The 140217-nt window shown below is 42.4% G+C and overlaps 27 non-coding genes and 11 pseudogenes across 27 annotated transcripts; all 38 read left to right on the top strand.

The window, feature by feature from the left end:
• The first annotated feature begins 35233 nt into the window (after window positions 1-35233).
• Window positions 35234-35325, top strand: LOC141198822 (U2 spliceosomal RNA; annotated as a pseudogene).
• Window positions 35326-36124: 799 nt separating this feature from the next.
• Window positions 36125-36307, top strand: LOC141198791 (U2 spliceosomal RNA). Its single transcript, XR_012270576.1, has one exon. It is a non-coding gene; the product is annotated as a U2 spliceosomal RNA (small nuclear RNA).
• Window positions 36308-37422: 1115 nt separating this feature from the next.
• On the top strand, window positions 37423-37613 carry LOC141198773 (U2 spliceosomal RNA). The gene has a single exon (XR_012270563.1). It is a non-coding gene; the product is annotated as a U2 spliceosomal RNA (small nuclear RNA).
• A 1109-nt stretch (window positions 37614-38722) lies between these two features.
• Window positions 38723-38871, top strand: LOC141198814 (U2 spliceosomal RNA; annotated as a pseudogene).
• A 741-nt stretch (window positions 38872-39612) lies between these two features.
• LOC141198792 (U2 spliceosomal RNA) lies at window positions 39613-39795 on the top strand. The gene has a single exon (XR_012270577.1). It is a non-coding gene; the product is annotated as a U2 spliceosomal RNA (small nuclear RNA).
• A 1115-nt stretch (window positions 39796-40910) lies between these two features.
• On the top strand, window positions 40911-41002 carry LOC141198815 (U2 spliceosomal RNA; annotated as a pseudogene).
• Window positions 41003-41796: 794 nt separating this feature from the next.
• On the top strand, window positions 41797-41983 carry LOC141198801 (U2 spliceosomal RNA). The gene has a single exon (XR_012270584.1). It is a non-coding gene; the product is annotated as a U2 spliceosomal RNA (small nuclear RNA).
• Window positions 41984-43098: 1115 nt separating this feature from the next.
• LOC141198828 (U2 spliceosomal RNA) lies at window positions 43099-43289 on the top strand. Its single transcript, XR_012270598.1, has one exon. It is a non-coding gene; the product is annotated as a U2 spliceosomal RNA (small nuclear RNA).
• A 1115-nt stretch (window positions 43290-44404) lies between these two features.
• On the top strand, window positions 44405-44595 carry LOC141198839 (U2 spliceosomal RNA). The gene has a single exon (XR_012270609.1). It is a non-coding gene; the product is annotated as a U2 spliceosomal RNA (small nuclear RNA).
• A 3456-nt stretch (window positions 44596-48051) lies between these two features.
• Window positions 48052-48235, top strand: LOC141198797 (U2 spliceosomal RNA). The gene has a single exon (XR_012270580.1). It is a non-coding gene; the product is annotated as a U2 spliceosomal RNA (small nuclear RNA).
• A 1115-nt stretch (window positions 48236-49350) lies between these two features.
• LOC141198816 (U2 spliceosomal RNA) lies at window positions 49351-49442 on the top strand (annotated as a pseudogene).
• Window positions 49443-50235: 793 nt separating this feature from the next.
• LOC141198784 (U2 spliceosomal RNA) lies at window positions 50236-50415 on the top strand (annotated as a pseudogene).
• A 6070-nt stretch (window positions 50416-56485) lies between these two features.
• Window positions 56486-56685, top strand: LOC141198798 (U2 spliceosomal RNA). The gene has a single exon (XR_012270581.1). It is a non-coding gene; the product is annotated as a U2 spliceosomal RNA (small nuclear RNA).
• Window positions 56686-62791: 6106 nt separating this feature from the next.
• Window positions 62792-62996, top strand: LOC141198796 (U2 spliceosomal RNA; annotated as a pseudogene).
• A 6106-nt stretch (window positions 62997-69102) lies between these two features.
• LOC141198795 (U2 spliceosomal RNA) lies at window positions 69103-69317 on the top strand (annotated as a pseudogene).
• A 6390-nt stretch (window positions 69318-75707) lies between these two features.
• LOC141198779 (U2 spliceosomal RNA) lies at window positions 75708-75896 on the top strand. Its single transcript, XR_012270568.1, has one exon. It is a non-coding gene; the product is annotated as a U2 spliceosomal RNA (small nuclear RNA).
• A 1115-nt stretch (window positions 75897-77011) lies between these two features.
• On the top strand, window positions 77012-77103 carry LOC141198818 (U2 spliceosomal RNA; annotated as a pseudogene).
• A 794-nt stretch (window positions 77104-77897) lies between these two features.
• Window positions 77898-78082, top strand: LOC141198799 (U2 spliceosomal RNA). The gene has a single exon (XR_012270582.1). It is a non-coding gene; the product is annotated as a U2 spliceosomal RNA (small nuclear RNA).
• Window positions 78083-79197: 1115 nt separating this feature from the next.
• Window positions 79198-79388, top strand: LOC141198864 (U2 spliceosomal RNA). The gene has a single exon (XR_012270634.1). It is a non-coding gene; the product is annotated as a U2 spliceosomal RNA (small nuclear RNA).
• Window positions 79389-80503: 1115 nt separating this feature from the next.
• LOC141198850 (U2 spliceosomal RNA) lies at window positions 80504-80694 on the top strand. Its single transcript, XR_012270620.1, has one exon. It is a non-coding gene; the product is annotated as a U2 spliceosomal RNA (small nuclear RNA).
• A 2599-nt stretch (window positions 80695-83293) lies between these two features.
• LOC141198803 (U2 spliceosomal RNA) lies at window positions 83294-83478 on the top strand. The gene has a single exon (XR_012270586.1). It is a non-coding gene; the product is annotated as a U2 spliceosomal RNA (small nuclear RNA).
• A 2599-nt stretch (window positions 83479-86077) lies between these two features.
• Window positions 86078-86262, top strand: LOC141198804 (U2 spliceosomal RNA). The gene has a single exon (XR_012270587.1). It is a non-coding gene; the product is annotated as a U2 spliceosomal RNA (small nuclear RNA).
• A 2599-nt stretch (window positions 86263-88861) lies between these two features.
• LOC141198800 (U2 spliceosomal RNA) lies at window positions 88862-89043 on the top strand. Its single transcript, XR_012270583.1, has one exon. It is a non-coding gene; the product is annotated as a U2 spliceosomal RNA (small nuclear RNA).
• Window positions 89044-90158: 1115 nt separating this feature from the next.
• Window positions 90159-90349, top strand: LOC141198861 (U2 spliceosomal RNA). The gene has a single exon (XR_012270631.1). It is a non-coding gene; the product is annotated as a U2 spliceosomal RNA (small nuclear RNA).
• Window positions 90350-96738: 6389 nt separating this feature from the next.
• LOC141198787 (U2 spliceosomal RNA) lies at window positions 96739-96932 on the top strand. The gene has a single exon (XR_012270574.1). It is a non-coding gene; the product is annotated as a U2 spliceosomal RNA (small nuclear RNA).
• Window positions 96933-98044: 1112 nt separating this feature from the next.
• Window positions 98045-98235, top strand: LOC141198865 (U2 spliceosomal RNA). The gene has a single exon (XR_012270635.1). It is a non-coding gene; the product is annotated as a U2 spliceosomal RNA (small nuclear RNA).
• Window positions 98236-99344: 1109 nt separating this feature from the next.
• On the top strand, window positions 99345-99424 carry LOC141198812 (U2 spliceosomal RNA; annotated as a pseudogene).
• Window positions 99425-104985: 5561 nt separating this feature from the next.
• On the top strand, window positions 104986-105178 carry LOC141198775 (U2 spliceosomal RNA). Its single transcript, XR_012270565.1, has one exon. It is a non-coding gene; the product is annotated as a U2 spliceosomal RNA (small nuclear RNA).
• Window positions 105179-106293: 1115 nt separating this feature from the next.
• LOC141198771 (U2 spliceosomal RNA) lies at window positions 106294-106484 on the top strand. The gene has a single exon (XR_012270561.1). It is a non-coding gene; the product is annotated as a U2 spliceosomal RNA (small nuclear RNA).
• A 1115-nt stretch (window positions 106485-107599) lies between these two features.
• LOC141198782 (U2 spliceosomal RNA) lies at window positions 107600-107790 on the top strand. Its single transcript, XR_012270571.1, has one exon. It is a non-coding gene; the product is annotated as a U2 spliceosomal RNA (small nuclear RNA).
• A 6106-nt stretch (window positions 107791-113896) lies between these two features.
• Window positions 113897-114115, top strand: LOC141198810 (U2 spliceosomal RNA; annotated as a pseudogene).
• An 11820-nt stretch (window positions 114116-125935) lies between these two features.
• On the top strand, window positions 125936-126126 carry LOC141198783 (U2 spliceosomal RNA). Its single transcript, XR_012270572.1, has one exon. It is a non-coding gene; the product is annotated as a U2 spliceosomal RNA (small nuclear RNA).
• Window positions 126127-127240: 1114 nt separating this feature from the next.
• On the top strand, window positions 127241-127431 carry LOC141198794 (U2 spliceosomal RNA). The gene has a single exon (XR_012270579.1). It is a non-coding gene; the product is annotated as a U2 spliceosomal RNA (small nuclear RNA).
• A 1115-nt stretch (window positions 127432-128546) lies between these two features.
• LOC141198806 (U2 spliceosomal RNA) lies at window positions 128547-128737 on the top strand. Its single transcript, XR_012270588.1, has one exon. It is a non-coding gene; the product is annotated as a U2 spliceosomal RNA (small nuclear RNA).
• A 1115-nt stretch (window positions 128738-129852) lies between these two features.
• Window positions 129853-129944, top strand: LOC141198819 (U2 spliceosomal RNA; annotated as a pseudogene).
• A 789-nt stretch (window positions 129945-130733) lies between these two features.
• On the top strand, window positions 130734-130915 carry LOC141198808 (U2 spliceosomal RNA). Its single transcript, XR_012270590.1, has one exon. It is a non-coding gene; the product is annotated as a U2 spliceosomal RNA (small nuclear RNA).
• Window positions 130916-132030: 1115 nt separating this feature from the next.
• On the top strand, window positions 132031-132221 carry LOC141198817 (U2 spliceosomal RNA). Its single transcript, XR_012270592.1, has one exon. It is a non-coding gene; the product is annotated as a U2 spliceosomal RNA (small nuclear RNA).
• A 6388-nt stretch (window positions 132222-138609) lies between these two features.
• LOC141198780 (U2 spliceosomal RNA) lies at window positions 138610-138800 on the top strand. Its single transcript, XR_012270569.1, has one exon. It is a non-coding gene; the product is annotated as a U2 spliceosomal RNA (small nuclear RNA).
• The last annotated feature ends 1417 nt before the right edge of the window (window positions 138801-140217 follow it).

Below are 140217 nucleotides of genomic sequence, written 5' to 3' on the forward strand. Positions count from 1 at the left end.
TGGACTGTCATTTTTCTGGCGTTTATCAGACTTTCAGATAGGGGAAATGTCAGTGAGCGTTTCGATTTCAGTTCCAGAGCGATTCGCCCAATGAGTCCTTAATATTTAGTCGTTTTCAGCCAATATTTTGGATTTTTGAAAATTTCACATATTTGTGAAAATATCCACTAAATGAGGGAATAATATGTGTGAGGGTACCCCAGGAGAGTTCCAAATGTGTGTGGGTAGAATATATATCCCACGGGGGTAAAATTGAAAAAAGCTGAACAAATTTTTTTTTTGGACGTAGTCATTTTTCCGACGTTTATCAGACTTTCAGATAGGGGAAATGTCAGTGAGCGTTCCGATTTCAGTTCCAGAGCCATTCGCCCAATGAGTCCTTAATATTTAGTCGTTTTCAGCCAATATTTTGGATTTTTGAAAATTTCACTTTTTTGTGAAAATATCCACTAAATGAGGGAATAATATGTGTGAGGGTACCCCAGGAGAGTTCCAAATGTGTGTGGGTAGAATATATATCCCACGGGGGTAAAATTGAAAAAAGTTGAAACATTTTTTTTTATGGACTTTGTCCTTTTTCCGGCGTTTATCAGACTTTCAGATAGGGCAAATGTCAGTGAGCGTTCCGATTTCAGTTCCAGAGCGATTTCCCCAATGATTCCTGGATATTTAGTCGTTTTCAGCCAATTTTATGGATTTTTGAAAATTTTACTTTTTTGTGAAAATATCCACTAAATGAGGGAATAATATGTGTGAGGGTACCCCAGGAGAGTTCCAAATGTGTGTGGGTAGAATATATATCCCACGGGGGTAAAATTGAAAAAAAGTTGAAAAAATTTTTTTTTTGGACTGTCATTTTTCTGGCGTTTATCAGACTTTCAGATAGGGGAAATGTCAGTGAGCGTTTCGATTTCAGTTCCAGAGCGATTCGCCCATTGAGTCCTTAATATTTAGTCGTTTTCAGCCAATATTTTGGATTTTTGAAAATTTCACTTTTTTGTGAAAATATCCACTAAATGAGGGAATAATATGTGTGAGGGTACCCCAGGAGAGTTCCAAATGTGTGTGGGTAGAATATATATCCCACGGGGGTAAAATTGAAAAAAGCTGAACAAATTTTTTTTTTGGACGTAGTCATTTTTCCGACGTTTATCAGACTTTCAGATAGGGGAAATGTCAGTGAGCGTTCCGATTTCAGTTCCAGAGCCATTCGCCCAATGAGTCCTTAATATTTAGTCGTTTTCAGCCAATATTTTGGATTTTTGAAAATTTCACTTTTTTGTGAAAATATCCACTAAATGAGGGAATAATATGTGTGAGGGTACCCCAGGAGAGTTCCAAATGTGTGTGGGTAGAATATATATCCCACGGGGGTAAAATTGAAAAAAGTTGAAACATTTTTTTTTATGGACTTTGTCCTTTTTCCGGCGTTTATCAGACTTTCAGATAGGGCAAATGTCAGTGAGCGTTCCGATTTCAGTTCCAGAGCGATTTCCCCAATGATTCCTGGATATTTAGTCGTTTTCAGCCAATTTTATGGATTTTTGAAAATTTTACTTTTTTGTGAAAATATCCACTAAATGAGGGAATAATATGTGTGAGGGTACCCCAGGAGAGTTCCAAATGTGTGTGGGTAGAATATATATCCCACGGGGGTAAAATTGAAAAAAGTTGAAAAAATTTTTTTTATGGACTTTGTCATTTTTCCGGCGTTTATCAGACTTTCAGATAGGGCAAATGTCAGTGAGCGTTCCGATTTCAGTTCCAGAGCGATTCGCCCAATGAGTCCTTAATATTTAGTCGTTTTCAGCCAATATTTTGGATTTTTGAAAATTTCACTTTTTTGTGAAAATATCCACTAAATGAGGGAATAATATGTGTGAGGGTACCCCAGGAGAGTTCCAAATGTGTGTGGGTAGAATATATATCCCACGGGGGTAAAATTGAAAAAAGCTGAACAAATTTTTTTTTTGGGCGTAGTCATTTTTCCGACGTTTATCAGACTTTCAGATAGGGGAAATGTCAGTGAGCGTTCCGATTTCAGTTCCAGAGCCATTCGCCCAATGAGTCCTTAATATTTAGTCGTTTTCAGCCAATATTTTGGATTTTTGAAAATTTCACTTTTTTGTGAAAATATCCACTAAATGAGGGAATAATATGTGTGAGGGTACCCCAGGAGAGTTCCAAATGTGTGTGGGTAGAATATATATCCCACGGGGGTAAAATTGAAAAAAGTTGAAACATTTTTTTTTATGGACTTTGTCATTTTTCCGGCGTTTATCAGACTTTCAGATAGGCAAATGTCAGTGAGCGTTCCGATTTCAGTTCCAGAGCGATTTCCCCAATGATTCCTGGATATTTAGTCGTTTTCAGCCAATTTTATGGATTTTTGAAAATTTTACTTTTTTGTGAAAATATCCACTAAATGAGGGAATAATATGTGTGAGGGTACCCCAGGAGAGTTCCAAATGTGTGTGGGTAGAATATATATCCCACGAGGGTCAAATTGAAAAAAGTTGAAACATTTTTTTTTGGACTTAGTCATTTTTCCGGCGTTTATCAGACTTTCAGATAGGGGAAATGTCAGTGAGCGTTCCCATTTCAGTTCCAGAGCGATTTCCCCAATGAGTCCTGGATATTTAGTCGTTTTCAGCCAATATTTTGGATTTTTGAAAATTTCACTTTTTTGTGAAAATATCCACTAAATGAGGGAATAATATGTGTGAGGGTACCCCAGGAGAGTTCCAAATGTGTGTGGGTAGAATATATATCCCACGTGGGTAAAATTGAAAAAAGCTGAACAAATTTTTTTTTTGGACGTAGTCATTTTTCCGACGTTTATCAGACTTTCAGATAGGGGAAATGTCAGTGAGTGTTCCGATTTCAGTTCCAGAGCGATTCGCCCAATGAGTCCTGGATATTTAGTCGTTTTCAGCCAATATTTTGGATTTTTGAAAATTTCACTTTTTTGTGAAAATATCCACTAAATGAGGGAATAATATGTGTGAGGGTACCCCAGGAGAGTTCCAAATGTGTGTGGGTAGAATATATATCCCACGGGGGTAAAATTGAAAAAAGTTGAAACATTTTTTTTTGGACTTAGTCATTTTTCCGGCGTTTATCAGACTTTCAGATAGGGGAAATGTCAGTGAGCGTTCCGACTTCAGTTCCAGAGCGATTTCCCCAATGAGTCCTTAATATTTAGTCGTTTTCAGCCAATATTTTGGATTTTTGAAAATTTCACTTTTTTGTGAAAATATCCACTAAATGAGGGAATAATATGTGTGAGGGTACCCCAGGAGAGTTCCAAATGTGTGTGGGTAGATAATATATATCCCACGGGGGTAAAATTGAAAAAAGTTGAAACATTTTTTTTTGGACTTAGTCATTTTTCCGGCGTTTATCAGACTTTCAGATAGGGGAAATGTCATTGAGCGTTCCCATTTTAGTTCCAGAGTGATTCGCCCAATGAGTCCTTGATACTTAGTCGTTTTCAGCAAATTTTTTGGATTTTTGAAAATGTCACTTTTTTGTGAAAATATCCACTGATTGAGGGAATAATATGTGTGAGCGTACCACAGGAGAGTTCCAAATGTGTGTGGGTAGAATATATATCCCACGTGGGTAAAATTGAAAAAAGCTGAACAAATTTTTTTTTTGGACGTAGTCATTTTTCCGACGTTTATCAGACTTTCAGATAGGGGAAATGTCAGTGAGTGTTCCGATTTCAGTTCCAGAGCGATTCGCCCAATGAGTCCTGGATATTTAGTCGTTTTCAGCCAATATTTTGGATTTTTGAAAATTTCACTTTTTTGTGAAAATATCCACTAAATGAGGGAATAATATGTGTGAGGGTACCCCAGGAGAGTTCCAAATGTGTGTGGGTAGAATATATATCCCACGGGGGTAAAATTGAAAAAAGTTGAAACATTTTTTTTTATGGACTTTGTCATTTTTCCGGCGTTTATCAGACTTTCAGATAGGGCAAATGTCAGTGAGCGTTCCGATTTCAGTTCCAGAGCGATTTCCCCAATGATTCCTGGATATTTAGTCGTTTTCAGCCAATTTTATGGATTTTTGAAAATTTTACTTTTTTGTGAAAATATCCACTAAATGAGGGAATAATATGTGTGAGGGTACCCCAGGAGAGTTCCAAATGTGTGTGGGTAGAATATATATCCCACGGGGGTAAAATTGAAAAAAGTTGAAAAAATTTTTTTTATGGACTTTGTCATTTTTCCGGCGTTTATCAGACTTTCAGATAGGGCAAATGTCAGTGAGCGTTCCGATTTCAGTTCCAGAGCGATTCGCCCAATGAGTCCTTAATATTTAGTCGTTTTCAGCCAATATTTTGGATTTTTGAAAATTTCACTTTTTTGTGAAAATATCCACTAAATGAGGGAATAATATGTGTGAGGGTACCCCAGGAGAGTTCCAAATGTGTGTGGGTAGAATATATATCCCACGTGGGTAAAATTGAAAAAAGCTGAATAAATTTTTTTTTTGGACGTAGTCATTTTTCCGACGTTTATCAGACTTTCAGATAGGGGAAATGTCAGTGAGCGTTCCCATTTCAGTTCCAGAGTGATTCGCCCAATGAGTCCTTGATACTTAGTCGTTTTCAGCAAATTTTTTGGATTTTTGAAAATGTCACTTTTTTGTGAAAATATCCACTAATTGAGGGAATAATATGTGTGAGCGTACCACAGGAGAGTTCCAAATGTGTGTGGGTAGAATATATATCCCACGGGGGTAAAATTGAAAAAAAGTTGAAAAAATTTTTTTTATGGACTTTGTCATTTTTCCGGCGTTTATCAGACTTTCAGATAGAGCAAATGTCAGTGAGCGTTCCGATTTCAGTTCCAGAGCGATTTCCCCAATGAGTCCTGGATATTTAGTCGTTTTCAGCCAATATTTTGGATTTTTGAAAATTTCACTTTTTTGTGAAAATATCCACTAAATGAGGGAATAATATGTGTGAGTACCCCAGGAGAGTTCCAAATGTGTGTGGGTAGAATATATATACCACGGGGGTAAAATTGAAAAAAGCTGAACAAATTTTTTTATTGGACGTAGTCATTTTTCCGACGTTTATCAGACTTTCAGATAGGGGAAATGTCAGTGAGCGTTTCGTTTTCAGTTCCAGAGCGATTCGCCCAATGAGTCCTTAATATTTAGTCGTTTTCAGCCAATATTTAGGATTTTTGAAAATTTCACTTTTTTGTGAAAATATCCACTAAATGAGGGAATAATATGTGTGAGGGTACCCCAGGAGAGTTCCAAATGTGTGTGGGTAGAATATATATCCCACGGGGGTAAAATTGAAAAAAAGTTGAAAAAATTTTTTTTTTGGACTGTCATTTTTCTGGCGTTTATCAGACTTTCAGATAGGGGAAATGTCAGTGAGCGTTTCGATTTCAGTTCCAGAGCGATTCGCCCAATGAGTCCTTAATATTTAGTCGTTTTCAGCCAATATTTTGGATTTTTGAAAATTTCACTTTTTTGTGAAAATATCCACTAAATGAGGGAATAATATGTGTGAGGGTACCCCAGGAGAGTTCCAAATGTGTGTGGGTAGAATATATATCCCACGGGGGTAAAATTGAAAAAAGTTGAAACATTTTTTTTTGGACTTAGTCATTTTTCCGGCGTTTATCAGACTTTCAGATAGGGGAAATGTCAGTGAGCGTTCCGACTTCAGTTCCAGAGCGATTTCCCCAATGAGTCCTTAATATTTAGTCGTTTTCAGCCAATATTTTGGATTTTTGAAAATTTCACTTTTTTGTGAAAATATCCACTAAATGAGGGAATAATATGTGTGAGGGTACCCCAGGAGAGTTCCAAATGTGTGTCGGTAGAATATATATCCCACGGGGGTAAAATTGAAAAAAGTTGAAACATTTTTTTTTGGACTTAGTCATTTTTCCGGCGTTTATCAGACTTTCAGATAGGGGAAATGTCAGTGAGCGTTCCCATTTCAGTTCCAGAGTGATTCGCCCAATGAGTCCTTGATACTTAGTCGTTTTCAGCAAATTTTTTGGATTTTTGAAAATGTCACTTTTTTGTGAAAATATCCACTAATTGAGGGAATAATATGTGTGAGCGTACCACAGGAGAGTTCCAAATGTGTGTCGGTAGAATATATATCCCACGGGGGTAAAATTGAAAAAAGTTGAAAAAATTTTTTTTATGGACTTTGTCATTATTCCAGCGTTTATCAGACTTTCAGATAGGGCAAATGTCAGTGAGCGTTCCGATTTCAGTTCCAGAGCGATTTCCCCAATGAGTCCTGGATATTTAGTCGTTTTCAGCCAATTTTATGGATTTTTGAAAATTTTACTTTTTTGTGAAAATATCCACTAAATGAGGGAATAATATGTGTGAGGGTACCCCAGGAGAGGTCCAAATGTGTGTGGGTAGAATATATATCCCACGGGGGTAAAATTGAAAAAAGTTGAAAAAAATTTTTTTATGGACTTTGTCATTTTTCCGGCGTTTATCAGACTTTCAGATAGGGCAAATGTCAGTGAGCGTTCCGATTTCAGTTCCAGAGCGATTCGCCCAATGAGTCCTTGATATTTAGACGTTTTCAGCCAATATTTTGGATTTTTGAAAATTTCACTTATTTTGGGAAAATATCCACTAAATGAGGGAATAATATGTGGGAGGGTACCCCAGGAGAGTTCCAAATGTGTGTGGGTAGAATATATATCCCACGGGGGTAAAATTGAAAAAAGTTGAAACATTTTTTTTTGGACTTAGCCATTTTTCCGGCGTTTATCAGACTTTCAGATAGGGGAAATGTCAGTGAGCGTTCCCATTTCAGTTCCAGAGTAAATCGCCCAATGAGTCCTTGATACTTAGTCGTTTTCAGCAAATTTTTGGATTTTTGAAAATGTCACTTTTTTGTGAAAATATCCCCTAATTGAGGGAATAATATGTGTGAGCGTACCACAGGAGAGTTCCAAATGTGTGTGGGTAGAATATATATCCCACGGGGGTAAAATTGAAAAAAGTTGAAAAATTTTTTTTTTTGGACTTGGTCATTTTTCCGACGTTTATCAGACTTTCAGATAGGGGAAATGTCAGTGAGCGTTCCGATTTCAGTTCCAGAGCGATTCGCCCAATGAGTCCTTGATACTTAGTCGTTTTCAGCAAATTTTTTTGATTTTTGAAAATGTCACTTTTTTGTGAAAATATCCACTAAATGAGGGAATAATATGTGTGAGCGTACCACAGGAGAGTTCCAAATGTGTGTGGGTAGAATATATATCCCATGGGGTTAAAATTGAAAAAAGTTGAAAAATTTTTTTTTTTGGACTTGGTCATTTTTCCGGCGTTTATCAGACTTTCAGAAAGGGGAAATGTCAGTGAGCGTTCCGATTTCAGTTCCATAGCGATTCGCCCAATGAGTCCTGGATATTTAGTCGTTTTCAGCCAATATTTTGGATTTTTGAAAATTTCATTTTTTTGTGAAAATAACCACTAAATGAGGGAATAATATGTGTGAGGGTACCCCAGGAGAGTTCCAAATGTGTGTGGGTAGAATATATATCCCACGGGGGTAAAATTGAAAAAAGTTGAAACATTTTTTTTTGGACTTAGCCATTTTTCCGGCGTTTATCAGACTTTCAGATAGGGGAAATGTCAGTGAGCGTTCCCATTTCAGTTCCAGAGTGATTCGCCCAATGAGTCCTTGATACTTAGTCGTTTTCAGCAAATTTTTTGGATATTTGAAAATGTCACTTTTTTGTGAAAATAACCACTAATTGAGGGAATAATATGTGTGAGGGTACCCCAGGAGAGTTCCAAATGTGTGTGGGTAGAATATATATCCCACGTGGGTAAAATTGAAAAAAGTTGAAAAAAATTTTTTTATGGACTTTGTAATTTTTCCGGCGGTTATCAGACTTTCAGATAGGGCAAATGTCAGTGAGCGTTCCGATTTCAGTTCCAGAGCGATTTCCCCAATGAGTCCTAGATATTTAGTCGTTTTCAGCCAATATTTTGGATTTTTGAAAATTTCACTTTTTTGTGAAAATATCCACTAAATGTGGGAATAATATGTGTGAGGGTACCCCAGGAGAGTTCCAAATGTGTGTGGGTAGAATATATATCCCACGGGGGTAAAATTGAAAAAAGCTGAACAAATTTTTTTTTTGGACGTAGTCATTTTTCCGACGTTTATCAGACTTTCAGATAGGGGAAATGTCAGTGAGCGTTCCGAATTCAGTTCCATAGCGATTCGCCCAATGAGTCCTGGATATTTAGTCAATTCCAACCAATATTTTGAATTTTTGAAAATTTCACTTTTTTGTGAAAATATCCACTAAATGAGGGAATAATATGTGTGAGGGTACCCCAGGAGAGTTCCAAATGTGTGTGGGTAGATTATATATCCCACGGGGGTAAAATTGAAAAAAGCTGAACAAATTTTTTTTTTGGACGTAGTCATTTTTCCGACGTTTATCAGACTTTCAGATAGGGGAAATGTCAGTGAGCGTTCCGATTTCAGTTCCAGAGTGATTCGCCCAATGAGTCCTTGATATTTAGACGTTTTCAGCCAATATTTTGGATTTTTGAAAATTTCACTTTTTTTGTGAAAATATCCACTAAATGAGGAAATAATATGTGTTAGGGTACCCCAGGAGAGTTCCAAATGTGTGTGGGTAGAATATATATCCCACGGGGGTAAAATTGAAAAAAGTTGAAACATTTTTTTTTGGACTTAGTCATTTTTCAGGCGTTTATCAGACTTTCAGATAGGGGAAATGTCAGTGAGCGTTCCCATTTCAGTTCCAGAGCGATTCGCCCAATGAGTCCTTGATACTTAGTCGTTTTCAGCAAATTTTTTGGATTTTTGAAAATGTCACTTTTTTGTGAAAATATCCACTAAATGAGGGAATAATATGTGTGAGCGTACCACAGGAGAGTTCCAAATGTGTGTGGGTAGAATATATATCCCACGGGGGTAAAATTGAAAAAAGCTGAACAAATTTTTTTTTTGGACCTAGTCATTTTTCCGGCGTTTATCAGACTTTCAGATAGGGGAAATGTCAGTGAGCGTTCCGATTTCAGTTCCAGAGCGATTCACTGGATGAGTCCTTGATATATCGTCGCTTTCAGGCAATTTTCTGAATTTTTGAAAATTTCACTTTTTTGTGAAAATATCCACTAAATGAGGGAATAATATGTGTGAGGGTACCCCAGGAGAGTTCCAAATGTGTGTGGGTAGAATATATATCCCACGGTGGTAAAATTGAAAAAAGCTGAACAAATATTTTTTTTGGACGTAGTCATTTTTACGGCGTTTATCAGATTTTCAGATAGGGGAAATGTCAGTGAGCGTTCCGATTTCAGTTCCAGAGCGATTCGTCCAATGAGTCCTTGATATTTAGTAGTTTTCAGCCAATTTTCTGGATTTTTGAAAATGTCACTTTTTTGTGAAAATATCCACTAAATGAGGGAATAATACGTGTGAGGGTACCCCAGGAGAGTTCCAAATGTGTGTGGGTAGAATATATATCCCACGTGGGTAAAATTGAAAGAGGTTGAAAACATTTTTTTTTTGGACTTAGTCATTTTTCCGACGTTTATCAGACTTTCAGATAGGGGAAATGTCAGTGAGCGTTCCGATTTCAGTTCCAGAACGATTCGATGGATGAGTCCTTGATATATCGTTGTTTTTAGTAAATTTTCCGAATTTTTGAAAATTTCACTTTTTCGTGAAAATATCCACTAAATGAGGGAATAATATGTGTGAGGGTACCCCAGGAGAGTTCCAAATGTGTGTGGGTAGAATATATATCCCACGGGGGTAAAATTGAAAAAAGTTGAAAAAAATTGTTTTTTGGACTTAGTCATTTTTCCGGCGTTTATCAGACTTTCAGATAGGGCAAATGTCATTGAGCGTTCCGATTTCAGTTCCAGAGCGATTCGCCCAATGAGTCCTTGATATTTAGTCGTTTTCAGCCAATTTTCTGGATTTTTGAAAATTTCACTTTTTTTGTGAAAATATCCACTAAATGAGGGAATAATATGTGTGAGGGTACCCCAGGAGAGTTCCAAATGTGTGTGGGTAGAATATATATCCCACGGTGTTAAAATTGAAAAAAGTTGAAAAAATTTGTTTTTTGGACGTAGTCATTTTTCCGACGTTTATCAGACTTTCAGATAGGGGAAATGTCAGTGAGCGTTCCGATTTCAGTTCCAGAGTGATTCGCCCAATGAGTCCTTAATATTTAGTCGTTTTCAGCCAATATTTTGGATTTTTGAAAATTTCACTTTTTTGTGAAAATATCCACTAAATGAGGGAACAATATGTGTGAGGGTACCCCAGGAGAGTTCCAAATGTGTGTGGGTAGAATATATATCCCACGTGGGTAAAATTGAAAAAAGCTGAACAAATTTTTTTTTTGGACGTAGTCATTTTTCCGACGTTTATCAGACTTTCAGATAGGGGAAATGTCAGTGAGCGTTCCGATTTCAGTTCCAGAGCGATTCGCCCAATGAGTCCTTGATATTTAGACGTTTTCAGCCAATATTTTGGATTTTTGAAAATTTCACTTTTTTTGTGAAAATATCCACTAAATGAGGGAATAATATGTGTTAGGGTACCCCAGGAGAGTTCCAAATGTGTGTGGGTAGAATATATATACCACGGGGGTAAAATTGAAAAAAGTTGAAACATTTTTTTTTGGACTTAGTGATTTTTCCGGCGTTTATCAGACTTTCAGATAGGGGAAATGTCAGTGAGCGTTCCCATTTCAGTTCCAGAGCGATTCGCCTAATGAGTCCTTGATACTTAGTCGTTTTCAGCAAATTTTTTGGATTTTTGAAAATGTCACTTTTTTGTGAAAATATCCACTAAATGAGGGAATAATATGTGTGAGCGTACCACAGGAGAGTTCCAAATGTGTGTGGGTAGAATATATATCCCACGGGGGTAAAATTGAAAAAAGTTGAAAAATTTTTTTTTTGGACTTGGTCATTTTTCCGACCTTTAACAGACTTTCAGATAGGGGAAATGTCAGTGAGCGTTCCGATTTCAGTTCCATAGCGATTCGCTGGATGAGTCCTTGATATATTGTCGTTTTCAGGCAATTTTCTGAATTTTTGAAAATTTTACTTTTTTGTTAAAATATCCACTAAATGAGGAAATAATATGTGTGAGGGTACCCCAGGAGAGTTCCAAATGTGTGTGGGTAGAATATATATCCCACGGGGGTAAAATTGAAAAAAGCTGAACAAATTTTTTTTTTGGACGTAGTCATTTTTCCGCCGTTTATCAGACTTTCAGATAGGGGAAATGTCAGTGAGCGTTCCGATTTCAGTTCCAGAGCGATTCGCTGGATGAGGCCTTGATATATCGTCTCTTTCAGGCAATTTTCTGAATTTTTGAAAATTTCACTTTTTTGTGAAAATGTCCACTAAATGAGGGAATAATATGTGTGAGGGTACCCCAGGAGAGTTCCAAATGTGTGTGGGTAGAATATATATCCCACGTGGGTAAAATTGAAAGAGGTTGAAAACATTTTTTTTTTGGACTTAGTCATTTTTCCGACGTTTATCAGACTTTCAGATAGGGGAAATGTCAGTGAGCATTCCGATTTCAGTTCCAGAGCGATTCGATGGATGAGTCCTTGATATATCGTCGTTTTCAGTAAATTTTCCGAATTTTTGAAAATTTCACTTTTTCGTGAAAATATCCACTAAAAGAGGGAATAATATGTGTGAGGGTACCCCAGGAGAGTTCCAAATGTGTGTGGGTAGAATATATATCCCACGGGGGTAAAATTGAAAAAAGTTGAAAAAAATTGTTTTTTGGACTTAGTCATTTTTCCGGCGTTTATCAGACTTTCAGATAGGGCAAATGTCATTGAGCATTCCGATTTCAGTTCCAGAGCGATTCGCCCAATGAGTCTTTGATATTTAGTCGTTTTCAGCCAATTTTCTGGATTTTTGAAAATTTCACTTTTTTTGTGAAAATATCCACTAAATGAGGGAATAATATGTGTGAGGGTACCCCAGGAGAGTTCCAAATGTGTGTGGGTAGAATATATATCCCACGGTGTTAAAATTGAAAAAAGTTGAAAAAATTTTTTTTTGGACGTAGTCATTTTTCCGGCGTTTATCAGACTTTCAGATAGGGGAAATGTCAGTGAGCGTTCCGATTTCAGTTCCAGAGCGATTCGCCCAATGAGTCCTTAATATTTAGTCGTTTTCATCCAATTTTCTGGATTTTTGAAAATTTCACTTTTTTTGTGAAAATATCTACTAAATGAGGGAATAATATGTGTGAGGGTACCCCAGGAGAGTTCCAAGTGTGTGGGTAGAATATATATCCCACGGGGGTAAAATTGAAAAAAGGTGAAAATTTTTTTTTTTTGGACTTAGTCATTTTTCCGGCGTTTATCAGACTTTCAGATAGGGGAAATGTCAGTGAGCGTTCCGATTTCAGTTCCATAGCGATTCGCCCAATGAGTCCTTGATATTTAGTCGTTTTCAGCCAATTTTCTGGATTTTTGAAAATTTCACTTTTTTGTGAAAATATCCACTAAATGAGGGAATAATATGTGTGAGGTACCCCAGGAGAGTTCCAAATGTATGTGGGTAGAATATATATCCCATGGGGGTAAAATTGAAAAAAGTTGAAAAAAATTCTTTTTTGTACTTAGTCATTTTTCCGGCGTTTATCAGACTTTCAGACAGGGGAAATGTCAGTGAGCATTCCGATTTCAGTTCCAGAGCGATACGCCCAATGAGTCCTTGATATTTAGTCGTTTTCAGCCAATTTTCTGGATTTTTGAAAATTTCACTTTTTTTGTGAAATTATCCACTAAATGAGGGAATAATATGTGTGAAGCTTCCCCAGGAGAGTTCCAAGTGTGTGTGGGTAGAATATATATCCCACGGGGGTAAAATTGAAAAAAGTTGAAATTTTTTTATTTTTGGACTTAGTCATTTTTCCGGCGTTTATCAGACTTTCAGATAGGGGAAATGTCAGTGAGCGTTCCGATTTTAGTTCCAGAGCGATTCGCTTGATGAGCCCTTGATATATCGTCGCTTTCAGGCAATTTTCGAAAATTTCACTTTTTTGTGAAAATATCCACTAAATGAGGGAATAATATGTGTGAGGGTACCCCAGGAGAGTTCCAAATGTGTGTGGGTAGAATATATATCCCACGGGGGTAAAATTGAAAAAAGTTGAAAAAAAATTTTTTTTGGACTTAGTCATTTTTCCGACGTTTATCAGACTTTCAGATAGGGGAAATGTCAGTGAGCATTCCGATTTCAGTTCCAGAGCGATTCGCTGAATGAGTCCTTGATATATCGTCGTTTTCAGGCAATTTTCTGAATTTTTGAAATTTTCACTTTTTTGTGAAATTATCCACTAAATGAGTGAATAATATGTGTGAGGCTACCCCAGGAGAGTTCCAAATGTGTGTGGGTAGAATATATATCAAACAGGGGTAAAATTGAAAAAAGTTGAAATTTTTTTATTTTTGGACTTAGTTATTTTTCCGTCGTTTATCAGACTTTCAGATAGGGGAAATGTCAGTGAGTGTTCCGATTTCAGTTCCAGAGCGATTCGCTGGATGAGTCCTTGATATATCGCCGTTTTCAGTCAATTTTCTGAATTTTTGAAAATTTCACTTTTTTGTGAAAATATCCACTAAATGAGGGAATAATATGTGTGAGGGTATCCCAGGAGAGTACCAACTGTGTGTGGGTAGAATATATATCCCACGGGGGTAAAATTGAAAAAAGCTGAACAAATTTTTTTTTGGACGTAGTCATTTTTCCGGCGTTTATCAGACTTTCAGATAGGGGAAATGTCAGTGAGCATTCCGATTTCAGTTACAGAGCGATTCGCCCAATGAGTCCTTGATATTTAGTCGTTTTCAGCCAATTTTCTGGATTTTTGAAAATTTCACTTTTTTGTGAAATTATTCACTAAATGAGGGAATAATATGTGTGAGGCTACCCCAGGAGAGTTCCAAATGTGTGTGGGTAGAATATATATCCCACGGGGGTAAAATTGAAAAAAGTTGAAATTTTTTTATTTTTGGACTTAGTCATTTTTCCGGCGTTTATCAGACTTTCAGATAGGGGAAATGTCAGTGAGCGTTCCGATTTCAGTTCCATAGCGATTCGCCCAATGAGTCCTTGATATTTAGTCGTTTTCAGCCAATTTTCTGGATTTTTGAAAATTTCACTTCTTTGTGAAAATATCCACTAAATGAGGGAATGATATGTGTGAGGTACCCCAGGAGAGTTCCAAATGTATGTGGGTAGAATATATATCCCATGGGGGTAAAATTGAAAAAAGTTGAAAAAAATTCTTTTTTGTACTTAGTCATTTTTCCGGCGTTTATCAGACTTTCAGACAGGGGAAATGTCAGTGAGGATTCCGATTTCAGTTCCAGAGCGATACGCCCAATGAGTCCTTGATATTTAGTCGTTTTCAGCCAATTTTCTGGATTTTTGAAAATTTCACTTTTTTGTGAAATTATCCACTAAATGAGGGAATAATATGTGTGAAGCTTCCCCAGGAGAGTTCCAAATGTGTGTGGGTAGAATATATATCCCACGGGGGTAAAATTGAAAAAAGTTGAAATTTTTTTATTTTTGGACTTAGTCATTTTTCCGGCGTTTATCAGACTTTCAGATAGGGGAAATGTCAGTGAGCGTTCCGATTTCAGTTCCAGAGCGATTCGCTTGATGAGCCCTTGATATATCGTCGCTTTCAGGCAATTTTCGAAAATTTCACTTTTTTGTGAAAATATCCACTAAATGAGGGAATAATATGTGTGAGGGTACCCCAGGAGAGTTCCAAATGTGTGTGGGTAGAATATATATCCCACGGGGGTAAAATTGAAAAAAGTTGAAAAAAAATTTTTTTTGGACTTAGTCATTTTTCCGACGTTTATCAGACTTTCAGATAGGGGAAATGTCAGTGAGCATTCCGATTTCAGTTCCAGAGCGATTCGCTGAATGAGTCCTTGATATATCGTCGTTTTCAGGCAATTTTCTGAATTTTTGAAAATTTCACTTTTTTGTGAAAATGTCCACTAAATGAGGGAATAATATGTGTGAGGGTACCCCAGGAGAGTTCCAAATGTGTGTGGGTAGAATATATATCCCACGTGGGTAAAATTGAAAGAGGTTGAAAACATTTTTTTTTTGGACTTAGTCATTTTTCCGACGTTTATCAGACTTTCAGATAGGGGAAATGTCAGTGAGCGTTCCGATTTCAGTTCCAGAGCGATTCGATGGATGAGTCCTTGATATATCGTCGTTTTCAGTAAATTTTCCGAATTTTTGAAAATTTCACTTTTTCGGGAAAATATCCACTAAAAGAGGGAATAATATGTGTGAGGGTACCCCAGGAGAGTTCCAAATGTGTGTGGGTAGAATATATATCCCACGGGGGTAAAATTGAAAAAAGTTGAAAAAAATTGTTTTTTGGACTTAGTCATTTTTCCGGCGTTTATCAGACTTTCAGATAGGGCAAATGTCATTGAGCATTCCGATTTCAGTTCCAGAGCGATTCGCCCAATGAGTCTTTGATATTTAGTCGTTTTCAGCCAATTTTCTGGATTTTTGAAAATTTCACTTTTTTTGTGAAAATATCCACTAAATGAGGGAATAATATGTGTGAGGGTACCCCAGGAGAGTTCCAAATGTGTGTGGGTAGAATATATATCCCACGGTGTTAAAATTGAAAAAAGTTGAAAAAATTTTTTTTTGGACGTAGTCATTTTTCCGGCGTTTATCAGATTTTCAGATAGGGGAATAGTCAGTGAGCGTTCCGATTTCAGTTCCAGAGCGTTTCGCCCAATGAGTCCTTAATATTTAGTCGTTTTCATCCAATTTTCTGGATTTTTGAAAATTTCACTTTTTTTCTGAAAATATCTACTAAATGAGGGAATAATATGTGTGAGGGTACCCCAGGAGAGTTCCAAGTGTGTGTGGGTAGAATATATATCCCATGGGGGTAAAATTGAAAAAAGTTGAAAAAAATTCTTTTTTGTACTTAGTCATTTTTCCGGCGTTTATCAGACTTTCAGACAGGGGAAATGTCAGTGAGCATTCCGATTTCAGTTCCAGAGCGATACGCCCAATGAGTCCTTGATATTTAGTCGTTTTCAGCCAATTTTCTGGATTTTTGAAAATTTCACTTTTTTGTGAAATTATCCACTAAATGAGGGAATAATATGTGTGAAGCTTCCCCAGGAGAGTTCCAAATGTGTGTGGGTAGAATATATATAGCACGGGGGTAAAATTGAAAAAAGTTGAAATTTTTTTATTTTTGGACTTAGTCATTTTTCCGGCGTTTATCAGACTTTCAGATAGGGGAAATGTCAGTGAGCGTTCCGATTTTAGTTCCAGAGCGATTCGCTTGATGAGCCCTTGATATATCGTCGCTTTCAGGCAATTTTCGAAAATTTCACTTTTTTGTGAAAATATCCACTAAATGAGGGAATAATATGTGTGAGGGTACCCCAGGAAAGTTCCAAATGTGTGTGGGTAGAATATATATCCCACGGGGGTAAAATTGAAAAAAGTTGAAAAAAAATTTTTTTTGGACTTAGTCATTTTTCCGACGTTTATCAGACTTTCAGATAGGGGAAATGTCAGTGAGCATTCCAATTTCAGTTCCAGAGCGATTCGCTGAATGAGTCCTTGATATATCGTCGTTTTCAGGCAATTTTCTGAATTTTTGAAATTTTCACTTTTTTGTGAAATTATCCACTAAATGAGTGAATAATATGTGTGAGGCTACCCCAGGAGAGTTCCAAATGTGTGTGGGTAGAATATATATCAAACAGGGGTAAAATTGAAAAAAGTTGAAATTTTTTTATTTTTGGACTTAGTTATTTTTCCGGCGTTTATCAGACTTTCAGATAGGGGAAATGTCAGTGAGTGTTCCGATTTCAGTTCCAGAGCGATTCGCTGGATGAGTCCTTGATATATCGCCGTTTTCAGTCAATTTTCTTTATTTTTGAAAATTTCACTTTTTTGTGAAAATATCCACTAAATGAGGGAATAATATGTGTGAGGGTATCCCAGGAGAGTTCCAACTGTGTGTGGGTAGAATATATATCCCACGGGGGTAAAATTGAAAAAAGCTGAACAAATTTTTTTTTGGACGTAGTCATTTTTCCGGCGTTTATCAGACTTTCAGATAGGGGAAATGTCAGTGAGCATTCCGATTTCAGTTACAGAGCGATTCGCCCAATGAGTCCTTGATATTTAGTCGTTTTCAGCCAATTTTCTGGATTTTTGAAAATTTCACTTTTTTGTGAAATTATTCACTAAATGAGGGAATAATATGTGTGAGGCTACCCCAGGAGAGTTCCAAATGTGTGTGGGTAGAATATATATCCCACGGGGGTAAAATTGAAAAAAGTTGAAATTTTTTTATTTTTGGACTTAGTCATTTTTCCGGCGTTTATCAGACTTTCAGATAGGGCAAATGTCATTGAGCGTTCCGATTTCAGTTCCAGAGCGATTCGCCCAATGAGTCCTTGATATTTAGTCGTTTTCAGCCAATTTTCTGGATTTTTGAAAATTTCACTTTTTTTGTGAAAATATCCACTAAATGAGGGAATAATATGTGTGAGGGTACCCCAGGAGAGTTCCAAATGTGTGTGGGTAGAATATATATCCCACGGTGTTAAAATTGAAAAAAGTTGAAAAAATTTGTTTTTTGGACGTAGTCATTTTTCCGACGTTTATCAGACTTTCAGATAGGGGAAATGTCAGTGAGCGTTCCGATTTCAGTTCCAGAGTGATTCGCCCAATGAGTCCTTAATATTTAGTCGTTTTCAGCCAATATTTTGGATTTTTGAAAATTTCACTTTTTTGTGAAAATATCCACTAAATGAGGGAACAATATGTGTGAGGGTACCCCAGGAGAGTTCCAAATGTGTGTGGGTAGAATATATATCCCACGTGGGTAAAATTGAAAAAAGCTGAACAAATTTTTTTTTTGGACGTAGTCATTTTTCCGACGTTTATCAGACTTTCAGATAGGGGAAATGTCAGTGAGCGTTCCGATTTCAGTTCCAGAGCGATTCGCCCAATGAGTCCTTGATATTTAGACGTTTTCAGCCAATATTTTGGATTTTTGAAAATTTCACTTTTTTTGTGAAAATATCCACTAAATGAGGGAATAATATGTGTTAGGGTACCCCAGGAGAGTTCCAAATGTGTGTGGGTAGAATATATATACCACGGGGGTAAAATTGAAAAAAGTTGAAACATTTTTTTTTGGACTTAGTGATTTTTCCGGCGTTTATCAGACTTTCAGATAGGGGAAATGTCAGTGAGCGTTCCCATTTCAGTTCCAGAGCGATTCGCCTAATGAGTCCTTGATACTTAGTCGTTTTCAGCAAATTTTTTGGATTTTTGAAAATGTCACTTTTTTGTGAAAATATCCACTAAATGAGGGAATAATATGTGTGAGCGTACCACAGGAGAGTTCCAAATGTGTGTGGGTAGAATATATATCCCACGGGGGTAAAATTGAAAAAAGTTGAAAAATTTTTTTTTTGGACTTGGTCATTTTTCCGACCTTTAACAGACTTTCAGATAGGGGAAATGTCAGTGAGCGTTCCGATTTCAGTTCCATAGCGATTCGCTGGATGAGTCCTTGATATATTGTCGTTTTCAGGCAATTTTCTGAATTTTTGAAAATTTTACTTTTTTGTTAAAATATCCACTAAATGAGGAAATAATATGTGTGAGGGTACCCCAGGAGAGTTCCAAATGTGTGTGGGTAGAATATATATCCCACGGGGGTAAAATTGAAAAAAGCTGAACAAATTTTTTTTTTGGACGTAGTCATTTTTCCGCCGTTTATCAGACTTTCAGATAGGGGAAATGTCAGTGAGCGTTCCGATTTCAGTTCCAGAGCGATTCGCTGGATGAGGCCTTGATATATCGTCTCTTTCAGGCAATTTTCTGAATTTTTGAAAATTTCACTTTTTTGTGAAAATGTCCACTAAATGAGGGAATAATATGTGTGAGGGTACCCCAGGAGAGTTCCAAATGTGTGTGGGTAGAATATATATCCCACGTGGGTAAAATTGAAAGAGGTTGAAAACATTTTTTTTTTGGACTTAGTCATTTTTCCGACGTTTATCAGACTTTCAGATAGGGGAAATGTCAGTGAGCATTCCGATTTCAGTTCCAGAGCGATTCGATGGATGAGTCCTTGATATATCGTCGTTTTCAGTAAATTTTCCGAATTTTTGAAAATTTCACTTTTTCGTGAAAATATCCACTAAAAGAGGGAATAATATGTGTGAGGGTACCCCAGGAGAGTTCCAAATGTGTGTGGGTAGAATATATATCCCACGGGGGTAAAATTGAAAAAAGTTGAAAAAAATTGTTTTTTGGACTTAGTCATTTTTCCGGCGTTTATCAGACTTTCAGATAGGGCAAATGTCATTGAGCATTCCGATTTCAGTTCCAGAGCGATTCGCCCAATGAGTCTTTGATATTTAGTCGTTTTCAGCCAATTTTCTGGATTTTTGAAAATTTCACTTTTTTTGTGAAAATATCCACTAAATGAGGGAATAATATGTGTGAGGGTACCCCAGGAGAGTTCCAAATGTGTGTGGGTAGAATATATATCCCACGGTGTTAAAATTGAAAAAAGTTGAAAAAATTTTTTTTTGGACGTAGTCATTTTTCCGGCGTTTATCAGACTTTCAGATAGGGGAAATGTCAGTGAGCGTTCCGATTTCAGTTCCAGAGCGATTCGCCCAATGAGTCCTTAATATTTAGTCGTTTTCATCCAATTTTCTGGATTTTTGAAAATTTCACTTTTTTTGTGAAAATATCTACTAAATGAGGGAATAATATGTGTGAGGGTACCCCAGGAGAGTTCCAAGTGTGTGGGTAGAATATATATCCCACGGGGGTAAAATTGAAAAAAGGTGAAAATTTTTTTTTTTTGGACTTAGTCATTTTTCCGGCGTTTATCAGACTTTCAGATAGGGGAAATGTCAGTGAGCGTTCCGATTTCAGTTCCATAGCGATTCGCCCAATGAGTCCTTGATATTTAGTCGTTTTCAGCCAATTTTCTGGATTTTTGAAAATTTCACTTTTTTGTGAAAATATCCACTAAATGAGGGAATAATATGTGTGAGGTACCCCAGGAGAGTTCCAAATGTATGTGGGTAGAATATATATCCCATGGGGGTAAAATTGAAAAAAGTTGAAAAAAATTCTTTTTTGTACTTAGTCATTTTTCCGGCGTTTATCAGACTTTCAGACAGGGGAAATGTCAGTGAGCATTCCGATTTCAGTTCCAGAGCGATACGCCCAATGAGTCCTTGATATTTAGTCGTTTTCAGCCAATTTTCTGGATTTTTGAAAATTTCACTTTTTTTGTGAAATTATCCACTAAATGAGGGAATAATATGTGTGAAGCTTCCCCAGGAGAGTTCCAAGTGTGTGTGGGTAGAATATATATCCCACGGGGGTAAAATTGAAAAAAGTTGAAATTTTTTTATTTTTGGACTTAGTCATTTTTCCGGCGTTTATCAGACTTTCAGATAGGGGAAATGTCAGTGAGCGTTCCGATTTTAGTTCCAGAGCGATTCGCTTGATGAGCCCTTGATATATCGTCGCTTTCAGGCAATTTTCGAAAATTTCACTTTTTTGTGAAAATATCCACTAAATGAGGGAATAATATGTGTGAGGGTACCCCAGGAGAGTTCCAAATGTGTGTGGGTAGAATATATATCCCACGGGGGTAAAATTGAAAAAAGTTGAAAAAAAATTTTTTTTGGACTTAGTCATTTTTCCGACGTTTATCAGACTTTCAGATAGGGGAAATGTCAGTGAGCATTCCGATTTCAGTTCCAGAGCGATTCGCTGAATGAGTCCTTGATATATCGTCGTTTTCAGGCAATTTTCTGAATTTTTGAAATTTTCACTTTTTTGTGAAATTATCCACTAAATGAGTGAATAATATGTGTGAGGCTACCCCAGGAGAGTTCCAAATGTGTGTGGGTAGAATATATATCAAACAGGGGTAAAATTGAAAAAAGTTGAAATTTTTTTATTTTTGGACTTAGTTATTTTTCCGTCGTTTATCAGACTTTCAGATAGGGGAAATGTCAGTGAGTGTTCCGATTTCAGTTCCAGAGCGATTCGCTGGATGAGTCCTTGATATATCGCCGTTTTCAGTCAATTTTCTGAATTTTTGAAAATTTCACTTTTTTGTGAAAATATCCACTAAATGAGGGAATAATATGTGTGAGGGTATCCCAGGAGAGTACCAACTGTGTGTGGGTAGAATATATATCCCACGGGGGTAAAATTGAAAAAAGCTGAACAAATTTTTTTTTGGACGTAGTCATTTTTCCGGCGTTTATCAGACTTTCAGATAGGGGAAATGTCAGTGAGCATTCCGATTTCAGTTACAGAGCGATTCGCCCAATGAGTCCTTGATATTTAGTCGTTTTCAGCCAATTTTCTGGATTTTTGAAAATTTCACTTTTTTGTGAAATTATTCACTAAATGAGGGAATAATATGTGTGAGGCTACCCCAGGAGAGTTCCAAATGTGTGTGGGTAGAATATATATCCCACGGGGGTAAAATTGAAAAAAGTTGAAATTTTTTTATTTTTGGACTTAGTCATTTTTCCGGCGTTTATCAGACTTTCAGATAGGGGAAATGTCAGTGAGCGTTCCGATTTCAGTTCCATAGCGATTCGCCCAATGAGTCCTTGATATTTAGTCGTTTTCAGCCAATTTTCTGGATTTTTGAAAATTTCACTTCTTTGTGAAAATATCCACTAAATGAGGGAATAATATGTGTGAGGTACCCCAGGAGAGTTCCAAATGTATGTGGGTAGAATATATATCCCATGGGGGTAAAATTGAAAAAAGTTGAAAAAAATTCTTTTTTGTACTTAGTCATTTTTCCGGCGTTTATCAGACTTTCAGACAGGGGAAATGTCAGTGAGGATTCCGATTTCAGTTCCAGAGCGATACGCCCAATGAGTCCTTGATATTTAGTCGTTTTCAGCCAATTTTCTGGATTTTTGAAAATTTCACTTTTTTGTGAAATTATCCACTAAATGAGGGAATAATATGTGTGAAGCTTCCCCAGGAGAGTTCCAAATGTGTGTGGGTAGAATATATATCCCACGGGGGTAAAATTGAAAAAAGTTGAAATTTTTTTATTTTTGGACTTAGTCATTTTTCCGGCGTTTATCAGACTTTCAGATAGGGGAAATGTCAGTGAGCGTTCCGATTTCAGTTCCAGAGCGATTCGCTTGATGAGCCCTTGATATATCGTCGCTTTCAGGCAATTTTCGAAAATTTCACTTTTTTGTGAAAATATCCACTAAATGAGGGAATAATATGTGTGAGGGTACCCCAGGAGAGTTCCAAATGTGTGTGGGTAGAATATATATCCCACGGGGGTAAAATTGAAAAAAGTTGAAAAAAAATTTTTTTTGGACTTAGTCATTTTTCCGACGTTTATCAGACTTTCAGATAGGGGAAATGTCAGTGAGCATTCCGATTTCAGTTCCAGAGCGATTCGCTGAATGAGTCCTTGATATATCGTCGTTTTCAGGCAATTTTCTGAATTTTTGAAAATTTCACTTTTTTGTGAAAATGTCCACTAAATGAGGGAATAATATGTGTGAGGGTACCCCAGGAGAGTTCCAAATGTGTGTGGGTAGAATATATATCCCACGTGGGTAAAATTGAAAGAGGTTGAAAACATTTTTTTTTTGGACTTAGTCATTTTTCCGACGTTTATCAGACTTTCAGATAGGGGAAATGTCAGTGAGCGTTCCGATTTCAGTTCCAGAGCGATTCGATGGATGAGTCCTTGATATATCGTCGTTTTCAGTAAATTTTCCGAATTTTTGAAAATTTCACTTTTTCGGGAAAATATCCACTAAAAGAGGGAATAATATGTGTGAGGGTACCCCAGGAGAGTTCCAAATGTGTGTGGGTAGAATATATATCCCACGGGGGTAAAATTGAAAAAAGTTGAAAAAAATTGTTTTTTGGACTTAGTCATTTTTCCGGCGTTTATCAGACTTTCAGATAGGGCAAATGTCATTGAGCATTCCGATTTCAGTTCCAGAGCGATTCGCCCAATGAGTCTTTGATATTTAGTCGTTTTCAGCCAATTTTCTGGATTTTTGAAAATTTCACTTTTTTTGTGAAAATATCCACTAAATGAGGGAATAATATGTGTGAGGGTACCCCAGGAGAGTTCCAAATGTGTGTGGGTAGAATATATATCCCACGGTGTTAAAATTGAAAAAAGTTGAAAAAATTTTTTTTTGGACGTAGTCATTTTTCCGGCGTTTATCAGATTTTCAGATAGGGGAATAGTCAGTGAGCGTTCCGATTTCAGTTCCAGAGCGTTTCGCCCAATGAGTCCTTAATATTTAGTCGTTTTCATCCAATTTTCTGGATTTTTGAAAATTTCACTTTTTTTCTGAAAATATCTACTAAATGAGGGAATAATATGTGTGAGGGTACCCCAGGAGAGTTCCAAGTGTGTGTGGGTAGAATATATATCCCATGGGGGTAAAATTGAAAAAAGTTGAAAAAAATTCTTTTTTGTACTTAGTCATTTTTCCGGCGTTTATCAGACTTTCAGACAGGGGAAATGTCAGTGAGCATTCCGATTTCAGTTCCAGAGCGATACGCCCAATGAGTCCTTGATATTTAGTCGTTTTCAGCCAATTTTCTGGATTTTTGAAAATTTCACTTTTTTGTGAAATTATCCACTAAATGAGGGAATAATATGTGTGAAGCTTCCCCAGGAGAGTTCCAAATGTGTGTGGGTAGAATATATATAGCACGGGGGTAAAATTGAAAAAAGTTGAAATTTTTTTATTTTTGGACTTAGTCATTTTTCCGGCGTTTATCAGACTTTCAGATAGGGGAAATGTCAGTGAGCGTTCCGATTTTAGTTCCAGAGCGATTCGCTTGATGAGCCCTTGATATATCGTCGCTTTCAGGCAATTTTCGAAAATTTCACTTTTTTGTGAAAATATCCACTAAATGAGGGAATAATATGTGTGAGGGTACCCCAGGAAAGTTCCAAATGTGTGTGGGTAGAATATATATCCCACGGGGGTAAAATTGAAAAAAGTTGAAAAAAAATTTTTTTTGGACTTAGTCATTTTTCCGACGTTTATCAGACTTTCAGATAGGGGAAATGTCAGTGAGCATTCCAATTTCAGTTCCAGAGCGATTCGCTGAATGAGTCCTTGATATATCGTCGTTTTCAGGCAATTTTCTGAATTTTTGAAATTTTCACTTTTTTGTGAAATTATCCACTAAATGAGTGAATAATATGTGTGAGGCTACCCCAGGAGAGTTCCAAATGTGTGTGGGTAGAATATATATCAAACAGGGGTAAAATTGAAAAAAGTTGAAATTTTTTTATTTTTGGACTTAGTTATTTTTCCGGCGTTTATCAGACTTTCAGATAGGGGAAATGTCAGTGAGTGTTCCGATTTCAGTTCCAGAGCGATTCGCTGGATGAGTCCTTGATATATCGCCGTTTTCAGTCAATTTTCTTTATTTTTGAAAATTTCACTTTTTTGTGAAAATATCCACTAAATGAGGGAATAATATGTGTGAGGGTATCCCAGGAGAGTTCCAACTGTGTGTGGGTAGAATATATATCCCACGGGGGTAAAATTGAAAAAAGCTGAACAAATTTTTTTTTGGACGTAGTCATTTTTCCGGCGTTTATCAGACTTTCAGATAGGGGAAATGTCAGTGAGCATTCCGATTTCAGTTACAGAGCGATTCGCCCAATGAGTCCTTGATATTTAGTCGTTTTCAGCCAATTTTCTGGATTTTTGAAAATTTCACTTTTTTGTGAAATTATTCACTAAATGAGGGAATAATATGTGTGAGGCTACCCCAGGAGAGTTCCAAATGTGTGTGGGTAGAATATATATCCCACGGGGGTAAAATTGAAAAAAGTTGAAATTTTTTTATTTTTGGACTTAGTCATTTTTCCGGCGTTTATCAGACTTTCAGATAGGGGAAATGTCAGTGAGCGTTCCGATTTCAGTTCCAGAGCGATTCGCTTGATGAGCCCTTGATATATCGTCGCTTTCAGGCAATTTTCGAAAATTTCACTTTTTTGTGAAAATATCCACTAAATGAGGGAATAATATGTGTGAGGGTACCCCAGGAGAGTTCCAAATGTGTGTGGGTAGAATATATATCCCACGGGGGTAAAATTGAAAAAAGTTGAAAAAAAATTTTTTTTGGACTTAGTCATTTTTCCGACGTTTATCAGACTTTCAGATAGGGGAAATGTCAGTGAGCATTCCGATTTCAGTTCCAGAGCGATTCGCTGAATGAGTCCTTGATATATCGTCGTTTTCAGGCAATTTTCAGAATTTTGGAAATTTTCACTTTTTTGTGAAATTATCCACTAAATGAGTGAATAATATGTGTGAGGCTACCCCAGGAGAGTTCCAAATGTGTGTGGGTAGAATATATATCAAACAGGGGTAAAATTGAAAAAAGTTGAAATTTTTTTATTTTTGGACTTAGTTATTTTTCCGGCGTTTATCAGACTTTCAGATAGGGGAAATGTCAGTGAGTGTTCCGATTTCAGTTCCAGAGCGATTCGCTGGATGAGTCCTTGATATATCGCCGTTTTCAGTCAATTTTCTGAATTTTTGAAAATTTCACTTTTTTGTGAAAATATCCACTAAATGAGGGAATAATATGTGTGAGGGTATCCCAGGAGAGTTCCAACTGTGTGTGTGTAGAATATATATCCCACGGGGGTAAAATTGAAAAAAGCTGAACAAATTTTTTTTTGGACGTAGTCATTTTTCCGGCGTTTATCAGACTTTCAGATAGGGGAAATGTCAGTGAGCATTCCGATTTCAGTTACAGAGCGATTCGCCCAATGAGTCCTTGATATTTAGTCGTTTTCAGCCAATTTTCTGGACTTTTGAAAATTTCACTTTTTTGTGAAATTATTCACTAAATGAGGGAATAATATGTGTGAGGCTACCCCAGGAGAGTTCCAAATGTGTGTGGGTAGAATATATATCCCACGGGGTAAAATTGAAAAAAGTTGAAATTTTTTTATTTTTGGACTTAGTCATTTTTCCGGCGTTTATCAGACTTTCAGATAGGGGAAATGTCAGTGAGCGTTCCGATTTCAGTTCTATAGCGATTCGCCCAATGAGTCCTTGATATTTAGTCGTTTTCAGCCAATATTTTTGATTTTTGAAAATTTCACTTTTTTGTGAAAATATCCACTTAAATGAGGGAATAATATGTGTGAGGGTACCCCAGGAGAGTTCCAAATGTGTGTGGGTAGAATATATATCCCACGTGGGTAAAATTGAAAGAGGTTGAAAACATTTTTTTTTTGGACTTAGTCATTTTTCCGACGTTTATCAGACTTTCAGATAGGGGAAATGTCAGTGAGCGTTCCGATTTCAGTTCCAGAGCGATTCGACGGATGAGTCCTTGATATATCGTCGTTTTCAGTAAATTTTCCGAATTTTTGAAAATTTCACTTTTTCGTGAAAATATCCACTAAAAGAGGGAATAATATGTGTGAGGGTACCCCAGGAGAGTTCCAAATGTGTGTGGGTAGAATATATATCCCACGGGGGTAAAATTGAAAAAAGTTGAAAAAAATTGTTTTTTGGACTTAGTCATTTTTCCGGCGTTTATCAGACTTTCAGATAGGGCAAATGTCATTGAGCATTCCGATTTCAGTTCCAGAGCGATTCGCCCAATGAGTCTTTGATATTTAGTCGTTTTCAGCCAATTTTCTGGATTTTTGAAAATTTCACTTTTTTTGTGAAAATATCTACTAAATGAGGGAATAATATGTGTGAGGGTTCCCAGGAGAGTTCCAAATGTGTGTGGGTAGAATATATATCCCACGGGGGTAAAATTGAAAAAAGCTTAACAAATTTTTTTTTGGACGTAGTCATTTTTCCGGCGTTTATCAGACTTTCAGATAGGGGAATAGTCAGTGAGCGTTCCGATTTCAGTTCCAGAGCGATTCGCCCAATGAGTCCTTAATATTTAGTCGTTTTCATCCAATTTTCTGGATTTTTGAAAATTTCACTTTTTTTCTGAAAATATCTACTAAATGAGGGAATAATATGTGTGAGGGTACCCAGGAGAGTTCCAAGTGTGTGTGGGTAGAATATATATCCCACGGGGGTAAAATTGAAAAAAGGTGAAAATTTTTTTTTTTTGGACTTAGTCATTTTTCCGGCATTTATCAGACTTTCAGATAGGGGAAATGTCAGTGAGCATTCCGATTTCAGTTACAGAGCGATTCGCCCAATGAGTCCTTGATATTTAGTCGTTTTCAGCCAATTTTCTGGATTTTTGAAAATTTCACTTTTTTTGTGAAAATATCCACTAAATGAGGGAATAATATGTGTGAGGGTACCCCAGGAGAGTTCCAAATGTGTGTGGGTAGAATATATATCCCACGTGGGTAAAATTGAAAAAAGTTGAAAACATTTTTTTTTTGGACTTAGTCATTTTTCCGGCGTTTAGCAGACTTTCAGATAGGGGAAATATCAGTGAGCGTTCCGATTTCAGTTCCAGAGCGATTCGATGGATGAGTTCTTGATATATCGTCGTTTTCAGGCAATTTTCTGAATTTTTGAAAATTTCACTTTTTTTGTGAAAATATCCACTAAATGAGGGAATAATATGTGTGAGGGTACCCCAGGAGAGTTCCAAATGTATGTGGGTAGAATATATATCCCATGGGGGTAAAATTGAAAAAAGTTGAAAAAAATTCTTTTTTGTACTTAGTCATTTTTCCGGCGTTTATCAGACTTTCAGACAGGGGAAATGTCAGTGAGCATTCCGATTTCAGTTCCAGAGCGATACGCCCAATGAGTCCTTGATATTTAGTCGTTTTCATCCAATTTTCTGGATTTTTGAAAATTTCACTTTTTTGTGAAATTATCCACTAAATGAGGGAATAATATGTGTGAAGCTTCCCCAGGAGAGTTCCAAATGTGTGTGGGTAGAATATATATCCCACGGGGGTAAAATTGAAAAAGTTGAAATTTTTTTATTTTTGGACTTAGTCATTTTTCCGGCGTTTATCAGACTTTCAGATAGGGGAAATGTCAGTGAGCGTTCCGATTTCAGTTCCAGAGCGATTCGCTTGATGAGCCCTTGATATATCGTCGCTTTCAGGCAATTTTCGAAAATTTCACTTTTTTGTGAAAATATCCACTAAATGAGGGAATAATATGTGTGAGGGTACCCCAGGAGAGTTCCAAATGTGTGTGGGTAGAATATATATCCCACGGGGGTAAAATTGAAAAAAGTTGAAAAAAATTTTTTTTGGACTTAGTCATTTTTCTGACGTTTATCAGACTTTCAGATAGGGGAAATGTCAGTGAGCATTCCGATTTCAGTTCCAGAGCGATTCGCTGAATGAGTCCTTGATGTATCGTCGTTTTCAGGCAATTTTCTGAATTTTTGAAATTTTCACTTTTTTGTGAAATTATCCACTAAATGAGTGAATAATATGTGTGAGGCTACCCCAGGAGAGTTCCAAATGTGTGTGGGTAGAATATATATCAAACAGGGGTAAAATTGAAAAAAGTTGAAATTTTTTTATTTTTGGACTTAGTTATTTTTCCGGCGTTTATCAGACTTTCAGATAGGGGAAATGTCAGTGAGTGTTCCGATTTCAGTTCCAGAGCGATTCGCTGGATGAGTCCTTGATATATCGCCGTTTTCAGGCAATTTTCTGAATTTTTGAAAATTTCCCTTTTTTTGTGAAAATATCCACTAAATGAGGGAATAATATGTGTGAGGGTACCCCAGGAGAGTTCCAAATGTGTGTGGGTAGAATATATATCCCACGGGGGTAAAATTGAAAAAAGCTGAACAAATTTTTTTTTGGACGTAGTCATTTTTCCGGCGTTTATCAGACTTTCAGATAGGGGAATAGTCAGTGAGCGTTCCGATTTCAGTTCCAGAGCGATTCGCCCAATGAGTCCTTAATATTTAGTCGTTTTCATCCAATTTTCTGGATTTTTGAAAATTTCACTTTTTTTGTGAAAATATCTACTAAATGAGGGAATAATATGTGTGAGGGTACCCAGGAGAGGTCCAAGTGTGTGTGGGTAGAATATATATCCCACGGGGGTAAAATTGAAAAAAGGTGAAAATTTTTTTTTTTTGGACTTAGTCATTTTTCCGGCGTTTATCAGACTTTCAGATAGGGGAAATGTCAGTGAGCGTTTCGATTTCAGTTCCAGAGCGATTCGCTTGATGAGCCCTTGATATATCGTCGCTTTCAGGCAATTTTCGAAAATTTCACTTTTTTGTGAAAATATCCACTAAATGAGGGAATAATATGTGTGAGGGTACCTCAGGAGAGTTCCAAATGTGTGTGGGTAGAATATATATCCCACGGGGGTAAAATTGAAAAAAGTTGAAAAAAATTTTTTTTTGGACTTAGTCATTTTTCCGACGTTTATCAGACTTTCAGATAGGGGAAATGTCAGTGAGCATTCCGATTTCAGTTCCAGAGCGATTCGCTGAATGAGTCCTTGATATATCGTCGTTTTCAGGCAATTTTCAGAATTTTGGAAATTTTCACTTTTTTGTGAAATTATCCACTAAATGAGTGAAAAATATGTGTGAGGCTACCCCAGGAGAGTTCCAAATGTGTGTGGGTAGAATATATATCAAACAGGGGTAAAATTGAAAAAAGTTGAAAATTTTTTATTTTTGGACTTAGTTATTTTTCCGGCGTTTATCAGACTTTCAGATAGGGGAAATGTCAGTGAGTGTTCCGATTTCAGTTCCAGAGCGATTCGCTGGATGAGTCCTTGATATATCGCCGTTTTCAGGCAATTTTCTGAATTTTTGAAAATTTCACTTTTTTGTGAAAATATCCACTAAATGAGGGAATAATATGTGTGAGGGTATCCCAGGAGAGTTCCAACTGTGTGTGGGTAGAATATATATCCCACGGGGGTAAAACTGAAAAAAGTTGAAAACATTTTTTTTTTGTACTTAGTCATTTTTGCCACGTTTATCAGACTTTCAGATAGGGGAAATGTCAGTGAGCATTCCGATTTCAGTTCCAGAGCGATTCGCTGGATGAGTCCTTGATATATCGTCGTTTTCAGGCAATTTTCTGAATTTTTGAAAATTTCACTTTTTTGTGAAAATATCCACTAAATGAGGGAATAATATGTGGGAGGCTACCCCAGGAGAGTTCCAAATGTGTGTGGGTAGAATATATATCCCACGGGGTAAAATTGAAAAAAGCTGAACAAATTTTTTTTTTGACGTAGTCATTTTTCCGGCGTTTATCAGACTTTCAGATAGGGGAATAGTCAGTGAGCGTTCCGATTTCAGTTCCAGAGCGATTCGCCCAATGAGTCCTTAATATTTAGTCGTTTTCATCCAATTTTCTGGATTTTTGAAAATTTCACTTTTTTTGTGAAAATATCTACTAAATGAGGGAATAATATGTGTGAGGGTACCCAGGAGAGGTCCAAGTGTGTGTGGGTAGAATATATATCCCACGGGGGTAAAATTGAAAAAAGGTGAAAATTTTTTTTTTTTGGACTTAGTCATTTTTCCGGCGTTTATCAGACTTTCAGATAGGGGAAATGTCAGTGAGCGTTTCGATTTCAGTTCCAGAGCGATTCGCTTGATGAGCCCTTGATATATCGTCGCTTTCAGGCAATTTTCGAAAATTTCACTTTTTTGTGAAAATATCCACTAAATGAGGGAATAATATGTGTGAGGGTACCTCAGGAGAGTTCCAAATGTGTGTGGGTAGAATATATATCCCACGGGGGTAAAATTGAAAAAAGTTGAAAAAAATTTTTTTTTGGACTTAGTCATTTTTCCGACGTTTATCAGACTTTCAGATAGGGGAAATGTCAGTGAGCATTCCGATTTCAGTTCCAGAGCGATTCGCTGAATGAGTCCTTGATATATCGTCGTTTTCAGGCAATTTTCAGAATTTTGGAAATTTTCACTTTTTTGTGAAATTATCCACTAAATGAGTGAAAAATATGTGTGAGGCTACCCCAGGAGAGTTCCAAATGTGTGTGGGTAGAATATATATCAAACAGGGGTAAAATTGAAAAAAGTTGAAAATTTTTTATTTTTGGACTTAGTTATTTTTCCGGCGTTTATCAGACTTTCAGATAGGGGAAATGTCAGTGAGTGTTCCGATTTCAGTTCCAGAGCGATTCGCTGGATGAGTCCTTGATATATCGCCGTTTTCAGGCAATTTTCTGAATTTTTGAAAATTTCACTTTTTTGTGAAAATATCCACTAAATGAGGGAATAATATGTGTGAGGGTATCCCAGGAGAGTTCCAACTGTGTGTGGGTAGAATATATATCCCACGGGGGTAAAACTGAAAAAAGTTGAAAACATTTTTTTTTTGTACTTAGTCATTTTTGCCACGTTTATCAGACTTTCAGATAGGGGAAATGTCAGTGAGCATTCCGATTTCAGTTCCAGAGCGATTCGCTGGATGAGTCCTTGATATATCGTCGTTTTCAGGCAATTTTCTGAATTTTTGAAAATTTCACTTTTTTGTGAAAATATCCACTAAATGAGGGAATAATATGTGGGAGGCTACCCCAGGAGAGTTCCAAATGTGTGTGGGTAGAATATATATCCCACGGGGTAAAATTGAAAAAAGCTGAACAAATTTTTTTTTTGACGTAGTCATTTTTCCGGCGTTTATCAGACTTTCAGATAGGGGAATAGTCAGTGAGCGTTCCGATTTCAGTTCCAGAGCGATTCGCCCAATGAGTCCTTAATATTTAGTCGTTTTCATCCAATTTTCTGGATTTTTGAAAATTTCACTTTTTTTGTGAAAATATCTATTAAATGAGGGAATAATATGTGTGAGGGTACCCAGGAGAGTTCCAAGTGTGTGTGGGTAGAATATATATCCCACGGGGGTAAAATTGAAAAAAGTTGAAATTTTTTTATTTTTGGACTTAGTCATTTTTCCGGCGTTTACAGACTTTCAGATAGGGGAAATGTCAGTGAGCGTTCCGATTTCAGTTCCATAGCGGTTCGCCCAATGAGTCCTTGATATTTAGTCGTTTTCAGCCAATATTTTGGATTTTTGAAAATTTCACTTTTTTGTGAAAATATCCACTAAATGAGGGAATAATATGTGTGAGGGTACCCCAGGAGAGTTCCAAATGTGTGTGGGTAGAATATATATCCAATGGGGGTAAAATTGAAAAAAGTTGAAAAACATTTTTTTTTTGGACTTAGACATTTTTCCGGCGTTTATCAGACTTACAGATAGGGCAAATGTCAGTGAGCGTTCCGATTTCAGTTCCAGAGCGATTCGCCCAATGAGTCCTTGATATTTAGTCGTTTTCAGTCAATATTTTGGATTTTTGAAAATTTCACTTTTTTGTGAAAATATCCACTAAATGAGGGAATAATATGTGTCAGGGTACCCAGGAGAGTTCCAAATTTGTGTGGGTAGAATATATATCCCACGGGGGTAAAATTGAAAAAAGCTGAACAAATTTTTTTTGTGGACGTAGTCATTTTTCCGGCGTTCATCAGACTTTCAGATAGGGGAAATGTCAGTGAGCGTTCCGATTTCAGTTCCAGAGTGATTCGCCCAATGAGTTCTTGATATTTAGTCGTTTTCATCCAATTTTCTGGATTTTTGAAAATTTCACTTTTTTTGTGAAAATATCCGCTAAATGAGGGAGTAATATGTGTGAGGGTACCCCAGGAGAGTTCCAAATGTGTGTGGGTAGAATATATATACCACGGGGGTAAAATTGAAAAAAGCTGAACAAATTTTTTTTTTGGACGTAGTCATTTTTCCGGCGTTTATCAGACTTTCAGATAGGGGAAATGTCAGTGAGCGTTCTGATTTCAGTTCCAGAGCGATTCGCTGGATGAGTCCTTTAAATATTGCCATTTTCAGGCAATATCCTGAATTTTTGAAAATTTCACTTTTTTGTGAAAATATGCACTAAATGAGGGAATAATATGTGTGAGGGTACCCCAGGAGAGTTCCAAATGTATGTGGGTAGAATATATATCCCATGGGGGTAAAATTGAAAAAAGTTGAAAAACATTTTTTTTTTGGACTTAGACATTTTTCCGGCGTTTATCAGACTTTCAGATAGGGCAAATGTCAGTGAGCGTTCCGATTTCAGTTCCAGAGCGATTCGCCCAATGAGTCCTTGATATTTAGTCGTTTTCAGCCAATATTTTGGATTTTTGAAAATTTCACTTTTTTGTGAAAATATTCACTAAATGAGGGAATAATATGTGTCAGGGTACCCAGGAGAGTTCCAAATTTGTGTGGGTAGAATATATATCCCACGGGGGCAAAATTGAAAAAAGCTGAACAAATTTTTTTTTTGGACTTAGTCATTTTTCCGGCGTTTATCAGACTTTCAGATAGGGCAAATGTCAGTGAGCGTTCCGATTTCAGCTCCAGAGCGATGCGCCCAATGAGTCCTTGATATTTAGTCGTTTTCAGCCAATATTTTGGATTTTTGAAAATTTCACTTTTTTGTGAAAATATTCACTAAATGAGGGAATAATATGTGTCAGGGTACCCAGGAGAGTTCCATATTTGTGTGGGTAGAATATATATCCCACGGGGGCAAAATTGAAAAAAGCTGAACAAATTTTTTTTTTGGACTTAGTCATTTTTCCGGCGTTTATCAGACTTTCAGATAGGGGAAATGTCAGTGAGCGTTCCGATTTCAGCTCCTGAGCGATTTGCTGGATGAGTGTTAGAACTCTCCTGTTAGGTTTTTTTTTAGTTTGCTGGTCACATGACCATTTTTGCTTATTTAATCAGGCTCCGCCCTCCTTGCCTTGCTGAACTTCATTGTATTTACTACTCTTGAGCTAGCTTGGTGCTCTGTTGCCGTTCTCTGTTAGCTTGCTAGGTCTTCTGACCTCTATGCTTTTTGTTGTGTGTTTGTCTTTGACTGCTACTATTTCTGCTAGGAGGTGTCCAGCTTATCCCAGTCCCTAGTTCTTGTAGGGATACCTCCCTCACATCTATAGGTCTTCATACAGACTTGCCGAGGACTTTAGCGGGTCTGATCGCAGGATCAGGTTCCCCGTTACATCGTAGGGATCTAGTTTAGTTATTTTGTAGGGACAGATCTCCTGTCTTTCCTTAGTCTCTGTAGCAGTTCATAACAGTAAGTCCAGCCCTATAAGAAAAAAAAAAAAAATTTTCTCTAAGGAAAGACCTCCAGTTTTCCATCATGGTCTCGGTTCAAGATTTGGCTCAAGCTTGCAGGGACTCTCTCTGGAGGTGGCCAAGCTCCAACAACACGTGAGTAGCTGTCCTGGAGCTCATTTTGTTGAACCAAAGGTACGTCTGCCTGATTTATTTTTTGGCGAACAACAAGATTTTTTTTCTTTAAAAAATGCTTGTTTATTGTATTTTCGTTTGAGACCCGGATCCTCTGGTGATGAATCACAGCACATAGGGTTCATAATGTCACTTTTGCGTAAAGATCCTCAGGGATGGGCCTTCTCTCTCCAACCTAGTGATCCGTGCTTTAGATCAGTGGATAGTTTTTTTTCTGCTTTGGGTTTGTTGTACGATGATCCTGATCGTGTCTCATCTGCTGAGTCTGAATTAAGACGTTTGAGGCAGGGATCGGGTAATGTGGAAAAATATTGTTCTCACTTTCGTCGGTGGTCTGCCCAGGTGGGGTGGAACGATTCAGCTTTGAAAAGCTTGTTTCTTGCAGGGCTAGGTGAAACTGGCTGCGCGTGTCATAATAGGCTCTGAGCCTTTATATACCTGTGCACAGCAGCAGCCACCTTCAGTCTGCTGCTGGACAGCCAGCAGCAGCAGCAGCAGGAGAGGTATGTAATCAGGAGCCCTCCTGCTAAGGGTAGACAGCTGCTCGTTCCACCCCACCCCCCGCCTTAATTGGTTCTCCTCCCTTCCAACGGTGTTGAGGCGGGTGGGAACAGCAGGGGGTGAAGGTGCTGTGTTTAAAGAGGTGGAGTTATGCAGATCTAAAACGCGTGGATTGCAGCAGCAGCAAGCCGAAAAGTGCAGGCATGTAAGGGATCTAGAGGTTGACAACATGTCTTCTTAATGGGAGTCCAGGAGCTCATCTCCACAAATGGACTTTTCAGGATCCTTGGGTGGCTCCGTAGTTTGAAACCAATTCTGGTAATCGCTTCTCAGCCTTTTGGCTAAGATCAAGTGTAGTATCTTTCGAAAAGGCGGTTTTGGATGTTGGCCGCCCTAGTAGATTGATACATTATGCACACTGGGGTTTAGGCGCTTGTTAGTACGCCAGGTGGCTAATATAGTCATCTGGTGGAAAGCATGGCCCCCCAGGATCGACGCCATTGGGCCGGGGAAGATCGAAAGCCCGAAGTGTGAAGTGCCCCAGGAGTGGTGACCCTGGGGTGCCTTAACTCACTGGGATTGGGAACCCCACTTGAGTTTATGGCACATTTGCACTAGCACTTCAATATTTCTTTCTTCACACACACCCTTATTCCGGGCCTTCTGGCCTTAGGATGGGGAATTTTTCAATTCCCGGTCGAAGGTCCGGGCAGTATTATACTGTGAAACCTTCACTATTTATTTAATTTTTTTTTGTCACTGTGTGTCCACTTTTTCACGTGTGTCCACGTCCTTACTAGGATTTTGTCGGGATGCGGTTCCCTTACGGGTTCCTCTCTTGGCAGGTCTAGGGGGGGAGTGTGTGGCCATCAGGTTCCGCTCCCCCCTGAACCCCACTGGCTCTCCTCTTTCGGGAGGAGAGCGTTGTTGGCTCCCCTCTTCCGGGAGAGAAGCACAGTCTTTGGCTCCCAGTGCCTTGCTCGGGTGAGAACTCGGGCAGGTATTGGGGGTAAGATTGGGTCGCCTCTGGCTCCGGCTGGAGGTGGCTATTTGTCCCTGTTCCTCGCTGTGGCCTTCTGGCTCGGAGGGACGGGGAATGGTTTGGGGGACCCTTCTCCTTTTGGAGAGGGTTTCAAGAAGACCAGCATCCTAGTGCACTTTTTTTTGTGGCACTTGTCACTTTTTTAAGCGCACTCGGGTTTTGTACACGAATTCGGGCTTTCGATAAAAAAAAAAAAAAAATCTGTTCTTATCAGTTTAATATCTGATACGTCCCCTATCTGGGGACCATATATTAAATGGATTTTTAGAACAGGGAGATGGAAAAAGAGCTTGCTCTGTCCACTCCACGCATTGACCTGGTATTGCAGTATCTCCAGGACCGGTGCACCCCTTCTTTAATGCAGTTTCTAAAATCAGAAAGAATTGAATTCAATGTTTTTTGTTCATTTTGCTTGTTTGTCGGATTTTGGGATGGACTCTTTGGCTTTGCTTTTCTTCTCCTCATTGGATTTTTCATGTTCAAAGTTGCAGAAGCCAGATTACAAGCTCATTTTGGTTCAACTTCAGCAACTGTGCATTGCATTGCCATGTAATGTGATGCAATGCTATCTTTCTAGCTCTCCCTTTTTACTTCCTTTTGGATAAACAGACATATTAGGCAAGCATTTTGGAGCTTTCACCTAAATAACTACAGGTGGTGAGATAAGCTGCACAATATAATTGACCTTTCAGTATATTGTTGCACACACACCATCTATTTAGCAAATGCCCTTGTTATCAACAGCAGCCTTTTAAACTCACCTGAGCTAACAGGTATGTGCGCTGGTTACTCTGCTGCGCTTAAAATTTCTTTTTTGGTTTGCTACAATGCCTTTTCTGAAACGTTGTCTCCCTCTGCTGGAACACTGACTTCTTTCATTTAATGCCTGCAGACTATAAAAGAGAACCCAACCCAAAAAGTTTGGTTGATTAGTCTGTGGCATTCTGTTAAACTGTTGCTTATGGCGGTCTCTGTGAGCTTCTCAGCGACATTCAGCCAGCCAGGTATCCTGCCTGCAGTAGATGGAATGTGGCAATGGAACGCTGGCTGCGCGTGTCATAATAGGCTCTGAGCCTTTATATACCTGTGCACAGCAGCAGCCACCTTCAGTCTGCTGCTGGACAGCCAGCAGCAGCAGCAGCAGGAGAGGTATGTAATCAGGAGCCCTCCTGCTAAGGGTAGACAGCTGCTCGTTCCACCCCACCCCCCGCCTTAATTGGTTCTCCTCCCTTCCAACGGTGTTGAGGCGGGTGGGAACAGCAGGGGGTGAAGGTGCTGTGTTTAAAGAGGTGGAGTTATGCAGATCTAAAACGCGTGGATTGCAGCAGCAGCAAGCCGAAAAGTGCAGGCATGTAAGGGATCTAGAGGTTGACAACATGTCTTCTTAACGGGAGTCCAGGAGCTCATCTCCACAAATGGACTTTTCAGGATCCTTGGGTGGCTCCGTAGTTTGAAACCAATTCTGGTTATCGCTTCCCGGCCTTTTGGCTAAGATCAAGTGTAGTATCTGTTCTTATCAGTTTAATATCTGATACGTCCCCTATCTGGGGACCATATATTAAATGGATTTTTAGAACAGGGAGATGGAAAAAGAGCTTGCTCTGTCCACTCCACGCATTGACCTGGTATTGCAGTATCTCCAGGACCGGTGCACCCCTTCTTTAATGCAGTTTCTAAAATCAGAAAGAATTGAATTCAATGTTTTTTGTTCATTTTGCTTGTTTGTCGGATTTTGGGATGGACTCTTTGGCTTTGCTTTTCTTCTCCTCATTGGATTTTTCATGTTCAAAGTTGCAGAAGCCAGATTACAAGCTCATTTTGGTTCAACTTCAGCAACTGTGCATTGCATTGCCATGTAATGTGATGCAATGCTATCTTTCTAGCTCTCCCTTTTTACTTCCTTTTGGATAAACAGACATATTAGGCAAGCATTTTGGAGCTTTCACCTAAATAACTACAGGTGGTGAGATAAGCTGCACAATATAATTGACCTTTCAGTATATTGTTGCACACACACCATCTATTTAGCAAATGCCCTTGTTATCAACAGCAGCCTTTTAAACTCACCTGAGCTAACAGGTATGTGCGCTGGTTACTCTGCTGCGCTTAAAATTTCTTTTTTGGTTTGCTACAATGCCTTTTCTGAAACGTTGTCTCCCTCTGCTGGAACACTGACTTCTTTCATTTAATGCCTGCAGACTATAAAAGAGAACCCAACCCAAAAAGTTTGGTTGATTAGTCTGTGGCATTCTGTTAAACTGTTGCTTATGGCGGTCTCTGTGAGCTTCTCAGCGACATTCAGCCAGCCAGGTATCCTGCCTGCAGTAGATGGAATGTGGCAATGGAACGCTGGCTGCGCGTGTCATAATAGGCTCTGAGCCTTTATATACCTGTGCACAGCAGCAGCCACCTTCAGTCTGCTGCTGGACAGCCAGCAGCAGCAGGAGAGGTATGTAATCAGGAGCCCTCCTGCTAAGGGTAGACAGCTGCTCGTTCCACCCCACCCCTCGCCTTAATTGGTTCTCCTCCCTTCCAACGGTGTTGAGGCGGGTGGGAACAGCAGGGGGTGAAGGTGCTGTGTTTAAAGAGGTGGAGTTATGCAGATCTAAAACGCGTGGATTGCAGCAGCAGCAAGCCGAAAAGTGCAGGCATGTAAGGGATCTAGAGGTTGACAACATGTCTTCTTAACGGGAGTCCAGGAGCTCATCTCCACAAATGGACTTTTCAGGATCCTTGGGTGGCTCCGTAGTTTGAAACCAATTCTGGTTATCGCTTCTCGGCCTTTTGGCTAAGATCAAGTGTAGTATCTTTGGAAAAGGCGGTTTTAGATGTTGGCCGCCCTAGTAGATTGATATATTATGCACACTGGGGCTTAGGCGCTTGTTAGTACGCCAGTTGGCTAATATAGTCATCTGGTGGAAAGCATGGCCCCCCAGGATCGACGCCATTGGGCCGGGGAAGATCGAAAGCCCGAAGTGTGAAGTGCCCCAGGAGTGGTGACCCTGGGGTGCCTTAACTCACTGGGATTGGGAACCCCACCTGAGTTTATGGCACATTTGCACTAGCACTTCAATATTTCTTTCTTCACACACACCCTTATTCCGGGCCTTCTGGCCTTAGGATGGGGAATTTTTCAATTCCCGGTCGAAGGTCCGGGCAGTATTATACTGTGAAACCTTCACTATTTATTTAATTTTTTTTGTCACTGTGTGTCCACTTTTTCACGTGTGTCCACGTCCTTACTAGGATTTTGTCGGGATGCGGTTCCCTTACGGGTTCCTCTCTTGGCAGGTCTAGGGGGGGAATGTGTGGCCATCAGGTTCCGCTCCCCCCTGAACCCCCCTGGCTCTCCTCTTTCGGGAGGAGAGCGTTGTTGGCTCCCCTCTTCCGGGAGGGGAGCACAGTCTTTGGCTTCCAGTGCCTTGCTCGGGTGAGAACTCGGGCAGGTATTGGGGGTAAGATTGGGTCGCCTCTGGCTCCGGCTGGAGGTGGCTATTTGTCCCTGTTCCTCGCTGTGGCCTTCTGGCTCGGAGGGACGGGGAATGGTTTGGGGGACCCTTCTCCTTTTGGAGAGGGTTTCAAGAAGACCAGCATCCTAGTGCACTTTTTTTTGTGGCACTTGTCACTTTTTTAAGCGCACTCGGGTTTTGTACACGAATTCGGGCTTTCGATAAAAAAAAAAAAAAAATCTGTTCTTATCAGTTTAATATCTGATACGTCCCCTATCTGGGGACCATATATTAAATGGATTTTTAGAACAGGGAGATGGAAAAAGAGCTTGCTCTGTCCACTCCACGCATTGACCTGGTATTGCAGTATCTCCAGGACCGGTGCACCCCTTCTTTAATGCAGTTTCTAAAATCAGAAAGAATTGAATTCAATGTTTTTTGTTCATTTTGCTTGTTTGTCGGATTTTGGGATGGACTCTTTGGCTTTGCTTTTCTTCTCCTCATTGGATTTTTCATGTTCAAAGTTGCAGAAGCCAGATTACAAGCTCATTTTGGTTCAACTTCAGCAACTGTGCATTGCATTGCCATGTAATGTGATGCAATGCTATCTTTCTAGCTCTCCCTTTTTACTTCCTTTTGGATAAACAGACATATTAGGCAAGCATTTTGGAGCTTTCACCTAAATAACTACAGGTGGTGAGATAAGCTGCACAATATAATTGACCTTTCAGTATATTGTTGCACACACACCATCTATTTAGCAAATGCCCTTGTTATCAACAGCAGCCTTTTAAACTCACCTGAGCTAACAGGTATGTGCGCTGGTTACTCTGCTGCGCTTAAAATTTCTTTTTTGGTTTGCTACAATGCCTTTTCTGAAACGTTGTCTCCCTCTGCTGGAACACTGACTTCTTTCATTTAATGCCTGCAGACTATAAAAGAGAACCCAACCCAAAAAGTTTGGTTGATTAGTCTGTGGCATTCTGTTAAACTGTTGCTTATGGCGGTCTCTGTGAGCTTCTCAGCGACATTCAGCCAGCCAGGTATCCTGCCTGCAGTAGATGGAATGTGGCAATGGAACGCTGGCTGCGCGTGTCATAATAGGCTCTGAGCCTTTATATACCTGTGCACAGCAGCAGCCACCTTCAGTCTGCTGCTGGACAGCCAGCAGCAGCAGCAGCAGGAGAGGTATGTAATCAGGAGCCCTCCTGCTAAGGGTAGACAGCTGCTCGTTCCACCCCACCCCCCGCCTTAATTGGTTCTCCTCCCTTCCAACGGTGTTGAGGCGGGTGGGAACAGCAGGGGGTGAAGGTGCTGTGTTTAAAGAGGTGGAGTTATGCAGATCTAAAACGCGTGGATTGCAGCAGCAGCAAGCCGAAAAGTGCAGGCATGTAAGGGATCTAGAGGTTGACAACATGTCTTCTTAACGGGAGTCCAGGAGCTCATCTCCACAAATGGACTTTTCAGGATCCTTGGGTGGCTCCGTAGTTTGAAACCAATTCTGGTTATCGCTTCTCGGCCTTTTGGCTAAGATCAAGTGTAGTATCTTTCGAAAAGGCGGTTTTGGATGTTGGCCGCCCTAGTAGATTGATACATTATGCACACTGGGGTTTAGGCGCTTGTTAGTACGCCAGGTGGCTAATATAGTCATCTGGTGGAAAGCATGGCCCCCCAGGATCGACGCCATTGGGCCGGGGAAGATCGAAAGCCCGAAGTGTGAAGTGCCCCAGGAGTGGTGACCCTGGGGTGCCTTAACTCACTGGGATTGGGAACCCCACTTGAGTTTATGGCACATTTGCACAAGCACTTCAAATTTTCTTTCTTCGCACACACCCTTATTCCGGGCCTTCTGGCCTTAGGATGGGGAATTTTTCAATTCCCGGTCGAAGGTCCGGGCAGTATTATACTGTGAAACCTTCACTATTTATTTAATTTCTTTGTCACTGTGTGTCCACTTATTCACGTGTGTCACGTCCTACTAGGATTTTGTCGGGATGCGGTTCCCTTACGGGTTCCTCTCTTGGCAGGTCTAGGGGGGGAGTGTGTGGCCATCAGGTTCCGCTCCCCCCTGAACCCCCCTGGCTCTCCTCTTTTGGGAGGAGAGCGTTGTTGGCTCCCCTCTTCCGGGAGGGGAGCACAGTCTTTGGCTCCCAGTGCCTTGCTCAGGTGAGAACTCGGGCAGGTGCTGGGGGTAAGATTGGGTCGCCTCTGGCTTCGGCTGGAGGTGGCTTTTTGTCCCTGTTCCTCGCTGTGGCCTTTTGGCTCGGAGGGACGGGGAATGGTTTGGGGGACCCTTCTCCTTTTGGAGAGGGTTTCAAGAAGACCAGCATCCTAGTGCACTTTTTTTGTGGCACTTGTCACTTTTTTAAGCGCACTCGGGTTTTGTACACGAATTCGGGCTTTCGAAAAAAAAAAAAAAAAAAAAAATCTGTTCTTATCAGTTTAATATCTGATACGTCCCCTATCTGGGGACCATATATTAAATGGATTTTTAGAACAGGGAGATGGAAAAAGAGCTTGCTCTGTCCACTCCACGCATTGACCTGGTATTGCAGTATCTCCAGGACCGGTGCACCCCTTCTTTAATGCAGTTTCTAAAATCAGAAAGAATTGAATTCAATGTTTTTTGTTCATTTTGCTTGTTTGTCGGATTTTGGGATGGACTCTTTGGCTTTGCTTTTCTTCTCCTCATTGGATTTTTCATGTTCAAAGTTGCAGAAGCCAGATTACAAGCTCATTTTGGTTCAACTTCAGCAACTGTGCATTGCATTGCCATGTAATGTGATGCAATGCTATCTTTCTAGCTCTCCCTTTTTACTTCCTTTTGGATAAACAGACATATTAGGCAAGCATTTTGGAGCTTTCACCTAAATAACTACAGGTGGTGAGATAAGCTGCACAATATAATTGACCTTTCAGTATATTGTTGCACACACACCATCTATTTAGCAAATGCCCTTGTTATCAACAGCAGCCTTTTAAACTCACCTGAGCTAACAGGTATGTGCGCTGGTTACTCTGCTGCGCTTAAAATTTCTTTTTTGGTTTGCTACAATGCCTTTTCTGAAACGTTGTCTCCCTCTGCTGGAACACTGACTTCTTTCATTTAATGCCTGCAGACTATAAAAGAGAACCCAACCCAAAAAGTTTGGTTGATTAGTCTGTGGCATTCTGTTAAACTGTTGCTTATGGCGGTCTCTGTGAGCTTCTCAGCGACATTCAGCCAGCCAGGTATCCTGCCTGCAGTAGATGGAATGTGGCAATGGAACGCTGGCTGCGCGTGTCATAATAGGCTCTGAGCCTTTATATACCTGTGCACAGCAGCAGCCACCTTCAGTCTGCTGCTGGACAGCCAGCAGCAGCAGCAGCAGGAGAGGTATGTAATCAGGAGCCCTCCTGCTAAGGGTAGACAGCTGCTCGTTCCACCCCACCCCCCGCCTTAATTGGTTCTCCTCCCTTCCAACGGTGTTGAGGCGGGTGGGAACAGCAGGGGGTGAAGGTGCTGTGTTTAAAGAGGTGGAGTTATGCAGATCTAAAACGCGTGGATTGCAGCAGCAGCAAGCCGAAAAGTGCAGGCATGTAAGGGATCTAGAGGTTGACAACATGTCTTCTTAACGGGAGTCCAGGAGCTCATCTCCACAAATGGACTTTTCAGGATCCTTGGGTGGCTCCGTAGTTTGAAACCAATTCTGGTTATCGCTTCTCGGCCTTTTGGCTAAGATCAAGTGTAGTATCTGTTCTTATCAGTTTAATATCTGATACGTCCCCTATCTGGGGACCATATATTAAATGGATTTTTAGAACAGGGAGATGGAAAAAGAGCTTGCTCTGTCCACTCCACGCATTGACCTGGTATTGCAGTATCTCCAGGACCGGTGCACCCCTTCTTTAATGCAGTTTCTAAAATCAGAAAGAATTGAATTCAATGTTTTTTGTTCATTTTGCTTGTTTGTCGGATTTTGGGATGGACTCTTTGGCTTTGCTTTTCTTCTCCTCATTGGATTTTTCATGTTCAAAGTTGCAGAAGCCAGATTACAAGCTCATTTTGGTTCAACTTCAGCAACTGTGCATTGCATTGCCATGTAATGTGATGCAATGCTATCTTTCTAGCTCTCCCTTTTTACTTCCTTTTGGATAAACAGACATATTAGGCAAGCATTTTGGAGCTTTCACCTAAATAACTACAGGTGGTGAGATAAGCTGCACAATATAATTGACCTTTCAGTATATTGTTGCACACACACCATCTATTTAGCAAATGCCCTTGTTATCAACAGCAGCCTTTTAAACTCACCTGAGCTAACAGGTATGTGCGCTGGTTACTCTGCTGCGCTTAAAATTTCTTTTTTGGTTTGCTACAATGCCTTTTCTGAAACGTTGTCTCCCTCTGCTGGAACACTGACTTCTTTCATTTAATGCCTGCAGACTATAAAAGAGAACCCAACCCAAAAAGTTTGGTTGATTAGTCTGTGGCATTCTGTTAAACTGTTGCTTATGGCGGTCTCTGTGAGCTTCTCAGCGACATTCAGCCAGCCAGGTATCCTGCCTGCAGTAGATGGAATGTGGCAATGGAACGCTGGCTGCGCGTGTCATAATAGGCTCTGAGCCTTTATATACCTGTGCACAGCAGCAGCCACCTTCAGTCTGCTGCTGGACAGCCAGCAGCAGCAGCAGCAGGAGAGGTATGTAATCAGGAGCCCTCCTGCTAAGGGTAGACAGCTGCTCGTTCCACCCCACCCCCCGCCTTAATTGGTTCTCCTCCCTTCCAACGGTGTTGAGGCGGGTGGGAACAGCAGGGGGTGAAGGTGCTGTGTTTAAAGAGGTGGAGTTATGCAGATCTAAAACGCGTGGATTGCAGCAGCAGCAAGCCGAAAAGTGCAGGCATGTAAGGGATCTAGAGGTTGACAACATGTCTTCTTAACGGGAGTCCAGGAGCTCATCTCCACAAATGGACTTTTCAGGATCCTTGGGTGGCTCCGTAGTTTGAAACCAATTCTGGTTATCGCTTCTCGGCCTTTTGGCTAAGATCAAGTGTAGTATCTGTTCTTATCAGTTTAATATCTGATACGTCCCCTATCTGGGGACCATATATTAAATGGATTTTTAGAACAGGGAGATGGAAAAAGAGCTTGCTCTGTCCACTCCACGCATTGACCTGGTATTGCAGTATCTCCAGGACCGGTGCACCCCTTCTTTAATGCAGTTTCTAAAATCAGAAAGAATTGAATTCAATGTTTTTTGTTCATTTTGCTTGTTTGTCGGATTTTGGGATGGACTCTTTGGCTTTGCTTTTCTTCTCCTCATTGGATTTTTCATGTTCAAAGTTGCAGAAGCCAGATTACAAGCTCATTTTGGTTCAACTTCAGCAACTGTGCATTGCATTGCCATGTAATGTGATGCAATGCTATCTTTCTAGCTCTCCCTTTTTACTTCGGGAGCATTTTGGAGCTTTCACCTAAATAACTACAGGTGGTGAGATAAGCTGCACAATATAATTGACCTTTCAGTATATTGTTGCACACACACCATCTATTTAGCAAATGCCCTTGTTATCAACAGCAGCCTTTTAAACTCACCTGAGCTAACAGGTATGTGCGCTGGTTACTCTGCTGCGCTTAAAATTTCTTTTTTGGTTTGCTACAATGCCTTTTCTGAAACGTTGTCTCCCTCTGCTGGAACACTGACTTCTTTCATTTAATGCCTGCAGACTATAATAGAGAACCCAACCCAAAAAGTTTGGTTGATTAGTCTGTGGCATTCTGTTAAACTGTTGCTTATGGCGGTCTCTGTGAGCTTCTCAGCGACATTCAGCCAGCCAGGTATCCTGCCTGCAGTAGATGGAATGTGGCAATGGAACGCTGGCTGCGCGTGTCATAATAGGCTCTGAGCCTTTATATACCTGTGCACAGCAGCAGCCACCTTCAGTCTGCTGCTGGACAGCCAGCAGCAGCAGCAGCAGCAGGAGAGGTATGTAATCAGGAGCCCTCCTGCTAAGGGTAGACAGCTGCTCGTTCCACCCCACCCCCCGCGTTAATTGGTTCTCCTCCCTTCCAACGGTGTTGAGGCGGGTGGGAACAGCAGGGGGTGAAGGTGCTGTGTTTAAAGAGGTGGAGTTATGCAGATCTAAAACGCGTGGATTGCAGCAGCAGGAAGCCGAAAAGTGCAGGCATGTAAGGGATCTAGAGGTTGACAACATGTCTTCTTAACGGGAGTCCAGAAGCTCATCTCCACAAATGGACTTTTCAGGATCCATGGATGGCTCCGTAGTTTGAAACCAATTCTGGTTATCGCTTCTCGGCCTTTTGGCTAAGATCAAGTGCAGTGATTTAGCGATTGCTGCCTTGGTTTTGGTTGGAGGTGTCTGGGGTACCTGGCTCGTCGGCCTTGGGGGATCGTCCTTACCTAATTGTGGGGACTTCACCCCCTTGCTGCTATAGGCGTGTCGGCTTAGTCCCCAGACAAAGGGAAGTGATCATACTCGCTCCTTCTGTGTGTTGGAGTGGAGATTACGCTCATTCTGTTGGAGAATCATGGCAACAGAGGCGGAGTTGTGGCCGAAGTTGGAGGTTCCAGAACATGCACGTGTGGAGACCGCTTTCCGGATTTTTGTCCGGAGAGACTGTCAGAAGGTTAAGGACTTTCGGTTTATTATGAAGGAGATCATCTTGAGTGTCGCAAAGGTGAAAAAAGAAGACATCGTGGCACTTATGGATTATCCCCAAAAGGGTGTCTATGACGTGTTTTTTGAGTCTAGGAAGATTTTGGAGAACTATATGGATTCTTTTGATGAATTGAGACATGAGAAGTTTGTTGGAATTCGGTTTCAACGTCACGTATTTAGTAGTGAAAAGATGGTGACAGTGAAGATGTTTTCACCACTGGTTCCAGAAGAGGACATTGTCACGTTTTTGAGTGGTTTTGCCAAGTCTGTAGTATCAAAAGGTAAAGTAATGAATGAATTCGGAGTATGGACGGGAAAGTGGAAATTTTTTGTGGAATTTAACATGAACAAGGATAGGAGTTTTTCCTACCCGCCTCAAAGGTTTAAGCTTGGTAAAGTAAGTGGGAATTTATTCTTTAATGGGATGGATTCCTTTTGTTCAATTTGTGAGGTATATGGTCATAAACGTGAAGACTGTACTGCAGAAAAGTGTTGGAAGTGTAAAGCGGAAGGACATGTTTCTAAATCATGTCCAGTAGAAAGGAATAAGTGTAACCTGTGTATGGAAATTGGGCATAGGTTTTAGGAATGCCCAAAGAGAAAGAGTAATAAGGAGAAGATGGAAAGTGCAAAGGCGGAAAAGAAAGAAAAAAAGAAGATGGTAGAGGTTCAGAGGCAAACAGAAGAGGAGGAAGCTGATAAAGAAATGGACAAAGTTAAAAAAGGAATTGCGGAAATGAAGGGAAGTGGTGTGTGTTTTGAAGCTTTTTTTCCAAAGGTAATCGCAAGTGTGAAGGCAAATAAAGAGAGGTTTTTTGAAACCTATAAGGTGGGAAGGACATGGATAGATTATGTGAATACAAACTTTGAATCTTTCTCGCAAGAGAAAGGACTGTTGGAGTATCTAACATATTATGCGTTGAAGGGAGGAATGCAGTAATGTGTTTTGTTTCCTTCCTCTATATATTATGTGTCTGAGAGGAAATACTGGTTGTTGTTTTGTTTTTTTTGTATATGCATTAAATAATGTTTTTTTGTTTTAAAATGACACGATGATGGATTTGGTCCATCACCGTTTTCAGAAGTATGGAATCGAGATGGTACTTGTAATCTGAGTGTTATGGGAAAAAAAAAAAAAATCTTTCGAAAAGGCGGTTTTGGATGTTGGCCGCCCTAGTAGATTGATACATTATGCACACTGGGGTTTAGGCGCTTGTTAGTACGCCAGGTGGCTAATATAGTCATCTGGTGGAAAGCATGGCCCCCCAGGATCGACGCCATTGGGCCGGGGAAGATCGAAAGCCCGAAGTGTGAAGTGCCCCAGGAGTGGTGACCCTGGGGTGCCTTAACTCACTGGGATTGGGAACCCCACTTGAGTTTATGGCACATTTGCACAAGCACTTCAAATTTTCTTTCGTCGCACACACCCTTATTCCGGGCCTTCTGGCCTTAGGATGGGGAATTTTTCAATTCCCGGTCGAAGGTCCGGGCAGTATTATACTGTGAAACCTTCACTATTTATTTAATTTCTTTGTCACTGTGTGTCCACTTATTCACGTGTGTCACGTCCTACTAGGATTTTGTCGGGATGCGGTTCCCTTACGGGTTCCTCTCTTGGCAGGTCTAGGGGGGGAGTGTGTGGCCATCAGGTTCCGCTCCCCCCTGAACCCCCCTGGCTCTCCTCTTTTGGGAGGAGAGCGTTGTTGGCTCCCCTCTTCCGGGAGGGGAGCACAGTCTTTGGCTCCCAGTGCCTTGCTCGGGTGAGAACTCGGGCAGGTGCTGGGGGTAAGATTGGGTCGCCTCTGGCTTCGGCTGGAGGTGGCTTTTTGTCCCTGTTCCTCGCTGTGGCCTTTTGGCTCGGAGGGACGGGGAATGGTTTGGGGGACCCTTCTCCTTTTGGAGAGGGTTTCAAGAAGACCAGCATCCTAGTGCACTTTTTTTGTGGCACTTGTCACTTTTTTAAGCGCACTCGGGTTTTGTACACGAATTCGGGCTTTCGAAAAAAAAAAAAAAAAAAATCTGTTCTTATCAGTTTAATATCTGATACGTCCCCTATCTGGGGACCATATATTAAATGGATTTTTAGAACAGGGAGATGGAAAAAGAGCTTGCTCTGTCCACTCCACGCATTGACCTGGTATTGCAGTATCTCCAGGACCGGTGCACCCCTTCTTTAATGCAGTTTCTAAAATCAGAAAGAATTGAATTCAATGTTTTTTGTTCATTTTGCTTGTTTGTCGGATTTTGGGATGGACTCTTTGGCTTTGCTTTTCTTCTCCTCATTGGATTTTTCATGTTCAAAGTTGCAGAAGCCAGATTACAAGCTCATTTTGGTTCAACTTCAGCAACTGTGCATTGCATTGCCATGTAATGTGATGCAATGCTATCTTTCTAGCTCTCCCTTTTTACTTCCTTTTGGATAAACAGACATATTAGGCAAGCATTTTGGAGCTTTCACCTAAATAACTACAGGTGGTGAGATAAGCTGCACAATATAATTGACCTTTCAGTATATTGTTGCACACACACCATCTATTTAGCAAATGCCCTTGTTATCAACAGCAGCCTTTTAAACTCACCTGAGCTAACAGGTATGTGCGCTGGTTACTCTGCTGCGCTTAAAATTTCTTTTTTGGTTTGCTACAATGCCTTTTCTGAAACGTTGTCTCCCTCTGCTGGAACACTGACTTCTTTCATTTAATGCCTGCAGACTATAAAAGAGAACCCAACCCAAAAAGTTTGGTTGATTAGTCTGTGGCATTCTGTTAAACTGTTGCTTATGGCGGTCTCTGTGAGCTTCTCAGCGACATTCAGCCAGCCAGGTATCCTGCCTGCAGTAGATGGAATGTGGCAATGGAACGCTGGCTGCGCGTGTCATAATAGGCTCTGAGCCTTTATATACCTGTGCACAGCAGCAGCCACCTTCAGTCTGCTGCTGGACAGCCAGCAGCAGCAGCAGCAGGAGAGGTATGTAATCAGGAGCCCTCCTGCTAAGGGTAGACAGCTGCTCGTTCCACCCCACCCCCCGCCTTAATTGGTTCTCCTCCCTTCCAATGGTGTTGAGGCGGGTGGGAACAGCAGGAGGTGAAGGTGCTGTGTTTAAAGAGGTGGAGTTATGCAGATCTAAAATGCGTGGATTGCAGCAGTAGCAAGCCGAAAAGTGCAGGCATGTAAGGGATCTAGAGGTTGACAACATGTCTTCTTAACGGGAGTCCAGGAGCTCATCTCCACAAATGGACTTTTCAGGATCCTTGGGTGGCTCCGTAGTTTGAAACCAATTCTGGTTATCGCTTCTCGGCCTTTTGGCTAAGATCAAGTGTAGTATCTTTCGAAAAGGCGGTTTTGGATGTTGGCCGCCCTAGTAGATTGATACATTATGCACACTGGGGTTTAGGCGCTTGTTAGTACGCCAGGTGGCTAATATAGTCATCTGGTGGAAAGCATGGCCCCCCAGGATCGACGCCATTGGGCCGGGGAAGATCGAAAGCCCGAAGTGTGAAGTGCCCCAGGAGTGGTGACCCTGGGGTGCCTTAACTCACTGGGATTGGGAACCTCACTTGAGTTTATGGCACATTTGCACTAGCACTTCAATATTTCTTTCTTCACACACACCCTTATTCCGGGCCTTCTGGCCTTAGGATGGGGAATTTTTCAATTCCCGGTCGAAGGTCCGGGCAGTATTATACTGTGAAACCTTCACTATTTATTTAATTTTTTTTTGTCACTGTGTGTCCACTTTTTCACGTGTGTCCACGTCCTTACTAGGATTTTGTCGGGATGCGGTTCCCTTACGGGTTCCTCTCTTGGCAGGTCTAGGGGGGGAGTGTGTGGCCATCAGGTTCCGCTCCCCCCTGAACCCCCCTGGCTCTCCTCTTTCGGGAGGAGAGCATTGTTGGCTCCCCTCTTCCGGGAGGGGAGCACAGTCTTTGGCTCCCAGTGCCTTGCTCGGGTGAGAACTCGGGCAGGTATTGGGGGTAAGATTGGGTCGCCTCTGGCTCCGGCTGGAGGTGGCTATTTGTCCCTGTTCCTCGCTGTGGCCTTCTGGCTCGGAGGGACGGGGAATGGTTTGGGGGACCCTTCTCCTTTTGGAGAGGGTTTCAAGAAGACCAGCATCCTAGTGCACTTTTTTTGTGGCACTTGTCACTTTTTTAAGCGCACTCGGGTTTTGTACACGAATTCGGGCTTTCGAAAAGAAAGATCTGTTCTTATCAGTTTAATATCTGATACGTCCCCTATCTGGGGACCATATATTAAATGGATTTTTAGAACAGGGAGATGGAAAAAGAGCTTGCTCTGTCCACTCCACGCATTGACCTGGTATTGCAGTATCTCCAGGACCGGTGCACCCCTTCTTTAATGCAGTTTCTAAAATCAGAAAGAATTGAATTCAATGTTTTTTGTTCATTTTGCTTGTTTGTCGGATTTTGGGATGGACTCTTTGGCTTTGCTTTTCTTCTCCTCATTGGATTTTTCATGTTCAAAGTTGCAGAAGCCAGATTACAAGCTCATTTTGGTTCAACTTCAGCAACTGTGCATTGCATTGCCATGTAATGTGATGCAATGCTATCTTTCTAGCTCTCCCTTTTTACTTCCTTTTGGATAAACAGACATATTAGGCAAGCATTTTGGAGCTTTCACCTAAATAACTACAGGTGGTGAGATAAGCTGCACAATATAATTGACCTTTCAGTATATTGTTGCACACACACCATCTATTTAGCAAATGCCCTTGTTATCAACAGCAGCCTTTTAAACTCACCTGAGCTAACAGGTATGTGCGCTGGTTACTCTGCTGCGCTTAAAATTTCTTTTTTGGTTTGCTACAATGCCTTTTCTGAAACGTTGTCTCCCTCTGCTGGAACACTGACTTCTTTCATTTAATGCCTGCAGACTATAAAAGAGAACCCAACCCAAAAAGTTTGGTTGATTAGTCTGTGGCATTCTGTTAAACTGTTGCTTATGGCGGTCTCTGTGAGCTTCTCAGCGACATTCAGCCAGCCAGGTATCCTGCCTGCAGTAGATGGAATGTGGCAATGGAACGCTGGCTGCGCGTGTCATAATAGGCTCTGAGCCTTTATATACCTGTGCACAGCAGCAGCCACCTTCAGTCTGCTGCTGGACAGCCAGCAGCAGCAGCAGCAGGAGAGGTATGTAATCAGGAGCCCTCCTGCTAAGGGTAGACAGCTGCTCGTTCCACCCCACCCCCCGCCTTAATTGGTTCTCCTCCCTTCCAACGGTGTTGAGGCGGGTGGGAACAGCAGGGGGTGAAGGTGCTGTGTTTAAAGAGGTGGAGTTATGCAGATCTAAAACGCGTGGATTGCAGCAGCAGCAAGCCGAAAAGTGCAGGCATGTAAGGGATCTAGAGGTTGACAACATGTCTTCTTAACGGGAGTCCAGGAGCTCATCTCCACAAATGGACTTTTCAGGATCCTTGGGTGGCTCCGTAGTTTGAAACCAATTCTGGTTATCGCTTCTCGGCCTTTTGGCAAGATCAGTGGTGGTTTTCTGCTGCTGGTGTTGTTTGGAGGGCAGTTGTGACTGGGGTTCCCCCTTGTGGGGCCCTAGTGTGCGATTGAGCGGCGATTGTGTTTATCTGCTGTAAAAATGGTGGAGAAAACACGTGGATTAGAGGACTCGGTCCGTCTGAAGGTGGCTGCAGGTCATGAAGGAGAAATCGGTTTGGACCAAGTTTGCGTTGATGTCTTGAAGAACATTAATGGCTTGAAGGTAACGGATGTATTGGCACTGCAGGATTTTCAGAAACAAGGAATTTATGATATCACTTTTGTTTCTTTGAGTATTTGCCAGAGAGTCTACATGGAGTTGGTACGAATGAAGGAAGAAAAGGAATTGAAATGCCTAGAGTTTATTGCACTGGAACCTCTGTTCCAGCAGACATATAAGTATGTGGTTGTGCACATGTATAACCCTAAAGTTCCGGATGAGACTGTTTCCAATTTTTTAGCTCGGTATTGTAGTGAGGTTAAATTTTTGGGAAGAATGAAGAACAAATACAATTATCTAAATGGCAAGAGGAGATATGTTGTAAAACTGAGACCGGATGATAGAGCTATTGGGGGTGCCAAGAGCATTCCTGCACAGTTTTCTATCGGAGGAGAAAGGGGATTTTGTTTTTATAATGGACAGATGGAATATTGTAGGAAGTGTCATGAGTTTGGACATGTTCAGAAAGATTGTCCAGTGCAAGGTGATGTTTGTAGAGGTTGTGGGAAATCTGGGCATGTTGCAAGTGGTTGCCCAATGAATAAGGTGTGTGATTTGTGTGGACATGCAGATCACCTTGCAAGGAAATGTAGATTGTGGGCTCAGATTCCTAGGTCACAGGTGGACGCTGAAGAGAGGCAGAAGAAGACTCGGCAGGAAAGTGGGGAGGAGGGCGAAGGCTCAGATTCAGAGGGGGAAAGCCAAAAACAAGATGGTGGTAGGGGAAGAGACCATGCGGTGCCCAAGATGGAGGAAAAGGGGCGGAGCCAGAAGAAAGTTGGTTTGAGGGAGGGGCTGGAAGTAATAAACAAAGTAGCTGATGTGCATGGCCCGGGTGATGGGATGGATTTGTCTAATATGGCGGAGTCAGTGAATCCTGTTTTGGGAAGAGATGGGGGTGAGGAAATGGAGGTTTTGGAGGAGGAGGATTCTGATTCGGATGGAACTATAACCCCTCAGCAGCGTGATAGGGTTAACAGTGATTGGAGTGAAAATGAGGAGGAAGATGATGGCAAGGAGGAGAGTTATGCCTCCGTGATTAAAAGAAGTAAGGTGGAGGGGTGTTGGTCTGGGGGGCAGGAAGATCCAGTCTCCCTAAGACCAGGTTATTCTAACAGGGACTCGAGTTCTGAGTCGCCTGATATACGTAGAAAAGTGGGTGGCAGGAGTGGGTTTTCTCCTGGTTCATGATGGATCGGGTATGGTGGAGATTTTTTCCTGTTGTTATGATGGCGTTGTGTGTTGCTTCTCTGAATGTACGAGGGATTGGTTCTGCTTGTAGGAGAGCAGGGATACTGGAGTACATTGAGAGTGTGAATGCAGATATTGTCTGTCTGCAGGAATGTGTAATTTAATCTGCCCCGCATGAGAGTGAGTGGAATAAGGGGCAATCTTTTTGGTCCCCATGCTCAGAAAACAGGAATGAAGGGGTGGGCATTTTACTGTGTAATTCCAGTCTAAAGGTTTTAGAGTTTAAAGTAATCATACCTGGGAGATGTTTGTTTTTATTAGTGGATTTTTTAGGTCAGCGGGTACGGGTTTTTAATGTTTATGCCCCTGCTGATAAACAAGCAAGAGTTGGGTTTTTGGAGTCTCTAAAGTTGTTTTTACCAGGCAGAGACTTCACTATAGTGGCTGGAGATTTTAATTGTGTCAGATCCGCAAAAGATCGTAAGAGCTCTACGGAAGGTAGGACTGATGTTACGTCTAATATTTTAAATCAGATTGTGCAGGATTTACGCTACACGGATGCTGGTCTGATGGTTGGGCCAAGTGATAAGTTCACATACATATCAGATAGTGGACGTAGTGTTTCCCGAATTGACTATGTTTTTATGTCTGAAGGGATTAAGGTGGCCAAGTGCAACCACGTGATGACGACTTTTTCTGACCACAAGATGATAGTGGTAGATCTGTGTATAGCTGAGTCCCTGGCTTTTGGAAAGGGACTCTGGAAGCTGAACGTAAGCCTGCTGGAAGAGGAGAGTGTTAAGGTTGGTTTTAATAAAGTGTTTTTGTCTTGTGTGTCTGAACAGCACCTTTTTAAAGATTTGCTAGAGTGGTGGGACTGGGCTAAGGAGAAATTTGCATGTTATTTTAAAGGGGTGTGTTTTAGGAGAGTGAAAGCCAAAAGGGATCATGATGCTGCTGTTATTTCAAAATTGGAAGCACTCCATAAGTTTAAGAGAGCGGGGATGGAGGTGGATAAAGAGATTGCAGATTTGAAGGACGAACTGAAGAAGATACTTATTGAAAAAGGGAAGACTATTATGTTTAAGGCAAAAATAAAGCACATGGAGGAAAATGAGCAATGTTCGAGATACTTTTTTAAAAAATGTTTTAAACCTAAAGGGGTTTTTAAGTCTGTTTTTTCTCCTGCAGGGGAGGTATCTGGGGATGAGATGATTGGCAGGATTCTTTCCTTTTATGAAACACTCTTCTCTAACGATAGTAGAGCCAGTGATGCGGAAATTAATGATTATTGCAAAGTATTAACTAATAATATTCCTGAGGAGAAAATTGGGTTTTTAAGTGAGGAGGTTGGGAAAGATGAAATTAGACGGGCAGTGGATGGCTTGGCGAAAGGCAAGACGCCAGGCTGTGATGGTCTTCCTGCTGAATTTTATGTTAGATTTTGGGATATTATAGGTGTGGAGTTTTCCCGGGTGGTGCAATATGGTTTTACTCATGGGATTTTATCGGTTTCTATGCGTAGGGGGATTGTTACGCTGATTCATAAGAAAGGGGACATGAGGGATATTAAAAATTGGAGGCCCATAACATTGTTAAACAGTGATTACAAAATTATTTCTAAAATTGTGGCTGGTAGACTGGCAGATGTGATAGGTGATATGGTGGGGGAGTATCAGGCATGTGCAGTGCCTGGTAGGAAAATTTCAGATAATTTGCTGCTTCTAAGAGACTTAATTTATCAGGCTAATTTGAATAAGAATGCTCTTTTGTTACAGTCGGTGGACCTGGAGAAAGCCTTTGATAAAATATCACATAGATTTTTGTTCTCTGCTTTAAGTCACCTTGGTGTTCCGGATAAATTATTGATGGTCATTAAGAGTTTTTATTGTGGGGTCAGTAGCCAGATTTTAGTTAATGGGCATGTGAGTTCCAGTTTTAATATTTTATCGGGAGTTAGGCAGGGTTGTCCCCTGTCACCAATTCTTTTTATCTGTGTGGTGGAGGCCCTTTTAAAAAGTGTGCAAGTTGACAAGTGTGTGGCTGGTGTTTTTATTCCTGGGGGATCCGGGGGTCCAGTCAAGTCTTTAAGTTATATGGATGATATTGTTTTTACTTGTGGTTCACAGGCGGATCTCAATAGAGTGAATTTGCACGTAAGGATTTTTTGTTGTGTGGCTGGTATGGCGGTGAATTGGGGAAAGTGCCAGCTTTGTAACTTTGGGAGGCAGGTTGAGGTTAACGTGGCAGGAGTGGAGAGTAGGGAGGAAATTGAGGTTCTTGGTGTCATCTTTGAGAAGGAACTGAAAGGGAAAAGCAGCCTGAAGATTCTAGAAGACAAAATGGATCAGAAGTTGAACTTTTGGAAACTAAGGAACCTGTCGCTGAGAGGGAAAGTGCTGGTAATCAAGTCTGTGATTCTCCCGCTTCTGCTGTACACTGCTTTGATTTTCCCACCTGCTGTGCTTTGGACAAAGAGAGTGACAAGGAAACTGTTTGTGTTTTTTTGGGGATCCAAAATGGAGAAACTAAGAAGAGGAATGGTTATGTGTTCTGTGGAAAATGGGGGTTGTGATTTTCCTAACATTGACTTATTTTTAAGAATGCATTATTTTTTGAACATTTATAAATTATCCCAGTGCAATAACAGGACTGCGGACATGTGCAAATATTTAGCAGGACGGCTTTTCCAGAAATGGAGCTGGTGTGAGAAGGATTTAAGAAAACCAGTTTCGTTTGTGATACCGTTTTTTTATGTGGTGCTTAGGTCCTTCTATGATCAAAATGGGATAAGCTCCATGGTTAGACCGGACAAAAAACTGATTGTCTCAGGTATTAAGAAGAAGGAGATGTTATGTGATGTGCCGTTTTGTAATAATGCACAGTCTGGACAGGTGTGGAAGCTTTTTTTCATGCGTGGAATCAGCAACAGACAGAAGGATGTAACCTGGATGGCGTTGCATGGATGCTTGCCAACAAGGGCTTTTTTGAATGACCGGGGGATAAAGATTCAAGAACTATGTCCTAGGGAAGGTTGCAATAAGGTGGAAACAATACAGCATATTTTTTGGGACTGTTTTTTTGCTAAAAAAGTTTTTACCTTGTTGTCACGTATGTTTGTTGCTTTAGTTGGTTTTCATTGTTTCGATTTTGAAAGGATTTTAATAGGTCAAGATTTTAAGTACTCGCAAAGGAAGCGGGCAAGCTGGATTATTTTTGTCATATATAAAGAGGTTTTATGGGACGTTCGGAATTTGGTGATTTTTAAAAAGATTGTTTTTTCCCCCATGGAATGCAGAAAGATTTTTCTTGCTAGACTGTTTTATGCCTATTTATTGGATAAAAAGAAGTATGGTGAGACAGCAGCAGAAGCACTCTGGAACTTTTCACATTGGACTTCTTACAGTAAGTAACAGTTAATTGCAGGGTTGTGTTTTTTGGGATTTTGCTTTTGTTTTTCCGAATGATGATTTGAGAACCCGTTATGTGAATATGCGCTATGATGCATAAATTAATGTGGGTCTTAATCTGAGGAAAAAAAAAAAAAAAAAAATCTGTTCTTATCAGTTTAATATCTGATACGTCCCCTATCTGGGGACCATATATTAAATGGATTTTTAGAACAGGGAGATGGAAAAAGAGCTTGCTCTGTCCACTCCACGCATTGACCTGGTATTGCAGTATCTCCAGGACCGGTGCACCCCTTCTTTAATGCAGTTTCTAAAATCAGAAAGAATTGAATTCAATGTTTTTTGTTCATTTTGCTTGTTTGTCGGATTTTGGGATGGACTCTTTGGCTTTGCTTTTCTTCTCCTCATTGGATTTTTCATGTTCAAAGTTGCAGAAGCCAGATTACAAGCTCATTTTGGTTCAACTTCAGCAACTGTGCATTGCATTGCCATGTAATGTGATGCAATGCTATCTTTCTAGCTCTCCCTTTTTACTTCCTTTTGGATAAACAGACATATTAGGCAAGCATTTTGGAGCTTTCACCTAAATAACTACAGGTGGTGAGATAAGCTGCACAATATAATTGACCTTTCAGTATATTGTTGCACACACACCATCTATTTAGCAAATGCCCTTGTTATCAACAGCAGCCTTTTAAACTCACCTGAGCTAACAGGTATGTGCGCTGGTTACTCTGCTGCGCTTAAAATTTCTTTTTTGGTTTGCTACAATGCCTTTTCTGAAACGTTGTCTCCCTCTGCTGGAACACTGACTTCTTTCATTTAATGCCTGCAGACTATAAAAGAGAACCCAACCCAAAAAGTTTGGTTGATTAGTCTGTGGCATTCTGTTAAACTGTTGCTTATGGCGGTCTCTGTGAGCTTCTCAGCGACATTCAGCCAGCCAGGTATCCTGCCTGCAGTAGATGGAATGTGGCAATGGAACGCTGGCTGCGCGTGTCATAATAGGCTCTGAGCCTTTATATACCTGTGCACAGCAGCAGCCACCTTCAGTCTGCTGCTGGACAGCCAGCAGCAGCAGCAGCAGGAGAGGTATGTAATCAGGAGCCCTCCTGCTAAGGGTAGACAGCTGCTCATTCCACCCCACCCCCCGCCTTAATTGGTTCTCCTCCCTTCCAACGGTGTTGAGGCGGGTGGGAACAGCAGGGGGTGAAGGTGCTGTGTTTAAAGAGGTGGAGTTATGCAGATCTAAAACGCGTGGATTGCAGCAGCAGCAAGCCGAAAAGTGCAGGCATGTAAGGGATCTAGAGGTTGACAACATGTCTTCTTAACGGGAGTCCAGGAGCTCATCTCCACAAATGGACTTTTCAGGATCCTTGGGTGGCTCCGTAGTTTGAAACCAATTCTGGTTATCGCTTCTCGGCCTTTTGGCTCAGACCTAGTGTTTGGACAAGAGGTTCCTTGTGTACTAGCCCTCGGCCTTCCAGCATCGCCACTTCAGTGGCTTAAGCTGGATGCTGCTATAGGGGGAGAGTGAGGAGGAAACGAGAAGGCGATTCCTGAAGCGACCATGGGTGTCAAGCTTCGCTTTGCTGGGACCGGGGATCCCCGGGTCAAGAATGCTTTCCGTATCGAGGTCTCTGAGGAGAAGAAGGACCATTTCTCGTTGTCATACCTGGTCAACGCCATTTTCTATGAAATCCTAAAGATCCAGAAGTCGGAGATCATCTGTTTGCAGGAGTTCAGAAGGGAGCATAGGTACGTCTTGGTGCTTTCTTCTATGGCGGCTTGCCAAAACCTTTTCAAAACTCTTCAAGTCCTTTCAGAGCACCCTCAGCTGGATGGACTTATCTTCACTGTACTCTACTCTAAGGGGGATATCCCGGTGGTAGTATTCATGCACAACCCCTTTATCTCCCGGGATGATATCACTGCATTCCTGAGAAGACACTGCATTTTTGTGCAATTCTCCCATAAAATCTTAAATGGAGAAGGGCTGTGGACTGGGAAGTATAAATACTTTGTGAGGTTTGGGATAGACCCTCATGGTCCTGGAGGTATTCACTATCCTCCCCTGAACTTTACAATTGGAAGAGACTCTGGATATCTGTTTTTTCCCGAGGCGCCATTGTTCTGCAGGAGATGCAACATGTTCGGGCATATCCAGGATTTCTGCAAGCAATTGCCAAACTGTAGAAAGTGCAACAAGTACGGTCATCTGGTGAAGGATTGTTCCAACCCGGTGGTATGTGATGCCTGCGGGGAGGAAGGACATGTGATTCGGGATTGTAAGGCTAAAGTCAAGCCTAGGTCCTTCTCCGAAGTGACCAAAGGTAAGCCTACTGTCCCTGCTGTTACCCCACAGGTGACTACTGCAGAGATCAATGAGGAGACGGAGCCCCCTGAGGTTGAAGATCTGGTGGGTGAAGCCCAGAACCTGTTGGACCCTCCGGCCCCTGCTGGGCCAGGTATGGAGATCTCCGAGTTGGATGTGGACCTCCCTCATCAGTCCGAAATATGTGGTGAGGGTGACATGGATGTGTCTCTAGCTCGAACCCCTGCATTGTCCTGGGGTGCTACAGACGAAGAGGTGGCCAGGGATGGTGGCCAAGGAGACTTTACTTCTGGGAGGTCTTTTGATGATGATGATACTCCTGAACTGGCCAATAAAAAACCCAGACGAGAGTACTCACCTGCCAGCGGAGGGTGCGACAGTCCTGCAAGTGACCGCATTTACCCGCAGGATGTCTTCTCCCCTGATGCTCCTTACCTTGGCATCCCTGAGAGCATCAACACCTTTGGGGTGCTTTCCCAGTCTGATGATAATGGATGAGTATGGTGTGATCAACATTGAGTCATGTATTTCTTTTCATTAATTAATGTCTTGCCAATCTGGTTGGGATGTAGTGTCCCTAAATGTAAGGCAGATCAGATCTAAAATCAGAAGAACAACTGTTCTGGACTACCTGAAACATTTAGGTGCTGATGTTTTTTGCCTTCAGGAGTGTGGGATTCAGGATGCTCCTTGTGACAAAGACTGGCCTTACGGACAGCATATCTGGTCAGGGTCTAATCATAATAAAAATGATGGGGTGGGGATATTAGTTGGGAATAAAGAAATCTCTATTGATAGTTATATTGTGGTGGAGGTGGGCCGATGTTTAATTGCATTTTTGAGTTATAGAGGGTGGCGGGTCAGAATTATTAATTTATATTGCCCTACAGGGAAGGAAGAGCGGCTTGCTCTTCTTGAAAAATTAAGTTTTTTTCTTCCAGGGAAATCTCCCACTATTTTTGTTGGGGACGTTAATTGTGTCACAGAAGGAAAGTGTGACATAACAGGAAAGAAATTGTCCCATTTAATTTGTGATTTTTCCTTTTTAGATGCAGCAGTTGTTGTTCTTGGCATTCTACCACCGCCGACATACCATGCTGACCGTGGTGAGATTCATTCCAGAATTGATTTAATGTTATTTTCTAAAAATATGGTATGTTTGGATTTTTCTCAACAAAAGGTACCTTTTTCGGACCATGAATGTTTGAGAGGCGTGTTTTGTGCGAAAGGTGACCAAGTGTATGGCGGTGGGGTATGGAAGTTGAATGCAAGGCTGTTAGAGGATGATGAGGTGATGAATGAGTTTAATGTAAAGTATGAAAGATGGAGAATGCGTAAGAAGGATTTTGTGTGTGTTCTTGACTGGTGGGACTGGGTGAAAGTGCAATTTAAAACTTTCTTCAAAAAGTGGGGCTATAGAAAAGCTGCCAGATATAGGAATAGGTTTAATGACCTTAATAGACGGATTGACTGGTTGAGAAAGTGTGTTGCAAGTGGTTTGGAGATGTCTGATCAACTTACTGAGGCTAAGAATGAATTGAAGCGTGTGTTGGATGAGAAAGGAAAGGAAATTATATATCGTACTAAAATTGAGCACCTGAAGAAAAATGAGAAGTGTACGAGGTTCTTTTTTAAAAAAATGAATGGTAGGAAGACTGATATGAATGAAGTTGTGAATGAAAGTGGAACCAACTGTATGGGTGAGGATGTGCTGAAAGAAGTGAATAGGTTTTATAGCAAGTTGTATGATGAGAAATGGATTGACTCTGGGCTTGTGTCATATGTTCTGAATGGTGTGGAGAAAAAACTTGATTCTGAGGAGCGTGATCTATTGTGTGAGGATGTAGTTCTGGATGAAGTGAAGAATGTGGTGTGGAGTGCTAAAAAGAGTAAGACTCCTGGGAAAGATGGTATACCTGTAGAGTTGTATGTGAAAGCATGGGAAGTTTTGGGAACAGATTTGACTGAGGTATGTAAGTATATGTGGGTGAATGGTAGGTTGTGTGAATCAATGAAAGAAGGAGTGGTTGTGCTTGTGTATAAAAAGGGTGAGAGGAAACGTTTGGAAAACTGGAGACCAATAACACTGCTGAATTCGGATTATAAGGTCTACAGTAAGTTACTGGCAAATCGTATGCGTGAAGTGATTGGTAGTGTTGTGGAGGAGGACCAAGTATGTGCAGTGCCTGGAAGAAGTATGAGTGATAACTTGTTATTGTTGAGAGATATGATTGGGGATTGCAAGGATAGAAAGCAGAAATGTATGACTTTAGCTATTGATTTTGAGAAGGCGTTTGACAGGGTTTCGCATGTGTTTTTGTTTAAAGTACTGGAAAGAATGGGGTTTCCTAGAGAATTTGTGAATTGTGTAAAATCATTGTATGATTGTGTGTCAAGTGAGTTCTTGGTTAATGGGTGGCTGTGTGACAAAGTGAAGATTAGGTCAGGAGTAAGGCAGGGGTGTCCTATGTCCCCCGTCTTATTTGTATGTGTAATAGAACCATTGTTATGTTTGATTAGACGGGATAAAATGATGAGAGGTTTGTTGGTGCCTGGTAGTGGTGGTAAGCATGTGAAAGTGTTAGGTTATATGGATGATGTTGTGGTTGTGAGTGAAAGTATGGCTTCTTTGAGTAGAATTAAATTGCTTTTGGATTTTTTTGTTGGTGCGTCTGGTTTTAGGGTAAATTGGAATAAATGTAGTTTTAAATGTTTTGGAGATAGTAGTATTCGTATGGATGGTGTAAAGTGTGAAGAGGGTGCAATCAAGATTTTGGGCGTATTATTTAATGATGACTTAAAAGGGAATGAAAGTTGGGAAGAGTGTGGTATGCGGGTTGAACGTAAATTGAATTTTTGGCGAATGAGAGAATTGACTCTGCGTGGTAAGGTGTTAATTATCAAAGCAGTGATTCTCCCTATCCTGCTTTATGTGGCGACTGTTTTTCCTTCTCCTTACAGGAAAATTAAGAGAATAGAGAAGTTGGTATTCACATTCCTGTGGTGTAGTAAGATGGAGAAGTTGAAGCGGGAGAGCCTTTTTAAGGCTTGTCAGCATGGTGGGCTGGCCTTTCCCAATATTGAAGTTTTTTTAGGCCTTAATTATATTAAGACTGTGGTTATTTTGCTGGGTAAAGGCAATAAAGGTGCTTTTATGGCTAATTATTCTGCTGGATGGATGTTGTATGGGTTATGCTGGAGGAAGAGAGATGCGAGTGTGCCTGTGGCCTTTAAGTGTCCTGTTTGGTATGAGGTGATTGAGAAATTTGTGAGAAAGCATGATTTGTTGAGTGTGGGAATGAATGATTTTAGAATGACCAAGAATGTGGTGAAAAGAATGAGTGCAAATGAGGTAGAGTGTAATATTGTTGGGCTGAGAGGGAATGAGGTTTCAGATGCTTGGAAGAAGTTAGATACATATGGGATGTCAAACAAACAGAAGGATGTTGTGTGGATAACTTTACATAATATTTTACCTGTGAGAGAAGTGCAGAAGAAAAGAGAGTTGATAAGAACAGATGTGTGTCCGAGAGTGGGATGTGGTGGTTGTGAGACTATGAGGCATGTTATGTGGGATTGTGAGTACGCGTACAGTGTGTGGAAGTGTGTAGGTGGATTGTGTAAGGGTTTAGCAGGCGTGAATTTTGTGGATTGGCGTGTGGCGATGTTTGGAATTGGTGCGTGTAGTCGGTCTAAAGATAGAATTTTATGGTTGATAATGGCTTGTGTGATGGAGAGTTTGTGGGATGCAAGGAACCTTGGACTTTTCAAAAGGAAATCTTTATCAGTGAATGAATGTGTTAGACTAATTCTTTCAAGACTATACCTGATATATAAGTTGGACAGCAGAGGCGGTGGTGGCACAGATGCCGAAGGGATTTGGAAATTTAAAAAGTGGCATTACCTTATCAAATACCAGTGATTTTTTTCTTTGTGATTCCTTGAAGTTTCTGCATTTGTGTTATGTAAAGGATGTTCCCTTGTGATTATATCTCGTCTTATACTACTGCTAAATAAATAGAACCATGATGATGAGAAGTTTTAAGTAGCAAATTTTGGAGAAATTCATACTGTTTGCTAAAAAACTAAACTGAATGGTTTAAAAAAAAAAAAAAAAAATCTGTTCTTATCAGTTTAATATCTGATACGTCCCCTATCTGGGGACCATATATTAAATGGATTTTTAGAACAGGGAGACGGAAAAAGAGCTTGCTCTGTCCACTCCACGCATTGACCTGGTATTGCAGTATCTCCAGGACCGGTGCACCCCTTCTTTAATGCAGTTTCTAAAATCAGAAAGAATTGAATTCAATGTTTTTTGTTCATTTTGCTTGTTTGTCGGATTTTGGGATGGACTCTTTGGCTTTGCTTTTCTTCTCCTCATTGGATTTTTCATGTTCAAAGTTGCAGAAGCCAGATTACAAGCTCATTTTGGTTCAACTTCAGCAACTGTGCATTGCATTGCCATGTAATGTGATGCAATGCTATCTTTCTAGCTCTCCCTTTTTACTTCCTTTTGGATAAACAGACATATTAGGCAAGCATTTTGGAGCTTTCACCTAAATAACTACAGGTGGTGAGATAAGCTGCACAATATAATTGACCTTTCAGTATATTGTTGCACACACACCATCTATTTAGCAAATGCCCTTGTTATCAACAGCAGCCTTTTAAACTCACCTGAGCTAACAGGTATGTGCGCTGGTTACTCTGCTGCGCTTAAAATTTCTTTTTTGGTTTGCTACAATGCCTTTTCTGAAACGTTGTCTCCCTCTGCTGGAACACTGACTTCTTTCATTTAATGCCTGCAGACTATAAAAGAGAACCCAACCCAAAAAGTTTGGTTGATTAGTCTGTGGCATTCTGTTAAACTGTTGCTTATGGCGGTCTCTGTGAGCTTCTCAGCGACATTCAGCCAGCCAGGTATCCTGCCTGCAGTAGATGGAATGTGGCAATGGAACGCTGGCTGCGCGTGTCATAATAGGCTCTGAGCCTTTATATACCTGTGCACAGCAGCAGCCACCTTCAGTCTGCTGCTGGACAGCCAGCAGCAGCAGCAGCAGGAGAGGTATGTAATCAGGAGCCCTCCTGCTAAGGGTAGACAGCTGCTCGTTCCACCCCACCCCCCGCCTTAATTGGTTCTCCTCCCTTCCAACGGTGTTGAGGCGGGTGGGAACAGCAGGGGGTGAAGGTGCTGTGTTTAAAGAGGTGGAGTTATGCAGATCTAAAACGCGTGGATTGCAGCAGCAGCAAGCCGAAAAGTGCAGGCATGTAAGGGATCTAGAGGTTGACAACATGTCTTCTTAACGGGAGTCCAGGAGCTCATCTCCACAAATGGACTTTTCAGGATCCTTGGGTGGCTCCGTAGTTTGAAACCAATTCTGGTTATCGCTTCTCGGCCTTTTGGCTCAGACCTAGTGTTTGGACAAGAGGTTCCTTGTGTACTAGCCCTCGGCCTTCCAGCATCGCCACTTCAGTGGCTTAAGCTGGATGCTGCTATAGGGGGAGAGTGAGGAGGAAACGAGAAGGCGATTCCTGAAGCGACCCTGGGTGTCAAGCTTCGCTTTGCTGGGACCGGGGATCCCCGGGTCAAGAATGCTTTCCGTATCGAGGTCTCTGAGGAGAAGAAGGACCATTTCTCGTTGTCATACCTGGTCAACGCCATTTTCTATGAAATCCTAAAGATCCAGAAGTCGGAGATCATCTGTTTGCAGGAGTTCAGAAGGGAGCATAGGTACGTCTTGGTGCTTTCTTCTATGGCGGCTTGCCAAAACCTTTTCAAAACTCTTCAAGTCCTTTCAGAGCACCCTCAGCTGGATGGACTTATCTTCACTGTACTCTACTCTAAGGGGGATATCCCGGTGGTAGTATTCATGCACAACCCCTTTATCTCCCGGGATGATATCACTGCATTCCTGAGAAGACACTGCATTTTTGTGCAATTCTTCCATAAAATCTTAAATGGAGAAGGGCTGTGGACTGGGAAGTATAAATACTTTGTGAGGTTTGGGATAGACCCTCATGGTCCTGGAGGTATTCACTATCCTCCCCTGAACTTTACAATTGGAAGAGACTCTGGATATCTGTTTTTTCCCGAGGCGCCATTGTTCTGCAGGAGATGCAACATGTTCGGGCATATCCAGGATTTCTGCAAGCAATTGCCAAACTGTAGAAAGTGCAACAAGTACGGTCATCTGGCGAAGGATTGTTCCAACCCGGTGGTATGTGATGCCTGCGGGGAGGAAGGACATGTGATTCGGGATTGTAAGGCTAAAGTCAAGCCTAGGTCCTTCTCCGAAGTGACCAAAGGTAAGCCTACTGTCCCTGCTGTTACCCCACAGGTGACTACTGCAGAGATCAATGAGGAGACGGAGCCCCCTGAGGTTGAAGATCTGGTGGGTGAAGCCCAGAACCTGTTGGACCCTCCGGCCCCTGCTGGGCCAGGTATGGAGATCTCCGAGTTGGATGTGGACCTCCCTCATCAGTCCGAAATATGTGGTGAGGGTGACATGGATGTGTCTCTAGCTCGAACCCCTGCATTGTCCTGGGGTGCTACAGACGAAGAGGTGGCCAGGGATGGTGGCCAAGGAGACTTTACTTCTGGGAGGTCTTTTGATGATGATGATACTCCTGAACTGGCCAATAAAAAACCCAGACGAGAGTACTCACCTGCCAGCGGAGGGTGCGACAGTCCTGCAAGTGACCGCATTTACCCGCAGGATGTCTTCTCCCCTGATGCTCCTTACCTTGGCATCCCTGAGAGCATCAACACCTTTGGGGTGCTTTCCCAGTCTGATGATAATGGATGAGTATGGTGTGATCAACATTGAGTCATGTATTTCTTTTCATTAATTAATGTCTTGCCAATCTGGTTGGGATGTAGTGTCCCTAAATGTAAGGCAGATCAGATCTAAAATCAGAAGAACAACTGTTCTGGACTACCTGAAACATTTAGGTGCTGATGTTTTTTGCCTTCAGGAGTGTGGGATTCAGGATGCTCCTTGTGACAAAGACTGGCCTTACGGACAGCATATCTGGTCAGGGTCTAATCATAATAAAAATGATGGGGTGGGGATATTAGTTGGGAATAAAGAAATCTCTATTGATAGTTATATTGTGGTGGAGGTGGGCCGATGTTTAATTGCATTTTTGAGTTATAGAGGGTGGCGGGTCAGAATTATTAATTTATATTGCCCTACAGGGAAGGAAGAGCGGCTTGCTCTTCTTGAAAAATTAAGTTTTTTTCTTCCAGGGAAATCTCCCACTATTTTTGTTGGGGACGTTAATTGTGTCACAGAAGGAAAGTGTGACATAACAGGAAAGAAATTGTCCCATTTAATTTGTGATTTTTCCTTTTTAGATGCAGCAGTTGTTGTTCTTGGCATTCTACCACCGCCGACATACCATGCTGACCGTGGTGAGATTCATTCCAGAATTGATTTAATGTTATTTTCTAAAAATATGGTATGTTTGGATTTTTCTCAACAAAAGGTACCTTTTTCGGACCATGAATGTTTGAGAGGCGTGTTTTGTGCGAATGGTGACCAAGTGTATGGCGGTGGGGTATGGAAGTTGAATGCAAGGCTGTTAGAGGATGATGAGGTGATGAATGAGTTTAATGTAAAGTATGAAAGATGGAGAATGCGTAAGAAGGATTTTGTGTGTGTTCTTGACTGGTGGGACTGGGTGAAAGTGCAATTTAAAACTTTCTTCAAAAAGTGGGGCTATAGAAAAGCTGCCAGATATAGGAATAGGTTTAATGACCTTAATAGACAGATTGACTGGTTGAGAAAGTGTGTTGCAAGTGGTTTGGAGATGTCTGATCAACTTACTGAGGCTAAGAATGAATTGAAGCGTGTGTTGGATGAGAAAGGAAAGGAAATTATATATCGTACTAAAATTGAGCACCTGAAGAAAAATGAGAAGTGTACGAGGTTCTTTTTTAAAAAAATGAATGGTAGGAAGACTGATATGAATGAAGTTGTGAATGAAAGTGGAACCAACTGTATGGGTGAGGATGTGCTGAAAGAAGTGAATAGGTTTTATAGCAAGTTGTATGATGAGAAATGGATTGACTCTGGGCTTGTGTCATATGTTCTGAATGGTGTGGAGAAAAAACTTGATTCTGAGGAGCGTGATCTATTGTGTGAGGATGTAGTTCTGGATGAAGTGAAGAATGTGGTGTGGAGTGCTAAAAAGAGTAAGACTCCTGGGAAAGATGGTATACCTGTAGAGTTGTATGTGAAAGCATGGGAAGTTTTGGGAACAGATTTGACTGAGGTATGTAAGTATATGTGGGTGAATGGTAGGTTGTGTGAATCAATGAAAGAAGGAGTGGTTGTGCTTGTGTATAAAAAGGGTGAGAGGAAACGTTTGGAAAACTGGAGACCAATAACACTGCTGAATTCGGATTATAAGGTCTACAGTAAGTTACTGGCAAATCGTATGCGTGAAGTGATTGGTAGTGTTGTGGAGGAGGACCAAGTATGTGCAGTGCCTGGAAGAAGTATGAGTGATAACTTGTTATTGTTGAGAGATATGATTGGGGATTGCAAGGATAGAAAGCAGAAATGTATGACTTTAGCTATTGATTTTGAGAAGGCGTTTGACAGGGTTTCGCATGTGTTTTTGTTTAAAGTACTGGAAAGAATGGGGTTTCCTAGAGAATTTGTGAATTGTGTAAAATCATTGTATGATTGTGTGTCAAGTGAGTTCTTGGTTAATGGGTGGCTGTGTGACAAAGTGAAGATTAGGTCAGGAGTAAGGCAGGGGTGTCCTATGTCCCCCGTCTTATTTGTATGTGTAATAGAACCATTGTTATGTTTGATTAGACGGGATAAAATGATGAGAGGTTTGTTGGTGCCTGGTAGTGGTGGTAAGCATGTGAAAGTGTTAGGTTATATGGATGATGTTGTGGTTGTGAGTGAAAGTATGGCTTCTTTGAGTAGAATTAAATTGCTTTTGGATTTTTTTGTTGGTGCGTCTGGTTTTAGGGTAAATTGGAATAAATGTAGTTTTAAATGTTTTGGAGATAGTAGTATTCGTATGGATGGTGTAAAGTGTGAAGAGGGTGCAATCAAGATTTTGGGCGTATTATTTAATGATGACTTAAAAGGGAATGAAAGTTGGGAAGAGTGTGGTATGCGGGTTGAACGTAAATTGAATTTTTGGCGAATGAGAGAATTGACTCTGCGTGGTAAGGTGTTAATTATCAAAGCAGTGATTCTCCCTATCCTGCTTTATGTGGCGACTGTTTTTCCTTCTCCTTACAGGAAAATTAAGAGAATAGAGAAGTTGGTATTCACATTCCTGTGGTGTAGTAAGATGGAGAAGTTGAAGCGGGAGAGCCTTTTTAAGGCTTGTCAGCATGGTGGGCTGGCCTTTCCCAATATTGAAGTTTTTTTAGGCCTTAATTATATTAAGACTGTGGTTATTTTGCTGGGTAAAGGCAATAAAGGTGCTTTTATGGCTAATTATTCTGCTGGATGGATGTTGTATGGGTTATGCTGGAGGAAGAGAGATGCGAGTGTGCCTGTGGCCTTTAAGTGTCCTGTTTGGTATGAGGTGATTGAGAAATTTGTGAGAAAGCATGATTTGTTGAGTGTGGGAATGAATGATTTTAGAATGACCAAGAATGTGGTGAAAAGAATGAGTGCAAATGAGGTAGAGTGTAATATTGTTGGGCTGAGAGGGAATGAGGTTTCAGATGCTTGGAAGAAGTTAGATACATATGGGATGTCAAACAAACAGAAGGATGTTGTGTGGATAACTTTACATAATATTTTACCTGTGAGAGAAGTGCAGAAGAAAAGAGAGTTGATAAGAACAGATGTGTGTCCGAGAGTGGGATGTGGTGGTTGTGAGACTATGAGGCATGTTATGTGGGATTGTGAGTACGCGTACAGTGTGTGGAAGTGTGTAGGTGGATTGTGTAAGGGTTTAGCAGGCGTGAATTTTGTGGATTGGCGTGTGGCGATGTTTGGAATTGGTGCGTGTAGTCGGTCTAAAGATAGAATTTTATGGTTGATAATGGCTTGTGTGATGGAGAGTTTGTGGGATGCAAGGAACCTTGGACTTTTCAAAAGGAAATCTTTATCAGTGAATGAATGTGTTAGACTAATTCTTTCAAGACTATACCTGATATATAAGTTGGACAGCAGAGGCGGTGGTGGCACAGATGCCGAAGGGATTTGGAAATTTAAAAAGTGGCATTACCTTATCAAATACCAGTGATTTTTTTCTTTGTGATTCCTTGAAGTTTCTGCATTTGTGTTATGTAAAGGATGTTCCCTTGTGATTATATCTCGTCTTATACTACTGCTAAATAAATAGAACCATGATGATGAGAAGTTTTAAGTAGCAAATTTTGGAGAAATTCATACTGTTTGCTAAAAAACTAAACTGAATGGTTTAAAAAAAAAAAAAAAAAAAAAAAAAAAATCTGTTCTTATCAGTTTAATATCTGATACGTCCCCTATCTGGGGACCATATATTAAATGGATTTTTAGAACAGGGAGATGGAAAAAGAGCTTGCTCTGTCCACTCCACGCATTGACCTGGTATTGCAGTATCTCCAGGACCGGTGCACCCCTTCTTTAATGCAGTTTCTAAAATCAGAAAGAATTGAATTCAATGTTTTTTGTTCATTTTGCTTGTTTGTCGGATTTTGGGATGGACTCTTTGGCTTTGCTTTTCTTCTCCTCATTGGATTTTTCATGTTCAAAGTTGCAGAAGCCAGATTACAAGCTCATTTTGGTTCAACTTCAGCAACTGTGCATTGCATTGCCATGTAATGTGATGCAATGCTATCTTTCTAGCTCTCCCTTTTTACTTCCTTTTGGATAAACAGACATATTAGGCAAGCATTTTGGAGCTTTCACCTAAATAACTACAGGTGGTGAGATAAGCTGCACAATATAATTGACCTTTCAGTATATTGTTGCACACACACCATCTATTTAGCAAATGCCCTTGTTATCAACAGCAGCCTTTTAAACTCACCTGAGATAACAGGTATGTGCGCTGGTTACTCTGCTGCACTTAAAATTTCTTTTTTGGTTTGCTACAATGCCTTTTCTGAAACGTTGTCTCCCTCTGCTGGAACACTGACTTCTTTCATTTAATGCCTGCAGACTATAAAAGAGAACCCAACCCAAAAAGTTTGGTTGATTAGTCTGTGGCATTCTGTTAAACTGTTGCTTATGGCGGTCTCTGTGAGCTTCTCAGCGACATTCAGCCAGCCAGGTATCCTGCCTGCAGTAGATGGAATGTGGCAATGGAACGCTGGCTGCGCGTGTCATAATAGGCTCTGAGCCTTTATATACCTGTGCACAGCAGCAGCCACCTTCAGTCTGCTGCTGGACAGCCAGCAGCAGCAGCAGCAGGAGAGGTATGTAATCAGGAGCCCTCCTGCTAAGGGTAGACAGCTGCTCGTTCCACCCCACCCCCCGCCTTAATTGGTTCTCCTCCCTTCCAACGGTGTTGAGGCGGGTGGGAACAGCAGGGGGTGAAGGTGCTGTGTTTAAAGAGGTGGAGTTATGCAGATCTAAAACGCGTGGATTGCAGCAGCAGCAAGCCGAAAAGTGCAGGCATGTAAGGGATCTAGAGGTTGACAACATGTCTTCTTAACGGGAGTCCAGGAGCTCATCTCCACAAATGGACTTTTCAGGATCCTTGGGTGGCTCCGTAGTTTGAAACCAATTCTGGTTATCGCTTCTCGGCCTTTTGGCTACGATCAAGTGCTTTATTGCAGGAGATTGTGGTTGAAGGGCACTCGGGTACCCCTCTCCTTGGCCTGGCAGGATCGTCCACTTTGGTGGACTTAACCTGCTTGCTGCTATTAGGGAGAGGGCTTAGTCCCAGGGTAACGAGTTGCGATCCCCCAGCTTCCAGGTGTTTTTCGCTGCAAGAACACTGGGAGCGCAGATTGCAAGCGGCTGCAATTTGCAACCTTGTTGCGTTTTTCCATGGAGGTTGACCCTAACCTCGTGCCTCTTTATGCGAGGCTAAAAAACTCTATCCGAGTTCACTTCACGGCGGGTGGCTCGGATATGAGGAAATTAGGGTATGTAGTCCAGGACGTGCTCAGGAACCTTCTTGGCGTACAAAGGAATGAAATTCTCTCCATCCAGGATTATCCCAGAAGAGGTGACTATGACATCACATTCACCGGAGAAGGTATTTTTAGAGATGTACTAGAAAAGTTAAAAAAAGTTGAAAATAGTCCTGTTTTGAAAGGGATACAAATTGTTGAGCACGTCCTGGATGAGGTAAGACTGGTTATTGTAAAAGTATTTTCGCCCTTTGTTTCTGCTCCAGAAGTAATGTCATTTCTAGCAATTTATTTTAAAAGTGTTAAATGTATTGGGAAGATATTAAACGAATATAACATATGGACATCTAAGTGGAAATTCCTTGTGAAGTGTACAAGAGATCCAAATACACCAGGTGGTATACGGCTCCCCCCTGCCCGTTTCAAAATTGGGCAAACAAATGGAGATTTCTTCTTTTCTGGGATGCCAGTATATTGCAGAAATTGTGGGCGCTATGGTCATTCAAAAGAAAACTGTCATGTATCATGTAGAAATTGTGCTAGTGAAGAACATGAGACAAAAGAATGCCCTAAGGAAAAGAAATGCAGTTTTTGCCAGACTCCAGGTCACTTTTATTTTTCTTGCCCTCACAGATTTCGGGAAGATGAGCAAAAGGGGAAGTCCAAGACGTCCGACCAAGGACCAAAAGATCAGACCACCCCTCAGGAGGAGGAACAACAACCTGGAGCCTCTGGAGACAATAAGGGCGTACCAAATAGTGAAGTGTCTCCAGAGTCTATGACAGGTAAAATACCAAATCCCAAAACCTGGCTGCAGGACCTGCGGGAGTCCAAAAGGAGGGCTGAGAAGGAGCAGAAGGGCACTACTGGTAAGGTCAAAAGGGACCGGCAAAAGGCCGACACAGAAGCCCATGCCCAGTCTGAGTCTCCTAGGGCTGAGGGCGCTGAGTGGATAAAGGTGGGTCCTAAGAAAAAGAAAAAGGGTGGTTCGGAGGAGGCAGCAGGAGGTGAACAGATGGACACTTCTCCAGAAGGGGACGTGGACGCTGGACCCTCAGGGGTTTCGGTCTCCGCTGCTACAGGTGGGGACCGGGATCTTGCTGCCTCTGAAGAGTCAGAGGCTCTGCCTTGTGCGCAACCTCCTCCTATAGGACGACCTTCTACAGGTCAAACAGGGGCGGCGGAACCCCTCGGGGACCCACCTGATGAGGAACTGCATGGCCAGCCAATGGAGACCCAGCGGGTTCTGCCAGCCAGCCCTCCGAGCTATGCCAGTGTAGCGTCGGGTTTATATAAATGTGGTAATCTTTCCTCCTCCACGGAGACTCTCGTGACGATACTATCAGATGAGGAGGGAGGCGCAAGCCCAGTGGTCTGATCAGGTTCATCGGACAGGTAAATCCGTTTGCTCTTAGTTATCTAAGTAAAATTTTTACATTTTCTAATGATGGCTGAACTCAAAGGTATTTCCCTCAACGTGAGAGGCATAAAATCTAACACGAGAAGAACTGCTCTTTTTAATTTTTTTACGTGTTTTACTGCATCTGTATTTTTTCTGCAAGAATGTAATATCCCACATGAAATGTCGTATCAAAAATATAAAGATGAGTGGAAGTGTGGGCCATCTGTCTGGTCCGGATCGAATGCTGCAGGATCAGCGGGTGTAGCCATACTTTTTAAAGGGAACGTTTTAATTGATTTTATTCAGGAAATTTTACCAGGCCGTATTTTATTAGTGAAAGCTTTTATTGATGGTATTAGATGGCAGTTTTTAAATTTTTATGGATCCCCAGAGAAAAATGAAAGAGCCGAAATGCTTGATCTTTTACCATTATTCATTAATAACTCTGAACCTTTTATCTTAGCAGGGGATTTTAATTGTGTTTTAAAAGGTGAAAACCGGTGCTCCAGCTCTGTAAGCAGGAACTACGATAAAACCTCAGGTATGCTACATGATATAGTCAAAGATGCTAAATTGATAGACATATATAAAGAGTGTCATAGTGATAGCCCAGAGGATGCCGGTTTCACTTGGAGCAATGCTAATTGTAGCTCTAGGATTGATTTTATTTTTGGTTCAGATAAAACAATACCTGCCAAATGTGAAGTTTTAACTAATATATTTTCAGACCATAAACTTTTATCCTTTACCATAAAAGTAAATGACAACAAAAAATGTGGTAAGAAAAGCTGGAAAATGAACGTATCCCTTTTAACCGACCCGCAGATTTTATCAGATTTTATTGAGTTTTATAGGAAATGTAGAAAAGGGAAAAAAACAAATGAGACTATGAGTGTATGGTGGGATAGAATGAAAGTAAAAATAAAAGACTTTTTTATTAAAAAGAGTATATGTAGAGCCAAAGAAAAATATGAAGAATATAGAATTTTAAATACCCGCCTACAAACATTATTTAAGCTCAGAGACAATGGGATAGATGTACAACTTGATATTTCAAACTTAAAAGAAGAGATTTCAAAATGGCTAGAACAAAAAGGAAAAGAGATAATTTTTCGTTCTAGAGTACAACATATAGAAGAAAATGAAAAGTGTTCCAGATATTTTTTTAGGAAAAATAAAAAAGAAAAAGTGATAATTGACCATATAGATGGTGAGAATAATATAAAAAATATGCTGGGTAAAGTTGAGGTTTTTTTTTCTAATCTTTTTAATGGAAAAAATATAGATAATAAATTAATGGATGATTCGCTGCAAGGACTAACAGCTGTTTTAGATCCCGCACCCCAAGAGTTTTTATCCCAAGTTTTAACGGAACAAGAAGTGTTAAAAACTATTAAAAGTTTTAAAACTGGAAAGGTCCCTGGTCCTGATGGCATCCCAATAGAATTTTATGTATGTTTTTATGATATTTTAAAAGATGATTTGTTTTATTTGTTTACTGAGGTTTTTAATAATAAGGTTTTATTAAATTCCTGGAAGAAAGGTGAAGTCTCCCTCCTATACAAAAAGGTGATAAATCAAAATTAGAAAACTGGAGACCAATAACACTTTTAAATTGTGACTATAAAATAATGGCTAAAATTTGTGCAAACCGTCTAAAAGAAGTCATCAGCAAAGTTATTCATTCTAATCAAGTGTGTGTGGTGCCGGGGCGCAGTATATGGGACAATCTGAATTTAGTGAAAGACTGTATTGAGGATGTGAAAGACAGAAAGGGGAAAATGGCGATTTTATCTATTGATTTTGAAAAAGCATTTGACCGTGTCTCACACTTTTATCTTTTTAAAGTTTTAGAGAAAATGGGCATACCAGAAGGGTTTTTACTATCGCTTAAAGCATTTTGCAAGGATTGTACAAGTAAGATTTTAGTGAATGGTTTTAAGACACAAGAGGTATTTTTACGGTCAGGGGTGAAACAGGGATGCCCTCTGTCCCCCCTACTGTTTATCTGTGCACTGGAACCAATGTTATGTGCAATACGCCAAAATAAACAGATATGCGGTGTCCCTCTGCCTGGAAGCGGTGGTTTGGAGGCCAAGGTTGTAGGCTACATGGATGACGTGGCGGTCTTGTGTACAGATGCACCATCACTTACGGCCACTCTCCATCAAGTGCAATCCTTTTGTCTAGCTTCTGGTTTTAAAATCAATTTTAATAAGTGTAACATTTTAAGTGTTGGGGGGATGATTTTACGTGATGTACCAATTAATGTCTCCGAATCCATTTCCATTTTAGGTATATCATTCACTGAAAATAATGATGGTTATAATAGTTGGGAAACAGTTACACAGAAAGTAAATACGAAAATATGTATGTGGAACATGAGGAGACTTACAATGGAGGGTAAAGTATTGGTTTTAAAGATGGTGATTTTACCTCTTTTATTGTATCTTAGCATGGTTTTCCCCCCGCCTGTTAATGTTTTAAAAAAGATAACCAAAACCTGTTTTACCTTCTTTTGGAACTCAAAAATGGAAAAGCTGAAAAGAGAAATCGTGATGAAATCAAAAGTAAAAGGTGGTAAAGATTTTCCAGATTTTAATAGGTTTCTTTTAATCCATCTGTTCGTTTACTGTTTTAATGCCCTTTTTAAGAATCACTATTGGTCCTTTTTTATGCGTTTTAATACAGGATTTTTTATGAGAAAGTTTGGATGGTATGAAGTTAATATATCTGTGCCCCATGCTTTTAATTTGTCGACGCATTATGAGATTTTAAGGAAAATAGTGTCCGATTTTAATTTAGGGACTAAGAAAATAGAGGAATTAAGAAATAGTAAGAAACTAATTAAAGAAATACGTAAAAGTGAGGAAATATGTAATGTTGACAGATATGATGATGACAAATCTATGTCTATCTGGAAAATGATTAACGTTTTTTATCTTTTTAATGAACAGAGAGATCTGGCTTGGAGTTGCATGCACCGCTGTCTTCCTTGCCGGGCATTCCAATACAGAAGAGGATTTGTGAGGTCTGCCATCTGCCCAAGAGCCGGATGCCAAGAAGAGGAAACGGTGGAACATCTATTATGGACATGTAATTTTGCAAAGGATTTCTGGAGAAGACTGCTCCCCCTACTGGAAAGGGTGGCAGACCTCAAGGACTTTACATATAAAACTGTGCTATACGGACTTATGGAATGCCCCACAATGGACCAGTACACAATGGCTTGGAAGACAGTGAACTGCGCCAAGTCATCTCTCTGGAAAGCGCGCAACATTGCTATTTTTAAACAAGATGTTTTATCAGTGAATGATGTTTTAAGTTTATGTTTATGTGAAATGTATACTTATTATTTAATTGACAAAAAGAAGAATGTACATATTTCCAAAAAATGGCTTGTTGACCAATGGAACCTAATTATTTAAAATCTTTGTATTTTTTTGTTTTGTAAATTTCATTTGTCTTTTAACGTTTGGTATTTGTTTAATTATGCTTGTAATTTGTTAAAGTTTTAATAAACGGTTTTATCCCTCTGCAGGGGATAGCCAAATTAAAAAAAAAATCTGTTCTTATCAGTTTAATATCTGATACGTCCCCTATCTGGGGACCATATATTAAATGGATTTTTAGAACAGGGAGATGGAAAAAGAGCTTGCTCTGTCCACTCCACGCATTGACCTGGTATTGCAGTATCTCCAGGACCGGTGCACCCCTTCTTTAATGCAGTTTCTAAAATCAGAAAGAATTGAATTCAATGTTTTTTGTTCATTTTGCTTGTTTGTCGGATTTTGGGATGGACTCTTTGGCTTTGCTTTTCTTCTCCTCATTGGATTTTTCATGTTCAAAGTTGCAGAAGCCAGATTACAAGCTCATTTTGGTTCAACTTCAGCAACTGTGCATTGCATTGCCATGTAATGTGATGCAATGCTATCTTTCTAGCTCTCCCTTTTTACTTCCTTTTGGATAAACAGACATATTAGGCAAGCATTTTGGAGCTTTCACCTAAATAACTACAGGTGGTGAGATAAGCTGCACAATATAATTGACCTTTCAGTATATTGTTGCACACACACCATCTATTTAGCAAATGCCCTTGTTATCAACAGCAGCCTTTTAAACTCACCTGAGCTAACAGGTATGTGCGCTGGTTACTCTGCTGCGCTTAAAATTTCTTTTTTGGTTTGCTACAATGCCTTTTCTGAAACGTTGTCTCCCTCTGCTGGAACACTGACTTCTTTCATTTAATGCCTGCAGACTATAAAAGAGAACCCAACCCAAAAAGTTTGGTTGATTAGTCTGTGGCATTCTGTTAAACTGTTGCTTATGGCGGTCTCTGTGAGCTTCTCAGCGACATTCAGCCAGCCAGGTATCCTGCCTGCAGTAGATGGAATGTGGCAATGGAACGCTGGCTGCGCGTGTCATAATAGGCTCTGAGCCTTTATATACCTGTGCACAGCAGCAGCCACCTTCAGTCTGCTGCTGGACAGCCAGCAGCAGCAGCAGCAGGAGAGGTATGTAATCAGGAGCCCTCCTGCTAAGGGTAGACAGCTGCTCGTTCCACCCCACCCCCCGCCTTAATTGGTTCTCCTCCCTTCCAACGGTGTTGAGGCGGGTGGGAACAGCAGGGGGTGAAGGTGCTGTGTTTAAAGAGGTGGAGTTATGCAGATCTAAAACGCGTGGATTGCAGCAGCAGCAAGCCGAAAAGTGCAGGCATGTAAGGGATCTAGAGGTTGACAACATGTCTTCTTAACGGGAGTCCAGGAGCTCATCTCCACAAATGGACTTTTCAGGATCCTTGGGTGGCTCCGTAGTTTGAAACCAATTCTGGTTATCGCTTCTCGGCCTTTTGGCTAAGATCAAGTGTAGTATCTTTCGAAAAGGCGGTTTTGGATGTTGGCCGCCCTAGTAGATTGATACATTATGCACACTGGGGTTTAGGCGCTTGTTAGTACGCCAGGTGGCTAATATAGTCATCTGGTGGAAAGCATGGCCCCCCAGGATCGACGCCATTGGGCCGGGGAAGATCGAAAGCCCGAAGTGTGAAGTGCCCCAGGAGTGGTGACCCTGGGGTGCCTTAACTCACTGGGATTGGGAACCCCACTTGAGTTTATGGCACATTTGCACAAGCACTTCAAATTTTCTTTCTTCGCACACACCCTTATTCCGGGCCTTCTGGCCTTAGGATGGGGAATTTTTCAATTCCCGGTCGAAGGTCCGGGCAGTATTATACTGTGAAACCTTCACTATTTATTTAATTTCTTTGTCACTGTGTGTCCACTTATTCACGTGTGTCACGTCCTACTAGGATTTTGTCGGGATGCGGTTCCCTTACGGGTTCCTCTCTTGGCAGGTCTAGGGGGGGAGTGTGTGGCCATCAGGTTCCGCTCCCCCCTGAACCCCCCTGGCTCTCCTCTTTTGGGAGGAGAGCGTTGTTGGCTCCCCTCTTCCGGGAGGGGAGCACAGTCTTTGGCTCCCAGTGCCTTGCTCAGGTGAGAACTCGGGCAGGTGCTGGGGGTAAGATTGGGTCGCCTCTGGCTTCGGCTGGAGGTGGCTTTTTGTCCCTGTTCCTCGCTGTGGCCTTTTGGCTCGGAGGGACGGGGAATGGTTTGGGGGACCCTTCTCCTTTTGGAGAGGGTTTCAAGAAGACCAGCATCCTAGTGCACTTTTTTTGTGGCACTTGTCACTTTTTTAAGCGCACTCGGGTTTTGTACACGAATTCGGGCTTTCGAAAAAAAAAAAAAAAAAAAATCTGTTCTTATCAGTTTAATATCTGATACGTCCCCTATCTGGGGACCATATATTAAATGGATTTTTAGAACAGGGAGATGGAAAAAGAGCTTGCTCTGTCCACTCCACGCATTGACCTGGTATTGCAGTATCTCCAGGACCGGTGCACCCCTTCTTTAATGCAGTTTCTAAAATCAGAAAGAATTGAATTCAATGTTTTTTGTTCATTTTGCTTGTTTGTCGGATTTTGGGATGGACTCTTTGGCTTTGCTTTTCTTCTCCTCATTGGATTTTTCATGTTCAAAGTTGCAGAAGCCAGATTACAAGCTCATTTTGGTTCAACTTCAGCAGCTGTGCATTGCATTGCCATGTAATGTGATGCAATGCTATCTTTCTAGCTCTCCCTTTTTACTTCCTTTTGGATAAACAGACATATTAGGCAAGCATTTTGGAGCTTTCACCTAAATAACTACAGGTGGTGAGATAAGCTGCACAATATAATTGACCTTTCAGTATATTGTTGCACACACACCATCTATTTAGCAAATGCCCTTGTTATCAACAGCAGCCTTTTAAACTCACCTGAGCTAACAGGTATGTGCGCTGGTTACTCTGCTGCGCTTAAAATTTCTTTTTTGGTTTGCTACAATGCCTTTTCTGAAACGTTGTCTCCCTCTGCTGGAACACTGACTTCTTTCATTTAATGCCTGCAGACTATAAAAGAGAACCCAACCCAAAAAGTTTGGTTGATTAGTCTGTGGCATTCTGTTAAACTGTTGCTTATGGCGGTCTCTGTGAGCTTCTCAGCGACATTCAGCCAGCCAGGTATCCTGCCTGCAGTAGATGGAATGTGGCAATGGAACGCTGGCTGCGCGTGTCATAATAGGCTCTGAGCCTTTATATACCTGTGCACAGCAGCAGCCACCTTCAGTCTGCTGCTGGACAGCCAGCAGCAGCAGCAGCAGGAGAGGTATGTAATCAGGAGCCCTCCTGCTAAGGGTAGACAGCTGCTCGTTCCACCCCACCCTCCACCTTAATTGGTTCTCCTCCCTTCCAACGGTGTTGAGGCGGGTGGGAACAGCAGGGGGTGAAGGTGCTGTGTTTAAAGAGGTGGAGTTATGCAGATCTAAAACGCGTGGATTGCAGCAGCAGCAAGCCGAAAAGTGCAGGCATGTAAGGGATCTAGAGGTTGACAACATGTCTTCTTAACGGGAGTCCAGGAGCTCATCTCCACAAATGGACTTTTCAGGATCCTTGGGTGGCTCCGTAGTTTGAAACCAATTCTGGTTATCGCTTCTCGGCCTTTTGGCTAAGATCAAGTGTAGTATCTGTTCTTATCAGTTTAATATCTGATACGTCCCCTATCTGGGGACCATATATTAAATGGATTTTTAGAACAGGGAGATGGAAAAAGAGCTTGCTCTGTCCACTCCACGCATTGACCTGGTATTTCAGTATCTCCAGGACCGGTGCACCCCTTCTTTAATGCAGTTTCTAAAATCAGAAAGAATTGAATTCAATGTTTTTTGTTCATTTTGCTTGTTTGTCGGATTTTGGGATGGACTCTTTGGCTTTGCTTTTCTTCTCCTCATTGGATTTTTCATGTTCAAAGTTGCAGAAGCCAGATTACAAGCTCATTTTGGTTCAACTTCAGCAACTGTGCATTGCATTGCCATGTAATGTGATGCAATGCTATCTTTCTAGCTCTCCCTTTTTACTTCCTTTTGGATAAACAGACATATTAGGCAAGCATTTTGGAGCTTTCACCTAAATAACTACAGGTGGTGAGATAAGCTGCACAATATAATTGACCTTTCAGTATATTGTTGCACACACACCATCTATTTAGCAAATGCCCTTGTTATCAACAGCAGCCTTTTAAACTCACCTGAGCTAACAGGTATGTGCGCTGGTTACTCTGCTGCGCTTAAAATTTCTTTTTTGGTTTGCTACAATGCCTTTTCTGAAACGTTGTCTCCCTCTGCTGGAACACTGACTTCTTTCATTTAATGCCTGCAGACTATAAAAGAGAACCCAACCCAAAAAGTTTGGTTGATTAGTCTGTGGTATTCTGTTAAACTGTTGCTTATGGCGGTCTCTGTGAGCTTCTCAGCGACATTCAGCCAGCCAGGTATCCTGCCTGCAGTAGATGGAATGTGGCAATGGAACGCTGGTTGCGCGTGTCATAATAGGCTCTGAGCCTTTATATACCTGTGCACAGCAGCAGCCACCTTCAGTCTGCTGCTGGACAGCCAGCAGCAGCAGCAGCAGGAGAGGTATGTAATCAGGAGCCCTCCTGCTAAGGGTAGACAGCTGCTCGTTCCACCCCACCCCCCGCCTTAATTGGTTCTCCTCCCTTCCAACGGTGTTGAGGCGGGTGGGAACAGCAGGGGGTGAAGGTGCTGTGTTTAAAGAGGTGGAGTTATGCAGATCTAAAACGCGTGGATTGCAGCAGCAGCAAGCCGAAAAGTGCAGGCATGTAAGGGATCTAGAAGTTGACAACATGTCTTCTTAACGGGAGTCCAGGAGCTCATCTCCACAAATGGACTTTTCAGGATCCTTGGGTGGCTCCGTAGTTTGAAACCAATTCTGGTTATCGCTTCTCGGCCTTTTGGCTAAGATCAAGTGTAGTATCTGTTCTTATCAGTTTAATATCTGATACGTCCCCTATCTGGGGACCATATATTAAATGGATTTTTAGAACAGGGAGATGGAAAAAGAGCTTGCTCTGTCCACTCCACGCATTGACCTGGTATTGCAGTATCTCCAGGACCGGTGCACCCCTTCTTTAATGCAGTTTCTAAAATCAGAAAGAATTGAATTCAATGTTTTTTGTTCATTTTGCTTGTTTGTCGGATTTTGGGATGGACTCTTTGGCTTTGCTTTTCTTCTCCTCATTGGATTTTTCATGTTCAAAGTTTCAGAAGCCAGATTACAAGCTCATTTTGGTTCAACTTCAGCAACTGTGCATTGCATTGCCATGTAATGTGATGCAATGCTATCTTTCTAGCTCTCCCTTTTTACTTCCTTTTGGATAAACAGACATATTAGGCAAGCATTTTGGAGCTTTCACCTAAATAACTACAGGTGGTGAGATAAGCTGCACAATATAATTGACCTTTCAGTATATTGTTGCACACACACCATCTATTTAGCAAATGCCCTTGTTATCAACAGCAGCCTTTTAAACTCACCTGAGCTAACAGGTATGTGCGCTGGTTACTCTGCTGCGCTTAAAATTTCTTTTTTGGTTTGCTACAATGCCTTTTCTGAAACGTTGTCTCCCTCTGCTGGAACACTGACTTCTTTCATTTAATGCCTGCAGACTATAAAAGAGAACCCAACCCAAAAAGTTTGGTTGATTAGTCTGTGGCATTCTGTTAAACTGTTGCTTATGGCGGTCTCTGTGAGCTTCTCAGCAACATTCAGCCAGCCAGGTATCCTGCCTGCAGTAGATGGAATGTGGCAATGGAACGCTGGCTGCGCGTGTCATAATAGGCTCTGAGCCTTTATATACCTGTGCACAGCAGCAGCCACCTTCAGTCTGCTGCTGGACAGCCAGCAGCAGCAGCAGCAGGAGAGGTATGTAATCAGGAGCCCTCCTGCTAAGGGTAGACAGCTGCTCGTTCCACCCCACCCCCCGCCTTAATTGGTTCTCCTCCCTTCCAACGGTGTTGAGGCGGGTGGGAACAGCAGGGGGTGAAGGTGCTGTGTTTAAAGAGGTGGAGTTATGCAGATCTAAAACGCGTGGATTGCAGCAGCAGCAAGCCGAAAAGTGCAGGCATGTAAGGGATCTAGAGGTTGACAACATGTCTTCTTAACGGGAGTCCAGGAGCTCATCTCCACAAATGGACTTTTCAGGATCCTTGGGTGGCTCCGTAGTTTGAAACCAATTCTGGTTATCGCTTCTCGGCCTTTTGGCTAAGATCAAGTGCAGTGATTTAGCGATTGCTGCCTTGGTTTTGGTTGGAGGTGTCTGGGGTACCTGGCTCAACGGCCTTGGGGGATCGTCCTTACTTAATTGTGGGGACTTCACCCCCTTGCTGCTATAGGCGTGTCGGCTTAGTCCCCAGACAACGGGAAGCGATCATACTCGCTCCTTCTGTGTGTTGGAGTGGAGATTACGCTCATTCTGTTGGAGAATCATGGCAACAGAGGCGGAGTTGTGGCCGAAGTTGGAGGTTCCAGAACATGCACGTGTGGAGACCGCTTTCCGGATTTTTGTCCGGAGAGACTGTCAGAAGGTTAAGGACTTTCGGTTTATTATGAAGGAGATCATCTTGGGTGTCGCAAAGGTGAAAAAAGAAGACATCGTGGCAGTTATGGATTATCCCCAAAAGGGTGTCTATGACGTGTTTTTTGAGTCTAGGAAGATTTTGGAGAACTATATGGATTCTTTTGATGAATTGAGACATGAGAAGTTTGTTGGAATTCGGTTTCAACGTCACGTATTTAGTAGTGAAAAGATGGTGACAGTGAAGATGTTTTCACCACTGGTTCCAGAAGAGGACATTGTCACGTTTTTGAGTGGTTTTGCCAAGTCTGTAGTATCAAAAGGTAAAGTAATGAATGAATTCGGAGTATGGACGGGAAAGTGGAAATTTTTTGTGGAATTTAACATGAACAAGGATAGGAGTTTTTCCTACCCGCCTCAAAGGTTTAAGCTTGGTAAAGTAAGTGGGAATTTATTCTTTAATGGGATGGATTCCTTTTGTTCAATTTGTGAGGTATATGGTCATAAACGTGAAGACTGTACTGCAGAAAAGTGTTGGAAGTGTAAAGCGGAAGGACATGTTTCTAAATCATGTCCAGTAAAAAGGAATAAGTGTAACCTGTGTATGGAAATTGGGCATAGGTTTAAGGAATGCCCAAAGAGAAAGAGTAATAAGGAGAAGATGGAAAGTGCAAAGGCGGAAAAGAAAGAAAAAAAGAAGACGGTAGAGGTTCAGAGGCAAACAGAAGAGGAGGAAGCTGATAAAGAAATGGACAAAGTTAAAAAAGGAATTGCGGAAATGAAGGGAAGTGGTGTGTGTTTTGAAGCTTTTTTTCCAAAGGTAATCGCAAGTGTGAAGGCAAATAAAGAGAGGTTTTTTGAAACCTATAAGGTGGGAAGGACATGGATAGATTATGTGAATACAAACTTTGAATCTTTCTCGCAAGAGAAAGGACTGTTGGAGTATCTAACATATTATGCGTTGAAGGGAGGAATGCAGTAATGTGTTTTGTTTCCTTCCTCTATATATTATGTGTCTGAGAGGAAATACTGGTTGTTGTTTTGTTTTTTTTGTATATGCATTAAATAATGTTTTTTTGTTTTAAAATGACACGATGATGGATTTGGTCCATGACCGTTTTCAGAAGTATGGAATCGAGATGGTACTTGTAATCTGAGTGTTATGAAAAAAAAAAAAAAAAAATCTGTTCTTATCAGTTTAATATCTGATACGTCCCCTATCTGGGGACCATATATTAAATGGATTTTTAGAACAGGGAGATGGAAAAAGAGCTTGCTCTGTCCACTCCACGCATTGACCTGGTATTGCAGTATCTCCAGGACCGGTGCACCCCTTCTTTAATGCAGTTTCTAAAATCAGAAAGAATTGAATTCAATGTTTTTTGTTCATTTTGCTTGTTTGTCGGATTTTGGGATGGACTCTTTGGCTTTGCTTTTCTTCTCCTCATTGGATTTTTCATGTTCAAAGTTGCAGAAGCCAGATTACAAGCTCATTTTGGTTCAACTTCAGCAACTGTGCATTGCATTGCCATGTAATGTGGTGCAATGCTATCTTTCTAGCTCTCCCTTTTTACTTCCTTTTGGATAAACAGACATATTAGGCAAGCATTTTGGAGCTTTCACCTAAATAACTACAGGTGGTGAGATAAGCTGCACAATATAATTGACCTTTCAGTATATTGTTGCACACACACCATCTATTTAGCAAATGCCCTTGTTATCAACAGCAGCCTTTTAAACTCACCTGAGCTAACAGGTATGTGCGCTGGTTACTCTGCTGCGCTTAAAATTTCTTTTTTGGTTTGCTACAATGCCTTTTCTGAAACGTTGTCTCCCTCTGCTGGAACACTGACTTCTTTCATTTAATGCCTGCAGACTATAAAAGAGAACCCAACCCAAAAAGTTTGGTTGATTAGTCTGTGGCATTCTGTTAAACTGTTGCTTATGGCGGTCTCTGTGAGCTTCTCAGCGACATTCAGCCAGCCAGGTATCCTGCCTGCAGTAGATGGAATGTGGCAATGGAACGCTGGCTGCGCGTGTCATAATAGGCTCTGAGCCTTTATATACCTGTGCACAGCAGCAGCCACCTTCAGTCTGCTGCTGGACAGCCAGCAGCAGCAGCAGCAGGAGAGGTATGTAATCAGGAGCCCTCCTGCTAAGGGTAGACAGCTGCTCGTTCCACCCCACCCCCCGCCTTAATTGGTTCTCCTCCCTTCCAACGGTGTTGAGGCGGGTGGGAACAGCAGGGGGTGAAGGTGCTGTGTTTAAAGAGGTGGAGTTATGCAGATCTAAAACGCGTGGATTGCAGCAGCAGCAAGCCGAAAAGTGCAGGCATGTAAGGGATCTAGAGGTTGACAACATGTCTTCTTAACGGGAGTCCAGGAGCTCATCTCCACAAATGGACTTTTCAGGATCCTTGGGTGGCTCCGTAGTTTGAAACCAATTCTGGTTATCGCTTCTCGGCCTTTTGGCTAAGATCAAGTGCAGTGATTTAGCGATTGCTGCCTTGGTTTTGGTTGGAGGTGTCTGGGGTACCTGGCTCAACGGCCTTGGGGGATCGTCCTTACTTAATTGTGGGGACTTCACCCCCTTGCTGCTATAGGCGTGTCGGCTTAGTCCCCAGACAACGGGAAGCGATCATACTCGCTCCTTCTGTGTGTTGGAGTGGAGATTACGCTCATTCTGTTGGAGAATCATGGCAACAGAGGCGGAGTTGTGGCCGAAGTTGGAGGTTCCAGAACATGCACGTGTGGAGACCGCTTTCCGGATTTTTGTCCGGAGAGACTGTCAGAAGGTTAAGGACTTTCGGTTTATTATGAAGGAGATCATCTTGGGTGTCGCAAAGGTGAAAAAAGAAGACATCGTGGCAGTTATGGATTATCCCCAAAAGGGTGTCTATGACGTGTTTTTTGAGTCTAGGAAGATTTTGGAGAACTATATGGATTCTTTTGATGAATTGAGACATGAGAAGTTTGTTGGAATTCGGTTTCAACGTCACGTATTTAGTAGTGAAAAGATGGTGACAGTGAAGATGTTTTCACCACTGGTTCCAGAAGAGGACATTGTCACGTTTTTGAGTGGTTTTGCCAAGTCTGTAGTATCAAAAGGTAAAGTAATGAATGAATTCGGAGTATGGACGGGAAAGTGGAAATTTTTTGTGGAATTTAACATGAACAAGGATAGGAGTTTTTCCTACCCGCCTCAAAGGTTTAAGCTTGGTAAAGTAAGTGGGAATTTATTCTTTAATGGGATGGATTCCTTTTGTTCAATTTGTGAGGTATATGGTCATAAACGTGAAGACTGTACTGCAGAAAAGTGTTGGAAGTGTAAAGCGGAAGGACATGTTTCTAAATCATGTCCAGTAAAAAGGAATAAGTGTAACCTGTGTATGGAAATTGGGCATAGGTTTAAGGAATGCCCAAAGAGAAAGAGTAATAAGGAGAAGATGGAAAGTGCAAAGGCGGAAAAGAAAGAAAAAAAGAAGACGGTAGAGGTTCAGAGGCAAACAGAAGAGGAGGAAGCTGATAAAGAAATGGACAAAGTTAAAAAAGGAATTGCGGAAATGAAGGGAAGTGGTGTGTGTTTTGAAGCTTTTTTTCCAAAGGTAATCGCAAGTGTGAAGGCAAATAAAGAGAGGTTTTTTGAAACCTATAAGGTGGGAAGGACATGGATAGATTATGTGAATACAAACTTTGAATCTTTCTCGCAAGAGAAAGGACTGTTGGAGTATCTAACATATTATGCGTTGAAGGGAGGAATGCAGTAATGTGTTTTGTTTCCTTCCTCTATATATTATGTGTCTGAGAGGAAATACTGGTTGTTGTTTTGTTTTTTTTGTATATGCATTAAATAATGTTTTTTTGTTTTAAAATGACACGATGATGGATTTGGTCCATGACCGTTTTCAGAAGTATGGAATCGAGATGGTACTTGTAATCTGAGTGTTATGAAAAAAAAAAAAAAAAAATCTGTTCTTATCAGTTTAATATCTGATACGTCCCCTATCTGGGGACCATATATTAAATGGATTTTTAGAACAGGGAGATGGAAAAAGAGCTTGCTCTGTCCACTCCACGCATTGACCTGGTATTGCAGTATCTCCAGGACCGGTGCACCCCTTCTTTAATGCAGTTTCTAAAATCAGAAAGAATTGAATTCAATGTTTTTTGTTCATTTTGCTTGTTTGTCGGATTTTGGGATGGACTCTTTGGCTTTGCTTTTCTTCTCCTCATTGGATTTTTCATGTTCAAAGTTGCAGAAGCCAGATTACAAGCTCATTTTGGTTCAACTTCAGCAACTGTGCATTGCATTGCCATGTAATGTGGTGCAATGCTATCTTTCTAGCTCTCCCTTTTTACTTCCTTTTGGATAAACAGACATATTAGGCAAGCATTTTGGAGCTTTCACCTAAATAACTACAGGTGGTGAGATAAGCTGCACAATATAATTGACCTTTCAGTATATTGTTGCACACACACCATCTATTTAGCAAATGCCCTTGTTATCAACAGCAGCCTTTTAAACTCACCTGAGCTAACAGGTATGTGCGCTGGTTACTCTGCTGCGCTTAAAATTTCTTTTTTGGTTTGCTACAATGCCTTTTCTGAAACGTTGTCTCCCTCTGCTGGAACACTGACTTCTTTCATTTAATGCCTGCAGACTATAAAAGAGAACCCAACCCAAAAAGTTTGGTTGATTAGTCTGTGGCATTCTGTTAAACTGTTGCTTATGGCGGTCTCTGTGAGCTTCTCAGCGACATTCAGCCAGCCAGGTATCCTGCCTGCAGTAGATGGAATGTGGCAATGGAACGCTGGCTGCGCGTGTCATAATAGGCTCTGAGCCTTTATATACCTGTGCACAGCAGCAGCCACCTTCAGTCTGCTGCTGGACAGCCAGCAGCAGCAGCAGCAGGAGAGGTATGTAATCAGGAGCCCTCCTGCTAAGGGTAGACAGCTGCTCGTTCCACCCCACCCCCCGCCTTAATTGGTTCTCCTCCCTTCCAACGGTGTTGAGGCGGGTGGGAACAGCAGGGGGTGAAGGTGCTGTGTTTAAAGAGGTGGAGTTATGCAGATCTAAAACGCGTGGATTGCAGCAGCAGCAAGCCGAAAAGTGCAGGCATGTAAGGGATCTAGAGGTTGACAACATGTCTTCTTAACGGGAGTCCAGGAGCTCATCTCCACAAATGGACTTTTCAGGATCCTTGGGTGGCTCCGTAGTTTGAAACCAATTCTGGTTATCGCTTCTCGGCCTTTTGGCTAAGATCAAGTGCAGTGATTTAGCGATTGCTGCCTTGGTTTTGGTTGGAGGTGTCTGGGGTACCTGGCTCGTCGGCCTTGGGGGATCGTCCTTACTTAATTGTGGGGACTTCACCCCCTTGCTGCTATAGGCGTGTCGGCTTAGTCCCCAGACAACGGGAAGCGATCATACTCGCTCCTTCTGTGTGTTGGAGTGGAGATTACGCTCATTCTGTTGGAGAATCATGGCAACAGAGGTGGAGTTGTGGCCGAAGTTGGAGGTTCCAGAACATGCACGTGTGGAGACCGCTTTCCGGATTTTTGTCCGGAGAGACTGTCAGAAGGTTAAGGACTTTCGGTTTATTATGAAGGAGATCATCTTGGGTGTCGCAAAGGTGAAAAAAGAAGACATCGTGGCAGTTATAGATTATCCCCAAAAGGGTGTCTATGACGTGTTTTTTGAGTCTAGGAAGATTTTGGAGAACTATATGGATTCTTTTGATGAATTGAGACATGAGAAGTTTGTTGGAATTCGGTTTCAACGTCACGTATTTAGTAGTGAAAAGATGGTGACAGTGAAGATGTTTTCACCACTGGTTCCAGAAGAGGACATTGTCACGTTTTTGAGTGGTTTTGCCAAGTCTGTAGTATCAAAAGGTAAAGTAATGAATGAATTCGGAGTATGGACGGGAAAGTGGAAATTTTTTGTGGAATTTAACATGAACAAGGATAGGAGTTTTTCCTACCCGCCTCAAAGGTTTAAGCTTGGTAAAGTAAGTGGGAATTTATTCTTTAATGGGATGGATTCCTTTTGTTCAATTTGTGAGGTATATGGTCATAAACGTGAAGACTGTACTGCAGAAAAGTGTTGGAAGTGTAAAGCGGAAGGACATGTTTCTAAATCATGTCCAGTAGAAAGGAATAAGTGTAACCTGTGTATGGAAATTGGGCATAGGTTTAAGGAATGCCCAAAGAGAAAGAGTAATAAGGAGAAGATGGAAAGTGCAAAGGCGGAAAAGAAAGAAAAAAAGAAGACGGTAGAGGTTCAGAGGCAAACAGAAGAGGAGGAAGTTGATAAAGAAATGGACAAAGTTAAAAAAGGAATTGCGGAAATGAAGGGAAGTGGTGTGTGTTTTGAAGCTTTTTTTCCAAAGGTAATCGCAAGTGTGAAGGCAAATAAAGAGAGGTTTTTTGAAACCTATAAGGTGGGAAGGACATGGATAGATTATGTGAATACAAACTTTGAATCTTTCTCGCAAGAGAAAGGACTGTTGGAGTATCTAACATATTATGCGTTGAAGGGAGGAATGCAGTAATGTGTTTTGTTTCCTTCCTCTATATATTATGTGTCTGAGAGGAAATTCTGGTTGTTGTTTTGTTTTTTTTGTATATGCATTAAATAATGTTTTTTTGTTTTAAAATGACACGATGATGGATTTGGTCCATCACCGTTTTCAGAAGTATGGAATCGAGATGGTACTTGTAATCTGAGTGTTAAAAAAAAAAAAAAAAAATCTGTTCTTATCAGTTTAATATCTGATACGTCCCCTATCTGGGGACCATATATTAAATGGATTTTTAGAACAGGGAGATGGAAAAAGAGCTTGCTCTGTCCACTCCACGCATTGACCTGGTATTGCAGTATCTCCAGGACCGGTGCACCCCTTCTTTAATGCAGTTTCTAAAATCAGAAAGAATTGAATTCAATGTTTTTTGTTCATTTTGCTTGTTTGTCGGATTTTGGGATGGACTCTTTGGCTTTGCTTTTCTTCTCCTCATTGGATTTTTCATGTTCAAAGTTGCAGAAGCCAGATTACAAGCTCATTTTGGTTCAACTTCAGCAACTGTGCATTGCATTGCCATGTAATGTGATGCAATGCTATCTTTCTAGCTCTCCCTTTTTACTTCCTTTTGGATAAACAGACATATTAGGCAAGCATTTTGGAGCTTTCACCTAAATAACTACAGGTGGTGAGATAAGCTGCACAATATAATTGACCTTTCAGTATATTGTTGCACACACACCATCTATTTAGCAAATGCCCTTGTTATCAACAGCAGCCTTTTAAACTCACCTGAGCTAACAGGTATGTGCGCTGGTTACTCTGCTGCGCTTAAAATTTCTTTTTTGGTTTGCTACAATGCCTTTTCTGAAACGTTGTCTCCCTCTGCTGGAACACTGACTTCTTTCATTTAATGCCTGCAGACTATAAAAGAGAACCCAACCCAAAAAGTTTGGTTGATTAGTCTGTGGCATTCTGTTAAACTGTTGCTTATGGCGGTCTCTGTGAGCTTCTCAGCGACATTCAGCCAGCCAGGTATCCTGCCTGCAGTAGATGGAATGTGGCAATGGAACGCTGGCTGCGCGTGTCATAATGGGCTCTGAGCCTTTATATACCTGTGCACAGCAGCAGCCACCTTCAGTCTGCTGCTGGACAGCCAGCAGCAGCAGCAGCAGGAGAGGTATGTAATCAGGAGCCCTCCTGCTAAGGGTAGACAGCTGCTCGTTCCACCCCACCCCCCGCCTTAATTGGTTCTCCTCCCTTCCAACGGTGTTGAGGCGGGTGGGAACAGCAGGGGGTGAAGGTGCTGTGTTTAAAGAGGTGGAGTTATGCAGATCTAAAACGCGTGGATTGCAGCAGCAGCAAGCCGAAAAGTGCAGGCATGTAAGGGATCTAGAGGTTGACAACATGTCTTCTTAACGGGAGTCCAGGAGCTCATCTCCACAAATGGACTTTTCAGGATCCTTGGGTGGCTCCGTAGTTTGAAACCAATTCTGGTTATCGCTTCTCGGCCTTTTGGCTAAGATCAAGTGTAGTATCTGTTCTTATCAGTTTAATATCTGATACGTCCCCTATCTGGGGACCATATATTAAATGGATTTTTAGAACAGGGAGATGGAAAAAGAGCTTGCTCTGTCCACTCCACGCATTGACCTGGTATTGCAGTATCTCCAGGACCGGTGCACCCCTTCTTTAATGCAGTTTCTAAAATCAGAAAGAATTGAATTCAATGTTTTTTGTTCATTTTGCTTGTTTGTCGGATTTTGGGATGGACTCTTTGGCTTTGCTTTTCTTCTCCTCATTGGATTTTTCATGTTCAAAGTTGCAGAAGCCAGATTACAAGCTCATTTTGGTTCAACTTCAGCAACTGTGCATTGCATTGCCATGTAATGTGATGCAATGCTATCTTTCTAGCTCTCCCTTTTTACTTCCTTTTGGATAAACAGACATATTAGGCAAGCATTTTGGAGCTTTCACCTAAATATCTACAGGTGGTGAGATAAGCTGCACAATATAATTGACCTTTCAGTATATTGTTGCACACACACCATCTATTTAGCAAATGCCCTTGTTATCAACAGCAGCCTTTTAAACTCACCTGAGCTAACAGGTATGTGCGCTGGTTACTCTGCTGCGCTTAAAATTTCTTTTTTGGTTTGCTACAATGCCTTTTCTGAAACGTTGTCTCCCTCTGCTGGAACACTGACTTCTTTCATTTAATGCCTGCAGACTATAAAAGAGAACCCAACCCAAAAAGTTTGGTTGATTAGTCTGTGGCATTCTGTTAAACTGTTGCTTATGGCGGTCTCTGTGAGCTTCTCAGCGACATTCAGCCAGCCAGGTATCCTGCCTGCAGTAGATGGAATGTGGCAATGGAACGCTGGCTGCGCGTGTCATAATAGGCTCTGAGCCTTTATATACCTGTGCACAGCAGCAGCCACCTTCAGTCTGCTGCTGGACAGCCAGCAGCAGCAGCAGCAGGAGAGGTATGTAATCAGGAGCCCTCCTGCTAAGGGTAGACAGCTGCTCGTTCCACCCCACCCCCCGCCTTAATTGGTTCTCCTCCCTTCCAACGGTGTTGAGGCGGGTGGGAACAGCAGGGGGTGAAGGTGCTGTGTTTAAAGAGGTGGAGTTATGTAGATCTAAAACGCGTGGATTGCAGCAGCAGCAAGCCGAAAAGTGCAGGCATGTAAGGGATCTAGAGGTTGACAACATGTCTTCTTAACGGGAGTCCAGGAGCTCATCTCCACAAATGGACTTTTCAGGATCCTTGGGTGGCTCCGTAGTTTGAAACCAATTCTGGTTATCGCTTCTCGGCCTTTTGGCTACGATCAAGTGCTTTATTGCAGGAGATTGTGGTTGAAGGGCACTCGGGTACCCCTCTCCTTGGCCTGGCAGGATCGTCCACTTTGGTGGACTTAACCTGCTTGCTGCTATTAGGGAGAGGGCTTAGTCCCAGGGTAACGAGTTGCGATCCCCCAGCTTCCAGGTGTTTTTCGCTGCAAGAACACTGGGAGCGCAGATTGCAAGCGGCTGCAATTTGCAACCTTGTTGCGTTTTTCCATGGAGGTTGACCCTAACCTCGTGCCTCTTTATGCGAGGCTAAAAAACTCTATCCGAGTTCACTTCACGGCGGGTGGCTCGGATATGAGGAAATTAGGATATGTAGTCCAGGACGTGCTCACGAACCTTCTTGGCGTACAAAGGAATGAAATTCTCTCCATCCAGGATTATCCCAGAAGAGGTGACTATGACATCACATTCACCGGAGAAGGTATTTTTAGAGATGTACTAGAAAAGTTAAAAAAAGTTGAAAATAGTCCTGTTTTGAAAGGGATACAAATTGTTGAGCACGTCCTGGATGAGGTAAGACTGGTTATTGTAAAAATATTTTCGCCCTTTGTTTCTGCTCCAGAAGTAATGTCATTTCTAGCAATTTATTTTAAAAGTGTTAAATGTATTGGGAAGATATTAAACGAATATAACATATGGACATCTAAGTGGAAATTCCTTGTGAAGTGTACAAGAGATCCAAATACACCAGGTGGTATACGGCTCCCCCCTGCCCGTTTCAAAATTGGGCAAACAAATGGGGATTTCTTCTTTTCTGGGATGCCAGTATATTGCAGAAATTGTGGGCGCTGTGGTCATTCAAAAGAAAACTGTCATGTATCATGTAGAAATTGTGCTAGTGAAGAACATGAGACAAAAGAATGCCCTAAGGAAAAGAAATGCAGTTTTTGCCAGACTCCAGGTCACTTTTATTTTTCTTGCCCTCACAGATTTCGGGAAGATGAGCAAAAGGGGAAGTCCAAGACGTCCGACCAAGGACCAAAAGATCAGACCACCCCTCAGGAGGAGGAACAACAACCTGGAGCCTCTGGAGACAATAAGGGCGTACCAAATAGTGAAGTGTCTCCAGAGTCTATGACAGGTAAAATACCAAATCCCAAAACCTGGCTGCAGGACCTGCGGGAGTCCAAAAGGAGGGCTGAGAAGGAGCAGAAGGGCACTACTGGTAAGGTCAAAAGGGACCGGCAAAAGGCCGACACAGAAGCCCATGCCCAGTCTGGGTCTCCTAGTGCTGAGGACGCTGAGTGGATAAAGGTGGGTCCTAAGAAAAAGAAAAAGGGTGGTTCGGAGGAGGCAGCAGGAGGTGAACAGATGGACACTTCTCCTGAAGGGGACGTGGACGCTGGACCCTCAGGGGTTTCGGTCTCCGCTGCTACAGGTGGGGACCGGGATCTTGCTGCCTCTGAAGAGTCAGAGGCTCTGCCTTGTGCGCAACCTCCTCCTATAGGACGACCTTCTACAGGTCAAACAGGGGCGGCGGAACCCCTCGGGGACCCACCTGATGAGGAACTGCATGGCCAGCCAATGGAGACCCAGCGGGTTCTGCCAGCCAGCCCTCCGAGCTATGCCAGTGTAGCGTCGGGTTTATATAAATGTGGTAATCTTTCCTCCTCCACGGAGACTCTCGTGACGATACTATCAGATGAGGAGGGAGGCGCAAGCCCAGTGGTCTGATCAGGTTCATCGGACAGGTAAATCCGTTGATCTTAGTTACCTAAGTAAAATTTCTACATTTTCTAATGATGGCTGAACTCAAAGGTATTTCCCTCAACGTGAGAGGCATAAAATCTAACACGAGAAGAACTGCTCTTTTTAATTTTTTTACGTGTTTTACTGCATCTGTATTTTTTCTGCAAGAATGTAATATCCCACATGAAATGTCATATCAAAAATATAAAGATGAGTGGAAGTGTGGGCCATCTGTCTGGTCCGGATCGAATGCTGCAGGATCAGCGGGTGTAGCCATACTTTTTAATGGGAACGTTTTAATTGATTTTATTCAGGAAATTTTACCAGGTCGTATTTTATTAGTGAAAGCTTTTATTGATGGTATTAGATGGCAGTTTTTAAATTTTTATGGATCCCCAGAGAAAAATGAAAGAGCCGAAATGCTTGATCTTTTACCATTATTTATTAATAACTCTGAACCTTTTATCTTAGCAGGGGATTTTAATTGTGTTTTAAAAGGTGAAAACCGGCGCTCCAGCTCTGTAAGCAGGAACTACGATAAAACCTCAGGTATGCTACATGATATAGTCAAAGATGCTAAATTGATAGACATATATAAAGAGTGTCATAGTGACAGCCCAGAGGACGCCGGTTTCACTTGGAGCAATGCTAATTGTAGCTCTAGGATTGATTTTATTTTTGGTTCAGATAAAACAATACCTGCCAAATGTGAAGTTTTAACTAATATATTTTCAGACCATAAACTTTTATCCTTTACCATAAAAGTAAATGACAACAAAAAATGTGGTAAGAAAAGCTGGAAAATGAACGTATCCCTTTTAACCGACCCGCAGATTTTATCAGATTTTATTGAGTTTTATAGGAAATGTAGAAAAGGGAAAAAAACAAATGAGACTATGAGTGTATGGTGGGATAGAATGAAAGTAAAAATAAAAGACTTTTTTATTAAAAAGAGTATATGTAGAGCCAAAGAAAAATATGAAGAATATAGAATTTTAAATACCCGCCTACAAACATTATTTAAGCTCAGAGACAATGGGATAGATGTACAAGTTGATATTTCAAACTTAAAAGAAGAGATTTCAAAATGGCTAGAACAAAAAGGAAAAGAGATAATTATTCGTTCTAGAGTACAACATAAAGAAGAAAATGAAAAGTGTTCCAGATATTTTTTTAGGAAAAATAAAAAAGAAAAAGTGATAATTGACCATATAGATGGTGAGAATAATATAAAAAATATGCTGGGTAAAGTTGAGGGTTTTTTTTCTAATCTTTTTAATGGAAAAAATATAGATAATAAATTAATGGATGATTCGCTGCAAGGACTAACAGCTGTTTTAGATCCCGCATCCCAAGAGTTTTTATCCCAAGTTTTAACGGAACAAGAAGTGTTAAAAACTATTAAAAGTTTTAAAACTGGAAAGGTCCCTGGTCCTGATGGCATCCCAATAGAATTTTATGTATGTTTTTATGATATTTTAAAAGATGATTTGTTTTATTTGTTTACTGAGGTTTTTAATAATAAGGTTTTATTAAATTCCTGGAAGAAAGGTGAAGTCTCCCTCCTATACAAAAAAGGCGATAAATCAAAATTAGAAAACTGGAGACCAATAACACTTTTAAATTGTGACTATAAAATAATGGCTAAAATTTGTGCAAATCGTCTAAAAGAAGTCATCAGCAAAGTTATTCATTCTAATCAAGTGTGTGGGGTGCCGGGGCGCAGTATATGGGACAATCTGAATTTAGTGAAAGACTGTATTGAGGATGTGAAAGACAGAAAGGGGAAAATGGCGATTTTATCTATTGATTTTGAAAAAGCATTTGACCGTGTCTCACACTTTTATCTTTTTAAAGTTTTAGAGAAAATGGGCATACCAGAAGGGTTTTTACTATCGCTTAAAGCATTTTACAAGGATTGTACAAGTAAGATTTTAGTGAATGGTTTTAAGACACAAGAGGTATTTTTACGGTCAGGGGTGAAACAGGGATGCCCTCTGTCCCCCCTACTGTTTATCTGTGCACTGGAACCAATGTTATGTGCAATACGCCAAAATAAACAGATATGCGGTGTCCCTCTGCCTGGAAGCGGTGGTTTGGAGGCCAAGGTTGTAGGCTACATGGATGACGTGGCGGTCTTGTATACAGATGCACCATCACTTACGGCCACTCTTCATCAAGTGCAATCCTTTTGTCTAGCTTCTGGTTTTAAAATCAATTTTAATAAGTGTAACATTTTAAGTGTTGGGGGGATGATTTTACGTGATGTACCAATTAATGTCTCCGAATCCATTTCCATTTTAGGTATATCATTCACTGAAAATAATGATGGTTATAATAGTTGGGAAACAGTTACACAGAAAGTAAATACGAAAATATGTATGTGGAACATGAGGAGACTTACAATGGAGGGTAAAGTATTGGTTTTAAAGATGGTGATTTTACCTCTTTTATTGTATCTTAGCATGGTTTTCCCCCCGCCTGTTAATGTTTTAAAAAAGATAACCAAAACCTGTTTTACCTTGTTTTGGAACTCAAAAATGGAAAAGCTGAAAAGAGAAATCGTGATGAAATCAAAAGTAAAAGGTGGTAAAGATTTTCCAGATTTTAATAGGTTTCTTTTAATCCATCTGTTCGTTTACTGTTTTAATGCCCTTTTTAAGAATCACTATTGGTCCTTTTTTATGCGTTTTAATACAGGATTTTTTATGAGAAAGTTTGGATGGTATGAAGTTAATATATCTGTGCCCCATGCTTTTAATTTGTCGACGCATTATGAGATTTTAAGGAAAATAGTGTCCGATTTTAATTTAGGGACTAAGAAAATAGAGAATTAAGAAATAGTAAGAAACTAATTAAAGAAATACGTAAAAGTGAGGAAATATGTAATGTTGACAGATATGATGATGACAAATCTATGTCTATCTGGAAAATGATTAACGTTTTTTATCTTTTTAATGAACAGAGAGATCTGGCTTGGAGTTGCATGCACCGCTGTCTTCCTTGCCGGGCATTCCAATACAGAAGAGGATTTGTGAGGTCTGCCATCTGCCCAAGAGCCGGATGCCAAGACGAGGAAACGGTGGAACATCTATTATGGACATGTAATTTTGCAAAGGATTTCTGGAGAAGACTGCTCCCCCTACTGGAAAGGGTGGCAGACCTCAAGGACTTTACATATAAAACTGTGCTATACGGACTTATGGAATGCCCCACAATGGACCAGTACACAATGGCTTGGAAGACAGTGAACTGCGCCAAGTCATCTCTCTGGAAAGCGCGCAACATTGCTATTTTTAAACAAGATGTTTTATCAGTGAATGATGTTTTAAGTTTATGTTTATGTGAAATGTATACTTATTATTTAATTGACAAAAAGAAGAATATACATATTTCCAAAAAATGGCTTGTTGACCAATGGAACCTAATTATTTAAAATCTTTGTATTTTTTTGTTTTGTAAATTTCATTTGTCTTTTAACGTTTGGTATTTGTGTAATTATGCTTGTAATTTGTTAAAGTTTTAATAAACGGTTTTATCCCTCTGCAGGGGATAGCCAAATTAAAAAAAAAAAAAAATCTGTTCTTATCAGTTTAATATCTGATACGTCCCCTATCTGGGGACCATATATTAAATGGATTTTTAGAACAGGGAGATGGAAAAAGAGCTTGCTCTGTCCACTCCACGCATTGACCTGGTATTGCAGTATCTCCAGGACCGGTGCACCCCTTCTTTAATGCAGTTTCTAAAATCAGAAAGAATTGAATTCAATGTTTTTTGTTCATTTTGCTTGTTTGTCGGATTTTGGGATGGACTCTTTGGCTTTGCTTTTCTTCTCCTCATTGGATTTTTCATGTTCAAAGTTGCAGAAGCCAGATTACAAGCTCATTTTGGTTCAACTTCAGCAACTGTGCATTGCATTGCCATGTAATGTGATGCAATGCTATCTTTCTAGCTCTCCCTTTTTACTTCCTTTTGGATAAACAGACATATTAGGCAAGCATTTTGGAGCTTTCACCTAAATAACTACAGGTGGTGAGATAAGCTGCACAATATAATTGACCTTTCAGTATATTGTTGCACACACACCATCTATTTAGCAAATGCCCTTGTTATCAACAGCAGCCTTTTAAACTCACCTGAGCTAACAGGTATGTGCGCTGGTTACTCTGCTGCGCTTAAAATTTCTTTTTTGGTTTGCTACAATGCCTTTTCTGAAACGTTGTCTCCCTCTGCTGGAACACTGACTTCTTTCATTTAATGCCTGCAGACTATAAAAGAGAACCCAACCCAAAAAGTTTGGTTGATTAGTCTGTGGCATTCTGTTAAACTGTTGCTTATGGCGGTCTCTGTGAGCTTCTCAGCGACATTCAGCCAGCCAGGTATCCTGCCTGCAGTAGATGGAATGTGGCAATGGAACGCTGGCTGCGCGTGTCATAATAGGCTCTGAGCCTTTATATACCTGTGCACAGCAGCAGCCACCTTCAGTCTGCTGCTGGACAGCCAGCAGCAGCAGCAGGAGAGGTATGTAATCAGGAGCCCTCCTGCTAAGGGTAGACAGCTGCTCGTTCCACCCCACCCCCCGCCTTAATTGGTTCTCCTCCCTTCCAACGGTGTTGAGGCGGGTGGGAACAGCAGGGGGTGAAGGTGCTGTGTTTAAAGAGGTGGAGTTATGCAGATCTAAAACGCGTGGATTGCAGCAGCAGCAAGCCGAAAAGTGCAGGCATGTAAGGGATCTAGAGGTTGACAACATGTCTTCTTAATGGGAGTCCAGGAGCTCATCTCCACAAATGGACTTTTCAGGATCCTTGGGTGGCTCCGTAGTTTGAAACCAATTCTGGTTACCGCTTCTCGGCCTTTTGGCTAAGATCAAGTGTAGTATCTGTTCTTATCAGTTTAATATCTGATACGTCCCCTATCTGGGGACCATATATTAAATGGATTTTTAGAACAGGGAGATGGAAAAAGAGCTTGCTCTGTCCACTCCACGCATTGACCTGGTATTGCAGTATCTCCAGGACCGGTGCACCCCTTCTTTAATGCAGTTTCTAAAATCAGAAAGAATTGAATTCAATGTTTTTTGTTCATTTTGCTTGTTTGTCGGATTTTGGGATGGACTCTTTGGCTTTGCTTTTCTTCTCCTCATTGGATTTTTCATGTTCAAAGTTGCAGAAGCCAGATTACAAGCTCATTTTGGTTCAACTTCAGCAACTGTGCATTGCATTGCCATGTAATGTGATGCAATGCTATCTTTCTAGCTCTCCCTTTTTACTTCCTTTTGGATAAACAGACATATTAGGCAAGCATTTTGGAGCTTTCACCTAAATAACTACAGGTGGTGAGATAAGCTGCACAATATAATTGACCTTTCAGTATATTGTTGCACACACACCATCTATTTAGCAAATGCCCTTGTTATCAACAGCAGCCTTTTAAACTCACCTGAGCTAACAGGTATGTGCGCTGGTTACTCTGCTGCGCTTAAAATTTCTTTTTTGGTTTGCTACAATGCCTTTTCTGAAACGTTGTCTCCCTCTGCTGGAACACTGACTTCTTTCATTTAATGCCTGCAGACTATAAAAGAGAACCCAACCCAAAAAGTTTGGTTGATTAGTCTGTGGCATTCTGTTAAACTGTTGCTTATGGCGGTCTCTGTGAGCTTCTCAGCGACATTCAGCCAGCCAGGTATCCTGCCTGCAGTAGATGGAATGTGGCAATGGAACGCTGGCTGCGCGTGTCATAATAGGCTCTGAGCCTTTATATACCTGTGCACAGCAGCAGCCACCTTCAGTCTGCTGCTGGACAGCCAGCAGCAGCAGCAGGAGAGGTATGTAATCAGGAGCCCTCCTGCTAAGGGTAGACAGCTGCTCGTTCCACCCCACCCCCCGCCTTAATTGGTTCTCCTCCCTTCCAACGGTGTTGAGGCGGGTGGGAACAGCAGGGGGTGAAGGTGCTGTGTTTAAAGAGGTGGAGTTATGCAGATCTAAAACGCGTGGATTGCAGCAGCAGCAAGCCGAAAAGTGCAGGCATGTAAGGGATCTAGAGGTTGACATGTCTTCTTAACGGGAGTCCAGGAGCTCATCTCCACAAATGGACTTTTCAGGATCCTTGGGTGGCTCCGTAGTTTGAAACCAATTCTGGTTATCGCTTCTCGGCCTTTTGGCTAAGATCAAGTGTAGTATCTGTTCTTTTAAGAACACAAGAGCTACGATCTACACTTGATGAGAGCGATCGAACTCGGAAGGAGAAGAGCTTCGGAGCCCAGCTGACATCAGAGAACGAAGGCGGATATCGGTGGGAGGAAGAAGCTCTAAAGAATCCAGAAGAAGACGAAGACTCGGAGAAGAATCGGGCTGTCCTGTGGAATCTTCGAGGAAGAAAATCATCGAGACAAAGACCTTTCGGGGAATTTGTCCAGAACACGACGGGAGAAGAATCTGCATAGCTCCACCCATTCCGGGAAGAGTTCCAGATCCAGCTCCAAGAAGTAACTGCAGGAGGAAAGCCATGGCAAGCACTGCGAGGAAGGCCGAAAAGAAGAGCCTGGAGCTGGGGACAGCCAGGAGGGCCCAGCCAGGAGCCGATTCTGACCCCAAGGACTCTGCCTCCACGACTGGCCAGCAGAAGGGACCCCAGAAGCCCCGCCACGAAGCTCCAGCCCTGGAGCCATGGATGCGGCAGACGGTGGCCCTGAAGCTGAAGGAAGTGGATGGGAGGGGCCGGACATGTCCTCGGACGTGTTCTGCCAGAAGATGCTGCTGGATCGAGGCTTCTCCAGGTCGGACACCCTCAGCATCCAGACCTTCTTGACGGGGATCTTCTTCGTCACCTTCGCCACTGTGAACACCTGCAGGAGGTTCTGGGAAATGGTAAGCGCAAAAGGACCGGATAATTCTTTCTCTGCCTTTACAGGTAGCTGCCCTATCCAGAGGGATGAAAGGAGGATCACGGTCTCCATGCGCAACCCGCACACCCCAGGCCAAGACATCTGTACCTTCCTGAGACGCTTCTGTTTGGTTGTGAAGGAACCCTCTCACATCCTGAATGGACTCGGCTTCTGGACAGGTAAGTGGTCGGTGACCGTTAGACTTCACAGGGACCTGGCGTACTCAGACGGACTTCGGCACCTGCCCCCGACATTCTCCCTGGGCAACTCCTACGGCCTCATCTATTACCCGGACATGCCGTGGAACTGCAGGAGATGCGGCAAGAACGGCCACGAGATGAAGGACTGCAAGGAGGATGCCTGCAGGATTTGTCGAGTGACGGGACACAGCTCGAAGGACTGCCCGAAGAAGACGTCCTGCAACCTGTGTGGGCTGGCGGCTCATCTGTACAAGGATTGCCCCAGGCGTGAGAGATCCTGGGCATTGGTGGTTGCGACGACCCCAGCTACGGAGGACAAGGCCCCGACGACCAGGCCTGTGAAGGTCAAGGACGCGACGACCAAGGCCCCAGCGGCCAAGGCCGAGACGACCAAGGCCAAAGCGGTCAAGGAGTCGGTGGCCAAAGCCCCAGCGACGGTCCCAGCAGCTCCGAAGCAGAAGAAAAAGTCAAAGGAGGGTAAGAGTTCTGTCACCCCTCTCTCGATCCCTCCCCCTGCCACCCCCGTCCAATCCCCCCCCACCCCGGCCACCCCTGCTGAGGATTCCACTTCCTCTTCCTCCTTCCCCTACTCCTCAGCAGGTGTCCTTTCCCCTGCCCCGGCAGCCACTCTCCCTCCCCAGACCATGGTAGCGGTGGAATTAACCTTTCCTCCACCCGCCGCTATCTATTCCGAGGAGGATTTTCCCCTTCTTGTCTCCCCAGTTTCAACCCGGGGAAAGAGGAAGGTGGAGGACAGCCCTGCTACTGAATCCTCCAAAAAGAAGATTCTGGATTTCGGAGGCGAAAAGGAGGATACCCTCCCTGAGCCAGAAGAGATGGAGCACATGGTTGAGACCCTGGTGGCCGAGCCAGAAGAGGAGGAACTGGTGGTCGCCGAGATTGAGGCCGCGCTGCTTGACCAGATGGAGGAAGAGGGCCTGCTGGTGATCCCGTCACCAGCAGTCAACACCGACGAGGGACCACCCGACCGGAGTGGTAACTAAGGTGTATTGCCTGCGCTAACTTTTTCTTTTTTCCCTACATGATGGCTAATATTAACTTATTTTCCATTAATGTCAGGAGCATCAAGGACAAGTTCAGACGTCAGACTATTTATGCCTTCCTTACTTCCCAGTTGTGTGATGTTTATATGTTGCAGGAATGTTCCCTTCCCTCCTCTAGGTCCTTCAAACATCTGGCCAGGGAGTGGTCCCACGGTCCATCCTACTGGTCCGGTGGGGGTGACTGCAAGTCTGCGGGGGTCGCAATTCTGATCAGGGGGGGCGCATTCACGCTTGAGTCCGTCCAGGAGCTCATCTGCGGCAGGGCTCTTGTTGTAGATGGCAACTGGGCGGGAGAACCTGTCAGGTTCATCAACGTGTATGCGTCCCCAATGAAGAATGAGCGTTTGGAGCTTTTCCAGACCCTGCGGCTTCAGCTTGCCACCACCAGGACCTTAGTGATGGCCGGGGATTTCAACTGCCCCATCGAGGAGGACGGTCGTAGTTCTGGCACATCTGCCAAGTTGGACATCACGTCCAAGCTGCTCATCGAGATGGTAACCGAGGCCTCTCTTCAGGACGTGGTGGGCTCCATGGGGAGAGGCTCCACGAACTATTCGTGGAGCCGACCCGATGGCTCACTCCGCTCCAGGATTGACTTTGTGTTCACCTCTCGGGCAGTCAGGCAGAGTAGGCACTCGATGGTCTCCTGCTTCTTCTCCGACCACAGAGCCATTCACTTACAAGGTGTCCTCGGCGACGGTTTTCCGTCCGGCCCCGGCTCCTGGAAGCTGAATTGTGCTCTGCTGGCTCAGGATGAAGTCGTGGAGGAGCTGAGAGCAGCCTACGCAATGTGGCAGTCCTACAAGGGTAGCTTCCAAACAGTCTCTGATTGGTGGGAATATGTTAAACTTGAGTTTCGCTGTTTCTTTCAGGCCAAGGGTCGACAACAGGCGTGTGAGAAGAGGAGGGACTTCAGAGGGCTGCAGCGCGAGCTGCGGTCGCTGCAGGACCTTCTTCACTGCGGCTGGGACGTGAGGGAGGAGCTGGAGGAGACCAAGAAGAGCCTGAAAAGGCACTTTGAGGAGGAGTCCAAGCGAATCATCTTCCGTTCCAAAGTGGAGAATCTGGAGAAGGGTGAGAAATGTAACTCATTCTTTTTCAGGAAACTTCATGCCGGTCACACGCCCCTGAACGAGCTGCGAGACGAGAGCGGAAACATGCGACGTGGGAAGGAGGACGTGATGAGGGTCGTCAGCGACTTCTACAGCGAACTCTACTCCCACAAGGCTACCGACCCCGACGCTGCTGATAAGTTCCTGTCAGGTATCACTAACCATCTTGATCCTGCAGGCACGGCAGCCTTGGACAAACCTCTGATGGTGGGCGAATTGCTCTCTGCCGCTAAATCCTTTAGGACCGGCAGGACCCCGGGCAGTGATGGTCTTCCAGCGGAGCTCTATGTAGCGCTGGGAGACCTCATCTGTCCGGACCTGTTGGACCTGTACGAGGAGATGGTGGTGGAGGGTAGAATGCCTCCATCTTTGAGGGAAGGAATGGTCACGATCCTGTACAAGCGGAAGGGAGAGAGGTGCGACCTGAGGAATTGGCGTCCCATCACTCTGCTCAACGTGGACTACAAGATCCTGGCCAAGACGATGGCGACACGACTTAAGACGGTCATCGGACGGATCATCCACCCGGACCAGACCTGCGGCATCCCTGGACGTCGCATCGCAGACAGCCTCGCTCTCGTGCGGGACACGGTCGAGTACATCAAGGTCCGCCGCACACACGCGGCCCTGGTCTCCTTGGATCAGGAGAAGGCCTTCGACCGGGTTTCCCACGAGTTCATGGGCCGAGCTCTGCACCGGTTAGGTTTGGGTAACATGTTTTGTTCGTATGTCCGTCTGATGTATTTTGATATCCACAGCTCGGTGTTGGTGAACGGCTGGAAGACTGACCCCTTCCCTGTCCTCTCTGGGGTCAGACAAGGCTGCCCTCTATCACCTCTTCTTTTTGTTTGTGTTATAGAACTCTTCGCAGAGGCTATCCGGCAGAATGGAGAGATCAGAGGGATCACCGCACCGGGTCCGGGACGACACGAGGTCAAGTGCTCGCTCTACATGGACGACGTCACCGTCTTCTGCGCTGATCGTGGTTCAGTCGACGCCCTCGTCCAGACGTGTGAGAGGTTCGGCCGGGCTTCAGGGGCCAAAGTCAACTGCAGGAAGTCGGAAGCCATGCTCTTCGGGGATTGGCAGCCGGCCTCCTCCGCCCCCTTCCCCTTCAACATTCAACCGGATTTCCTCAAGGTGCTGGGAGTCTGGTTCGGGAAGGAAGGAGCGGCCCTCAAGTCCTGGCAAGAACGCTTGGCCAAGGTGAAGCAACGGATCGGACTCTGGAGCCTCAGACACCTCACTTGTGAGGGTAAGGCACTCGTCCTGCGTAATGAGGTCCTGCCCGTCTTGCAGTACACGGCGCAGGCCTGGCCCCCACACGTCACTGTGTGCAGGGCCATTACCAGGACAGTGTTTCACTTTGTCTGGGGATCCAAGATGGACAGAGTCAGGCGGGCCGTCATGTACAAGGAGCCTCGCAAGGGTGGGAAGGGCGTTCCAGATATCCCCACCCTCCTGCGATCCTCTTTTGTGTGTGATTGTGTCCGCCGGACTTTGCAAGTCAAGAATGGCTCCGCGGGCAGGTCCATGTCTCGCTTCTTCCTGCTTCCTCTTTGGAGGCGACTCGGCTGGGACAAGTGGGACAGCTCCTTCCCCTACAACTGGACGACGCCATGGTTCTACGGAGACGTCGTTCGATTTGTGGGGGAGCATCAACTGGAGGGACTCAAGCCCGACTTGTGGAAGCCCAAAACTATCCACAAGCTAATCAGAGCCAAGGATGACGTGGAGAACATCACAGGACTTCACCAGGACACGCTGGAGACTGTGTGGACAAATGTGTCGTCTGACAGGCTGACCAACGGGCACAAGGACTTGTCGTGGATGGCGATTCAGGGCGGACTGCCCGTCCGGTCATTCATGCATGCCCGGAACCTGTGCAAGACCCGGTACTGCCCAAGGTGCCCCTTCGTGGAGGAAACATCTTTGCACACTTTTTGGGACTGCGGATTTGCACAGCGCCTATTGACTGCACTTGAGGACGACCTGAGGAACTCTGTCCCCAGGGCGAGCCTATCGCACCATTCTGTGCTTTACAGACTCTTCCCTGGGGTTCATACCGTCGGAGCCATCCAGGAGGCTTGGCGCCTTATGAACTGCTTCAAGGATGCCGTTTGGGTCGCCAGGAACCGGCTCATCTTGAGGAGGGAGAGGATGTCCATCCAGGACTGCCGCAGGCTGATCCACAGCCTGCTCAGAGACTATTCCATCATGGACGGTCCGGAGGACGAGGACGAGGACTAAACCCCTCCTCCCCCTCTCCCCTTATGTGTCTTGTCTTTCAATAAAGCTTCGGGCCTGTGATTTTCCCCTCCCCATCCCCTTTTTCCCAATCCCCATCCCTTATCACGGTTCGTCGTACTGTATTGATTGACATGCTTTTTCTTTCAGATTGAGTGTTTTGTGTAGCATAGGGGTGTGATGTGTCTAGTTAGTGCGTCGTATCCTCATGCTATGTAAATATGATGTAGAATTCTGTGTGTACTGGGCTGCGGCACTGTACACTGTCTGTTAACTTATTTTTTGTGCTAATAAAAGATATATTCAATCAAAAAATCTGTTCTTATCAGTTTAATATCTGATACGTCCCCTATCTGGGGACCATATATTAAATGGATTTTTAGAACAGGGAGATGGAAAAAGAGCTTGCTCTGTCCACTCCACGCATTGACCTGGTATTGCAGTATCTCCAGGACCGGTGCACCCCTTCTTTAATGCAGTTTCTAAAATCAGAAAGAATTGAATTCAATGTTTTTTGTTCATTTTGCTTGTTTGTCGGATTTTGGGATGGACTCTTTGGCTTTGCTTTTCTTCTCCTCATTGGATTTTTCATGTTCAAAGTTGCAGAAGCCAGATTACAAGCTCATTTTGGTTCAACTTCAGCAACTGTGCATTGCATTGCCATGTAATGTGATGCAATGCTATCTTTCTAGCTCTCCCTTTTTACTTCCTTTTGGATAAACAGACATATTAGGCAAGCATTTTGGAGCTTTCACCTAAATAACTACAGGTGGTGAGATAAGCTGCACAATATAATTGACCTTTCAGTATATTGTTGCACACACACCATCTATTTAGCAAATGCCCTTGTTATCAACAGCAGCCTTTTAAACTCACCTGAGCTAACAGGTATGTGCGCTGGTTACTCTGCTGCGCTTAAAATTTCTTTTTTGGTTTGCTACAATGCCTTTTCTGAAACGTTGTCTCCCTCTGCTGGAACACTGACTTCTTTCATTTAATGCCTGCAGACTATAAAAGAGAACCCAACCCAAAAAGTTTGGTTGATTAGTCTGTGGCATTCTGTTAAACTGTTGCTTATGGCGGTCTCTGTGAGCTTCTCAGCGACATTCAGCCAGCCAGGTATCCTGCCTGCAGTAGATGGAATGTGGCAATGGAACGCTGGCTGCGCGTGTCATAATAGGCTCTGAGCCTTTATATACCTGTGCACAGCAGCAGCCACCTTCAGTCTGCTGCTGGACAGCCAGCAGCAGCAGCAGCAGGAGAGGTATGTAATCAGGAGCCCTCCTGCTAAGGGTAGACAGCTGCTCGTTCCACCCAACCCCCCGCCTTAATTGGTTCTCCTCCCTTCCAACGGTGTTGAGGCGGGTGGGAACAGCAGGGGGTGAAGGTGCTGTGTTTAAAGAGGTGGAGTTATGCAGATCTAAAACGCGTGGATTGCAGCAGCAGCAAGCCGAAAAGTGCAGGCATGTAAGGGATCTAGAGGTTGACAACATGTCCTCTTAACGGGAGTCCAGGAGCTCATCTCCACAAATGGACTTTTCAGGATCCTTGGGTGGCTCCGTAGTTTGAAACCAATTCTGGTTATCGCTTCTCGGCCTTTTGGCTAAGATCAAGTGTAGTATCTGTTCTTATCAGTTTAATATCTGATACGTCCCCTATCTGGGGACCATATATTAAATGGATTTTTAGAACAGGGAGATGGAAAAAGAGCTTGCTCTGTCCACTCCACGCATTGACCTGGTATTGCAGTATCTCCAGGACCGGTGCACCCCTTCTTTAATGCAGTTTCTAAAATCAGAAAGAATTGAATTCAATGTTTTTTGTTCATTTTGCTTGTTTGTCGGATTTTGGGATGGACTCTTTGGCTTTGCTTTTCTTCTCCTCATTGGATTTTTCATGTTCAAAGTTGCAGAAGCCAGATTACAAGCTCATTTTGGTTCAACTTCAGCAACTGTGCATTGCATTGCCATGTAATGTGATGCAATGCTATCTTTCTAGCTCTCCCTTTTTACTTCCTTTTGGATAAACAGACATATTAGGCAAGCATTTTGGAGCTTTCACCTAAATAACTACAGGTGGTGAGATAAGCTGCACAATATAATTGACCTTTCAGTATATTGTTGCACACACACCATCTATTTAGCAAATGCCCTTGTTATCAACAGCAGCCTTTTAAACTCACCTGAGCTAACAGGTATGTGCGCTGGTTACTCTGCTGCGCTTAAAATTTCTTTTTTGGTTTGCTACAATGCCTTTTCTGAAACGTTGTCTCCCTCTGCTGGAACACTGACTTCTTTCATTTAATGCCTGCAGACTATAAAAGAGAACCCAACCCAAAAAGTTTGGTTGATTAGTCTGTGGCATTCTGTTAAACTGTTGCTTATGGCGGTCTCTGTGAGCTTCTCAGCGACATTCAGCCAGCCAGGTATCCTGCCTGCAGTAGATGGAATGTGGCAATGGAACGCTGGCTGCGCGTGTCATAATAAGCTCTGAGCCTTTATATACCTGTGCACAGCAGCAGCCACCTTCAGTCTGCTGCTGGACAGCCAGCAGCAGCAGCAGCAGGAGAGGTATGTAATCAGGAGCCCTCCTGCTAAGGGTAGACAGCTGCTCGTTCCACCCCACCCCCCGCCTTAATTGGTTCTCCTCCCTTCCAACGGTGTTGAGGCGGGTGGGAACAGCAGGGGGTGAAGGTGCTGTGTTTAAAGAGGTGGAGTTATGCAGATCTAAAACGCGTGGATTGCAGCAGCAGCAAGCCGAAAAGTGCAGGCATGTAAGGGATCTAGAGGTTGACAACATGTCTTCTTAACGGGAGTCCAGGAGCTCATCTCCACAAATGGACTTTTCAGGATCCTTGGGTGGCTCCGTAGTTTGAAACCAATTCTGGTTATCGCTTCTCGGCCTTTTGGCTAAGATCAAGTGTAGTATCTGTTCTTATCAGTTTAATATCTGATACGTCCCCTATCTGGGGACCATATATTAAATGGATTTTTAGAACAGGGAGATGGAAAAAGAGCTTGCTCTGTCCACTCCACGCATTGACCTGGTATTGCAGTATCTCCAGGACCGGTGCACCCCTTCTTTAATGCAGTTTCTAAAATCAGAAAGAATTGAATTCAATGTTTTTTGTTCATTTTGCTTGTTTGTCGGATTTTGGGATGGACTCTTTGGCTTTGCTTTTCTTCTCCTCATTGGATTTTTCATGTTCAAAGTTGCAGAAGCCAGATTACAAGCTCATTTTGGTTCAACTTCAGCAACTGTGCATTGCATTGCCATGTAATGTGATGCAATGCTATCTTTCTAGCTCTCCCTTTTTACTTCCTTTTGGATAAACAGACATATTAGGCAAGCATTTTGGAGCTTTCACCTAAATAACTACAGGTGGTGAGATAAGCTGCACAATATAATTGACCTTTCAGTATATTGTTGCACACACACCATCTATTTAGCAAATGCCCTTGTTATCAACAGCAGCCTTCTAAACTCACCTGAGCTAACAGGTATGTGCGCTGGTTACTCTGCTGCGCTTAAAATTTCTTTTTTGGTTTGCTACAATGCCTTTTCTGAAATGTTGTCTCCCTCTGCTGGAACACTGACTTCTTTCATTTAATGCCTGCAGACTATAAAAGAGAACCCAACCCAAAAAGTTTGGTTGATTAGTCTGTGGCATTCTGTTAAACTGTTGCTTATGGCGGTCTCTGTGAGCTTCTCAGCGACATTCAGCCAGCCAGGTATCCTGCCTGCAGTAGATGGAATGTGGCAATGGAACGCTGGCTGCGCGTGTCATAATAGGCTCTGAGCCTTTATATACCTGTGCACAGCAGCAGCCACCTTCAGTCTGCTGCTGGACAGCCAGCAGCAGCAGCAGCAGGAGAGGTATGTAATCAGGAGCCCTCCTGCTAAGGGTAGACAGCTGCTCGTTCCACCCCACCCCCCGCCTTAATTGGTTCTCCTCCCTTCCAACGGTGTTGAGGCGGGTGGGAACAGCAGGGGGTGAAGGTGCTGTGTTTAAAGAGGTGGAGTTATGCAGATCTAAAATGCGTGGATTGCAGCAGCAGCAAGCCGAAAAGTGCAGGCATGTAAGGGATCTAGAGGTTGACAACATGTCTTCTTAACGGGAGTCCAGGAGCTCATCTCCACAAATGGACTTTTCAGGATCCTTGGGTGGCTCCGTAGTTTGAAACCAATTCTGGTTATCGCTTCTCGGCCTTTTGGCTAAGACCAAGTGTCTTGTCTGGGGTCCTTGAGTGTTTTCCCTTGGCCTTCCGGCATCGCCATCTTGATGGCTTAAGCCGGTTGCTGCTTTAGGGGGAGAACGAGGAGGAACGAGAGAGTGATCATAATGGGCGTGAAGATACGCTATGCTGGGACCGATGACAATCGGGTTCGCAATGCATTCCGCATTGAAGTTGATGCTGCTGTCAGAGAGCGTTTCAATCTGTCGTATATGGTGCACGAGGTGATCTTCAAAATCCTGGAAGTGACAAGAGAAAACATCGTCTGCCTGCAGGAATCCCGGAAAGAAGGACGGTATGTCTTGGTGCTACAATCTATGGCGGCTTGCCGGAACCTGTATAAGAAGTTGAGGGAGCAGGAGAAGAATCCAACCTTGCATGGTTTGACTTTTACAGTCTTGTACTCCAAAGGTGATGTTCCCCTAGTCATATTTATGTATAATCCCTTTGTGCACGAACATGACATTGCGACTTTTCTTAAGAGGCATTGTGACTTTGTGAGCAACAGTCACAAAATCATGAACGAGGAGAACTTATGGACTGGCAAATACAGATATTTTGTCAGATTTGGGGAAAGTTCTTCGGAGCCTGGAGGTGTTCATTACCCTCCCCAAAGTTTCTCTATCGGGAGAGATAGGGGTATTCTCTTCTTTCCTGAGGCCCCAGTTTTTTGCAGGAAATGTAAGAAGTACGGACACTTACAAGAGGTTTGTACTGCTGTGCCTGTTTGCTCCAAGTGCAACCAAAGTGGGCATGTTGCTAAGGACTGTACCAATCCAATTGTTTGCAATGCTTGTGGTATGGAGGGGCATGCCTTTAAGGATTGTACTCGTCGTGCGAACGAGGGCAAGGCAAGGGCATACTCTGAGGTGGTCTCGAACTCTCCGAGGCCTAAGAGTGTGGCACCTGAGGCCGCAGTTTCTTCCAGGGTGAAGGTAGTGGAACAGCGTGTGGAGACTGCTCCAGTGAGGGCGTCTGCTGACCTACTGGTGGAGCCCGGGAGAGTGGAAGAGGTTCTGGCAGCTGAGATGGACATTTCTTCCTATCAGGGGGGTTTCATTGACTCCTTTTGTGAAGAACGTGAGGGAGCCTTGGAAATCCCAGGGGACCCGGCTCTCAGTTGGAGCAGTGAAAGTATGGATGAAGAGGGAGCTGGAGGTCAAGGAGACTTCACTGAGACTGGGGTGAGGTCTTCTGAGGAACCGGACCGCGCTAAGAATAAAAGGGCCCAGTTGTCTGAACCATCAAGTAGCCAATGCGTGGCAAGTCCGGTGAGTGAGCGGGATTACCCAGTGGTTTCTCTTTCTCCTGCGTCAACGGCTTACCTGGAGGAGAATTTGGAGTCCACTATCTTTCAGCTAAGTGGGAGTTCGCCGGATGACAAAGGATAAGGAAGGCATGTTTTTTTGCTGAGACTGGTGTTTCTGGTTTTTGAGCCAAAGAATGGTCTCTAAACCAAATTGGGACATTGCGTCCCTTAATGTAAGACTTTTAAAGTCTAGAGTTAGAAGATCTGTGATTCTGGACTTCTTACATAACCATTCTTTTGATATTATGTGTCTACAGGAGTGTGGTATAGAAGAACCCCTGGAAGACGCTGATTGGCCATATGGCCAGCATATCTGGTCTGGCTCTAGTGGGAATAAAAATGATGGAGTTGGGATAGTATTAAATAATAGAAATTTTGTTTTTGAATATTATAAGGTAATAGAGGTGGGTCGTTGCATCTCTGCAGTTGTGTGTGGGAGGGGGTGGAAAGTTAAAATTATAAATATTTATGGTCCTACAAAAAAAGAAGACAGGTTAAGTTTATTAGATAAATTATGTTTAGAATTACCTGGTAGGATCCCTGTGATAGTAACAGGTGATTTTAACTGTGTAACTGAGGGGAAAGTTGATGCCTCAGGAAAAAAATTGGCAAACATTATTTCTGATTTTTTCTTTTTTGATGCTGCTGAGGTTTATTTGGGGAAGCCACCACCACCAACCTATAAAGCTGACAGGGGTGGGATAACATCTAGGATTGATAGGATGTTTTTTTCTAAAAATATAATATGTGATGGTTTTTCTCAATTTTCAGTTCCTTTTTCGGACCATGTGTGCCTGAAAGGTGGTTTTAGAGGGGATTTAAGGCGGGTGCATGGGAGAGGTGTGTGGAAATTGAATGTGAGTTTGCTTGAGGATGAGAGAATTGTGAATGATTTTAAGAAAAAATATAGTTGGTGTAAATCTCAAAAGAGTAAGTTTGAAAGTGTGTTGGTGTGGTGGGATTGGATGAAGTATGAAGTGCAAAAGTTTTTTCGTCGATGGGGCTATAAAAAGGCTGCCATGGTTAGGAGTCAATATAAAGATTTAATGATGAGGGTGGAATGGCTAGAGAAAATGAGGATGTGTGGTGTGGATGTGGATGATTTGTTAAGAAGTGCGAGAGAGGATTTGAAGAGGACTTTGGAGAGGAAGGGAAGGGAAATAATTTTTAGGTCAAAGGTGGTCCATCTTGATAAAGATGAAAAGTGTTCAAGATATTTCTTTAAAAAAATAAATGGTAAGAAGGAGGGTATGGAGGAGATTTTTGATGTGGATGGTGTTTGTGTGAGTGGGGAGGATGTAATGAAGGAAGTGGTCACGTTTTATGCTGAGTTGTTTGGCAGGAAGTGGGTGGATGAGAGTTTGAAAGAAGAAGTGCTTAAGACTTTGGATTGTAAGGTGGATAAGGATGGATGTTCTGGTCTATGTGAGGCAGTGATTGAGGAGGAAGTTAAGAAAGCGGTGTTTGGTGCAAGGAAAAATGTGACGCCTGGGAAGGATGGTTTGCCTGTGGAGCTATATGTTATGATGTGGGAAGTGATGGGTATGGATTTAGTGGAAGTGTGTCAGTTTATGTGGGAGAATGGGATGCTTGCGGGTTCAATGAAGGAGGGAGTGGTGGTCTTAATCCATAAGAAAGGGGATAAAAGGTGTTTGAGTAATTGGAGGCCAATTACGCTTCTGAACGCCGATTACAAGGTATTCAGTAAAATTTTGGCGTGTCGGATGCGTGTGGTTGTAGCTGATGTGATTGGTAAAGATCAAGTGTGTGCAGTGCCTGGTAGATGTATGACGGATAATCTGTGTCTTTTAAGAGATGTGTTGTGGGATTGTAAAGTAAGAAAGCAGAAGTGTATGGTGATGGCTGTTGACTTTGAAAAGGCGTTTGATCGCGTGTCTCATGTGTTTCTATATGAGGTTTTGCGTAGAATGGGTTTTCCGGAGAAATTTGTGCGTGCCGTGAGAGGATTGTATGGGGAGGTGATGAGTGAATTTCTGGTGAATGGGTTTTTGAGTGAGAAAGTGTGTATTAGGTCTGGTGTGAGGCAAGGTTGTCCCATGTCACCGGTATTATTTGTGTGTGTGATTGAGCCACTGCTGTGTATGATTCGGAAAGAGAAAGTGGTGCGTGGTTTGTTAGTGCCAGGGAGTGGTGGAATGACTGTGAAAGTCTTAGGATATATGGATGATGTAGTAGTGGTGAGTGAGAGTGTGGCCTCTATGGAGAGAGTAAAATTGTTGTTGAATTTTTATTGTGGCGCGTCAGCGTTTCGTGTGAATTGGAACAAATGCATGTTTAAATGTTTTGGTGACAATAGGATTAAGATGGATGGTGTGGCTGGTGTGGATGGTGCAATTAAAGTGTTGGGAGTTTTTTTTTTAATGATGATTTGAAAGGTTATGAGAGTTGGGATGAATGTGGTGAGCGGATTGTGCGGAAGATGAATTTTTGGAAGTTACGTTCTTTGTCTTTGGTAGGGAAGGTTCTTATTATTAAGGCTGTTATTCTCCCTATTTTGCTTTATGTTTCTTGTATTTTTCCAGTGCCCTATAGGAAAATTAAAAAAGTGGAGAAACTAATTTTTGTGTTTTTTTGGGGCAGTAGGATGGAAAGACTTAAGAGAGAGATTTTGTTTAAGCAATATTTGTATGGGGGACTAAAGTTTCCGAATATTGAAGTGTTTCTAACATTGCATTTTATTAAGACTACGGTCATTTTGATTGGGAAGAATAATAAAGGGGCATTTATGTGTAAGTATTTGGCTGGATGGATGCTGTATGGTCTGAATTGGGTGAAGCGTGATAAGAATGTGCCTGTTGCTTTTAAGTGTCCTGAGTGGTATGGTTTGATTGAGAAGTTTGTGAGGAAGAATGATTTGTTAGCAGTTGCAATGAAAGACTTTATGTTGGTTAAGAAGGTGATGGGGAAGATGTGTGTGAATGAGTGTGAGAGTAATGTGGTGGGATTGCGCTCTATGGAAGTTGCGCGGGTATGGAAGAACTTAAGCATTCAAGGTGTGTCGAATAGACAGCGAGATATAGTATGGATGGGCCTTCATAATATTTTGCCAGTGAGGGATTTTCAGAAGAAAAGAGATCTCATAAGATCTGCAGTATGTCCAAGGGATGGTTGTGGAGCGAATGAGACGGTGAGGCACCTTATGTGGGATTGTAATTTTGCGTATGATGTGTGGAAAGGTGTGGGTGGACTGTGTAAAGGGGTTGCTGGTGTGAAGTTTATTGATTGGAGAGTGGCTATGTTTGGTTTTGGTGCTAGTCGTCGTGGCCTAGAAAGGATGATGTGGTTTATTATGGTGTGTGTGCAGGAGAGCTTGTGGGATGTGAGAAATTTGTGTGTGTTTAAAAGAGTAAATTTAACAGTAAATGATTGTATTAGGTTGATCTTAGCAAGACTATATGTAATCTATTTGTGGGATACAAGAGAAGGTGGTGGTGGTGGAACAGATTCTGAAGGTGTGTGGAAATACCTTAAGTGGCAGGATATGGTTAAATACCGTTGATAATTTTTCTGGAAATGTCTCTGGCATAGGATTACTTGTTTGTATTTTTGTTGAAAAATACTTTAATAAAGAAACCACAATGATGCTTATGAAGTGGCAGTATAACTTATGACGAAGTCTGGTTAACTGTTTGCTTATATCTAAACCTGAGTGGTTTTAAAAAAAAAAATAAAAAAAAAATCTGTTCTTATCAGTTTAATATCTGATACGTCCCCTATCTGGGGACCATATATTAAATGGATTTTTAGAACAGGGAGATGGAAAAAGAGCTTGCTCTGTCCACTCCACGCATTGACCTGGTATTGCAGTATCTCCAGGACCCCTTCTTTAATGCAGTTTCTAAAATCAGAAAGAATTGAATTCAATGTTTTTTGTTCATTTTGCTTGTTTGTCGGATTTTGGGATGGACTCTTTGGCTTTGCTTTTCTTCTCCTCATTGGATTTTTCATGTTCAAAGTTGCAGAAGCCAGATTACAAGCTCATTTTGGTTCAACTTCAGCAACTGTGCATTGCATTGCCATGTAATGTGATGCAATGCTATCTTTCTAGCTCTCCCTTTTTACTTCCTTTTGGATAAACAGACATATTAGGCAAGCATTTTGGAGCTTTCACCTAAATAACTACAGGTGGTGAGATAAGCTGCACAATATAATTGACCTTTCAGTATATTGTTGCACACACACCATCTATTTAGCAAATGCCCTTGTTATCAACAGCAGCCTTTTAAACTCACCTGAGCTAACAGGTATGTGCGCTGGTTACTCTGCTGCGCTTAAAATTTCTTTTTTGGTTTGCTACAATGCCTTTTCTGAAACGTTGTCTCCCTCTGCTGGAACACTGACTTCTTTCATTTAATGCCTGCAGACTATAAAAGAGAACCCAACCCAAAAAGTTTGGTTGATTAGTCTGTGGCATTCTGTTAAACTGTTGCTTATGGCGGTCTCTGTGAGCTTCTCAGCGACATTCAGCCAGCCAGGTATCCTGCCTGCAGTAGATGGAATGTGGCAATGGAACGCTGGCTGCGCGTGTCATAATAGGCTCTGAGCCTTTATATACCTGTGCACAGCAGCAGCCACCTTCAGTCTGCTGCTGGACAGCCAGCAGCAGCAGCAGCAGGAGAGGTATGTAATCAGGAGCCCTCCTGCTAAGGGTAGACAGCTGCTCGTTCCACCCCACCCCCCGCCTTAATTGGTTCTCCTCCCTTCCAACGGTGTTGAGGCGGGTGGGAACAGCAGGGGGTGAAGGTGCTGTGTTTAAAGAGGTGGAGTTATGCAGATCTAAAACGCGTGGATTGCAGCAGCAGCAAGCCGAAAAGTGCAGGCATGTAAGGGATCTAGAGGTTGACAACATGTCTTCTTAACGGGAGTCCAGGAGCTCATCTCTGTCACGGGTGTGTTGCCACGAAGATCGTCACGAGTACACAGCCTGACTTCTCGCAGCTGACTTGTTGGTGCTTTGTGTTTCTCGGCAGTGTAGGAGTTAATTCTCTCTCTCTCTGGGCTAGCTGAGGTCCAGCCTCGCCCAGCTGCAATCAATGCTTCTTTAGTGAGACTCCTTTATATTCCTGCAGGTCTGTTTGGGAGGTGTCGGTGAAAGCTTTTCATTCAGACTTACAGAGCGGATCGTGGTGTTTGGAGTTGCTGAGATAAGTGTATTTGGAAGTGTGTTTTCCCTTTCCTCGCTTTATCATTTATCTCCTTTCCCGTTGGTGTTCCCTCTGTTGTAGTTGTTTAGAAGTTGTATGCAAGGTGGTTTTGGTTTTTCCCTTGTACTGTCTCGTTCGTCTAAATACTGTGTGTGGGCATATTATTTCTGGTTCCCTATTGTTGTGATCGGGGTCCTTCTCAGGACTAGATTACTTAGGTGCAGGGATCCTCAGAAGGTAGGGGTTACGCTGGCGGCCTGGACCTCTGTACCTTTAACAGTACCTCCAGGATGAGGGATTAGTCAGGGCCCCAGCTTAGGGTCAGCTTAGGCCCCCTACCTCCAGTATTCTGTGACAGTGTGACATTTTCACCGACCATCTTAGTTTTTCTCCAGCTACCATGGATCCAGTAGCCGGTCTAGCTCGGCAATTGCAGAGTTTGTCCATGGGGCTGGCGGACGTTAGGTCCAAGGTTTTGCATCCTCTGGAGCAAGCCGGACCAGAACCTAAAGTAGCTCTCCCTGACAGGTTCACTGGGGGGCGGGACAAGTTTTTTGTTTTCCGGGAGGCATGCAAATTGTACTTTCGGCTGCGGCCTCGGTCATCGGGCAGTGAAGAACAAAGGGTGGGAATTGTCATCTCGCTCCTACAAGGGGACCCACAATCTTGGGCGTTCTCTCTTCCCCCAAGCTCCCCGGTTCTCCAGTCAGTGGATAGGTTTTTCGCTGCTCTGGGACTCGTATATGATGACCCAGATCGGATCTCCCTTGCTGAGTCTAAGTTACGTAGGATTCAGCAGGGAGATCGTCCGGCGGAGGAATTCTGTTCGGAGTTCCGTAGGTGGGCCACGGACACCCAGTGGAATGACCCGGCTCTTAGGAGCCAGTTTTGTCATGGTTTATCCGACAAATTACAGGATGTGTTGGCACAGTATGACTCTCCCGCGTCACTGGAAGCCGCTATGGCCCTTGCTATTCGCGTTGACAGACGGCTTCGGGAGAGGTGCGGGATAACTCTACCCCCTGTAATGTCTCCACCTCCTACAAGGTCCCCTCATATGGTGGTTCCCCTGGTCAGTCCGGAGGAGCCTATGCAATTAGGAGGGACATCATTTCGGGGAAGGGGACCGGTGGTGCGCCATAAGACAGGAAGGTGTTTTCTCTGCGGGAAAAAGGGACATTTTATTGGGGGGTGTCCATCCCGTCCCTTGCAGAGTAAAGAGTCGTCGAAAAAACTGTTGATCCCAGGTTGTGTGGTGGACGGCAATCTGGGAGTAGGTATTTCGTCCCTAGGTTCGTCTCAGTTTCTCGTACCGGCGGAGGTGGTGGTGGGTACGAGAACTGAGAGGATATCTGTTCTTCTGGATAGTGGGGCCGGGGCTAATCTGGTTGATGCTCGGTTTGCCCGGGTTCAAGGTATGCGATTGAGTGAGTTGGCTAAACCCATCCCCATATTCTCGATCGATGCCAGACCTCTCGGTCAGGGAAGTTTTTTGCAAGCTGTGCATGGCGTAAAACTTCAAGTGGGGGCAATACATAAAGAACTGTTGTCTTGCTACGTGTTGGAGGGTCTTCCCACTCCTATAGTGTTGGGCCTTCCTTGGTTAGCTAAGCATAACCCGGTTATTAATTGGCAAACCAGAGAGATAAGCCAATGGAGTAAATTCTGTAATAAAAACTGCATGAACACGGTCATCGGTGCGGTTACTCCTTGGGTCTTACCTCCATTTCTGGCGGACTTTGAGGATGTATTCTCGGAGAATGGGTGTCAGGAACTACCTCCTCATCGCGTGTATGACTGTTCTGTAAAACTGCTCCCTGAGGCCAAGTTACCTAAAGCTAGGTTGTATAACCTTTCTGGTCCTGAGAGGCAGGCCATGAAGGATTATATTTCTGAAAGTCTGGCTAAGGGGCATATTAGACCTTCATCTTCTCCGGTGGCCGCGGGGTTCTTCTTTGTTAAGAAGAAAGATGAAGGCCTACGCCCTTGCCTGGATTTCCGTGAACTTAATCGGATTACGGTCCGAGATCCGTATCCGCTCCCACTTATTCCCGATCTCTTTAATCAGATCGTGGGCGCCAAATGGTTCTCTAAGTTGGATCTCAGGGGGGCGTACAATCTGATTAGGATGAAGGAGGGGGATGAGTGGAAGACGGCTTTTAACACTCCGGAGGGGCATTATGAGAACCTTGTCATGCCATTCGGTCTGACTAATGCCCCGGCGGTGTTTCAACACTTTGTTAATGATATTTTTCGCCACCTGGTGGGACAGTTTGTTGTCATATATCTGGATGATATCTTAATTTACTCGCCGGATCTGGTGTCTCATCAGGAGCACGTTAGACAGGTGTTACAGATCTTGCGGGATAATAAACTGTATGCCAAGTGGGAAAAGTGTGTGTTCGCCGTAGAGGAACTCCAGTTTTTAGGCTTCCTGGTTTCAGCGTCCGGTTTTCGTATGGACCCTGGGAAAGTGCGGGCAGTTCTTGAGTGGGATCGGCCGGAGAATCTTAAGGCACTACAACGTTTCCTGGGGTTTGCTAACTATTACCGGAAGTTCATTCGTAATTTCTCGTCCATGGTTAAGCCTCTCACAGACATGACTAAAAAGGGGACGGATTTTTCTAGGTGGTCTGACAAGGCTTGTCAAGCATTCTCCTCCTTGAAAAAATGTTTTGCCTCGGCACCCATACTCATTCAACCTGATGCGTCTCAGCCATTCTTTGTAGAGGTAGACGCTTCCGAGGTAGGGGTGGGAGCAGTATTGTCACAGGGTTCGTCCCCTGGTAAGTGGCATCCGTGCGCCTTTTTCTCTAAAAAATTGTCGTCCGCTGAGAGGAATTACGATGTCGGCAATAGGGAACTCTTGGCCATTAAGTTAGCTTTTGAGGAGTGGCGCCATTTTTTGGAGGGGGCAGTTCATCCGGTCACCGTCATCACCGATCACAAGAACCTGCTATATCTGGAGTCCGCTAAACGTCTGAATCCCAGACAAGCTAGGTGGTCATTGTTTTTTACCAGGTTTAATTTCGTCGTTACATATCGTCCTGGGTCTAAAAATGTAAAGGCGGATGCCTTATCTCGTAGTTTCCCTGGGGCCGGGAATACGGACGACCCGATTCCTATTCTTCAGGAGGGGGTGGTGGTTTCGGCAGTATGCTCTGAGCTGGAGGAGGAGATATTGGAGGCTCAGGGGGACGCCCCTGTTGGACCTCCGGGGAGACTGTTCGTTCCAGATCAGTTGCGACAAAAGGTGATCGAGGCACACCATAACTCAGTTTTTGCAGGACACCCGGGGAGTAAAGCAACTGTGGATCTCCTCTCGCGTCGGTTTTGGTGGCCTAACTTACATAAAGAGGTGGTGACTTTTGTCGCGTCCTGTGGGGTTTGTGCGCGCTCTAAGACCTCACATACCCGTCCGTCTGGGGCCCTTTTACCTTTGAAGATCCCGGAGCGTCCTTGGACTCATCTGTCTATGGACTTTATTACGGACCTCCCTCCGTCTTCGGGTAAAACGGTCATACTCGTTGTAGTGGACAGGTTCAGCAAGATGGCACATTTTATCGCTCTTCCGGCTCTCCCTAATGCTAAAACTCTTGCGCAGGTGTTCATTGGGGAGATTGTGAGGCTTCACGGGGTACCCTCCGAGGTGGTGTCTGATCGGGGGTCTCAGTTTGTGTCCAAGTTCTGGAAGGCGTTTTGTGCACGGCGGGGGATGCATTTGTCATTCTCGTCGGCTTTTCATCCTCAGACCAATGGTCAGACGGAACGTATGAACCAGAGCTTGGAGACATATCTTCGGTGTTTTGTGTCAGAGAACCAGGAGGACTGGGCTTCTTTCCTACCTCTGGCAGAGTTTGCTCTCAATAATAGGCGGAGCGAGTCCACTGGTAAGTCCCCGTTTTTTGGGGCATATGGTTTTCACCCCCAGTTTTGTACTTTCAGTAGGGGGGGCTCTTCGGGGGTTCCGGAGGAGGAACGATTTTCCTCATCTCTCGCTTCAGTATGGAGAGGGGTGCTGAAGAATCTGAATACTATGGGGAACCGATACAAACGTATGGCTGATAGGAGGAGAGTGTCTGGTCCGGACCTAAGTGTGAACGATCAGGTATGGTTGTCTACCAGGAATATTAAACTTAAGGTTCCCTCCTGGAAACTGGGTCCCAGGTTCATCGGGCCGTACAGAATCAGTTCTGTTATTAATCCGGTGGCATTCCGTCTTGACCTCCCCCCTACGTTTAAAATTCACAACGTGTTTCACAGATCATTGCTTAAGAGGTATGTGGCGCCGGTGGTACCGTCACCTTTACCTCCCCCTCCTGTGGTTGTCAATGGTAACTTGGAGTTCCAGGTATCGAGGGTCATTGATTCACGCTTTAATCGCCGGTCCCTTCAGTACTTGGTTCATTGGAAGGGGTATGGTCCTGAGGAGAGGATGTGGGTTCCTGCGTCGGATATTAACGCAGACCGATTAGTTCGGGCCTTCCACACGACTCACCCGGATAAACCTGGCCCTGAGGGTCCAGAGGCCCCTCGTAGAAGGGGGGGTACTGTCACGGGTGTGTTGCCACGAAGATCGTCACGAGTACACAGCCTGACTTCTCGCAGCTGACTTGTTGGTGCTTTGTGTTTCTCGGCAGTGTAGGAGTTAATTCTCTCTCTCTCTGGGCTAGCTGAGGTCCAGCCTCGCCCAGCTGCAATCAATGCTTCTTTAGTGAGACTCCTTTATATTCCTGCAGGTCTGTTTGGGAGGTGTCGGTGAAAGCTTTTCATTCAGACTTACAGAGCGGATCGTGGTGTTTGGAGTTGCTGAGATAAGTGTATTTGGAAGTGTGTTTTCCCTTTCCTCGCTTTATCATTTATCTCCTTTCCCGTTGGTGTTCCCTCTGTTGTAGTTGTTTAGAAGTTGTATGCAAGGTGGTTTTGGTTTTTCCCTTGTACTGTCTCGTTCGTCTAAATACTGTGTGTGGGCATATTATTTCTGGTTCCCTATTGTTGTGATCGGGGTCCTTCTCAGGACTAGATTACTTAGGTGCAGGGATCCTCAGAAGGTAGGGGTTACGCTGGCGGCCTGGACCTCTGTACCTTTAACAGTACCTCCAGGATGATGGATTAGTCAGGGCCCCAGCTTAGGGTCAGCTTAGGCCCCCTACCTCCAGTATTCTGTGACAGTGTGACAATCTCCACAAATGGACTTTTCAGGATCCTTGGGTGGCTCCGTAGTTTGAAACCAATTCTGGTTATCGCTTCTCGGCCTTTTGGCTACGATCAAGTGCTTTATTGCAGGAGATTGTGGTTGAAGGGCACTCGGGTACCCCTCTCCTTGGCCTGGCAGGATCGTCCACTTTGGTGGACTTAACCTGCTTGCTGCTATTAGGGAGAGGGCTTAGTCCCAGGGTAACGAGTTGCGATCCCCCAGCTTCCAGGTGTTTTTCGCTGCAAGAACACTGGGAGCGCAGATTGCAAGCGGCTGCAATTTGCAACCTTGTTGCGTTTTTCCATGGAGGTTGACCCTAACCTCGTGCCTCTTTATGCGAGGCTAAAAAACTCTATCCGAGTTCACTTCACGGCGGGTGGCTCGGATATGAGGAAATTAGGGTATGTAGTCCAGGACGTGCTCAGGAACCTTCTTGGCGTACAAAGGAATGAAATTCTCTCCATCCAGGATTATCCCAGAAGAGGTGACTATGACATCACATTCACCGGAGAAGGTATTTTTAGAGATGTACTAGAAAAGTTAAAAAAAGTTGAAAATAGTCCTGTTTTGAAAGGGATACAAATTGTTGAGCACGTCCTGGATGAGGTAAGACTGGTTATTGTAAAAATATTTTCGCCCTTTGTTTCTGCTCCAGAAGTAATGTCATTTCTAGCAATTTATTTTAAAAGTGTTAAATGTATTGGGAAGATATTAAACGAATATAACATATGGACATCTAAGTGGAAATTCCTTGTGAAGTGTACAAGAGATCCAAATACACCAGGTGGTATACGGCTCCCCCCTGCCCGTTTCAAAATTGGGCAAACAAATGGGGATTTCTTCTTTTCTGGGATGCCAGTATATTGCAGAAATTGTGGGCGCTATGGTCATTCAAAAGAAAACTGTCATGTATCATGTAGAAATTGTGCTAGTGAAGAACATGAGACAAAAGAATGCCCTAAGGAAAAGAAATGCAGTTTTTGCCAGACTCCAGGTCACTTTTATTTTTCTTGCCCTCACAGATTTCGGGAAGATGAGCAAAATGGGAAGTCCAAGACGTCCGACCAAGGACCAAAAGATCAGACCACCCCTCAGGAGGAGGAACAACAACCTGGAGCCTCTGGAGACAATAAGGGCGTACCAAATAGTGAAGTGTCTCCAGAGTCTATGACAGGTAAAATACCAAATCCCAAAACCTGGCTGCAGGACCTGCGGGAGTCCAAAAGGAGGGCTGAGAAGGAGCAGAAGGGCACTACTGGTAAGGTCAAAAGGGACCGGCAAAAGGCCGACACAGAAGCCCATGCCCAGTCTGGGTCTCCTAGTGCTGAGGGCGCTGAGTGGATAAAGGTGGGTCCTAAGAAAAAGAAAAAGGGTGGTTCGGAGGAGGCAGCAGGAGGTGAACAGATGGACACTTCTCCTGAAGGGGACGTGGACGCTGGACCCTCAGGGGTTTCGGTCTCCGCTGCTACAGGTGGGGACCGGGATCTTGCTGCCTCTGAAGAGTCAGAGGCTCTGCCTTGTGCGCAACCTCCTCCTATAGGACGACCTTCTACAGGTCAAACAGGGGCGGCGGAACCCCTCGGGGACCCACCTGATGAGGAACTGCATGGCCAGCCAATGGAGACCCAGCGGGTTCTGCCAGCCAGCCCTCCGAGCTATGCCAGTGTAGCGTCGGGTTTATATAAATGTGGTAATCTTTCCTCCTCCACGGAGACTCTCGTGATGATACTATCAGATGAGGAGGGAGGCGCAAGCCCAGTGGTCTGATCAGGTTCATCGGACAGGTAAATCCGTTGCTCTTAGTTACCTAAGTAAAATTTCTACATTTTCTAATGATGGCTGAACTCAAAGGTATTTCCCTCAACGTGAGAGGCATAAAATCTAACACGAGAAGAACTGCTCTTTTTAATTTTTTTACGTGTTTTACTGCATCTGTATTTTTTCTGCAAGAATGTAATATCCCACATGAAATGTCATATCAAAAATATAAAGATGAGTGGAAGTGTGGGCCATCTGTCTGGTCCGGATCGAATGCTGCAGGATCAGCGGGTGTAGCCATACTTTTTAAAGGGAACGTTTTAATTGATTTTATTCAGGAAATTTTACCAGGTCGTATTTTATTAGTGAAAGCTTTTATTGATGGTATTAGATGGCAGTTTTTAAATTTTTATGGATCAACAGAGAAAAATGAAAGAGCCGAAATGCTTGATCTTTTACCATTATTTATTAATAACTCTGAACCTTTTATCTTAGCAGGGGATTTTAATTGTGTTTTAAAAGGTGAAAACCGGCGCTCCAGCTCTGTAAGCAGGAACTACGATAAAACCTCAGGTATGCTACATGATATAGTCAAAGATGCTAAATTGATAGACATATATAAAGAGTGTCATAGTGATAGCCCAGAGGACGCCGGTTTCACTTGGAGCAATGCTAATTGTAGCTCTAGGATTGATTTTATTTTTGGTTCAGATAAAACAATACCTGCCAAATGTGAAGTTTTAACTAATATATTTTCAGACCATAAACTTTTATCCTTTACCATAAAAGTAACTGACAACAAAAAATGTGGTAAGAAAAGCTGGAAAATGAACGTATCCCTTTTAACCGACCCGCAGATTTTATCAGATTTTATTGAGTTATATAGGAAATGTAGAAAAGGGAAAAAAACAAATGAGACTATGAGTGTATGGTGGGATAGAATGAAAGTAAAAATAAAAGACTTTTTTATTAAAAAGAGTATATGTAGAGCCAAAGAAAAATATGAAGAATATAGAATTTTAAATACCCGCCTACAAACATTATTTAAGCTCAGAGACAATGGGATAGATGTACAAGTTGATATTTCAAACTTAAAAGAAGAGATTTCAAAATGGCTAGAACAAAAAGGAAAAGAGATAATTTTTCGTTCTAGAGTACAACATATAGAAGAAAATGAAAAGTGTTCCAGATATTTTTTTAGGAAAAATAAAAAAGAAAAAGTGATAATTGACCATATAGATGGTGAGAATAATATAAAAAATATGCTGGGTAAAGTTGAGGGTTTTTTTTCTAATCCTTTTAATGGAAAAAATATAGATAATAAATTAATGGATGATTCGCTGCAAGGACTAACAGCTGTTTTAGATCCCGCATCCCAAGAGTTTTTATCCCAAGTTTTAACGGAACAAGAAGTGTTAAAAACTATTAAAAGTTTTAAAACTGGAAAGGTCCCTGGTCCTGATGGCATCCCAATAGAATTTTATGTATGTTTTTATGATATTTTAAAAGATGATTTGTTTTATTTGTTTACTGAGGTTTTTAATAATAAGGTTTTATTAAATTCCTGGAAGAAAGGTGAAGTCTCCCTCCTATACAAAAAAGGCGATAAATCAAAATTAGAAAACTGGAGACCAATAACACTTTTAAATTGTGACTATAAAATAATGGCTAAAATTTGTGCAAATCGTCTAAAAGAAGTCATCAGCAAAGTTATTCATTCTAATCAAGTGTGTGGGGTGCCGGGGCGCAGTATATGGGACAATCTGAATTTAGTGAAAGACTGTATTGAGGATGTGAAAGACAGAAAGGGGAAAATGGCGATTTTATCTATTGATTTTGAAAAAGCATTTGACCGTGTCTCACACTTTTATCTTTTTAAAGTTTTAGAGAAAATGGGCATACCAGAAGGGTTTTTACTATCGCTTAAAGCATTTTACAAGGATTGTACAAGTAAGATTTTAGTGAATGGTTTTAAGACACAAGAGGTATTTTTACGGTCAGGGGTGAAACAGGGATGCCCTCTGTCCCCCCTACTGTTTATCTGTGCACTGGAACCAATGTTATGTGCAATACGCCAAAATAAACAGATATGCGGTGTCCCTCTGCCTGGAAGCGGTGGTTTGGAGGCCAAGGTTGTAGGCTACATGGATGACGTGGCGGTCTTGTATACAGATGCACCATCACTTACGGCCACTCTTCATCAAGTGCAATCCTTTTGTCTAGCTTCTGGTTTTAAAATCAATTTTAATAAGTGTAACATTTTAAGTGTTGGGGGGATGATTTTACGTGATGTACCAATTAATGTCTCCGAATCCATTTCCATTTTAGGTATATCATTCACTGAAAATAATGATGGTTATAATAGTTGGGAAACAGTTACACAGAAAGTAAATACGAAAATATGTATGTGGAACATGAGGAGACTTACAATGGAGGGTAAAGTATTGGTTTTAAAGATGGTGATTTTACCTCTTTTATTGTATCTTAGCATGGTTTTCCCCCCGCCTGTTAATGTTTTAAAAAAGATAACCAAAACCTGTTTTACCTTCTTTTGGAACTCAAAAATGGAAAAGCTGAAAAGAGAAATCGTGATGAAATCAAAAGTAAAAGGTGGTAAAGATTTTCCAGATTTTAATAGGTTTCTTTTAATCCATCTGTTCGTTTACTGTTTTAATGCCCTTTTTAAGAATCACTATTGGTCCTTTTTTATGCGTTTTAATACAGGATTTTTTATGAGAAAGTTTGGATGGTATGAAGTTAATATATCTGTGCCCCATGCTTTTAATTTGTCGACGCATTATGAGATTTTAAGGAAAATAGTGTCCGATTTTAATTTAGGGACTAAGAAAATAGAGAATTAAGAAATAGTAAGAAACTAATTAAAGAAATACGTAAAAGTGAGGAAATATGTAATGTTGACAGATATGATGATGACAAATCTATGTCTATCTGGAAAATGATTAACGTTTTTTATCTTTTTAATGAACAGAGAGATCTGGCTTGGAGTTGCATGCACCGCTGTCTTCCTTGCCGGGCATTCCAATACAGAAGAGGATTTGTGAGGTCTGCCATCTGCCCAAGAGCCGGATGCCAAGACGAGGAAACGGTGGAACATCTATTATGGACATGTAATTTTGCAAAGGATTTCTGGAGAAGACTGCTCCCCCTACTGGAAAGGGTGGCAGACCTCAAGGACTTTACATATAAAACTGTGCTATACGGACTTATGGAATGCCCCACAATGGACCAGTACACAATGGCTTGGAAGACAGTGAACTGCGCCAAGTCATCTCTCTGGAAAGCGCGCAACATTGCTATTTTTAAACAAGATGTTTTATCAGTGAATGATGTTTTAAGTTTATGTTTATGTGAAATGTATACTTATTATTTAATTGACAAAAAGAAGAATATACATATTTCCAAAAAATGGCTTGTTGACCAATGGAACCTAATTATTTAAAATCTTTGTATTTTTTTGTTTTGTAAATTTCATTTGTCTTTTAACGTTTGGTATTTGTGTAATTATGCTTGTAATTTGTTAAAGTTTTAATAAACGGTTTTATCCCTCTGCAGGGGATAGCCAAATTAAAAAAAAAAAATCTGTTCTTATCAGTTTAATATCTGATACGTCCCCTATCTGGGGACCATATATTAAATGGATTTTTAGAACAGGGAGATGGAAAAAGAGCTTGCTCTGTCCACTCCACGCATTGACCTGGTATTGCAGTATCTCCAGGACCGGTGCACCCCTTCTTTAATGCAGTTTCTAAAATCAGAAAGAATTGAATTCAATGTTTTTTGTTCATTTTGCTTGTTTGTCGGATTTTGGGATGGACTCTTTGGCTTTGCTTTTCTTCTCCTCATTGGATTTTTCATGTTCAAAGTTGCAGAAGCCAGATTACAAGCTCATTTTGGTTCAACTTCAGCAACTGTGCATTGCATTGCCATGTAATGTGATGCAATGCTATCTTTCTAGCTCTCCCTTTTTACTTCCTTTTGGATAAACAGACATATTAGGCAAGCATTTTGGAGCTTTCACCTAAATAACTACAGGTGGTGAGATAAGCTGCACAATATAATTGACCTTTCAGTATATTGTTGCACACACACCATCTATTTAGCAAATGCCCTTGTTATCAACAGCAGCCTTTTAAACTCACCTGAGCTAACAGGCATGTGCGCTGGTTACTCTGCTGCGCTTAAAATTTCTTTTTTGGTTTGCTACAATGCCTTTTCTGAAACGTTGTCTCCCTCTGCTGGAACACTGACTTCTTTCATTTAATGCCTGCAGACTATAAAAGAGAACCCAACCCAAAAAGTTTGGTTGATTAGTCTGTGGCATTCTGTTAAACTGTTGCTTATGGCGGTCTCTGTGAGCTTCTCAGCGACATTCAGCCAGCCAGGTATCCTGCCTGCAGTAGATGGAATGTGGCAATGGAACGCTGGCTGCGCGTGTCATAATAGGCTCTGAGCCTTTATATACCTGTGCACAGCAGCAGCCACCTTCAGTCTGCTGCTAGACAGCCAGCAGCAGCAGCAGCAGGAGAGGTATGTATTCAGGAGCCCTCCTGCTAAGGGTAGACAGCTGCTCGTTCCACCCCACCCCCCGCCTTAATTGGTTATCCTCCCTTCCAACGGTGTTGAGGCGGGTGGGAACAGCAGGGGGTGAAGGTGCTGTGTTTAAAGAGGTGAATTATGCAGATCTAAAACGCGTGGATTGCAGCAGCAGCAAGCCGAAAAGTGCAGGCATGTAAGGGATCTAGAGGTTGACAACATGTCTTCTTAACGGGAGTCCAGGAGCTCATCTCCACAAATGGACTTTTCAGGATCCTTGGGTGGCTCCGTAGTTTGAAACCAATTCTGGTTATCGCTTCTCGGCCTTTTGGCTAAGATCAAGTGTAGTATCTGTTCTTATCAGTTTAATATCTGATACGTCCCCTATCTGGGGACCATATATTAAATGGATTTTTAGAACAGGGAGATGGAAAAAGAGCTTGCTCTGTCCACTCCACGCATTGACCTGGTATTGCAGTATCTCCAGGACCGGTGCACCCCTTCTTTAATGCAGTTTCTAAAATCAGAAAGAATTGAATTCAATGTTTTTTGTTCATTTTGCTTGTTTGTCGGATTTTGGGATGGACTCTTTGGCTTTGCTTTTCTTCTCCTCATTGGATTTTTCATGTTCAAAGTTGCAGAAGCCAGATTACAAGCTCATTTTGGTTCAACTTCAGCAACTGTGCATTGCATTGCCATGTAATGTGATGCAATGCTATCTTTCTAGCTCTCCCTTTTTACTTCCTTTTGGATAAACAGACATATTAGGCAAGCATTTTGGAGCTTTCACCTAAATAACTACAGGTGGTGAGATAAGCTGCACAATATAATTGACCTTTCAGTATATTGTTGCACACACACCATCTATTTAGCAAATGCCCTTGTTATCAACAGCAGTCTTTTAAACTCACCTGAGCTAACAGGTATGTGCGCTGGTTACTCTGCTGCGCTTAAAATTTCTTTTTTGGTTTGCTACAATGCCTTTTCTGAAACGTTGTCTCCCTCTGCTGGAACACTGACTTCTTTCATTTAATGCCTGCAGACTATAAAAGAGAACCCAACCCAAAAAGTTTGGTTGATTAGTCTGTGGCATTCTGTTAAACTGTTGCTTATGGCGGTCTCTGTGAGCTTCTCAGCGACATTCAGCCAGCCAGGTATCCTGCCTGCAGTAGATGGAATGTGGCAATGGAACGCTGGCTGCGCATGTCATAATAGGCTCTGAGCCTTTATATACCTGTGCACAGCAGCAGCCACCTTCAGTCTGCTGCTGGACAGCCAGCAGCAGCAGCAGCAGGAGAGGTATGTAATCAGGAGCCCTCCTGCTAAGGGTAGACAGCTGCTCGTTCCACCCCACCCCCCGCCTTAATTGGTTCTCCTCCCTTCCAACGGTGTTGAGGCGGGTGGGAACAGCAGGGGGTGAAGGTGCTGTGTTTAAAGAGGTGGAGTTATGCAGATCTAAAACGCGTGGATTGCAGCAGCAGCAAGCCGAAAAGTGCAGGCATGTAAGGGATCTAGAGGTTGACAACATGTCTTCTTAACGGGAGTCCAGGAGCTCATCTCCACAAATGGACTTTTCAGGATCCTTGGGTGGCTCCGTAGTTTGAAACCAATTCTGGTTATCGCTTCTCGGCCTTTTGGCTAAGATCAAGTGTAGTATCTGTTCTTATCAGTTTAATATCTGATACGTCCCCTATCTGGGGACCATATATTAAATGGATTTTTAGAACAGGGAGATGGAAAAAGAGCTTGCTCTGTCCACTCCACGCATTGACCTGGTATTGCAGTATCTCCAGGACCGGTGCACCCCTTCTTTAATGCAGTTTCTAAAATCAGAAAGAATTGAATTCAATGTTTTTTGTTCATTTTGCTTGTTTGTCGGATTTTGGGATGGACTCTTTGGCTTTGCTTTTCTTCTCCTCATTGGATTTTTCATGTTCAAAGTTGCAGAAGCCAGATTACAAGCTCATTTTGGTTCAACTTCAGCAACTGTGCATTGCATTGCCATGTAATGTGATGCAATGCTATCTTTCTAGCTCTCCCTTTTTACTTCCTTTTGGATAAACAGACATATTAGGCAAGCATTTTGGAGCTTTCACCTAAATAACTACAGGTGGTGAGATAAGCTGCACAATATAATTGACCTTTCAGTATATTGTTGCACACACACCATCTATTTAGCAAATGCCCTTGTTATCAACAGCAGCCTTTTAAACTCACCTGAGCTAACAGGTATGTGCGCTGGTTACTCTGCTGCGCTTAAAATTTCTTTTTTGGTTTGCTACAATGCCTTTTCTGAAACGTTGTCTCCCTCTGCTGGAACACTGACTTCTTTCATTTAATGCCTGCAGACTATAAAAGAGAACCCAACCCAAAAAGTTTGGTTGATTAGTCTGTGGCATTCTGTTAAACTGTTGCTTATGGCGGTCTCTGTGAGCTTCTCAGCGACATTCAGCCAGCCAGGTATCCTGCCTGCAGTAGATGGAATGTGGCAATGGAACGCTGGCTGCGCGTGTCATAATAGGCTCTGAGCCTTTATATACCTGTGCACAGCAGCAGCCACCTTCAGTCTGCTGCTGGACAGCCAGCAGCAGCAGCAGCAGGAGAGGTATGTAATCAGGAGCCCTCCTGCTAAGGGTAGACAGCTGCTCGTTCCACCCCACCCCCCGCCTTAATTGGTTCTCCTCCCTTCCAACGGTGTTGAGGCGGGTGGGAACAGCAGGGGGTGAAGGTGCTGTGTTTAAAGAGGTGGAGTTATGCAGATCTAAAACGCGTGGATTGCAGCAGCAGCAAGCCGAAAAGTGCAGGCATGTAAGGGATCTAGAGGTTGACAACATGTCTTCTTAACGGGAGTCCAGGAGCTCATCTCCACAAATGGACTTTTCAGGATCCTTGGGTGGCTCCGTAGTTTGAAACCAATTCTGGTTATCGCTTCTCGGCCTTTTGGCTAAGATCAAGTGTAGTATCTTTCGAAAAGGCGGTTTTGGATGTTGGCCGCCCTAGTAGATTGATACATTATGCACACTGGGGTTTAGGCGCTTGTTAGTACGCCAGGTGGCTAATATAGTCATCTGGTGGAAAGCATGGCCCCCCAGGATCGACGCCATTGGGCCGGGGAAGATCGAAAGCCCGAAGTGTGAAGTGCCCCAGGAGTGGTGACCCTGGGGTGCCTTAACTCACTGGGATTGGGAACCCCACTTGAGTTTATGGCACATTTGCACAAGCACTTTAAATTTTCTTTCTTCGCACACACCCTTATTCCGGGCCTTCTGGCCTTAGGATGGGGAATTTTTCAATTCCCGGTCGAAGGTCCGGGCAGTATTATACTGTGAAACCTTCACTATTTATTTAATTTCTTTGTCACTGTGTGTCCACTTATTCACGTGTGTCACGTCCTACTAGGATTTTGTCGGGATGCGGTTCCCTTACGGGTTCCTCTCTTGGCAGGTCTAGGGGGGGAGTGTGTGGCCATCAGGTTCCGCTCCCCCCTGAACCCCCCTGGCTCTCCTCTTTCGGGAGGAGAGCGTTGTTGGCTCCCCTCTTCCGGGAGGGGAGCACAGTCTTTGGCTCCCAGTGCCTTGCTCGGGTGAGAACTCGGGCAGGTGCTGGGGGTAAGATTGGGTCGCCTCTGGCTCTGGCTGGAGGTGGCTATTTGTCCCTGTTCCTCGCTGTGGCCTTCTGGCTCGGAGGGACGGGGAATGGTTTGGGGGACCCTTCTCCTTTTGGAGAGGGTTTCAAGAAGACCAGCATCCTAGTGCACTTTTTTTGTGGCACTTGTCACTTTTTTAAGCGCACTCGGGTTTTGTACACGAATTCGGGCTTTCGAAAAAAAAAAAATCTGTTCTTATCAGTTTAATATCTGATACGTCCCCTATCTGGGGACCATATATTAAATGGATTTTTAGAACAGGGAGATGGAACAAGAGCTTGCTCTGTCCACTCAACGCATTGACCTGGTATTGCAGTATCTCCAGGACCGGTGCACCCCTTCTTTAATGCAGTTTCTAAAATCAGAAAGAATTGAATTCAATGTTTTTTGTTCATTTTGCTTGTTTGTCGGATTTTGGGATGGACTCTTTGGCTTTGCTTTTCTTCTCCTCATTGGATTTTTCATGTTCAAAGTTGCAGAAGCCAGATTACAAGCTCATTTTGGTTCAACTTCAGCAACTGTGCATTGCATTGCCATGTAATGTGATGCAATGCTATCTTTCTAGCTCTCCCTTTTTACTTCCTTTTGGATAAACAGACATATTAGGCAAGCATTTTGGAGCTTTCACCTAAATAACTACAGGTGGTGAGATAAGCTGCACAATATAATTGACCTTTCAGTATATTGTTGCACACACGCCATCTATTTAGCAAATGCCCTTGTTATCAACAGCAGCCTTTTAAACTCACCTGAGCTAACAGGTATGTGCGCTGGTTACTCTGCTGCGCTTAAAATTTCTTTTTTGGTTTGCTACAATGCCTTTTCTGAAACGTTGTCTCCCTCTGCTGGAACACTGACTTCTTTCATTTAATGCCTGCAGACTATAAAAGAGAACCCAACCCAAAAAGTTTGGTTGATTAGTCTGTGGCATTCTGTTAAACTGTTGCTTATGGCGGTCTCTGTGAGCTTCTCAGCGACATTCAGCCAGCCAGGTATCCTGCCTGCAGTAGATGGAATGTGGCAATGGAACGCTGGCTGCGCGTGTCATAATAGGCTCTGAGCCTTTATATACCTGTGCACAGCAGCAGCCACCTTCAGTCTGCTGCTGGACAGCCAGCAGCAGCAGCAGCAGGAGAGGTATGTAATCTGGAGCCCTCCTGCTAAGGGTAGACAGCTGCTCGTTCCACCCCACCCCCCGCCTTAATTGGTTCTCCTCCCTTCCAACGGTGTTGAGGCGGGTGGGAACAGCAGGGGGTGAAGGTGCTGTGTTTAAAGAGGTGGAGTTATGCAGATCTAAAACGCGTGGATTGCAGCAGCAGCAAGCCGAAAAGTGCAGGCATGTAAGGGATCTAGAGGTTGACAACATGTCTTCTTAACGGGAGTCCAGGAGCTCATCTCCACAAATGGACTTTTCAGGATCCTTGGGTGGCTCCGTAGTTTGAAACCAATTCTGGTTATCGCTTCTCGGCCTTTTGGCTAAGATCAAGTGTAGTATCTGTTCTTATCAGTTTAATATCTGATACGTCCCCTATCTGGGGACCATATATTAAATGGATTTTTAGAACAGGGAGATGGAAAAAGAGCTTGCTCTGTCCACTCCACGCATTGACCTGGTATTGCAGTATCTCCAGGACCGGTGCACCCCTTCTTTAATGCAGTTTCTAAAATCAGAAAGAATTGAATTCAATGTTTTTTGTTCATTTTGCTTGTTTGTCGGATTTTGGGATGGACTCTTTGGCTTTGCTTTTCTTCTCCTCATTGGATTTTTCATGTTCAAAGTTGCAGAAGCCAGATTACAAGCTCATTTTGGTTCAACTTCAGCAACTGTGCATTGCATTGCCATGTAATGTGATGCAATGCTATCTTTCTAGCTCTCCCTTTTTACTTCCTTTTGGATAAACAGACATATTAGGCAAGCATTTTGGAGCTTTCACCTAAATAACTACAGGTGGTGAGATAAGCTGCACAATATAATTGACCTTTCAGTATATTGTTGCACACACACCATCTATTTAGCAAATGCCCTTGTTATCAACAGCAGCCTTTTAAACTCACCTGAGCTAACAGGTATGTGCGCTGGTTACTCTGCTGCGCTTAAAATTTCTTTTTTGGTTTGCTACAATGCCTTTTCTGAAACGTTGTCTCCCTCTGCTGGAACACTGACTTCTTTCATTTAATGCCTGCAGACTATAAAAGAGAACCCAACCCAAAAAGTTTGGTTGATTAGTCTGTGGCATTCTGTTAAACTGTTGCTTATGGCGGTCTCTGTGAGCTTCTCAGCGACATTCAGCCAGCCAGGTATCCTGCCTGCAGTAGATGGAATGTGGCAATGGAACGCTGGCTGCGCGTGTCATAATAGGCTCTGAGCCTTTATATACCTGTGCACAGCAGCAGCCACCTTCAGTCTGCTGCTGAACAGCCAGCAGCAGCAGCAGGAGAGGTATGTAATCAGGAGCCCTCCTGCTAAGGGTAGACAGCTGCTCGTTCCACCCCACCCCCCGCCTTAATTGGTTCTCCTCCCTTCCAACGGTGTTGAGGCGGGTGGGAACAGCAGGGGGTGAAGGTGCTGTGTTTAAAGAGGTGGAGTTATGCAGATCTAAAACGCGTGGATTGCAGCAGCAGCAAGCCGAAAAGTGCAGGCATGTAAGGGATCTAGAGGTTGACAACATGTCTTCTTAACGGGAGTCCAGGAGCTCATCTCCACAAATGGACTTTTCAGGATCCTTGGGTGGCTCCGTAGTTTGAAACCAATTCTGGTTATCGCTTCTCGGCCTTTTGGCTAAGATCAAGTGCTTTATTGCAGGAGATTGTGGTTGAAGGGCACTCGGGTACCCCTCTCCTTGGCCTGGCAGCATCGTCCACTTTGGTGGACTTAACCTGCTTGCTGCTATTAGGGAGAGGGCTTAGTCCCAGGGTAACGAGTTGCGATCCCCCAGCTTCCAGGTGTTTTTCGCTGCAAGAACACTGGGAGCGCAGATTGCAAGTGGCTGCAATTTGCAACCTTGTTGCGTTTTTCCATAGAGGTTGACCCTAACCTCGTGCCTCTTTATGCGAGGCTAAAAAACTCTATCCGAGTTCACTTCACGGCGGGTGGCTCGGATATGAGGAAATTAGGGTATGTAGTCCAGGACGTGCTCAGGAACCTTCTTGGCGTACAAAGGAATGAAATTCTCTCCATCCAGGATTATCCCAGAAGAGGTGACTATGACATCACATTCACCGGAGAAGGTATTTTTAGAGATGTACTAGAAAAGTTAAAAAAAGTTGAAAATAGTCCTGTTTTGAAAGGGATACAAATTGTTGAGCACGTCCTGGATGAGGTAAGACTGGTTATTGTAAAAATATTTTCGCCCTTTGTTTCTGCTCCAGAAGTAATGTCATTTCTAGCAATTTATTTTAAAAGTGTTAAATGTATTGGGAAGATATTAAACGAATATAACATATGGACATCTAAGTGGAAATTCCTTGTGAAGTGTACAAGAGATCCAAATACACCAGGTGGTATACGGCTCCCCCCTGCCCGTTTCAAAATTGGGCAAACAAATGGGGATTTCTTCTTTTCTGGGATGCCAGTATATTGCAGAAATTGTGGGCGCTATGGTCATTCAAAAGAAAACTGTCATGTATCATGTAGAAATTGTGCTAGTGAAGAACATGAGACAAAAGAATGCCCTAAGGAAAAGAAATGCAGTTTTTGCCAGACTCCAGGTCACTTTTATTTTTCTTGCCCTCACAGATTTCGGGAAGATGAGCAAAAGGGGAAGTCCAAGACGTCCGACCAAGGACCAAAAGATCAGACCACCCCTCAGGAGGAGGAACAACAACCTGGAGCCTCTGGAGACAATAAGGGCGTACCAAATAGTGAAGTGTCTCCAGAGTCTATGACAGGTAAAATACCAAATCCCAAAACCTGGCTGCAGGACCTGCGGGAGTCCAAAAGGAGAGCTGAGAAGGAGCAGAAGGGCACTACTGGTAAGGTCAAAAGGGACCGGCAAAAGGCCGACACAGAAGCCCATGCCCAGTCTGGGTCTCCTAGTGCTGAGGGCGCTGAGTGGATAAAGGTGGGTCCTAAGAAAAAGAAAAAGGGTGGTTCGGAGGAGGCAGCAGGAGGTGAACAGATGGACACTTCTCCAGAAGGGGACGTGGACGCTGGACCCTCAGGGGTTTCGGTCTCCGCTGCTACAGGTGGGGACCGGGATCTTGCTGCCTCTGAAGAGTCAGAGGCTCTGCCTTGTGCGCAACCTCCTCCTATAGGACGACCTTCTACAGGTCAAACAGGGGCGGCGGAACCCCTCGGGGACCCACCTGATGAGGAACTGCATGGCCAGCCAATGGAGACCCAGCGGGTTCTGCCAGCCAGCCCTCCGAGCTATGCCAGTGTAGCGTCGGGTTTATATAAATGTGGTAATCTTTCCTCCTCCACGGAGACTCTCGTGACGATACTATCAGATGAGGAGGGAGGCGCAAGCCCAGTGGTCTGATCAGGTTCATCGGACAGGTAAATCCGTTGCTCTTAGTTACCTAAGTAAAATTTCTACATTTTCTAATGATGGCTGAACTCAAAGGTATTTCCCTCAACGTGAGAGGCATAAAATCTAACACGAGAAGAACTGCTCTTTTTAATTTTTTTACGTGTTTTACTGCATCTGTATTTTTTCTGCAAGAATGTAATATCCCACATGAAATGTCATATCAAAAATATAAAGATGAGTGGAAGTGTGGGCCATCTGTCTGGTCCGGATCGAATGCTGCAGGATCAGCGGGTGTAGCCATACTTTTTAAAGGGAACGTTTTAATTGATTTTATTCAGGAAATTTTACCAGGTCGTATTTTATTAGTGAAAGCTTTTATTGATGGTATTAGATGGCAGTTTTTAAATTTTTATGGATCCCCAGAGAAAAATGAAAGAGCCGAAATGCTTGATCTTTTACCATTATTTATTAATAACTCTGAACCTTTTATCTTAGCAGGGGATTTTAATTGTGTTTTAAAAGGTGAAAACCGGCGCTCCAGCTCTGTAAGCAGGAACTACGATAAAACCTCAGGTATGCTACATGATATAGTCAAAGATGCTAAATTGATAGACATATATAAAGAGTGTCATAGTGACAGCCCAGAGGACGCCGGTTTCACTTGGAGCAATGCTAATTGTAGCTCTAGGATTGATTTTATTTTTGGTTCAGATAAAACAATACCTGCCAAATGTGAAGTTTTAACTAATATATTTTCAGACCATAAACTTTTATCCTTTACCATAAAAGTAAATGACAACAAAAAATGTGGTAAGAAAAGCTGGAAAATGAACGTATCCCTTTTAACCGACCCGCAGATTTTATCAGATTTTATTGAGTTTTATAGGAAATGTAGAAAAGGGAAAAAAACAAATGAGACTATGAGTGTATGGTGGGATAGAATGAAAGTAAAAATAAAAGACTTTTTTATTAAAAAGAGTATATGTAGAGCCAAAGAAAAATATGAAGAATATAGAATTTTAAATACCCGCCTACAAACATTATTTAAGCTCAGAGACAATGGGATAGATGTACAAGTTGATATTTCAAACTTAAAAGAAGAGATTTCAAAATGGCTAGAACAAAAAGGAAAAGAGATAATTTTTCGTTCTAGAGTACAACATATAGAAGAAAATGAAAAGTGTTCCAGATATTTTTTTAGGAAAAATAAAAAAGAAAAAGTGATAATTGACCATATAGATGGTGAGAATAATATAAAAAATATGCTGGGTAAAGTTGAGGTTTTTTTTTCTAATCTTTTTAATGGAAAAAATATAGATAATAAATTAATGGATGATTCGCTGCAAGGACTAACAGCTGTTTTAGATCCCGCATCCCAAGAGTTTTTATCCCAAGTTTTAACGGAACAAGAAGTGTTAAAAACTATTAAAAGTTTTAAAACTGGAAAGGTCCCTGGTTCTGATGGCATCCCAATAGAATTTTATGTATGTTTTTATGATATTTTAAAAGATGATTTGTTTTATTTGTTTACTGAGGTTTTTAATAATAAGGTTTTATTAAATTCCTGGAAGAAAGGTGAAGTCTCCCTCCTATACAAAAAAGGCGATAAATCAAAATTAGAAAACTGGAGACCAATAACACTTTTAAATTGTGACTATAAAATAATGGCTAAAATTTGTGCAAATCGTCTAAAAGAAGTCATCAGCAAAGTTATTCATTCTAATCAAGTGTGTGGGGTGCCGGGGCGCAGTATATGGGACAATCTGAATTTAGTGAAAGACTGTATTGAGGATGTGAAAGACAGAAAGGGGAAAATGGCGATTTTATCTATTGATTTTGAAAAAGCATTTGACCGTGTCTCACACTTTTATCTTTTTAAAGTTTTAGAGAAAATGGGCATACCAGAAGGGTTTTTACTATCGCTTAAAGCATTTTACAAGGATTGTACAAGTAAGATTTTAGTGAATGGTTTTAAGACACAAGAGGTATTTTTACGGTCAGGGGTGAAACAGGGATGCCCTCTGTCCCCCCTACTGTTTATCTGTGCACTGGAACCAATGTTATGTGCAATACGCCAAAATAAACAGATATGCGGTGTCCCTCTGCCTGGAAGCGGTGGTTTGGAGGCCAAGGTTGTAGGCTACATGGATGACGTGGCGGTCTTGTGTACAGATGCACCATCACTTACGGCCACTCTCCATCAAGTGCAATCCTTTTGCCTAGCTTCTGGTTTTAAAATCAATTTTAATAAGTGTAACATTTTAAGTGTTGGGGGGATGATTTTACGTGATGTACCAATTAATGTCTCCGAATCCATTTCCATTTTAGGTATATCATTCACTGAAAATAATGATGGTTATAATAGTTGGGAAACAGTTACACAGAAAGTAAATACGAAAATATGTATGTGGAACATGAGGAGACTTACAATGGAGGGTAAAGTATTGGTTTTAAAGATGGTGATTTTACCTCTTTTATTGTATCTTAGCATGGTTTTCCCCCCACCTGTTAATGTTTTAAAAAAGATAACCAAAACCTGTTTTACCTTCTTTTGGAACTCAAAAATGGAAAAGCTGAAAAGAGAAATCGTGATGAAATCAAAAGTAAAAGGTGGTAAAGATTTTCCAGATTTTAATAGGTTTCTTTTAATCCATCTGTTCGTTTACTGTTTTAATGCCCTTTTTAAGAATCACTATTGGTCCTTTTTTATGCGTTTTAATACAGGATTTTTTATGAGAAAGTTTGGATGGTATGAAGTTAATATATCTGTGCCCCATGCTTTTAATTTGTCGACGCATTATGAGATTTTAAGGAAAATAGTGTCCGATTTTAATTTAGGGACTAAGAAAATAGAGGAATTAAGAAATAGTAAGAAACTAATTAAAGAAATACGTAAAAGTGAGGAAATATGTAATGTTGACAGATATGATGATGACAAATCTATGTCTATCTGGAAAATGATTAACGTTTTTTATCTTTTTAATGAACAGAGAGATCTGGCTTGGAGTTGCATGCAGCGCTGTCTTCCTTGCCGGGCATTCCAATACAGAAGAGGATTTGTGAGGTCTGCCATCTGCCCAAGAGCCGGATGCCAAGACGAGGAAACGGTGGAACATCTATTATGGACATGTAATTTTGCAAAGGATTTCTGGAGAAGACTGCTCCCCCTACTGGAAAGGGTGGCAGACCTCAAGGACTTTACATATAAAACTGTGCTATACGGACTTATGGAATGCCCCACAATGGACCAGTACACAATGGCTTGGAAGACAGTGAACTGCGCCAAGTCATCTCTCTGGAAAGCACGCAACAATGCTATTTTTAAACAAGATGTTTTATCAGTGAATGATGTTTTAAGTTTATGTTTATGTGAAATGTATACTGATTATTTAATTGACAAAAAGAAGAATGTACATATTTCCAAAAAATGGCTTGTTGACCAATGGAACCTAATTATTTAAAATCTTTGTATTTTTTTGTTTTGTAAATTTCATTTTGTCTTTTAACGTTTGGTATTTGTGTAATTATGCTTGTAATTTGTTAAAGTTTTAATAAACGGTTTTATCCCTTTGCAGGGGATAGCCAAATTAAAAAAAAAAAATCTGTTCTTATCAGTTTAATATCTGATACGTCCCCTATCTGGGGACCATATATTAAATGGATTTTTAGAACAGGGAGATGGAAAAAGAGCTTGCTCTGTCCACTCCACGCATTGACCTGGTATTGCAGTATCTCCAGGACCGGTGCACCCCTTCTTTAATGCAGTTTCTAAAATCAGAAAGAATTGAATTCAATGTTTTTTGTTCATTTTGCTTGTTTGTCGGATTTTGGGATAGACTCTTTGGCTTTGCTTTTCTTCTCCTCATTGGATTTTTCATGTTCAAAGTTGCAGAAGCCAGATTACAAGCTCATTTTGGTTCAACTTCAGCAACTGTGCATTGCATTGCCATGTAATGTGATGCAATGCTATCTTTCTAGCTCTCCCTTTTTACTTCCTTTTGGATAAACAGACATATTAGGCAAGCATTTTGGAGCTTTCACCTAAATAACTACAGGTGGTGAGATAAGCTGCACAATATAATTGACCTTTCAGTATATTGTTGCACACACGCCATCTATTTAGCAAATGCCCTTGTTATCAACAGCAGCCTTTTAAACTCACCTGAGCTAACAGGTATGTGCGCTGGTTACTCTGCTGCGCTTAAAATTTCTTTTTTGGTTTGCTACAATGCCTTTTCTGAAACGTTGTCTCCCTCTGCTGGAACACTGACTTCTTTCATTTAATGCCTGCAGACTATAAAAGAGAACCCAACCCAAAAAGTTTGGTTGATTAGTCTGTGGCATTCTATTAAACTGTTGCTTATGGCGGTCTCTGTGAGCTTCTCAGCGACATTCAGCCAGCCAGGTATCCTGCCTGCAGTAGATGGAATGTGGCAATGGAACGCTGGCTGCGCGTGTCATAATAGGCTCTGAGCCTTTATATACCTGTGCACAGCAGCAGCCACCTTCAGTCTGCTGCTGGACAGCCAGCAGCAGCAGCAGCAGGAGAGGTATGTAATCAGGAGCCCTCCTGCTAAGGGTAGACAGCTGCTCGTTCCACCCCACCCCCCGCCTTAATTGGTTCTCCTCCCTTCCAACGGTGTTGAGGCGGGTGGGAACAGCAGGGGGTGAAGGTGCTGTGTTTAAAGAGGTGGAGTTATGCAGATCTAAAACGCGTGGATTGCAGCAGCAGCAAGCCGAAAAGTGCAGGCATGTAAGGGATCTAGAGGTTGACAACATGTCTTCTTAACGGGAGTCCAGGAGCTCATCTCCACAAATGGACTTTTCAGGATCCTTGGGTGGCTCCGTAGTTTGAAACCAATTCTGGTTATCGCTTCTCGGCCTTTTGGCTCAGATCTGTAATGGGTCTAGTCATTTGGCTGTCTGTGCGTTAACTCTTGGCCCTGTGGCATCGCCATTTTATGGCTTAAGCCACTTGCTGCTATAAGGAGTTGGCCAGTAGACACGACTAGCGATAATGGGACGCATTCGATACGCTGGGCCCGGTGAGGCTCGATTGAAGTTTGGAATCCAGATTGATGTGGAAGAAGGCAAAGAAGGAATCTTTACCCTCAGCTTCGTGGTGAAGGAGATTTTGTTTGGACTCCTTGAAGTGAAGAAGGAAGAAATCT

This window comes from Phyllobates terribilis, unplaced genomic scaffold (assembly GCF_046119375.1).
Source record: "Phyllobates terribilis strain yellow unplaced genomic scaffold, ASM4611937v1 Scaffold_106__1_contigs__length_5700502, whole genome shotgun sequence".
Lineage (NCBI taxonomy): Eukaryota > Metazoa > Chordata > Amphibia > Anura > Dendrobatidae > Phyllobates > Phyllobates terribilis.